This window comes from Juglans regia, chromosome 8, assembly GCF_001411555.2.
Source record: "Juglans regia cultivar Chandler chromosome 8, Walnut 2.0, whole genome shotgun sequence".
Taxonomy (NCBI): Eukaryota; Viridiplantae; Streptophyta; class Magnoliopsida; order Fagales; family Juglandaceae; genus Juglans; species Juglans regia.
In genome coordinates this window covers 5295659-5426238 of record NC_049908.1, presented here as the reverse complement: position 1 = coordinate 5426238, position 130580 = coordinate 5295659, and the positions used below count along the sequence as shown (strand labels likewise).

Genomic DNA, 130580 nt, shown 5'->3' with positions numbered 1-130580 from the left:
TAATTCCGTATCAATTTCATATAAATTCATTGCTCATTTCAAAAATTGTCAAACTCTAGATGTGAGAAAGACCATGTCTTTTGCTTTTCCAATGTCAATACTACGTCTTGAACATGATTCTGACGATAGTTTATAGATACTTATTATATTTAAACAATTATATTTACACAATGTTTATATTATGAGTTCTACTATAGCTATCGAATAAGTAATCCGAATCACTTCATCGAATAGTTCATTTCATTTTTTTATTTTTGTTTTCTTTTTTTTATGTATTTTTTAATCATCATAAACATTTAAAAAAAATAAAAAATTCACAACATCATTAAAAAATATTTTCTTAATCACTCGTTTGTTTTCAAAAAACATCTCATCTCATCTTATCATTACAACTTTCTCAACTTTCAATACAAAATAAAATAAATAATTCAACTTTTCCGAATCTCAAAACAAAAAATAATATTAAAAAATATATTCTAACAATACTTTATTCAACTTTAATTTCAACTCATCTCATATCGTCTCATCTTTAAAAATAAACGAGCCCTATAAAAAAAAAAAAAAAAATCATTCCAAACACTTTTTGGATCTAAATTCGGGACCAAAGCATTTATGTTATATTATAGTTTGAACATGATTATGTGACGTGGATGACATGTAATGTAAAATCATTTAAATGTAACTATTTATCATTATTTATAAAATGTAAGGATTTTTTACTAAACAAAATCTTAACTAAAAAATTTAACTGAAAAACCAATTTACAATTTACAATGATAATATTTGAATATAATGGGTTAGATTGCCCCAATAAGCACTTTAAATTTAGACGAACGAAATTTACTTTTAATAAAAAATTTTGCTTTAAAAAAAAAAAAGAAAAAAAATAACAAAACTTGTGAACAAAATCCATCATAAATTTAAGATATCATTAGCGACTTGGGATTGTTTGGATATAAGAAGTTTCTCAACTCATCTTATCTTATATTATTTAGTCATTATAATTTTTTTAAATTTTTATACAAAATACAATAAACAATTATATTTTTTCAAGTTAAAAAAAAACAATATAATAAAAGTTAAAATATTGTTAAAATATATATTTTTAATATATTTTTTGTTTTGAAATTTGAAAATTTAAATTATTTTTTGTTTGAAAATCTAAAAAATTTGTAATGATTATTTTGAAAATGTCATGATGTTGAATGTTAAAGGTTTAATCAAATTAGTATTCACTAATCCTATAGCTTTTGGATTAATGATTGAGTATTTAACAATTAATATCATAACAAAGACCATGTCACGGGTTAAAGGGACGATCTATAGGTTGTATTAAAATGTCTTGATACTATATATGGGCATAGTGTTAAGTTATTGAATACTGATAGATGAATGAATTAGCCAAAAGGAAAATGGTTGCCACCGGGTCAACATTGATAGAATGGACTGCCATGGACGTTAGTTTTGGAAGCGCAGTGAAATATTATGATGCTAAGAATTAAATGTTTAACCAAATTAGTATCCAATAGTTCTAAGATTTTTGGATCAATGGTTGAAAGTGTAATGATTAGTTTGAAAATATTTGTACTTGAAAATGATGTTTGTAGGGCAATCAAAAGACCAAATCGTACCAAACCAATAGTTTTATTGGACGGTCTCATGATGTTGCTTTTGTGGATCGGGCTGGACAGAGATTGACCGAATGTGTATATATATTTAAATATTATATATAATATTATTTTATATAGTAATTGTATAGGTTAATTATGTAATTTTTATTCACCATTGACCATATATCCAATGAAATTATTTAATATTTATTGACTATACATAAAATATAAAAAATATCACTTAATTTCATTAATTATATATATACAATAAAAAAAAATGTTCATAGACCGAATTAGACCAAATGAACCAACCGGATAGATAGCTAACGGTCAATTCTAGCAAAAATGATGGATTGAAATTTTTGGTCCATAACTCTTCCAAATTGGACCAATCACAACCCTAGATGGTTAAAAAGAAAATAAGATGAGATATGTTTTCAAATATACCCTAGACTCATATCCTTTTAAGATCCTGTTTGATTTCAAAAATTTTTTTAACTCATTCTTTTTAATCATTATAATTTTTTTAAAAATTTTTATATAAAATAAAATAAAAACTTTAATTTTTAAATATTTTAATAATAATTTTAAACTTTTATCTCTAACTCCTCCTCATCCGTGAAAAACAAAAAAAAAAAAGCAAGCCCGTAAACAGCTGTATCTAGTGGGTGAGCGATGGCCAATAGGGTGAGGGGGAGGGGGTCAGATTGCGCAAAACCTGTCTGCTTTAATGTTTTAACAGGCCTTAGATCGATTTGACGAGCCGGACATCTGCCCCCATCCAATCACTTCATACAGTACGTACAGTCTTCTGTGCCACTCTGCCACCCAAAAGGATCCAATTTTAAATCTACTGTTTATTAAATTTCGCTTTCAACTTTAAATACTGTTTGCCTGCCGAGAAAAAAAATCTTTAAGATAATGATACAATTCGGTTCCCGCGGCCACTACGACTTTAAACGGGTCACAGCCCATAACTAACGTCCACTTGGTAAACAAAGGTGGGCTCTGTGGGTCATCTCGTCTGACCTCTGCCCACGTTATCACGTTCTTTGGAGGTTGAACTAGTTAAAATGAATTGAAATTTTTATAAATTATAATAAATTGAAACAGTAGAATTCATTTTGTAGAATTTTAATACAAGTTTAAATGTATTTAAATATTAAGATAAATTTAAAAATTTTAAAAATATTATAAATAAATATCGCGTGTAAATAAGTATTGAGTAAAAAAAAATTATGGATCATACGTGTAAAAAGATTTTGAGAATTGAATATTTAGATATTAAATTCAACTTAAAATAAGCTTCATTTGGTTTCTAAACCTATCTCAACTCATCTCAACTTATTATTACATTTTTTTTAAATTTTAATAAAAAATATAAAAAATAATTTCTATTTTTTAAATCTTAAAATAATAATAATATTAAAAAATAATATTTTATCCTCTCAATTCAATTCAACTCAACTCAATTTAATTTAAAATCTAAACGCAGCCTTAAATTAGATTTAAAAAAGTTAATAAAATGGGCTGTGAATGTCATATGTTACGTTTAAAAACAAAAGAGCAGCTTAAGATTAGAAAAAAGAAAAAGAAAAGAAAAGGAAAAAGAAAACAGAGAATGAAAGAATCAATGTAGTAGTCAGATCAAATGGATACAATATGATAGGAAATATCCGACAGACATTGAAATTAATTTTTTTATTAATTCTAAGAAAAAATTTCTGGGACGTGTAGAAAAATAAAAGGCTATCCCTCCAAACAAGATATTTTTCTGAAAATAGTTCGTTAATGTTTTGCTATTTCCGGGACCACTAGCAGCTGGTTCAAAATTCTGGGAATTAACCCATTTTGGGAATTACGTTTGAGTAGCGAAGTATCTCAATATTTTTTAGGTATTTTCTTATGGATGAAAATATTTTACATGTCAAATATATAAATTATCTTCGTATTAAAGTCTCTCTATTATAATATTTATCACTATTATATATAAATAAAATTATTATTAAAAAAAATCAATCATTGATGAAACTTATATTTTTTTAATTATCTATCCAAAAGTTAACAACTCAACATATTTCATACATCCAAACAACTCAAAATATTCTCAATGGGACCCACGAATCCACTTCAATCTCTACTCATAACTATTCACAAACATTCTCAACACTTCTCAGAGATTCTCACTACCCAAACGTAGCCGCATGCTGCCGCCCGGCAATGACGGCTTTGCATGCTGTAATTTATATTTTTTTTTCATTTTTTTAAATATTTTTAAAAAAATAAAAAAATACATCAATGCATTACAAGTCATTTCCTTAATCATTAAGTAAAAAAAAAAATTAAATATATAAGGAGTCAAAATAAGAGGATAAACTTAAATGACATAGTAGCATTTTCCTTTAATTTTTGGTCTTTCCAAATCAGTGCAATTATTTCCACAAGTCTTTGTTAGTGATCTCCATGATTCCAATAATCCATGATATGCATCTCCAGTTTTTGCAAATAAGAGATCAATCACAAGACATTTCTTCGTCACTACACTTAATGGCACATTAATTACATATTGCTCCATAATTAGGATTGTTAATGTTTGCACACTGGATACCAGACTCAGCTACTTGCAACACAAATAAGGTGAAACTCGAGATTGTGGATCAACTCTTATGCTTAAGTCGGTATTCTTCTTCTTTACAGAGTACTTTAGTAAAACAATAAATCATGAGAGCTAATTCTGTCCTCATATTTGACGTTGCTACTGCTAGCCAAGGTGGTACCCTATATCTCACGTTAGAGGTACTTGTCTTTTGTACAAGACGGAGTGTTGCATTCTCGGGTTACATCCTTGCAGCAGGTTGGTGGGCGTGACCACTCCCCACGCATTCTTGTTAGGGTAAGGGGGTCGTGTTGGGCGGTAAAGTACCTCATTGTGATCCCTACATGCATCTGCATGGTTCTATCATTACGTGCATGTGTAGGGCGATGTAAAGGATGTTGGTGCCTTGTCACTCTATATTCGTTACCCTATCTCTCGAGCCCTAGGCTTCTTCTCACCCAGGCTTCGAACCCCTTCCTCTTTATACAACCCAAGGATCGAGCGTACTTTTGAACATTGAGGGCCCTCAATATAAACTCGGCTCGGCTTGGGAGGGACACTAGTATCTCTCTCAATCACGCCCAACCCAATGAGGGATGTAACATCCCTTCTAACGATGATCCCAATTAGCAACAAATAAGTTGTCATGGATTAATGTTGTAGATGTGAACTGCATGCCTTGTGTAATCCTTGCTCTCTATTGCAATATATAGTACTTGATGTTCTTGTTTGGATAAAATTGACCGGATCCAACCCATTGTTGAAAATAAGGAAAGAGATCAATTCATGTATTTAGCCATCAGGGATAAATCCAATGAGAGATAATACAAGTTGACTCAGACTCATAAAATGAAAGACACTCAGACTCTTAAAAGAAAATAGACTCACAAGGCAAGTTTGATTTAATCACTCCAAAGAAATAGACCTCTATATAAGGAGGAGATTCCCATAAATATGACAGGCTCTCCATAGAAGCTCCCTACATACAGACTTCACCGCATCGCACATAATGATTCCAAAGGCTCTCCACAGAAGCTCCCTACATACAGACTCCATCACACACAATGATTCCAAAGGCTCTTCTATCAAGGGAGGCATTATCTTCAACTTTCCAAAATTCTAAATTACTTCATTGTATTGTAAGATATGTGAGACCATGAGAAATTGTAAAATTACATATTATAATAGATTTCGCAGCCAAACAACCCGTGGACGTAAGCATTATGCCGAACCATGTAAATTCATTTGTCTATTTTTATTTACTTATTTATTATTTATTTCATTGATGAATGCAAAAAATACCGTATCAAAACTGGAATCATCAACGTGGGCCGGGAATCATTATTTTCTCCTTCTCGATGTGTTGTGCAAATTCATGGTATTGACAAATTACAATTCTCATTATACCTGTTCATTCCAGAATAGTTTGTACACGGTGAAAAATCCTAGATTATTGTAATTTATGCACTTTCAATGGATTCTTGGTTGCTATACCTGATCTATAAGGGATTAATCTCACCCATTTACTATTCCTCTATGTCTAATATAATATAAGCATGCTGAGGGGAAAATAATATAGAATACATATTTGTGTGAATGGGCATCATTATTAGTGATCAGCAGCTTATTATCTAGCCAAGATGTTCAATTTATATCCCAAGATGGGAACTTAATTAGTATACTCACTACAAAAAAAAAAAAAAAGAATATTTATGACGAATTACGATAATAATAATTATTTATGAAGAGAATATACTTATGTCTTCATTACGCATTACAACAATATTCTTCATTACGCATTACAACAATATTCTTACTCATGTATTAATGTGTAATGAAGATAATAATAATAATTGATAATAAATAAACAATTTTTGTTATAATGATATTGCTCCAGGCTGGTGCGTGAACGATTTGCTCCTGTCAAAGGAATATAGCTCACGTACGTACGTTTTTTTACTGGAGATTCTATTGACACCACCCAATAATGAGTTTTTCTGATGCTTTCGAAGGGGGAAAAAATGCATGCAAAACTTGTCGTGGAATTTTCTGGAGCCAGACTAAGAATATTATTACACTATCATATGTGAATTCACATGTGGTCGGGCCACGTGGAGTTTCCTTGGCATTATATGCGATTCACACCAAGCAACTGAATATTGGTGACCAGCTTTGTCAAATTTAAAGCAATAATGACACATTACATATTGTTATTTGCATAAAGTTTGTATTAATTGACACTCTTTAATCATAACTTTGGTTATATCTTTAAAATCATAACTTTCCATTGAATGATTTTACTGATATTGATTAGATAGTCTTTTCTCTAGTGATCTTATTTGAGAGCCTAATCAATTCTTATTACTGTTAAAAAAACATTAAGTTAATTAAATTTTCCTTTAGAATTGTATCAATACTCCATCATACATACTACTTCCAAATACAATGTCCATGGCATATATTAACATAGAGAATATTGCCATCAATTCAAGCTCACTGCAGAAGAAACTTTAGGAAACCGTAGGCTTTTCTGTTAGTCCTTTTCTCTCAAGTTGTAACAGATTTTTATTCTTCTAGACTCTTGTACCAGACATGTATAAATAACCAATGAAATGCAATACAAGTACGTTGGATTATTGAGGTAAAATGTGACTCTGATATGGTATCAGAGCAAATGACTCACAGTCACTGATCCATGGCGTCATCCTCAAATTCTTCCACTATGGCCTCTTTCTCTCATATTGTTACTACAAAATTAAACACAGAAAATTATCTTCTATGGAAAGTGCAAATTACTGCATACTTGAAAGGTCAGGATCTCTACCAATATGTTGATGGTAGTTCGGTTTGTCCTCCAGAAAATATATTTGATGTATCCTCTTCTTCTCCACAACTCAATTCAAAATTTTCTTCCTGGAAACGCACTGATCAACAAGTGCTTAGTATTCTGTTTACCTCCATTTCCGATTCTGTTATTGGTCATGTACTTTCATCAAACACCTCTCGTGCATTATGGCTCTCCCTTGCTTCCATGTTTGCATCACACTCTCAGGCAAAACAATTTCATGCACGTTTTCAACTGGCTAACCTCACTCGAGGTGACCAAAATATTACAGACTTCTTTGGTAAGGTGCGTTCCCTTGCTGACATTCTTGCCTCCACGGGAACACCACTACCGGATCAAGAATTTGTTACTTATCTCCTCACGGGGCTTGGTCCAACATATGAATCATTCGTCACCTCCATAACCACACGGGCTGAACCTATTTCCTCTAATGAACTTTACCAGTTGTTGCTTGTTCATGAAAGCAGATTATCACATACAGCAAGAATTCCAAGTTCCATGGAGCCCTCGGTAAATTTTACCAACACTGGCAACCGTGGCCGTAACTCTTTCAGAGGAGGTCGCAATGGTAGAAATGGTCGAGGTGGTCGCAATGCTACTTCAAATCGAGGTGGTCGTTTCTCTTACAATCAAGCACCTGATCCATCACAAACGTCTTACAATCAGCGACCCACATGTCAAGTTTGCAACAAAACAGGTCATGTTGCCTTACAGTGTAGACATCGGTTCGATCACAGCTACCAATATGCTGCTCCACCTTCCTTCTCAGCAAATTACACAACTCCCCAAGCTCAAGTTTTCTCAGACAATACATGGTATCCCGATTCTGCAGCAACGCACCACATCACTCATGACTTTGACAACCTCAATCTCTCCTCAGAACCGTACAGTGGTAATGATCAAATTCGGGTTGGAGATGGCTCGGGCATCTCCATTCAAAACACTGGTGACTCCTCCATATCTTCTTCTTCTTCCTCTTTCTTATTGCGAAATCTTCTTCATGCTCCTAACATAGCCAAAAATTTGATTTCTGTCTCCAAATTTTGTCAAGACAATCGTTGTTATTTTGAGTTTCATGCAAACTTCTTTTCTGTGAAGGACATAACGACGGGGAAGTCCCTCCTCACAGGTCCAATCCGTGATGGCCTTTATGTGTTTCCCTCCTCTTCCACGACTTCGTCATCTTCTACTCTCTCTCCATCTGCTCAAATCGGTGAACGTACTACTGCGGCTCAATGGCATTTTCGGTTGGGTCATCCTCATCATTCCGTCGTCTCCGCCATCCTGCGCACCAACTGTTTGAAGATTTCTTCCAGCAGCTCCAAATACAATTGTCCCGACTGTCCTCTTGCTAAAAGCCATCAATTCCCTTTTGTGTCGCACTTGGCCTCTTCCACTAGGCCCTTAGAGGGTGTCTTTGCTGATGTATGGGGCCCGGCCCCAGTTGCTTCTAGATTAGGATACAAGTATTATGTATCGTTTGTTGATCAATTCACCAGGTTCACCTGGTTTTATCCTTTAAAACTTAAGTCCGATGTTCTTCATGTTTTCTCAATTTTTTTTATCTTATGTTGAACGATTTTTCAATACTAAGCTTATTACTCTCCAAACTGATGGGGGTGGAGAATTCAAAGCTCTCACACCCGAATGTCAAAAATTGGGTATTCATCATCGATTTTCCTGTCCACATACTCATCAACAAAATGGGCTTGTGGAAAGGAAACATCGGCATATTGTTGAAACTGGGCTTGCCCTCATGGCCCATGCATCTCTTCCTCCTCTTTTCTGGGCCGAAGCGTTTGAGACAGCTACTTATCTCATTAACCTTCTACCATCTCCTACACTTCAAAATCAATCTCCATTTTTTCGAGTCTATCATCGTCATCCTGATTATCATTTTTTAAAAGTGTTTGGTTGCAAATGTTTTCCCAACTTACGTCCCTATAACAAACACAAAATTAATTTTCGGTCTGCTCCATGTCTTTTTATTGGATACAGTTCTACACATAAAGGCTACCACTGTTTGGACCTCACTACTCAGCGCCTATATATATCCCGGGATGTTTTATTTCATGAAGATGATTTTCCATACTCTAACTCTCAGTCCATCACAACTCAAGCAAATCCATCTATTTCCGATAAATTCATCAGCCCCTCCACACAAGCCCTTTTACCACTTCTCTCCCCATCAATCCTCGGCCCAGGTCCAGGCCCAACTTCCAGCGTGCAATCTCTTCCAGGCCTGCACCATACATCTCTGTCTAGCCCATTACCTATCTCCTCCAACCTTCCCGAAATCCCTAATTCTCCTGCCCCTTTCTCTTCGTCTCCCATTACGAACCCTAACATCAATCCGTCTACTTCCTTGCCTCACAATCCGAATCCTCAACCTCATCCCACTCTCATTCCACCCAGATCCCCCATTATAACTAGATCTCATACTCAATCCTCTCGTCCCCGTGTTCGTATGGATGGCACCGTGCCATATCCTTCCCGAACTTGTCTCACTACCACTGTACATACTCCCGAGAATCCAACCAGCTATGCCGTAGCCTCCAAATACTCTGAATGGCAAGATGCCATGCAACAGGAGTTTCGGGCTCTTGTTCAAAACCATACTTGGTGCTTGGTTCCTCCTCACCCCTCTGCTAATATACTTGGCTGCAGGTGGGTATATCGCACAAAATTACGGGCTGATGGTTCAATTGAGAGGAGAAAGGCGAGACTTGTAGCCAAAGGCTACCACCAACAGCCTGGTATTGATTTCCACGAGACGTTCAGTCCTGTGGTCAAGGCGCCTACCATTCGTCTGGTTTTATCCATTGCAGTTGCCCGTGGCTGGCCTCTTCGACAGATTGACATTCAGAATGCCTTCCTTCATGGAACACTCCATGATCAGGTATTCATGCAACAACCCCAAGGCTTTATTGATCCTCTGCATCCCCATTATGTTTGTAAATTGCAGAAGGCAATTTACGGCCTCAAGCAGGCCCCTAGGGCATGGTTTGCCCAATTGAGCACTTGGTTGTTGTCCTACGGCTTTAAGGCTTCTCAAGCAGATGCCTCTCTTTTTATTCTCAGTCATGGTGACCTGCACATGTATCTCCTAGTCTATGTTGATGATTTTATAATTACTGCTTCCCGTGCCTCTGCTATTGATAATTTCATTCATGCCTTAAGTGAAGCATTTCCTGTTAAAGATTTGGGTAGTCTGTCTTACTTCCTTGGTCTTGAAATCATTAAGCTGAGTGATGGTCTGCTGTTAACTCAACGAAAATACATTAAGGATCTTTTAACTCGAGCTAACATGTTGCAAGCCAAGCCTATTACATCTCCCATGGCCGCATCTTTGAAATTATCAAAATTTGATTCTCCTGGATTTGATGACTCTACACTGTTTCGAAGTGTGGTTGGGGGATTGCAGTATTTGTCACTTACTAGACCTGATATCTTCTTTGCAGTAAATAAGGTGTGTCAATTCATGCATGCACCTAAATTACCCCATTGGACTGCAGTAAAAAGAATACTGCGTTACTTGAAAGGCACCATAAATCATGGTCTCTTTTTTTCCTCCCAATCCTCATTCACACTTCAAGCATATTCGGATGCGGACTGGGCTGGCTGTCCAGATGATAGAAGATCAACCGGGGGCCTTTGTGTCTATTTGGGCAAGCATCTCATCTCTTGGAGCTCCAAGAAACAACATACTGTTGCAAGATCAAGCACGGAAGCAGAATACAAAGCTGTTGCTTCCTCGGCAGCAGAGTTAATTTGGCTTCAAACAATTTTTTCTGAACTTGGACTTCCATTGAATCAAGCTCCCACAATCTGGTGTGATAATATTGGAGCCACTTACTTGGCTGCCAATCCGGTCTATCACTCTAGAACAAAGCATATGGACATTGACTTCCACTTTGTTAGAGATAGAGTTGCTGCAAAGACATTAAAAATCTCCTTCCTCAGTTCAAAACATCAGATTGCGGACATCCTTACAAAGCCTCTTGTAGCTGACAGATTTTTTCAACTAAGATCGAGTCTCAATGTTGTTGACACTCCCTTGGACTCGAAGGGGCGTATTAACATAGAGAATATTGCCATCAATTCAAGCTCACTGCAGAAGAAACTTTAGGAAACCGTAGGCTTTTCTGTTAGTCCTTTTCTCTCAAGTTGTAACAGATTTTTATTCTTCTAGACTCTTGTACCAGACATGTATAAATAACCAATGAAATGCAATACAAGTACGTTGGATTATTGAGGTAAAATGTGACTCTGATAGCATATATATCACATTAATATTGACACTAACCTAATAATATTAGTTGCCCATTCATGATTTGAAGCTTATTGTCATAGACTGACCATTAATCCAAAAATTATAAGAATATTGCTAAATGGTGATTAGTTTAATCAACGATTTAGGTCCCGTTTGAATATTGAACTGAGTTGAAATGAGTTGAGTTCTTTATGAATAGTAGTGAGATGTGATGGTGAAATAAGTTTTGTAGAACCCACCTAAAATGAGTTTAGATGTGTTAAGATATTAAAATGAGTTTAGATGTATTTATGAGAAGTTGAAAAAGGTTGTGGGTCCCGCGTGGAAAGAGATGTTAAGTTGAAAAAGGTTGTGGGTCCCGCGTGGAAAGAGATGTTAAGTTGAGATGAGTTTAGTGATTTAAGAATTGAGTGTTTGGATCCTACACTCAATTGATCCCATTTTAGTTCAAATTTCAAATGTGGCTAATCAAAGTATACAAAATTGCATTGCCACATATACCAGACGCTCTTTCAAGCGAGTAATTGGAATATTCAATTTTTTCGGTGCTTTCTTTAACTAATATAAAACGATACAAGAACAGATCAAACTCTATTAGCTTTATCATATAGCAAGAAAATATATATAGTCAACAACTGCTTCCAGACAAAAAGCACCTTAGTGGGTCTGTGATATACTTGTAATATTCCAGGAATGATGAGCAGAGGGACCGCCGTGTGGAAAATCTATTTTATTTTCTATTCTCAAACAGTACTCATGCATGTTCAATATTAATTTTATACAACATTTTTCAGCGAACGTAGGCATATTAATTAAGAGTAATACTATATACAGTCGTGGAATGCGCAAATATCGTGCAGTACTCACTTTGAAAAAGAGTAGAGTCCACTCATAAAAAATTAATTTCTTTTCATGTGGGTCTCATATTTATTTATTTTTTTCAAAGCGACTGCACGACGCTTGCACAATCACGACTGCAAGTATCATTTCTCATTAATTAATTTCAGTTAATGCTGTAAGTTTCCTCATGATCTTCACATGTTTTTGAAAGAAATTGTTTTATTACTGATGGTGCAATTTTCATATATATAATGGCATCATGATCATGTAGTACGTAAGTAGTTAATTCGAATCCCACATGAAAGATTTTTTTCTTCTTCTTTCCAATTAGGTGTTTAATTAATTTTCCCAGTTTGTGAGCCAACTATTCTACTTTCATTGTTTCAAAATGATTCAGTTGCATGCTTCTCTTTTTAACTTCGGGATCTTCACAACCAGAATATAAAATTATTTTCACAGAGGTTTTCTTCTCTTTTATTTTATTTTCTTTTTCCCAACTCTGAAGCGTTGAAGGAAAAAAAGGTAGCCAGCTAGTAAAGTAAACGTTGTCCCTATGCTCCTAGATATATATGTTAATTGTTTATAGGTGGGCATTATATATATTTGCATATCGTATAGGCTGTTATATATATATATATATATATATATATATGTGTACCACTTCCATCACGATCAATGGAAATATACCTTAGTTTCTATTCTCTATTATTTCCTGATTGCGTGTTTCCTGGTCACTTTTGCTACTGCTTGCTTTCTCTTTTTATCTGTACTTAATTGGCAGGGAGTGGTGATATTATATATTATTGCAAGGGTTTTCTGGGAATTGTCATGCTTAGATCTCTTGGAATCCTTTGAGTGGGAATATATACCTATATATACATATATATATATATAAATAATGCTGCATGCAGATGTGCATGGAAGTAATATCTTCATGGCGACAGAATTTCAAATGGGAATGATGGTGTTTTGAACCTTGAAAGGACAATTAAGTTTCGGAGGAAAAAAGTTGTTCTGGAGATGATCGAGTTGCATGGGAGAACTTATTTCCCTGGATCTGTTTTTCATTTCTTTTTGGTTAGATAGCAATGATGAGTGAATCCACCAGCACTAGCAGTGAGACCACTAAGGTTTTTTTTCCTTACTTTTTTTGTTCGGATCGAATTATTATCAATGGCTTTAGGAAAGAGCTTCGAGCTGCCTCTCACATGAGTTCGCTTTTCATCCTTGTTCCTTTTATTTTCACCAGCCTGCCTTTTTTAGTAGAAGCTAAATGCATGGGGTTGGTACGTTGTGCTTCTTTCCTTTTACTTTGTCTCCTTCTTTCGATCCCTCCGGTCTGATTTCCACAGCCTTTTGGCCTGCCTCATCGAGAGGCCGGCCAAGCATCATATCAAAGTATAATCTTAATTTGTTTCACAATTTTGAATGATATTTGTATAACTTTTTACAATTCATTTTATTTTTAATTTTTTAATATGATAATGCTATTTCTTGAATATTTTTATTTTTATTTTTTCAATCGATTTGAATTTTCAATTTTATATCACCGTTTACAATTTGAACAAAGTTATAAAACGAGCTGTAAATTAAAAAACCCGAGTATTTACTATTACTCCACCCACCCATTAATTAATCAAAGTGAGAAAGGGATGGTTTGCATTATTGCTTTTATATTCATCTCTCAATTAATTGTACTACCAATCATGGTCATGAATTTATTGTCTGACACTATATAAAGATAATACTAATGATGATGATGATGATAGAAATTATAACATTAATGCTCCCCAACAATGCACTTCCCGACCCCCCCAATCTACCCTTCTCAACCAACAATGTCTACTAATTTGATTTGTCCATGAGCCATCCGCCAGAGGGTCTTGAGCTAGCTTCCTTGGAGAAGCGTGCTGAAGAATAGAACAGTGAAAAACAAGTTATATGGGAACTCTGATCAGCTTATTAAAAAAAAAAAAAAAAACTCGCAAAAAATAATGCACTCCATGTCCCAATAAATCTTTCTATCCTACATGCAGTGTCTCTCGGTTCCCAAGTTCATTGGCTTCCTGCTCGTGGTATTCGACTTGTTTTCTTTTTTGAAAAAAATATATTTATAAATTTCATGTGGGGATGACATATTTAATTTCAAACAAAATTTAATTTATTCAAACTTGTTGGTGTGGGACGACGTAAGATTTAAGAGAGCCCTCCAAAGTGAGGCCCAGCCCACAGGAGGAGGGCATCATGGACAGAGAAATTAAATGAAGGGAAAGAAGTTAATGAGAATCACGTGAGAACACAAAAATCCAAACAAAATCTAGAGAGAGATCCCGGAAATAAAGCCTGGATGATGGCTACCCAACGTAGAAAGACAAATATAGATCAGATGTGAGTCTGTCCCGCTCTTTAGTTTTCAAACCCTAGATAACTGCCATCAGTTTGGCTATCTCATTCATCAAACTTTGTCTAATAACACAGTTTTTATCTTTTGTATGAAACTTAGTCCCAAATTGAATTATCTATCTCGACTGATCTATATAATAAAGAAAAAGTATATTTATCATCTTCACAAATTACACTTTTTTTTTCTATTAACAAACGTGTGATATATGAATGATGAGTAAAATAATTCAATTAGTTTAAGAAGAATAAAATAAAAAAAAATATAGTGTGTGGGGATGATGAATAGAAAAATTCATATAATAAAAATTAAGATGACTTTATCATTACTATAAGAAAAACGAGTATTTGTGACAAATTATTTATAATGAGAATGACTATTTGCGAAGAAAACATACTCATTTTAATAGAAAATAATCATTTTCGTAAAAAATAACTGATCAGAAATAAACAGTTTTCTTGTAATGCATGTCTAATAAGCTAATGCAATCTTATTTTATTTCACATTAAATATTTAACCGGTTGGACTGCCACTTGGCTAAGCAAATGTCGGTGCTCTTAGAAGAGAACAAGCCAAATTAATAGAAGAATTAGTTTCATTCCAAGACATGCAACCACCATTGGTTCTTTTCGTTCCCAAAAGAATGAAAGACATTAAAGCATGCATGTAGTTGTAAGAATTCAAAGCCACACTTTTTCCAGTACCTTTGAAAGGGTTAGGTGGGCACCTCGCTCAAACAATAATTCATGCTCTTTGTCGACATGCATTCTCTTTGAGGCCTACAGGCTTTACTATGTTCATCGATCTGTTTACCTTTCCAGCTTTTTGCAGCTTGTTAATGGAAGAAGACTACGATATATGGATAGGATGTTTCCTTTTAAAGTGGTTGTGGATTTTTTTGGAGCAAACATATTCGATCGGACTTTGCAAAGAATAAATATAGATATAAGTCACTATTGAAAGTATTTATTTTACACACATGATGTGGCGCCATCATCTAGATCACACATCTCTTCAAGTAAGTGTTGAGAACAATCAACTAGAAGCAGCCACGCAATGAGTATAAAATGTGCACTGCTATAGTAATTTCTCTTTAACATTACTCATTTGCAACTATTAATGTGACGAAAAAGATCGAAGCGATCCCCACTCCCTGATCTTTAAAGTGTCTTTTTTCACATTAAAGGACTATAGGGCATCTCTTTTACAAGAAGGGTAACAATACCGATCGACTTTATACCCCAAGGATAAATATGTGAATTCTTGACCTAATCGTAACACCTCTGTATCACTGAGTACTCATTAATGCGATTAAACAATCACAAGCAGACTAGTCTAAATAAAGCGAAATAAGCCAGAATTTTTATTTTTATTTTTGAAAAATCTCGTTCCAATTTGAGAGATTTATTGCTGTTTATGTATATTTGCACAATATTTTTATAATTTGTATGAGAAGAAATTTATAAAAATTATTTTTATCTCAAAAAAACTTATTTTTATAACAAAAAATCTATTTACAGTCATACATTCATTCGCATTCCATTAATATGATTGATTACATCTATTTTTTTAATATAAAATAATTCGTTTGACCAATTACATCAATAAAATATATAAAAAAATACATAAAAATAATTGTACGTAGAATAACTTTTTTTATAATATTACCCTCAAAGGTTGAATTTTCTGATTTCTTTGAAAGTTTATATATCTGTGTCTGTCCTTGTACTCTGGTCGGATAAGAACTCCAATCTTTTTTACATGTCTAATGTCAAGGATTTGATCTCGGATTTCGGACCTCCTAAATATCAAGTTTAATGTAGTTACTAGGTGGGAAAATTATGGTCGCCATGATCCAACATGTAAAGATGGTCAACCATGACTTTTGATCAGCTTTGCCCAGAAAAAAATCTACACAAACTTGCAGTAACTTGTGGTTCGTAGCGCATATTCTGGCTAGCTGGACAACCTCAGCTTTTCTATATATAGAAATTTCTACTTCTGATATATAACATGAAATAAATTATATTAAAAAAAAATTTATTGATCTCAAATTTGAGGTAAACAATCTTAAATTTAAAAATGAAGTTTTGAAACAAGAATTTTTATTATTTAAAATTGATAAACAACTTGATCAATATATTCCTTTTAACAATAAACAAACAAATGATTCTGGTTCAAGTCAACATGAATTGACCTCTGATAATCAGATATGTTTGATCCATCAAACTATTCCTCCTAAATGGTTTTCGAGAATTACTATTATTGTTTCTCGAGATTTTCATTTCTCTGTAGTTGTTATGATTGACTTCGGATCAGGCCTGAATTGCATTCAGGAATGATTAATCCCTAGCAAATACTTTGAGAAATCTACTGAGAGATTGTTTCGGCAAATGGATCTCAGATGAAGATCAATTATGAGCTCAACAATGCTCATGTTTGCCAAGATAATATTTATTTTAAAATACCTTATGTTTTAGTTAGAAATATGTTTGACAAAGTGATTTTAGGTATTTTTTTATTTATTCTTTATATCCCTTTTTGACTGAAAAAGATGGTATTACTACCGATCCTTTCGACCAGAAAGTCAAATTTAAATTTGCTTCTCGTTTTGAGATTAATCAGGATAAAAGTTTGAAATCTTTGATTCTTGCAAAAGAAAAACAGTTGAATTTCCTCCAACAAGAGATCAAGTATAAAAAGATTTCAGATAAATTATCTTCTCTTTTATTGCTTTAAAAAATTGATGATTTTAACAAACGTTTGATTTTTTTTGTTTATTCTGATTTACCCAATGCATTTTGGTATAGAAAGAAATACATCGTTTCTCTTTCCTATATCAAAGGATTTGATGAGAATAATATTTCGACTAAAGCCACTGCTATTCAAATGAATAGCAAGACTTTAGAATTTTGCCAGGGAGAAATTGCAGATCTTCTTAAGAAAAGGATAATTAGACATAGCAAGTCTTCATGGTCTTGTCCTGCCTTCTATGTCCAGAAAAATGCTGAGCTAGAAAAAGGAACCCCTCGTCTAGTCATTAATTACAAATCCTTGCATAAAATCTTAGAGTGGATTAGATACCCTATTCTAAACAAAAATATATATATAGCTGAGGTTATCCAACGATAAGACTACAGCATCATTCAACCTATAAATCAAGTCATTTTTGTTTGAAATAGGATATCTAATCCACTCTAAGACATATATATATATATATATATATATATAGAGAGAGAGAGAGAGAGAGAGAGAGAGAGAGAGAGAAAAGCTGAGGTTTTGGGCCAAATCAGGGTTCTCGATGAAAAATGAAAAACTCGATCCCGTGTTGCGTCTCTCTTCCCTCCCGTCTGAATTCTGTTTGTCACCTGTGCTATAAAACAGTTGGGGATATGTTCAATCACTTGGCATTTTTACGTCATCCTGGTTTGTTCTACCTGTGTTTGGCTGCGTTACAACTCCCTTTTTAGGTTTTTTTTTTTTTTTTTTGGCTATATAGCAATTTGCAGTTAACTCTGATGGTTGATATATATTTTTAGAAATGGTATTTGTAGTTGTACAAATGTTACATTTAAAAAAAAAAAAAAAAAAAACCAAATATAAGATTCAAATGAAAAAATTAATTTTTTAACAGTAAACTCTACTCTTTTTTAAACAAATTTTTTAAAAAATAAACAACGCATGTACAACCTATTTTACACGTGAGACAAGCCTGCGCCATTATCCCGAGGGGAGTGGAAAACCAATATCAATAGACTTCAAAAACGTTCCTAATCTCATTTCATGCCATGCTTTCATTTTCAATTTTTTACCCTCCACTGGTAACTTTGAATTTCGCTGAGAGAGAGAGTGGACTCAACAGAAGCCCATTCATGCAAGCCCACGCAAGCTTCAGATGACTGTATAAGCCCAGCCAAAATATTATTGCATGGCAGAACTTTAGACATTTCTTTTTTGCATTAGTAATCTTGTATTCTACTTTATTAATCAATATAGCTCTTTTGATTTAAAGCCGATTAATTCAGTCATTTGCTATACTTTCCTTTATACATGCTAATAATAAGTCATGCTAATAGAGTAGGGTGTATAAACCCCACGTATTCACAGTGAAAATAAGTGAAATCCACTATTAAATAAATAATTTTTTCATGAGTATCAGATTTATCCATTTTTTTCATATGGAGTGCACGAAATTTGCAAGAGTGCAAATATCATTAAGAGGCTTAATACATTTTTACCGGAGAAGGAAATCATGAGCATGCCATACTCACATGCAGCTCGTGTATTGGCTGTATCTTTACCTGATATGAATCCAACTCACCTTTCGCTCTAAATGCATGATGGTTTGACTGGTCCCTCACTGCACACTTTCTATATTTCTGTCTTCATATCGACTGCATGCCATTGGAGATAGACAATGGGAGGTTACAATTCCGAATCCACTGCTACAGTCATTTCTGTCTTTTCCATACTAATATATCTCTAGAGTCAATAATTTTATACAAGGAAGTACCGAACTCAATCACGCTTGTAAGTTGTTGCCATTCCTCCAGTTCTCTGTTGAGGTCAGTCATACATCTTGCCTAGCAAGCCTTGCAACCTTTTTCCCATCCCCTCTTTCATGGTTTCTTTTGTTAATTAGCATTCTACTCCGTGATAAATCCACCCACTAACACATCTCCAATTAATGTCTTTTGCTAATGCTTCCATTCTCTGTAAGGAATGCTCTGTTCATCTCTATTCTTACAGCCCATTCACCCTTTTGAGCTTCTAAAATTCACAACAGTAGCATCCTTTTCCCCAAAATAGAAACCGACTTAACCAACTCTTAAACAAGATAATCAAGAATTTTCACCTACATTAACCATATATGTTGGGTATAACCAATCAAAAGCCTCTCTCATAGCTACTCCCATCCCCCCCATCACCAACAATTCTGGATAACAAGAACCTCCACATGACCCATTTCTACCAACCCTCACAACTTTGCCTTCCATAAGAGGTGCATAATCACAGACTCCTGTAGCTAGGACCATAACTTGAGTTTTATCCAATGTTATTATTGGTATACCCTCAACATCCTGCAACCCATGGAGTGTAATCCCATTTCCTTTTAAACTTGACAATGCCATGCATATACAAAATGCAGGCAATTTTTTCATACAAGATTTTATATGCGGTACCTAAAACATGTTCAAAAGCCAACAAAACCTTTGTGCAAGAAGTGAGGATGCATGACAAGCAATGCTTGGTACCATTTTGTCTCCACTTTTCTTTGATGAGGGTACTAGTGCACAAACAGAACAAAAAAATTGATGAGAAGAAGAGCACGGAATGAAGCTGGATTTTGAAAACCATTATGTCACAGACTCAATCCTGTACTAACAAATCATACATATGACACAGCAAGAAGCATGTCAAATATAACAATGATGGCGATCTACTTTCTACAAAGAACAATTATGAGAACTGCCTAGCCCCACCAGCAAACAAGTTTATAGAACATTCAATTAGAATTACCTACAGCTAGACAGGGTAAGGCTCGGATGACCCTTCCTTGACTCCTTTGGTTTCTTTGGTAAAAGCCGTACCATGCTTCCCTTCAAACATGAAGAATGCATCCAGCTTCACCCCTTCAATCCAAGGTGGTTTCATATCAACTGGCATGTGTTCATTGCCACAAAGAGCCCGATTCAGCTTCTAATTCTCTTTGTCCAACATTCCCACTGTACCCACCAGCAGCCATACCCATAACTCCAGCCCCACCACTGTATGCAGTATAAACAGAAGCCCTGCTCTGAGGCAACGGTAATGCCCCAGCACCAATCACCGTGGTGCCATACCAAGGACTTCTTGGAGCAAGTGGAGAAATACCAGAACCAATGCTACCAGATCCTCCAATAGGGTACCAACCGCCATAAATACTTGCTCCATAAAGAGAGCCTCCTCCACCACCACCAAACCCAGGAAAAGGTGCATAACTTGGGAGAATCCAATATCCAGGTCTAAAAGGAGAATAACTGCAAGAAGGCCCTATTCCACCCTCCATTCTTGTGTTAAAACCACTCTCACTACCATTACTTACCTCTTTTGGCACAGCCCTCTTAACCTCCACAAGCCTACCATTTAGCTCATGGAAGCTATTCTTCATCACATTCACCACGCACTCCGCTGAATCAAATGTGATAAAGCCAAAACCCCTAGGCCGATGGGTTGTGCTGTCATGCATCACCACTACATCTGTTACACTACCAAACCTCTCAAAGTATTTCTTAAACTCTTCCTCGGTTAGACTAGCTGATAAACCTCCTACGAAAATCTTTTTAGTCCTATATTGATTGTCGCCATTGTCAATACTACTACTCTTACTTGATCCTCCATTCTGTTGCTGGTTTTGATGCTGCTGTTGTTCACTCCTGGGTATTGCTTTTTTGACTTCTACCTAAAAGATCATGAACATTTAATTGTAATTGAAAAAAAAAAAAGAAAATTGATACATACAGTAAGGTTCTGTTTGGTATCTGGAAAAATGATAGGGGGTTGTTTAAGTACTATCCTCATGTTCATTATCAAGTATAACAGTTATGGCCATGTTTAGTTAATCGAGTTTTTCAGATTTATCAAAATTTGAATTCAATCCAAATATTATTCAATCTCATAAAAAATTTCTATTCTAACATTTCACCCACTCATTTGCTTAGATTTCAATGGAAAAGTAAAACTTATAAGGCACAAAAATCAAAACAAGAACTATACTAACAAAATTGTATTCAAATAACTTTTTAACTCTATCTGTCAACTTCCATAAACACTGATACAAAATATCTTTCAGGAAAATAATTATTCAAATTTTCCTATATGCATTCACAAAACCGAATAGACAGAAATTCTTAAAGAAATTCTCAAAATTTCTCTTTGCCAAACATACCCACCCCTAAATTTTTCACCTTTTTCCAAGATAGCGGCTGAACTCAAAAGACCGGACTTCTCAAAATAAAAACTTGGATTTGTGGTCGTATGTCAAAACAGTAAGGGTGGTATAATTTTTTAATGTTGATGGTGTCACAGCCCATGAATAGAACATATGGGCCATGGGCCTTGGGCCAGTTTATCTTCATTTACAACTTCATTTACTTTAAAGCTACATGTTATTTGGACTACAACAGAGTTAGTGGGCCTTGGGCCTTAGTTTGATTTTCTTGTATGCTTTTAGTGTGTTAGTTTGGGCCCATGTAGGGGTCATCTCCTTTATTAATAGCCAAGGGCTCTAGGGTTCATTATCCAAAATCATTAATGAAAATTTTTTTCTATTCTCTTTTCTCTCTTTCTCTTGGAGGCTAGGTCAACCTCGAATCTAACCATTTTCTTTACATTTTCTCTCATATTTTCTAGTTTTCCAAACACTATCCATCAGGTGTGTTACAAGTGGTATCCAGAGCCAGTCTTTCCTTAGATCAACTTCATCTATCTATGGAAATAGAAAAAATTATTTCATCATTACTCAATATCAGAGAGCAGTCGAACAATCACAGCAATGTTTGGATGTTATTTTACATACAATTAAAGATGTTAAGAACAACCTTGAAGATTTTCAAAACAACTTCAATGAAGAGTTCTCAAATCTGGAAAACCAACTCTACTGTCTGCAAGAAAACGAAAAATATACCGCAACAATGGAAGAAAAGGAGGTAGTCATCCCCGCTAGGCTTCCTCGTTCTCATGTTTCCATAAATCCCGTTAGAAATCAAAAATCATTTCCTCCTTTCTCTGATTTCCCCCTCCGAAGCTCGTGTCCTTCCCTTCCTCTTAGAAATTGTTGTCCATTTTCTTCATTTCTTTCGGTTGTCTTTGGCAACAAAGACTCACTAACAGTAAGAACAGAAGGCCTAGCCATCAGATGGAAATTTGATCCCGGTGGCGTCGAGTTTCAGATTCCCCACTCCTCACCATCAACCCGTAAACCCACGCCATTTTCATTTTATCTATTAACTCTTTTTTCCCATCTCCTAGGGCTAAGGTTTCACTCTCTCTTTTTCTCTCTGAGATTTGGTTCTTATTTTCGGTCTCTCCGGGATTTAATCACTCTTCTCTCGTTTATTTCATCTCTTCCTCGTGTCTTTCTCTTGGATGATAATGACCGAAGGTTCGTCAGAGTGAGGGCTACGTGTAAGGTGTTTGAAAAAAGGCCAGATAAAAGACTAGAAGCTAAGGCAGTCAACGCTACCATCGTTGGGGCTGTGAGCTACCTGAAGCTGCAAATGATCGACAGCCATGGTGACGGGGTATGGAACCTGGAGTGGGATCTAGCCATTAGTGCCTCTGGAACTCCTCTCGTCGTCAATATAAAAGCATACTCACCTCGATCAACAAGTATTTTTCTGCATGCATACACTTGTATTGATGGTCATGGAAGGGTGAAAGAGTTCAATACCGTTGGAAGGAAGACCGACGTAGCCTTTTTGGTATTTACCAAAGCAAGCCCAGTGAGTCTAGAAAGTGGTCTTGAATTCCTAGTTGATAGGATGGTTGAAATGGGAATGATCAAAATGGCCATGGAAAACCTATATAAGCCAGACTCTGGCAATGGGCGATTACTGGTGATGCTTCTAGTCAATCTCACGAAGTTGGATGCAGGTATTGCTTCACTGCTACAGACTGAAGATGAGAGGCACGGACTGCATGTTATGAAGCTTGTGAGATCATTTTGCAGAACCTCCAGCAAAAGTAGTGATGATCGATTGGAACATGTCGGTTCAATACTTGTAAAAATCTCAAAGCTGGAAGCAGGAAGCAATCTTGTATTGGACCCAAAACGAGGGCTTCTGAAGCAGATTATTAAGAATCATGCATTTCCTTCAAGATGGATTAATGAAGACTTGGATTCATTGGATAGTCTACAGAAGCAAGATGTGGAAAGTGCTGGTAAAGGCTATTCATCTTTTCATAACGTGGAAGATTATAATGAGGTATTTTCTACTTTGTTTTTAATCTCTGATTGAGGGAAATTGCAAATTCGTATGGGGTTGCAAGTTTTAGGACATACAAAAACTACCCATCAATTGCTTGATGTTTTACCACATAAAATTGTTTTCAAACCTTTTGATAGAGGAAAAGAAAGAAATCCTTTGGAAATGAATTGTGTGGGCCGGGACACCATTGAGCTACTGGAAGAGCCCAAAGAATTTAATATTAAACTGTCTGCCCTCAATCTTGCCATGCAATTTCATGGTTGCTATCCTTTTTCATCCTTTTATATTACAAATTGTCTTTGGGGCTTGATAAGAAGGCATATTATGAGTATAATGACTTGTGGCATATCTATGGAATTTTATCGATGAATGCCTGGTTCTGGAGTGCTGTTTTTCATAGTCAAGGTATGGAGTTGACAGAGAAGCTAGATTTTTCATCTGCTGTGGCCTTTCTTGGGTTTAGCCTAATTGTAGCATTATTGCGAGCTTTTAATGTGAGGGATGAAGCTACAAGGGTCAGGGTCGCTGCTTTGCTACTCGTGTTTGTGACAACACATATTGTATCTTCACTTCTACAAACTTGAATATGGTTTGAATATGAAAGTGTGCGTAGCCATGGGTGTTGTCCAAATTCTTGTATGGTCAATCTAGGCTGGTGTCACTTGCCACCCATCCCGCTGGAAATTATGGTTAGTTTTGTTGGGTGTTTGGTCATTGGCTTGGGGTTTTCATACTCTGGCTCACCAATTGGAAAAAACTGTTGGGTCCTCCTTGCAAGGAAGGGTCTTTATAATGACTACTCATGGGGCCTTTGACAAAAGTGGAAAAAGACTTGAGAAAATCGGTGAAGAGACTTGGGTCTGCACATTGGGCGATGCTGAGATTACGGTAAAGCCCAAAAAAAAAATGAGATTACATTGGGCAATGTGGGTTAGCAAGAAGATTTTGGAGTATGTGGCAACACCTATTGATGATGTTATTTTTATGAAACATGAGGTGGTTGTCGGTACAAAGAAAATTCTCGTTTTTTATCCAAGTGGTGGGACAATAGTGGGCAAGGATACCGCACCTTGTGGAAGGTGCTTCTATGGGGAATGGTTTGTTATAGCCCATGAATAGAATATATGGGCCATGGGCCTTGGCCAATTTATCTTCATTTACTTTAAAGCTACATGTTATTTGGACTACAACAGAGTTAGTGGGACTTGGACCTTAGTTTGCTTTTAGTGTGTTAGTTTGGGCTCATGTAGGGGTCATCTCCTTTATGTAAGAGCCAAGGGCTCTAGGATTCATTATCCAGAATCATTAATGAAAATCTTTTTCTATTCTCTTTTCTCTCTTTTTCTTGGAGGCTAGGTCAACTTCGAATCTAACTATTTTTTTTTACATTTTATCTCATATTTTCTAGTCTTTCAAATACTATCCATCAGGTGTGTTACATATGGTGAACTTAATCAATTTTCTCAGTAACCAAACAGAATATAAAACTTAAAATGTTCAAATTCCTCTCTAAATAGAAAGATAAAAACAAAATACAAATGAACTCACCGTTTTTCCCAGAATAACATGCGAGTCTTGAAGGGCTTTATGAGCAGCAGATGAGTCGGAGAACCAGACGAATCCAAACCCTCTAGAATTCTTGGTGATCCGGTCCTTCGCAATGGATGAGCCCAATACTGTGCCGTATTTGTCGAAATGTTTCCTCAAAATGTCTTCACTGGTCACCCGAGAAATTCCTCCGACGAAGAGCTTGGCTTCATCATCCATTGAAACTCCCAAGACACGACAAAAAAATCGAAAACCCTAAAACCCTAGGAAACAGAAGTCTAGCGAGAGAGCTACTTCCTGACAAAACATGGAAAAGTCAACACAGCAAAGAGAGAGAAAAAAAAAAAACAGTTAAGTGGAATCCGAATTCAGAAGTCTAAATACTAACATGGGCTGATCTGATTGAGTTGTAGTGGGACTAGGACTTGTTTGATTCAGTTTGACGGTCTGGTCCCATTTAACTGTCCGATCTAAGAACTAAGAGTGGGTTTCTTCGAAGCCCATCAGAACAGAATTAAAAGATGGAAAAATAATAATAATTACAAGGATAAAAGTCTAGTATTTTATGATTAGATTACAACTATTTTATAATTTTACGTAAAACAAAGGCTAGTCATATAAAATTAATTTTTTTTTAATAAAATAGCCAATTATATTAGTTAATTTAAATTAAATTATAAGATAATTATAAAGAAATAATCTTGAGATAAATTACTGTTTAGGAGCAGTCACTTTTATATATACTATTTGGCACCATCTAGATCACATATCTTCTAAATTTAAAATTAGTAAACTGAGAGAGATGATGAGAGAGAGATACGAGGAGAGAGAGAGCAGCCAAGATGAGGGATGATAGAGATCTAATGATAGAGAGAGATGATGAGAGAGAAAGCTAAGATGAGAGAGAGAGGAAGAGAGAGAGAGGTCTGGTGTATTTTGCACAAAAAAAAATGAAAAGATAAGAAACATCTACATAGTGTGTGCACCATTACATTTGATGTTATATAGAAGGACTCAATTATAAATGTATCATTACCTTATTGAATTGTTGCTTTTTGACATAAATATGTTTTTGTGTTTTTTAGAATAAAAAAATTTATACAATCTCTTACTATTCACACAATTTTCACACATTATATTTTTTTTATATTAAATATCTAATATATGAATAATGAATAGAAGAATTAAATTAATTTAAAAAATATAATATATAAAAATTGAAAAGATTGTGTAACATTCCTCTTTTGGAATATTAGATGCCATCTATTTATCATCTTATGACTGGAGAGAGCTATAGCCTATGCATGGGAGCTCGATCTCTGGACATTTCTCACTAGAGAGCCAAGACAGAGAAATGCCATCGTTCTGTAAAAGTAGTATTTGCATAATTTAAGGAAATTTCTTCTTGTAAGGTACGAAGCCATTATAACCTATTTATGACAGTTTTCATGAGTCTCCTCCGCTGGAGACCATTCATTCATATATAACACATGTACGTTAGAATAATTACCACTATTGTCTTTCATCTTTCCCTTACCATTGCTTTCTTTGGATCATTGACTTATTTAAACAACTATCATGTAATATCCAAATAGAACAAATCAAGAAATTATTTAGTATTTTTTCAAATAATTGATGGTGTGATATTTCTATATGAAAATTGAAAAATGCTAATTGAATTTAAAAAAAAAATTATAAAAAAATTTATTTTTTCACGTCTCAGTTATTGATATATATGCTAAAAATTATGAATTTTAAATTTTAAAAGAAAATCTACAAAATGAATCTAGCTTATATGTAAAATTGAAAATACATGATGCTGTAAAAGTACTACTCTTTGTATTTCATTTTGAATAACGTAACATATTGTGATGAGATAAGATCAATAATACGTATTCGTAGCTAATTATAATTATTCCAATAAACCAAAACTATCATATTGCAACATGACGATATCGTTTAAATCAAGGCACGTAATACATTTTCAAAATTTCCCGGCGAGGGGTGGAGGGATTCAATCTCAAGACAGAAAATAAAAATATTGCATACATACATATTATATATATATATATATATATATATATATATTTATATATGTAGTCCGTGCCGAGGGATTCAATCCCAAGATCTCCTCACATGCTGGGTTGCAGCTCAATGCTTTAAAAAATGTCTCACTAGTAAACTATAAGACTGGTCTCGTGCGTGCGAATATTCGATAATCGCGCACAAACTATATATATTATTTCATTGGTCCGTTAATCATTTAAGTAATCAATCTTTTCCCAGTTTTAGATCTTTGCATGTGACATCCGTTTTGAATAAGTCAAGTTGCTGGAGAAGAGAAGGTTTATACAAATTAATATGTTGAATAATGTAATAATTAACAATACACGTAGAATCATCATGTGCATGGTACGTAGTATATAACGTAGGCATTTCTTTGTCTTTGTTTGTATATTTGGTGTTCTCGTTGTGAAAAACATCGCATATAATACTCAAAGCAGCTCTAATTTTCCGACGTACTTCTTTTTTGATGGGGTTCTGAGCCGTCGTCACTACAGCAAAAAAGCAAATGCTGGTGGATGCCATGAGTGGAGCCCCAAGTTCGAACTCCAACTATATATTTTAGTTTACAAAAATTTTATTTACAGTCATTTTTACATATTTATTGTACACTCTATTAATATTATTAGTTATTTTAATATTTTTTAATATAAAATAATTATTTTAATCAATCACATTAATAAAATATATTAAAAATATATAAAAAAACACGTAAAAATGAGAGTATAGAACAAAACTATCACTACAAGAAAACTGTTTATTTGTGACCAGTTAATTCTAATGAAATGATTATTTATATTTAAAATGAGTCTATTTTAATAACAAATAATCTTTTCATTATAATTAAATGATCATAAAAATTTATTTTTCTTGTAGTATATGATCCATGGCAAAGTAGTCTGCATGCATCTGTTGGAGTTTGATCCGAGGGTTAGCTGCATCCTCTGATCATGACTGCCTACAGGCTAGGAATTCAACTTCGTTGGTCTTGAAAGTATTGTAGTTAATTTGAGCAATGCTATTTATCGTCATTCTATATATATCATTCTGCGATGTAATATTTAATAATAATTGTAATTATTTATTAAGTTTTAATACTCGCGGACCAATCAATATTTATCACATTAAAGAATATTGAGAAAGTAATGTTAAAAATTATGAGAAATATAAATTTTCTTGCCCAATATTTCACTACTTTAATTTTGTGTTTACGCTTTACACCCATAAGAAAAAAAAACCATAAAAAAACACTACTTTTATGTTTACATGTTGTGGCTCCCCATGTCAGACTTTTTACAAATGAAATAAAATGAGTTGAGATAAAAATTAAAAATTAAATAAAATATTGTTAGCCCTTCATAAGGCATTACATCCAGTCATAAAAAGGACTTGACATAATCTCTATTAGCACATATTGAAGCTAAAACATCACCATTACAATCCTTTATCACAATATCTATACACATCCTCTATTGAGTTAGCACTATTGTAGCATTGAAATTAATTTTGAATCTATCACCATCTGATTTATTCCTTTGCATCTTTTCCATAGCCCCTTCTTCATACCACAATCTCTTCTTTTATTTTATTTATATGTTGAAATTCATCTAATCATGTAGTACTCTAGGGTAAGAAAATTTATCTTCAAAATAAAATTTACATTCTTCATTATTACCATCACATACATGATCCTGTTAAATATTCACATGATACATTATTTTAAAAATGAATAAATAAAATTGAAAGATTGATGAAAAAATTAATTTTTTTTTTACTTAAAAGAATGTATTCAATCAATATTTAACGGAATGCAAGCTAAATCCGGAGACAATTACACAAAAAACACCATCTTTCGATAAGTTGATTGTAGTAATCCAAGGAGTATGAGCCATTTATTCTCCTGTTGAGAAATCGGATTAATGGTGATTAATTCTTCCGAACATATATTTTCCCACACATGGCCCTCATCCGATAGAGAACAAATGTCAATGAAAGCGGCGCCAACTTTAATTAACATAAATGAAGGGCGACAAGCCTAGTTAGATCGTAGCCAGCTTAGTGCATGCCTAGGTTTCTCGAGGAGACACCCCAATTGATGATCTGCAGACACGGACAAGGACAAGGACAAGGACAGGACAGGCATCGTTGCTCCTGAGGAATTAAAACCTCTTTTTTTTTTTTTTTTTACCTTCTATTTATCTTGACCAAAAACAAAAAAGTTCACAAGACAAGCCTTCGGGGTTATTATTGTCATAACACATTCTTCGGACTTGAAAACCCTATAAAATAAAAATAAAAAGGCTATCCATCGGTGCCCACCAACCGTAGGTTACTATTGTTCTTTTTACGATATTTTTAAAGGCTATCCATCGGTGCCCTCCTAGGGACGCTTGAATTCGCAGGACATTTCAACTCATCTCAGTTCTTCTCAACTCATTTCAACTCATCTCACTATTATTTATTACTATTCAACAATTTTAACTCACAAATCTCATTATTATTCACAACTTATTTCATTATTATTCACAATCCATCTCAAATCATCTCAAGTCATCTTCGAATCCAAAATTCTCCGAACTATCCCCACGCGACACCCTTGTGACTCACTATCATGCTAGCAAAATCATAAAATGCCAAGATCTCTAAATTTTGGTTAGGTACGAGCAAAGTTCTCTATATTGAATTAGTCAAATCATTAAAACTTAACGTATGAGCTCTCATAAATTAAGCTCTTTAATTATTTTTAGCTAGATATTATTCACTCATTAAAATAATATTTTAACCATTTTCAACTACTATTATATTATAATCTTATATTAGGTGTGCGGGTTTTGAAATTTTTAACTCATCATACATTATATATATAAATATTACTTTTCATATCCTTTCTATTTTGTAATATTTTACATCCATTTCAAAAATATATACGTTATTTTAATGTTTATATTATGTGATTACTTTAAAGTCTATATTATCCATTTGAATTTTGATAAATAGTCCGTTATTTTCTATCTTATTCTATTTCATTTTTTAACAATATGTCATATATTTTGCCTGAGTTTTGTGACACTCTGGTGGTTGAATCCAATTTGAAGAAATATATGAAGTATATTTATAAAATATTAAAAATAAATTTTTTTTGTGAAATATTATTTAAAATATATATTATTATTTTATTATTTTAACTTTAAGATGACTAATACAATGTGGATTCATCTAACTAAAGATAAATACTATATTCAAAACTTGAAGTTCTATCCAAAATTTAGACTTGGCAAGCCATTGCCAATGCTCAAGAGGTTTGAACTTTCAGAATCCGTTTTCAACACAGGAATCCACATAGGAATTTTTTAAAGATAAATTCTATTTATTATTTCCACATCACACATATTAATATGATTTTTTATTTTTTTCGATTTATTTAAATACATATATTTACACGTCAACATGCGATTGAGGTGGCACTGTTTGATTTTAGGTTTTTTTTTTTTTTTTAGAACTCATTTGGGTGAAAGCTATCCCAACCTGTTCATTTTCCGCCACAATCCCCCATATCTAACCCAACCCGTTGTTTCAGTTTCGTCATTCCGTTCCTAGTGTTTTTCCCGTTCAAAACTTCCATCAAAAACTTTCAAAGCCAACTAGAAAAACCAACCCACCAATGTGAAAACAATGATACGACTAGGAAAGTGACACAAGAAGTTCGAGTTGTGCAAGCAAATATAGCAGCTTTAATGCAAATGAATCTAGCTTTCAAAACTTTTGCCCATCGAAGCCACACAAATGTAGAACTTGTGGAGCTAGTAGTGGAATTTTTAGTACTTTTGGATTGAAGGCTGTGATTGGGGATTGGTGGTTTTGTTGTTGAAAATAGGGTGTTGCAGCTTTCATTTCATGGCCTGGTTTCATGCGGTTTTATACATACCTAGGGTACATTGAACCTGAACGGAATGGAAGAGACTTGAGGACTTTAGGGTTTGGCTTGGGGCAAGACACACCACATGTCCAATGCAGTCCTTGATCTTCTCAAAGTCATCCAATGATGTAAGAATAGGAAAGGGCACACGCCACATGGCCTACATGCAATGGTCCATAAGTAACCAATGAGATTCATTGGAAAAATCTATAAAATGGGGGAGAAACCACTGCCTAAGGGCTTTTTCTCTTTGCCATTTTTGAATTTCACTCTTTCTCTCTTCCTCTCCAGACTCCCCGACACGACACTTACAAGATTTCTCTCTTTCAAGATTCAAACACCATTTTCTTACACTTTCCCCTAAAGCAAACAAGCATTGTTTTCTTCCCACAAGCAAAACGTCAAGACTTCAAGCAAGGAAGAATCACACCCTTGCTTGTAATAACTTACGACAAATATGTAGTAAGTAAACCCTCAACCTATCTCGGCTAATATTTGTATACGTTTGCGTGAACTTTGCATCTTGATTGCTATTGTATATACTTGTTACTCCATGATTACATGAATATATATATATATATATATATTGCTTTGGTTTGTATGAGAATATGCCATGATCACATGTATATAGTGTTCAGTTAGTGTAATGATTTACCATGATCAAGTGTGTATAATGTTTCAGTTGGTATGATAGTTTTGCCATGATCTATAGTTTATAAGTTATTCGGGTTAACTCATGTCAACAGACGATTTTTACATGCTTTTGTGAATCCTGAAAGTTTCGGGCATGTCTATTTGTATATATTTGGATTGATCATTGTCATTTCATTTATGATATGTTTTTAAGTGTTTGCCTACATAACATGTTATGCATATGAAAGTTATATTGTTGTCAAGCTATAAACCGAAATGTGTTATGCTTGTTTTCATGCATACACGGCATCACATATGTTCCATGTTTTATGAAAAGAAAAGAATGTCTCAACTCATGCATTTGGATAAATGATGTTTTTCAAAAGAGGAGTCAATACATGTTTTCATCACGATTTCAAATGCTAGAGCGGGAGAATGTCCTGGTGGAACTCCTTGGTCCACTCTAAAGTACATAACAATGAAGTGGTAGCCCCTGAATTGACAAAAAACCTTCGATGTATCTCGAATAGGTATTTTTGAAAAGAGTGCCGAAACGAGGTAGCACCTAATACTAGTAGGTGCTAAGAATAAGACAAATAACTCAATGAAGTACTATTGGATTATAATGAATATGAATATAATGTATTCATCACAGTGTACGGATTGTAGGCAATACGGTAACTAGCAGGAACACACAGTGCATAGAAAAGTCGTGATGTGTCCACTCATGTGTTATATGAAATGAACAAGGTCATTAGCTCATATGATATGATATGATATGTGTAATGATCAACATGAAAAAGATGTTAAAGACATTTTTCTGAAAAGTTTGGTTGCCAAACTCATCTCAACTCATTTCAACTCATCATTACAACTTTTTCAAATCTCAATACAAAATATAATAAACAATTCAATTTTTCAAATCTCAAAATAATAATAATATTAAAAAATAATATTCTAACAATATTTTATCATCTCAACTCAACTCAACTCAACTCACTTCAACATCCAAACACACGGATCTCCATTTCTTGTTTTAAAAAAGGTCGAATTGCATAAATCAAGTCCTATGTCAAGTACTTGTCCATGTATTAATTCCATGGTTTGTCAGTATATGCTCATGTTATCTGTTGTATGTTGTATGTTTACTTGTTAATATTTATTGAAATCTCACTGTAATAGTTTCATTCTCAATTCGGGATGGTAGAAGTTGTGACAAGTACACAAGACTCTATAGACCCATGAATGCGATAAATGAGCTGGTAACGGATGAATTCACAGTAGAGGCCCGCTATGACTTTACGACCGCCATTTTGAAGCTTGGGCCCAGCGCCTTAATGACATTTTGGAAGCACTCAATATAGATGACAATGGAACCGAGTCCAAAAAGGCCTCTATGATTAAGGAACATATGAATTTTGTAACCGGATACTTGAAACAAGTAAAAAATTCCTCAGTAAAGGCAAAATAAGTTGTCTTTAGTTTGGAACTTCTAGAACTCGAGCCCCTGTGGGCTAGAGATATTTTATTGAGTCTCACTGACAAATGAACCTTAGTGTTAGTGAAGTTCCTTGTCTCATTTAAGGTTTATGTTGGAAGGTCCCTTGTTTTGGGAGTCATTTAAAATAACTAAATGCTTTTGAGAATTTTGTGAACAAGAATGACAACTTTTGGGTATGATTAGTTTTATGGTACTATGCTCTAATGCAATTGCTTTAAGCATTGCTTAGTTACACACGAGTTTTAAATTTTTTTCGCTGCGATTTATTGCATATTGCTAGTGCAAATAGGTGTATTGCATCCTAAGTTCTAACTGTCATGAATAGAAGTATGTAACCTTAAGTTACATATCCCAATATTTTAGTCTCTGTCCAATCCCAAGTGGAGACTGAGGGCATCGCAGTGGGCATATTTGAAAGTAATAGTTAATTTTCTATACATTAATGGAAACACTCCCAAAACAAAAAGACCTTAAAATATTTTCTGAAAAAATGAAACTTTCAAGTTATAACCCATCTAAGAGGTGGACAACGATAAAATACAAATAAAAATTCAAGGATTTATGGCAAGAATGCGATCCACCCGAGTGGTTAATTTATCACTATCTTTTTAGCTTACTTTTCTATTTTTCGATGACCTTTTATTTTTTTCATCTAATAAAATGTTGAATTAGATTATTAATTAATTGATACAATTGGATTAATATATTTTTAATATTCTTCAGTGTGGATCAACTTTTCACTAAATTAGTTAACAAAATCTGTTAAATCTACAAATGAATTATATTAAAGCATTCTCACAAACTACATAATTTCATCTAATCCGTTAGATCTATTTTATAATAAAAGAAATTTACAATTTGATAAATCACATCAAGTCACGTCAATTTGTGAGATTATTTTTATATAATCACTTTGTGATTATAATATTTCTCTTATTTAATTAAATAAAAATAGAGTATTAGACAGTATTTAAATTCTAAACCTTTATTCTAATATTATATAAAATTACCACTTATGCCACAAAATTAACGTAACTAAAAGAGATATCTTTAATCATTTATATTATATTTTTAAGACGTACCTCCCAACACATTGTATTAACCTTTAATGTATGAGATGCATTAGGGTTAAGTTTAGGAAATAATTTATGCTTTCTAGAAAAGAGCAGTTCCAATATTATTCTCCACCTTCCCCGTCCAATTGTTTTTAATGAAGAATCAAAGCGGTCAAAGATAGGGTTCCTGCTTTGTGGTGCAGCCGTGTACGTGTGCACTGTGTAGTAGGGTTCTAGGGTAAGTCTGAAGTTACACGTGATCTCCAAATTACACCCTATAATTTAAACCGTCTGTCTGGGTAGCCACTCATGCATTAAATTGACAACAATATACCCACTTTACATAATTTTTTGGTTTTTAATCACTCAGAAAACTTATTTAAATTTAGAGCAAACAGAGACATAATATCCTAACAATTTTGTCAACTCTATTTTAGATGAAAAATATTTTTATAAATTTTCTTTCATTTAAAATAGAATTATAAAGAAAATTATGACTCTATGTTTTTTAATTAATTTAAGAATAATTATATTGCACACTTAAGAAAATTTGATTTAAAAAATAAATTTTAAATTTTATAAATTAAATTAAATTATAAAAATAATTTAAAATATAAAAATTTTCAAAAAACACTACTTTTTATTTGAACACGTTTTCGGTGAGAATGCTTCGTTTATTTTTACAACTCTTTTTAATTTGTCTCATTTTATTTCATTTAATTATTATTTTTTTTTTAATTTTTACATAAAATAAAATAAATAATTTATTTTTTTTAAATCTTAAAATAAGAATAATATTTAAAAAATATAATCTAATAATATTTTATTTAATTTTTAATTTTAATATTAATTCATTTTATTTCATCTACCATGCTGGATTGCATTTTTATGCCAGCCATCGCATTTACTCAATTTTTTTTAGATAAAACATATTTATAATCATAAATTATTTAATTATTTTAAAAATATGAATAAAATATAAAATTTATATAAAAAAATTAATTTTTTAATAATAAATTTTATATATTTTTAAAATGATTATATGATATTTATGTATTTTATGATTATATGTAAAATTATTTTTTTTTACGAGCAGTTGTTATCTTGCATCGAGAGGCTATTTATTACGGAATAGACGCTTCATGCCATGATGTACGTACAGAATGTATACACATCTCTTTGCAATGACTTTCAGCTACCGCTTGGTATGCTTTGGAGAAATATTTAATATATACAAAAATTTGAATTTATAAATTGCTGTTATCTATATGTTGATAGATTATTATTATTATTTTTAAATAAAATTGGGGATAATGCTAGCGTAATTCTAATAAATTATATTTTAAAATTTTTAATCCAGATTAAAAAAAAAAAAGAGAAAAGTAAATAAATAATAAAATAATAATAAATAAGGTATAAGTATACATTATCCTTTATTAAAATATTATTAGCTGGTGTCGAGAAAAAAAAGAGCGGTGTAGAGTCATTGAATTTGTGTTTTGAATAAGTTATCGAACAATGTATTTCAATTTTTTATCTTTTTTTTATGTTTTTTTTTTAATCATCATAAATATTTTAAAAAAAAATGTCATAATATTATCAAAAAATATATTCTTAATCATTAAAAAAAATAATTAAAAAAAATTTATTCGAGACACTATTTAGATTTCAAATTCGGGACTTAAAGTAATTTTGAAAAAAAAATATCTTTACCTGGTGACGTGGTAATGGGGCCAAATGATGAAAGATTGGAGAGGGGAGGGTGGGGGCCAGCCAAGTTCTGTCGGTGAAGAGGAAGCGAGCATCTTTCTTTCTACGTGTCGCTCTCATGGGGCCCAAAGCGAAACAATATCGTGGTGGGGAGAGGAGCGTCCACCCATGAGTTGTCAGTAGTCACGTCCCCCAAATTCAATCGAGTTTTTTTCTTTATTATTACTATTATTAGATTAGATTACACTTGATTTTTATTTTACTTTTATTAAATTAAATAAATTCTTTACTTGTTATTCATACATTATATACTTAATAAAAAAATTAAAAATATATAATATATAATATAAGAATAATGAGTATAATTTTTTAAGCAAATTTATATAAAATCTCAATTATTATGAATTATTTATTGTTAAAACTTTTTAAGAATTGGAATACTCACATAATTGTTAAAATTATTTTATTCAATAATTTTATGTCATATATTTATTGACGTTGACTTGTTTTTTTTTTCTAATTATTTTTCTAATTATTAATGTATATATATATATATGTAAATTTATAAATAATAATGTTTTTTTAAAAGAACTATTTCTTTGATTCTTAATTTAATTATATTCATTATTAATAATAAAATTAAGGTCAAGGCCTACTTTTTCTAGTTATCATTTTTCTTTTTCTTTTTCAGATAGATGAGGAGGGTCCCGCGTGGCACAGTTTTCAAAACCACACCCCCTATTGACACGTCAACGTCACTGTACCTATATTGTCTATCCGACCCCAACTCGACATGTTTTTCTTTATCTTTTCCTTATTTTGTTTGTTTTGTGTGGTCACTCGCTCTCTTTTATTGACCCATCTTTACTTGGGTTGTCTTATCCAGCTACAAGCCTACGTACAACCCCAGGCTCTCTCCCACGCGCTGTCGTCGGATAATGATGTTTTATTTAGCAAACAGTGAGTGAAATTAGACGATATAATTTTAAATAAAAGTTAAAAATTAATTAAAAAATTATTTTTTAATATTATTATTATTTAAAAACTTTAAAAAAATTAAATTATTTATTATACTTTATGTGTTAATTTAAAAAAATTATAATGATAAAATGAGTTGAAATAGACAGAAAATTGTATATTTTTAAAAAATGAATGTAACTAACCTCACTACATATTTATCAAACAATAAATAACTTTTAAAGTATAGAGCTTATTATTTAAATTCTAAATTCTAAATTTTAAAATTATAAATTATATTTTTCACTGTAATCTCAAATATGCACTTACTATTATATCATCAGAAGTGATCCAGTTAGCAAGATAGTTTGTAGTAAAATTGATGTTGCTGTAAATTTTTTGTGCTGATTAAGAGTAAATCCAGCTGAGTCTTGTAACAGCATCTATGATTATGACAGCAATCCTCTAATCCGTTGTCAAATAGCTATGATTAATAGAGATTATATATCATGAATCACGCTCTAAAGATAATTATGCTAATGAATCATGTTACTTTCGTGATAAAGATGTAATATTTTGGGAGAAATCAATAGTAAAAATGATCATTAGATTGTTCGAGTGTAACTACTCATAATTATTAATTATCCTATATGGAAATTGAAGAATGTTGTATAGAGATTATTCGGCTTATTTGGTTTTACATGTGGTCGTTTTCAATCACATTTCAATATCTAAATACCATTTAAATATAAATATAAATACTTTTTAATTTCAAATTTTCAACATTTTCATTTAATCATTACATATTGTTTCAATTTTCTCAAATTTATAAATAAAATATAAAAAATAATCTAATTTTTTCAAATATCACAACAAAAATAATATTATAAAATAATATTATAACAATAATTTAACTTTATAATATTTTTATTTAATTTTTTATCTATTCTTTTTCAAAATCCCGTAAAATATCTTAACTCAAACTATTTTATTAATATTCATATATTATCTCTCTACTATTTATAAATTTATCATCTCATATGTACAACTAAACGAGAGTCAATATTTATTTGCATTGAAGTTGTGATATGAGAGAACACGTGTTTTGGACAAAGAACACATGCTTATTTATAGATGGATCGAGACCTTTGTATAAGTGAAGAGACAAAATAACATTACTCATTTTAAAAAGATTACTTAATGATATAATTAAAATCTTATTTGAATATTGAAATACTGTGAATATAATACAGATATTTAAATATATATTTTCTTCTAAACTTAAGTTTTTAAGACAAGTGATGATTTCACATAGTATCATAACAAAAGTCCTATTTAATTAAATATTTTAAGTATTTGACTCATTTATTGAAGAGAAATCTAACCGGCCCATATGTGATGTGAAGTGTTAATAATATAATACAAATAATTAAATCTATATTTTCTTATCATTTTAAACTTTTAAGATAAGTGATAATTTTTTATATAAGCTCAAGTCACATAATCTACATTCTAAAATAACTAATCAATAATACAATTATAACTCTTATTAAAATATTATAAAAAACAATAATTTTATATTCTCAATAAACATGAGATTTTATATATCATCTATGCTTATCAATTATCAAAATTAAGTATTACAAAAGTGACTGTCGACCTTGTTTGGTTTCTTTCACGATTGACGAACATGGAATGAATTGCATTGAACGGCTCTTTCTTTAATGTGTGGTTTGGACAATGAATTAAGATAAAATAAAATAAATTGAGATAAAAATTAAAAATTAAATAAAATATTATTTTTAATATTATTATTATTTATGATTTGAACATATTTAATTATTTATTATATTTTATATAAAAATTAAAAAAATTATAATATTGAGATGAGGTGTACTTAAAAAAATTATTAAATGCAACGTTTTTGGTCTCACTTGGACAACAAATTTGACGTAATTTGGAGTATGAGCTCGGCTCATGTCCACTGAATATAAAAAAACATTAAATGTGTTCTGTCGCGTCGATAAACGGTTAAGATTAATTGAGATAAATTATTTATCAGAGTTTACGTCACACGACACATCTAATAAAAAAATCAGAATCTTCGTTTGGTTATCAAATTCCTCTCAATTCATCTCAACTCATCATTATAATTTTTTTAAATTCTAATACAAAATATAATCAATAATTTAACTTTTTCAAATCTTAAAATAATAATAATATTAAAAAATAATATTTTAATAATATTTTATCATCTCAACTCAACTCACTTGAACATCCAAACACAACCATATGTCTACAACCTTACAGTGAAATTAGTGATAGCATGTGAAATACCCTACAGCTTTGATCACAACAGTACTTTGCCAGTCTTCGTCAATTTCTGCAGCAATTGTAAGTAAGAGCACACCAATTATTTATCTGTCTTATATTTTAAAATATATCATTAAAATTTATTTATTTTTATTTTATATTCTGATTTTTATAATATATTATACATTAATTTATCTATTTTTTATATTACATTATTTAATAATTTATTAGAAAAAAGTACAAAAAGAGAAAAATTATTATAGAAGAAAAAGTACATAAAAAAAAAATATTTTTACATTTATGAATAATTCATGTTAAATACAGCTGAACACTGTAATAAAATGTAAAATAAATTTGAAAATAAATAATCCATTGAAAGCATTTTTAAATTACTTTTCTCTAAATTTTACATAAAAATAAATTTTACAAAATTGATTGAGAGTGTTCTAAAGTGACCAATGCATATACTGATTAATATAAATTTCAACGACCGTCGACGGAGGCCTGTATATAGCGGTTGGTTCGAATTTAAGATTTAATAGAAACACCACTTAAATAATTTATTATTTAAATGAAAATAATATAATAATATTTACTGCATTTTAGCCAACTCTTCCCATACATTTCCAGGTAACACTGACCATCTTCTTCATTAGTATATCCAAATGGTCTACATGTATATATTGGCCAAATGTAAACATGCATTGACGTTATCTTCTCTCTATATATAGTCAATTTATAAATTTATTTTTATAAGATATCTTAATGACTAGACCATTTTTATTTATTATTTAGTTCTTTACATTGGTATGCTTGGAGTGTGATATAAGAATTTTTTATTCTAGATAAAAATTTAAAATATTATTATTATTTTAAAATTTATAAAAATTAAATTATGATTTAAAAAAATTAAATTATTTTTTATATTTTTTATATAAATTTAAAAAAATTATAACAATAAAATGAGATAAGATATCCTCTCATATCCCAAAGATACCAACCGGTAAAAACAGTAATGTCTAGACAATTTTTGACATATTTTTATGATTGTTTTTATTTAACATCAGTAATGTTTACCGATCAACTAATGAGTCCATAGGACCCAACGCCCATTACAAAAAGTAGAAAACTGGTTTTCTCTCTCCCGCAAAAATGCTCACTATAGAGAGGTCAAAAGAATCTTACCTTCTCTGTCTTGAGGGTGGCGGGAGCCTCATCCCATTTGTCCAGAAAATATTATTGGTAGAAATCACTATTTATAGTAGCTATTTTTACACATATTATATATCAAAATTTACACCACACGTTTATTAAATTTAAAATTAGAGATGGATGACAGAGATGATGAGAGAGAGAGAGTAGAGATAAGAGAGAGTGAGAGCAAGACGAGAGAGAGCAAAGATGAGAGAGAGAAGCCGCTGAGTTTGAAGGAAGAAAAAAAAATGGATAAGAAGCATCCATGTAGTGTATGCATTGTGTGCACCACTATAGTGAATACTCTCTAGCACTTCTCTTTGTCCAGTCTCCTAGTGTGGTGTGTGGTCGCGCCATCATAATTCCTAACGATCTCCCGCCAGTGATTTGACGCTTTTCTAATTTATTATATTTATATGTTATTACTTATCCTAATTAAGGATCGTGAGAAAAAAATTGTAAAAATCTTATTCGATCAATTCAGATCAATAATATACAGCACAAATTCTTGTATTATAATCTGTTTATCAAAATGTATCAAAATGACTTCAAGTGGCTTATTTTTGTCGGAAATGGTGAGGATCGAGTCCTTGGCCACATATCAGTTATTTATTTATTTATTTTTTCCTATCTTGTATCAATTGATTTGGGATGAATGTCGGAGGCTCCTATTCTATTATCTCTCTTATTCTGTAATTATTTTATGTATATTTATAATATGCTTGATTAGAAGAAGAAAACAAAAAATGGGTAGAACCAAAACCAATGTTCAAAGAGGAACAATAAATTAAATGAGACCGGTGTGTAGCCCGGTATTAATTTGGAAGGCAGGAGGAACCAACATATATATATATATATATATATATATATATCAACACCGACAGCTCAGCCACCAAAATCATAACGCAAACTCCTACACGTATGCAAATGTGCAATGGCATTAAAGCCATCGGAACAACCCTTATCTTTATTTTTTAATGCAGGTCAAGTTTTTGTACCAAAGTTTGGTGACATATATATATATATATATGTTTATTTCCTTTTGCAATATTATAGAAAAGGATCCACAAAACTGTTGAACCTTCCTCGTCCTAAAAATATAGCCATTTGCTTTTTAGGATACGGAATTAATGCGAATCTTAGTTAGGCTTTCTCCATTTGATGGAAAATTAAGATGTCGCCTGCCTGCTGGTGCAGGGACCTTCGTCCATCGGTCAATCCAAGGACTGGCAAAATGGGCTGTGACCAACTCTTCCCGATACAAAAGTAAGTGCACGAATATAGGGATGAAAATTAATAAAATTATTGGGTATTTCGGAATATATTTTCATTCCACCATGAAAATTAATAAAAAATCGTTTTTGAAAATGGATGCTGATGCATATCGTTGATCTTTTTTAGGAATGGTTTGAATTTAAAGATGAGTTGAGATAGATTATGAATGATAAAATAAAAATTAAATTATTTATTATATTTTGTGTGAAAATTTAAGAAAATTATTTTGAGATTTGAAAAAATTGAATTATTTATTATATTTTATGTGAAAGTTTGAGAAAATTATAATGATGAGATGAGTTGAGTTGAAATGAATTGAGGTGAGTTTTGAATGCAAACAATTCCCATTAAATATAACATTATCGCAAATTTTTTCACACCAATATACAAAGAGAGGTAATATTTTTTTTTTTATAAAGAAAGTTTACAAACCGAAAGAGTCTTGATATGCTTATATCTATTTAAAAATATAAAGAATTTTATAATTTTATATAGTATATTAAGAAAAATGCTTTAGTAAAATAGAGATATTATAGAAGTAAACTCATAAATAAAAATAAACTTATAAATTGATGTAATTTGATTTAATATGTTATATTATAGAATTATTTTTATTATAAAATAGATCTAACATATCATATGTCAATTTATAAATTTATATTTGTGATATCTTTTTGTAATTACAATATTTATTTTATATTAAATTATCCGAGTATATTTAATAATTTTTCTTTTAACATTTTTTTATCAAACATTTTTCATTTACAAAAGTGAGCTTAAAAATAATGATCGATACAGAAATACTCTTAATCTATCTTATCTTATATTTATAATTTTTTTAACTTATCATATAAAATATAATAAATAATTTAATTTTTTTAATTTTTTAAATAATAATAATATTAAAAAATAATATTTTATTAAATTCATATAAAATTATCCTCTCTCGTCCTCAGTATCTGAGGCAATGACAACTTTCATACACTTGCAAATTTTGAATTTGAGGAACGAGCGAGTTAGATCCAAACCACCGTCCAAAATAAGACAGGAGTTTTTAACTTTTTTTTAGATGATTTGGCCTATTTTGGTGACACATCGAATTTATAGACTATACAAAGAAAGTTAATTCTGTCTTGTTCTTAAGCTCCTTTTGGTGAGGTCCGTGCCAAATTGCTTTCAAGAACAAAACACTTTCAATCCGATTTAATATTCGGAAAAAAAAAATGATAATAGTAGTCGTAAGTGTACAAATATTATATAATTATTTAAAAATAAATAAATACAAAATTTATATTAAAAAATAATAATTTTTTAATAATATATCTCATTTTTTTTTAAATCGATTGTATAATATTTATATATTTTATAATTATATATAATATTATTAATTAAAAAAAAATACTCTAGTCACAAAAAAATTATATAAAAATAATAATATAAACTGACGTGACTTAATATGATTTGTCATATTATAAAATTATTTTTATTATAAAATAGATCTAACAAATTAGATAAAATTATGTCAGATTATGAGATTGTTTTTATATAATTTCTTTATAAAGGTAGAAGTCATCTTTTAAAAATAGGGTTAAGAGTACAAAAGAAATCAATTTGTAATAGATCTATGTGTATTTCTTCCTATTTTTTAAGACACATAATATTTTCTCCGATAAATGAAAAATATGGGAAGGGTGTCCAACGAGAGAGACCCTAGTTTGGCCGTAATAGGACGGCTGCCTTAACGAAGGATATTAATCATTCACCCAAAAGTGGGTGGCTTATTAGAGGGCAATTAATTACAGGGTTTGTACCATATTGGAAGTATTTTGTCATATTCTCTGACAAGATATCTTCTATTGCACTGTTGCAAATTGGGGCGTGTACCTTTGCCAAGAGGGTTTATACCCTTATTCAAAGTATTTTTGCAGCATGTGGGCAAGTGTACCTTTTGCCACAAGTTATACCCGAATGGACGGTAATGTAGAGAATAGATTATGGGTCTCTGGCATAGGAGGATGCATGGAATCATGCAAATAACCCATTTTTGAAGAGAAGAAAAGAGAGGGAGGGGAAGGTTAGTGTGAGAGTAATGGGGACAAAATGAGATGAGGGCGAGAATTTCTGAGTGGCGTTCTATCACGTGGCGGGTGCATCTTTGTTCATGCTGTCCACCACTCGTTTGGCCCTTTTACTTTTATTTTAGATGAGTGAGAAATCTATGAAACCGCTAGCGGACTTTGCAAGGCAACAAACCCTGTTCTTCCTCACTATCCCATGCCATTTAAAGTTAAAAAAACAAATAAATAAATTTTTGCTATTTACTTATCAATGGTTGAAGATCATATAGAGTCTAGACCGATTAAACATTTCAGTATTATTAAAAAGAAAATTCAGATATTTTTGTTAATCTGCACGAGATATAAAGAGAGTGTTTACAGTTTAGTACGAACATTGTTCGGTCAGTTTCTTTGCTCGGCAGCTCTCTCTCTCTCTCTCTCTCTCTCTCTCTCTCCCTCCCTCCCCTCCACCCCCAATTATTATATGCTTCTCAAAACATCAACTCAAAAATAAAACCGGTCTGGGTTTTGAGTTTCTGTTTAAGTTGTGACTCAACCCTTAAAATGCGCCTCCACCCAACCCTTCGAGTCTGTCTTTTTTTTTTTTTTTGCAATGACCCAATGTTCCATTTCCTCAGCTTAGTGGTTTCGTAAACTTTTGGTGGGCTTTTCTAGATGGATTTTGGGGGGGTGGGTTTTCATGGATTAATGGGTTCAGACTGTGGTTTTTCTTCTCTTGCGTCAGATCCTGAGACAAAGCAGAAGTGGCACGGAGCTGGATTGCTCAAGCAGCAGAGATCTGGTAACTCTGAAGATGACTTGAGAAGCTCAAAGCTGGCCAAGACTGATGACTTCTCTGCCTCCAAGGCGATGCTGCTTCAGCAGAAAAACGCTTTATTGAGATCTAGTTGCACTCTCTTCTCTGATGGTCAGCGACAACAGCAAATGCTAAGCTTCTCTTCTCCCAAATCAGAAATTCTTGCGGCGGAAAAGAACTCTCAGAATGCCACATTGCCCTACTTTTACCAGGCATTATCTGCTTACACTAGAAATACAGGTACATATATTAAGCAGTTTTAAGGTTGTATTTAATAATGTGATGTCCGGGACATCCTTTGGGGAACCGAAAGTTAAATCACTTGTGAATATCGTTTGGAGAGTTAATGGGGAAGTAACTACTTGCATGGATCTGTTGATTTATGTTAAGACTGTCGGGTTGCAAGCTTTGGACAGATTGTGTTTAGCTACAAAGCTATGATTGTTATGTGTTATATGGGTTTTGATTACCCTGTACCGGTGAAGGGTGTTTTCGAGGAAATCTCCTAGTGGTCTTTGTTTTTAGTCTTGTCAAGAAAAAAGTGTGCAACTTTATTTTCTCTCTTAAAATTCCTGTCTTCCTGTTTCAGTGAGATGTGTTTTCCTAATATTCCCACGCAGTAGACTTGGGCACAAAAGAAGTAAATATAAGTGAGCCGGGATAGAAAGAGCCATATCAGCAAGAAAAACCACATTTTTTTCGATTGGTTCCGAGTCCTCTATAATCTGATCTTTCCCCTTCTTTTTTGGTTTTTCTCATCTTTGTTAGTATTATGACTTTCTTTTTTCGAATTATCAAGGACAAGAAATTCATTATTGTTGCAGCCACCTTAAAATAATGCAATCAAGAAATAATTTTGTGTTCCCTGTCGCGCCCCTTTCCACCTTTTTTTTTTTTTTTTTTTTTTTTTTTTTTTTTTTTTTTTTTTTTTTTTTTTCTGCTTTCTTTTCTTGTATCATGGAGACAAACTTTTTCTTTACATCTTAGTATGAAACGCCTTGATATTTTGGCTTTCTTGACCTTCATACTTCCTTTCTACCCCTATCTTTTCTGGTTTTCTTTTTCAGGCTATAGCTCCGGGAACTTGGATGGTTCAAGCGTGCATGGTTTTTTAGCTGGAGCCCGAGGGCCATTCACTCCATCTCAATGGATGGAGCTAGAACACCAGGCGTTGATCTACAAATACATAACGGCAAATATGCCTGTACCATCTAACCTGCTCATCCCAATTAGAAAATCCCTTGATTCTGTTGCGTTCTCTACTTTTCCAGGGGGGCTTCTGAGACCCAGTGCATGTAAGTTTTTTTCCTGTTCCTTTTAGCAGCTAAATAAAGCGAGATTTTTTACACTCTCCAGATTTGCATGCGCCTTGGTGTAATTTTCAATTGGCGTTTGATAATGAAAGTTGCTGAACATGGCCCCTCCTCTCTTTCGGATTTAATTAATTTAGCACTGTTCTCACTGTTCAAAATTTCTATTTTTTAGTTGTGAATTAATTATCAGTTGCTACCCAACACAGCAACACTTTTTTTATTTGGGGGGAGGTGTTCATTTAACCTTCCTTGGAAACATCTGCAAATATCTGTGCGTTAAAGTTCCCGTCACTATTCTCTTCCTTGATTTTGGATGCTTTTTGCCTTTTGCATGCATCAAGTGGGATGGGGTTCTTTCCATCTGGGATTCTCGAACAACACTGACCCTGAGCCCGGAAGGTGTCGTAGAACCGATGGGAAGAAATGGCGGTGCTCACGAGATGCGGTAGTCGATCAAAAATATTGTGAGCGGCACATGAACAGGGGCCGCCATCGTTCAAGAAAGCCTGTGGAAGGCCAAACTGGCCATGCCATCACCGGGACTACCTCCTCCACCAGCAGTACGAACTCAAAGCTGATGCCTATTGCTTCATCCACATCAGCGTCGGCGGTGGTGGTGCCCAGTAGTGGCGGCGGCGGCGCGTCCAATAGCCTTGCCACTGCCCATCAACAACTAAAGAACTTGCAGCACGATGCATCTAATCCTTCCGCGGCCACCACCAACAGGTGAATATATCATGATTGGCTCTAAGTATCCGTTCTTTCTTATTGAGCAAGGCTGATTTATATTTGCTCGAACTTTATTAGTTATCACTATTCCGGCATTTAATTTCCACCCGATGTTGTAGTTCTTTTGGGAGTCCAATGTCAATGATGGTTTGGTAATTTCTGTCGTAGGATGTTCGTCAACAAAGACAATATGGGTGAAAGAATGCAAGATCAACCGGGCCTCTCCATGCTATCTCCGGCCTCCATTGACCAGAAACCGAAAGAAAACTCGTTCACGATTCAGAAACAGCAAATGACATACGAGCAACCCTCTAGAAATGTGTTTGGGCTAGTCACTTCTGATTCCCTCCTCAATCCTTCTCATAGAAGCCCCAGTCTAATGAACTGTTCATCGCAGGAGGTCAGTGACAGAGGAGCTGAATCACAACAATCTCTTCGTCATTTCATTGATGACTGGCCCAAAGCCCAAGCCGATCGTTCGGCCATTTCTTGGCCTGAGATGGGCATGCAATCAGACGGGACCCAGCTATCAATTTCAATCCCCTTGGCTTCCTCAGACTTGATCTCGTCCACTTGTTCTCCAGCCAACGAGAAACTCACACTTGCTCCACTCAGACTGTCAACGCCCGAGTTAGACCCGATAAGGATGGGTTTGGGAGTGGGTAGCAGCGGTGTCCTCAATGAACCAAACCAAAGGCAAGCAAACTGGATTCCTATCTCATGGAAAACTTCCATGGGAGGTCCTCTTGGAGAAGTCTTGCATCATGGTAGTAATAGCAGTGCAGCGGACTGCAAGAACTCATCTGCGCTGAACCTTATGACTGCGGGCTGGGACAATAGCCCTCCTGTAGGATCATCTCCAACTGGGGTCCTACAAAAGACAGCTTTTGGGTCTCTTTCTAACGGCAGTGCTGGGAGCAGCCCGAGAGCCGAGAATCACAAGACAGTACTTGAAGGGGCTGGTGGCCAGTGTAATGACCCCCTTGGCTCTCAACTCCTGTGAAATATTCCTCGTCCTTGCCTGCCTTGTAGACTTGACCTTTTCCAACTCAGAAACTGCAAGTAAAGTAGTCTTAACTGTAATGAGAAACGGAATATGTTAATCTTTTTAAATTCATAACCTGTCTTCTTTTTTGGCTCACGATTTGGGTTTGTTTGTGTTACATGAGAATTTGATTTGTTGATTACATCTTATGTTTGGTAAGACTATATTTACCGATCCTGGTGCTTTGATAGAGGTGGGTATGAAAATTTCTACGAGTAGAAGGTATTTAAATGCAACCTAATGACGTGTTTTGCACACCAAACTCCAGGCTAGACCCCCTGCAACACAAGGAAAGTGGGGGGGTTGGGGTTGATAAACATCTTCAATGCCTAAATCCGTCATCTATTTCGTAAGAGAACTCTTGAATATATGAGAACATGGAGAGTAATTTTGACATGGTATTCGACATTTATACTGCTTGCTGAGGGACTCTCTGTACATTGTGATAGAGGTGTCTGTCTTTCATGGGGGGCCTTCATGCTGTTATCATTGTTGTGGTGTGGCCTTCTCGGGTCACATCCTTGTGGCAGGTTGGTGAGTGCGGTTACCTTTCGCGTGCTTTGTTAGAGATAGGGATGATGTCGCACACACTATCAGGGACAGGGCGTTGCACCGCGATCCCTGTATGCATTTTGTGTTGACACATTAGGGCGGCGTTGCCCTATCATTACATGCGTGTGCAAGGTGCTATTAGAGATGTCGGTACCCCATCACCCCATATCTGCTTCCCTCTCACGTGGGCTGTGGGCCTCTTTCTCCTTTCTCTAGTTAGGGGCCCGACTATACTTTGGTCACTGGCCCCCTTTGGTCACGGGCCCAACTCCGTACAGGTTGAAAACATTCATTCCACAACCAATGGGCATATCCTAATTTCTACAGGGTTGCATTGATTTGACCAACAGTTTCTACTCAAGAGGAGGCCACTGATTAGCAAATGAGTTTCGAACTTTTAATTCCACAATTTTACTTGTCATATCAACCAGAAAAAGTGTTGTAAGTTAACTTAGAACATAATCAAGCCCTTAGATAGTTAGAAACGAATGTGTAGTATTGATTTGGTGAACTAATGGCTGATGAATATTCCCACGATTAGTCTTTTCTTACCCATACCATAATCAACTAACCTCCCATCTTCCATCTCCTCCTCTCCTTTTTCTTGTCTAAACCTTTTTCCTTCACCCAAAATTTTGAAAATAACCCCGAAATTTAACATGTATATAGAAATTCCCCCCCTCCCCCCCCCCAAAAAAAAAAAATTATAATTTCCATATTTCCATATGTTTTCTAAAAATTTGTAAAACTTCAATATACATAGAAATGTATCTTTCTAATTTTTTTCCTATAACCCCTAGATTTTGTATAATTTCTATATATTATCTATTTTTAAGGATGTGGCCACGCTAAAATTAAATTAAAACTAAAATTAGGAGAAATAATAAACTATTAACACTGACCCTAAAATTTTTTATCACACAATATTAAGTTTCTTAATATAGATTCTAAAGTGAAAATACCAGAAAAACTATTTAAGATTAATGATTTATATGAAAAGTAGTGCAGATGATTTATCCTCTAAACTTCATTGAGTAAGAAAAAGTTTATTTAAGGTCTCAGTTGTAGTATTCTATGCTTAACATGACATCAAAATAGATAAATTTTACATGAAATTTGATAAACTAACTTAGATATTAGAATGAAAGATGGCATTCTAAAAGATTACTTGATAGTTTATACAAAAAAAACAAAAAACAATTTCTAAATATGTTATATTTACAAAAATAATAATTGATGAATATTATTCTATGAAATATTATCTTGAAAAATCTGAAACAAACATTAAGTTGTGCTTTTAAAATTTTATTTCTATGTTAGTTGGCAAATTATTGAGATTTAATTTTATATGTCTTATAATTTTGTAATATTTTTTTCATTTTACATAAAAATCTCGTACGGTAGAAAAGTTGGCCCTCCAAGAAAAATTACTGGTTCCGCCATTGGCTATATTATTCACAATTGAAATATTTAAGTTCCTAGAGAGTTCAAACTTTCAAGTTACAATTTTCTTAAATAAAATATATTTTTCATAAACGGACACTAAATATTTTCAGTCATATCAACGATGAGTTACGTGTTATGTTGTCCTTTAAGTTAGTTAAACCATGTGTCTGAATTTATAAAAGTTAAATTGAAAAGTATGCATTAGTAATAAACCATTTCAAAAAAATAAAATAAATAAAATAAACCACCCACGACTGAAAAATAGCAGATAGGATATTAAATAAATTTATACCAGTTGAATCGAGTTTAAGCAGATTTGACTCGTTTAATAAACCTCCAAATCCAATGGAAGGTAAAAGGAAAGGGAAATGCGAGCTCTGAAAAGCGGATAGCTGAAAGGAAAGCATGCAGAAAACAAAGACGAAAGGAAGGCCATTGCCAACTCTTGTAGCTATCAGACTCGGAGAGTGCGGTTCCAAAGTTCAAATTTTAAATCCACAATAATTGACGCTCCAAGTAGCTTTTGATAGTTGTCTTCTGACACTTGTCCTTCAAAGTCAACGGCTGGAAATGAGGCCTATCCAGAAATTATGCAGTATGGAAAGTATAATTTTAATAATTTAAGATAGTATGGCAGTTTTATCTGCTATAGATAAGCTCATGAAAAAGTTTTGATGGGACAGTAGAGATGAGAGACAAACTCAATAGATTCCTTGAAAACAGATGTAAAACCTAAAGGAGAAGGAGATCTGGTATATAGAGACTTTGATGAGTTTAATCTGGCCCTTCTTGCAAAGTAAGGGTGGAAAGTCATTCAACAACCATCATCCTTAACAGCTCGAGTTCTTAAAGTAAAATATTTTTTACAGATCATAATTTTTACGTGCAAAGGTTGGTAGTAATGCTTCTTATTTGTGGAAGAGTTTTATGGAGGCAAGATCAGTCCTGCAAGAGAGTCTAATTTGGAGAATTGGCAATGGTGAATTAGTGCATATAGGGACAGACAAGTGGCTTCCTTGACCCTTTTCTTACAAGCTACAATCTTCTCAACATGAGTTTTATGCTGGGAGGAAAGTGTCTAATCTCATTGACAAGTAAGTAGGGGCATGTGACATGGCTATTTTGAGAAAGGTTTTTGTTGAAGAGGAAATGAATTTTATTAGTAGGATCCCGGTCAGTGTGAGTAATGTCCAAGACAAGCTAATCTAGAAGTGCACTACTGACGAAAGATTCACTGTCAAAAGTGCTTACAATTTAGCAGGGGAAATGACAGCATATCAGAAGGGGCAATTATCTCTAAATGTGCAGAAGAGTGCTTTCTGGAAAAACAAATGGAAGCTAATGGTTCCAAAGGCTACACTTAAGTTAATGTGGAGAGCTTGCCATGAATCTTTGCCTACAAACCAGAATTTAGTTAAAAGGAAAATCATTGAGTCTCCTATGTGCCCAATCTATAAACTTGAACCAGAATCTGTGACACATGTTCTTTGGTCATGTATTTCTACTCAATATGTGTGGCGAACAAGCTTAAAGTGTTTGCAGAAAGTCAAGGTAGTGAAGATCCCTTTCAAGGAATTGGTAATGGACATCTCTTCAGTGTTGTGTGCATCTGATCTAGCAGTCTTTGCAGAAACTATATATTAGTTATGGAAAAGAAGAAACAATTATGTTTTTTAGGGTAAGTTTATGGATCCAAACTCAATTGTGCAATTTGCTACACAAACAGTAATTAATTTCCAAGCTACGAACCTGAAACTAGTGGGAGAAGGGGTGACAACAAGTCAAGATCTTCCTAAGTGGATTGCTCCTCCTTCATAGGTTTATAAGGCCAACTGAGATGCTTATGTGGACCGAGTAAATTGCAAAATTGGTAATGGGGTCATCATTCAAGATTGGACTAGTCATGTGGTTGCCACTCTCAGGTCTCAAAGGAAACTTTTCCCAGATCCAACTATGGCAGAGGCAGTAGGGGCACTTAAAACAGTAATTCTTTTCCAATAGCTGCACTTGTCCAGAATCATACTTGAGGGAGATGCCAAGACAGTGATTGATGATATTAACGGTGACTCAGGTAAATGGACTTCAGTGGGGATGATCATTCAAGATATTAGAAATAAGCTTGGCATGATGCAACATTGGTCGGTTAAGCACATCTCAAGGGATTTCAATAATGTGGCTCATTTATTAGTTAAGGATGCACTTAAACTCTCTTAAGAGAGCAATGTATTGGAGGGTATTCCTCCTTGTATCCAAGCTTTTATGCTTTAAGATGAATAAGAATTGCTATTCTTTTTTTTTCTTTTTTTTTAAAAAAAAGTTACTATGTTTTTAACTTTGGAAGATATGAGAAATATGATAGTTTGTTGTTGGAAGTTCATTTATCATCTTTTCAGTTCCAAAACAATTCAATTTTAGCACGAGATTATCAGCTATAATCTACAATCAAGTTATGGGTAATTTAACTAAAAATTCTTCGACCCGCACAACTTATCTCATTCAATATTCATAACAAACTAAAAATTAGTAGGGGCAATATATGATACAATTCGTGAATTTGATGTGAACATGGAATAAACATGGTTGACTTTAATATAAATAAACTTGAGTCAAAATATATTAACACATTAAGACAAGATTAATAAACGTGTCAACTCGCTATTAATATGAACAAATTATATTTACAAATTTTATATATATTTAATTTTATATGCCTTATTGTAGATAGTGTTAGAATATAATATTAATATTAGTATTTGATTACTTGACATATCAAATGCTAAACTTATTTTTATTAGGAAAATATTATTCCCACATAAATTTTCTATCGAAAGTTTTTACTGAATTACATTTTATTTTATTATTTTATTATTTTTACTTAATGATTAAGAAAGTATTTTAAAAAAAGTTATGATTTTTTTTATATTTTTTAAAAATATTTAAAATGTTTAAAAAAATGATTGAAGAAAAGCAACAAAAACAAAAAAACTTTTGCCTTTCGGTGAAGATTCTGTGGCTGTAGCAGGTTCCTTGTTATTAATATGTGATTTTATTTTATATATTATTAGTTTGATATTTATAAAAAGACACGTTGAAATGAATTAAATTGACCTGACCAATGTTTGATTAAAGTAATAAAAGTTAATTATTAAACATGATAAATAGCTCGTGCCGTATTACCAATTATTTATACGAATCGTGTTAAAATTTTATGATCTAATCTATTTAATTAAACGAATCATATTTGAATGACCCATGGTCCCATATAATCCAATATTTACGACTTAGACAAGAACACAATATAGGATCACAAACACAAATGAAAAATAATATTATATCCCATAACTTAACATATAATCCAATATTTACGACTTTGTTTATTGACGTGACACTAAGATTTTAATATTTTTTTTTTTAAATTTTTGTATACCATTTTATTTTGAATATATATTTTAATTTTTTTAAAAATCATACAGCACTTTGCAACGTCAATGAGTGCCACATTATCATGTCAAAGAGTGCCATATAAATGAGTAGCTGTAACATTGTCCAACATGAATTGCAACCCATGCAAAATGGCAAAATGCACAAAGTTCAGATTTCATTGAAATACGTTACTGAAAAGTGGGTCATCAAGTATTAGAATATAAGTAATGATACACTCAATCGTGTTTATAATAAACGTTGTATAATTATTTTAAAAAAAATAAAATCTATTATTAAATAATTAATTTTTTTTTATGAAATTCTCGTATTTATTTATATTTTTTAAAAACATTGTACATCTTGAACATTCAAATATAATTCTCTTATAATCTTGAAACATATCTTTTTGGATAAGATTATTAGTCTACTACTATTTATTTATTATTTTTTTTGTATTCAATTTTTTAGTTTACTTAATGATTAAAGAATTGATGATTAATAAAATTATATAATTTTTAAATTTTTTTTAGTGATTAAAGATGTTAAAAAAATAATAAAAAACTAAAAAAACTTAAAATATATTTGGGTAGTGTGCCTATCTACCCAGAAAATATATTGAAATGGACTAAAAGGAAGATGCTCATGGTAAGAAGCAAAACAAACAGCGTAGACAATCTACTGATCCACAAAGAAAGTATTTAGGAGCTAGGACTGAGATAGGTGATAAAGCATTAGAAAGAATGAAACGTCAAGTTTAAAAAATAAAAAATAAAAAATAAAGAAATCTAAGTAATATAGAGGTGTGCGTAACCCAAACTTCAAAAAATTATTTGGTGCAATCAGGGCTTTAAACACTAACTAGACGGATCAAGAAGTTGGATGAGTAAAAAGCAATAATAGAAAACTGCCCTGCGATCAAAGGCATCTCCAGTAAACTGTTCAACAAGAACACCAAAACAGGGAGAAAAACTACTAAGAATCATGAAGAAACTATAACGAAACTAATTCACAAAATTCTGTAATGAAGATAATGAAAAGAAAATGGGTGGCGCTCATATTCTATGGGTGTAAACGTGTCTGTCATGCCACGGCAATGGCATTCAGAACGAGGAATTTTTATAATCATCGCAACCAACACCATGATTTTGCATATGCGAGAGAAAAAAAAAAATTGAAATTTCATAGATCGCCTGGAGCTTTTCATAGATATTTTGCCGTCGGAACCTGTAACTGGGAGTGGAAGCTCTGCGTGGAACGTATCTAGGTATTTCAGCTGAGATAACTCGTTAATTTATAAGAGAAGGAAACAGAGCCAGATTTCGAAACCCTAGCCACCCCACACACCTCGCCTGAGGCTGGGCTTAATAAGCTCAAAGCTTGACCCGATTTGAATATGAATTTTCGGGCCTGGGCTACTATGAGTTATTTATGTTGGTGGGCTTAGGTTGAAAAACAGAATGTAGCCTTTTTTTTTAGGAGAATGTAGCAATTCACTATATGTGTGTTTATTAAAAAATATATTTAAAATGAAAGGGCGTCAAAAATATAAAAAGAGGAAAATTAAAATTTTGGGTTCCATCTATCATTTTTGTGTTTATATTTGTTTAAAAAAGTATGTAGTATTATATAATAGTGTCACGTCAAGAGATTAAGAGAGTCATCTGAACGATAAATTTTATATGATAAAGTATCATTATTATATATATATATGTAAAAAAAAATAGAGAATATAATGAAGCAAAGTAGTGCATAGGTGGATTCTTGCCACTTTAGAAAATACACAATGACATGTCAGGTAAGCTAATGAGAACGCATCTTGAAAATAAATATGCAGGTCTTGTTTGTTTTCATAAATTATTTTATTTTATCTTATATAATCATTATAATTTTTTTAAACTCTCACATAAAATATAATAAATAATTTAAGAATTTCAAATTTTAAAATAAAGATAATATTAATAAATTATATTTTAATAATATTTTATTTAACTTTAATCTCATCTGATCATCTTTATAAACAAACAAGGCCGCAGTCTTTTTTGCCGATTCGTGTGCACTATTGGAAATGAGAGATTCCTTATGATTTAATGACGAGGTCGTAGAGGAGGCTATAAACAATTGGCTCGCCAATTTGTGTTCAGATTCATGGTGTTTAGGAATTGGTAGACATGCAGACGTAGAGTCCAACAACAATGAGGGCAGCTGAGGCTTATATGGTTATTGGATTAGTGGTTAGATATTTTTGAGAAATGATACTTGTAGTCGTCAGTGTATAAGTGTCGTGTAATCGCTTTGAAAAAAATGAATAAATACGAGACTCACATGAAAAGAAATTAATTTTTTAATAGTGGACTATACTCTTTCTCAAAACGATTGTATAACGTTTACGTACTCTACGACTGTACATAGTATTACTCTATATTTTTTGGTCCAATTGTGGAGAAGTTTTCCTTTTGAATAACAACAAAGAGTAGATATCATGCCCCCTTTCAAATAATTATTCTTGCAGTCCACAAATGTAGACTGCTTTGCATGCCTAAATGAAACGCTCTGTTTCATTTATAGATTATAACATGTTAGAAATACTAGATCAAAGTACACAGCGGAAGCGATATTACCCTACAGGAAATATCTCGAATTTAGTGTGATTGTTCCATAGATTTTTCAGTGTTGTTGTTTATCCAATATTTTCACATCGATGTTGGAGTGTGCTACATGATAATACCAGAGTAACACTTACACGTTCTACAGCCTAAATGTCGTTACTAGAGAGAACTATTTGAGAGATAGAGCTTGTTTATCCAAGTATTTTTTCTAAAGAAGGGGAGAGCCTATGTAAATAGTCTCTCTATTGTAACTCCCTGATTGGCTATTAAGGGCTAGCGATCAAGCCTCATGAGCCACTTCATGACCCCCAAGAGGAAGTGAATGAATGTCCACTTTGGGTGCCCTTTTCTTACGTAAAGTTTCATCAAAAGAAAAATGATTATGTGCCTTTGAAATCCCTTCCTCGATGCGCCCGTCGCCCTTTCGCCATCATAGTCGCCATAGCCATCGCTTGCGCAGCAGCCCATCGGCATTGACGTCGTTGTCTCCTTCCTCAAGAGAGGACCCTCTTCGTCAAGTACCCAGTCGGCCCAGGTTGCAGTTCTAATCAGCTTCAATTAGAGTACCCAGGTTGCAATTCCATCCCCTTCCTCCAGTACCCAATTGCCTTCAAATTCTCTTCTCCTCTATTTTCAATAGCTTTGTTTCATTTGTTGGATTTTGATGTTTGCAATTCTCTTCGTTTTTTCATTTGTTGTTTTAAATTTGGTATTCATTCTACTTGTTTGTAAAAATTTGTGAATGGGTTCGAATTCACTCAGATAATTGGTGAATAAGCTGGTTGGGCAATTTGCAAAGTTGATGGATAGCTATGTTGTTGGAAGTGCTGGAAGTAAAGAAAATGTGAGTTATATCTATTTGGCAGCTTGCCTAACTCTTGGTTTAACCACAATCCGTCCTTTATTAAATGGCTGATTTCTTCAATTCTTTTCATAAAACAACTCAATTTTACATATTATGGCCGTGTTTAAGTATACTAAATCTCATATTTCCGTGTCTCATGATTTGGTTTCTTTGAAAATTCAGAGCCAACAACATGACTCTTAGAACAACAACATTTTCTTTTGCCTGAATCTTACTTCTTCATAGTCAATCTGATTTCTTTTTTTTTTTTTTAAGATTCTATAATTCTTCGCAGTGATTGATAAATTTTAATTTTCTCTTTACATGGAATGGCCTTATGGTTAATGGACCTCAATGCTTACCTAATTTTCTTCACGAGAACTTTGGATGGGAAACATGTGGCATATCAAAGTCCTTGAAATTGGTTTGGGAAGAATATAGTATTATTGGTAGAGTTGTTGTCTCTGCATTGTCTTCCTTTCTCATTCTCTAGACTCCTCTGTTTTAGAAGAAACTGGTCAGGCAAAGTTCAATCTTTTTATTCTCTTTGGATGCTTTCAAATCAGTCGTGCAGGTTGATTTACTAGTGTGTTGCCATTTTATCAAAATTATATTTTACAGTTTTATTAGTTTACTCCCATAACATTACTTTAAAAAGGCTAGTACGACACTACATATCAGGTACCACCAAATAAGTATGTTTCATTCGGAGATCAGATGAATACGACTACACATTGTAAATTTCGCGTGACGAATTTATTGCTTGACTTAATCCCACACGATATCACAATGGAAAATAACTTAGAAATTATATAAAAATAAATCTATAAATTGACGTGACTTAATGTGATACGTCAGATTATAAAATTAATTTTCTTGTAAAATAGATCTAGTTAATTTTATGAAATCATACCAGTTAAAGAATATGCTTTTATGTAATTTATTTGTGTATAACTCTCTGTTACAATACTTGCCATCACTACATAATAATCAGGGAGTGAAGGCCGGGGGGACCTCTAACTGAATCTCCCCCAGCCCTTAATAAACAAGCAGTTCTATAGCCGAGAATTAAGAACACGTACAAAACGGAAACTGTTTATAAAGGTGATATATACAAGTCCTGCATATATATATATATATGCATAGTTACATACATACATACATATATATATATATATATATTTAACGTGTACTTCAGTGACACTCTTATCTATTAATTTATAATATATAGTTAGAAGAAGGCTCATGCTCTTGTGATCCGCATTCAACAATCTGATTTATTTACACGTTTTTGGGTTCTATTAAAGGCGTCTATTTGTATGAATATTAGTACAACAAACATCCTAGTCATACGAGTCCTCGGGTCAATATAATATTATCTTACCAATTCTAGCTACCACGCATTTCTTGATAATAAAAATCCAGAAGTCTCTTTCTGTGACCGATCGAACGAGTAAAGCTGATACTTTCTACAAATCAGGGTATGCCCAAATCTCACCTAGGCTTATTGGAGAATATTCCTCCTTCGGGAAAAAAGAAAAGAAAAAAGAAAGGCTTGACTTTTGCCTATTTAATTTCCAACATGATTGGTGCATCATATGCATGATGCTCAACCTTTTCACCTCATTTCTGTTAAGAGTACGATACAATAATAAAATTTATATTTTTTCATCGGTTTAAATATTTTGGACAAATGATAATTTAACATAATATAAGAGTATATGTCTTAAATTTGAATCCCGACTTTACATTCTATTAATTTAATTAAATATTCTACGTATTTGACTCACTTATTGAGAAATAGTATGACCCACATGTGAGGAATTAAGAATGTTAAGAATATAATACAATAATAAAATCTATATTTTTCTATTAGATTAACCTTCTGGGACAAGCCATTTGAAATGATCTCATAAATGTGAAATCACCATTTATTTTAAAAATTTAAACTGATGAAAATAGTTATATTTTATTATTATATTATATTCTTAACAATTTCAAGACAGTTTCAAATTAGATTATGCGAGAAATTGGTGTAATTAGATAACAAAATTCAAGATAAAAAACAATATTTTTCCTATAGATAATTAAGTATGACTGGAGAAGCAATACACAACGCATTCAATATGAACAAACTAATTTTCTAGAGCGTGTCAAGAAAATTAATTCCAACCTTCGTTGTATCTTACAATGATCAATCCCTAGTGGACCTGTAAATGTAATTTGGTCCAACTAAATGGTTGTCAGTTTTAGAATAAGAAATACGTCTTTGACCCTCTAGACATACCCAATCACAAAGACCAGCTGGACGACAATACAGAGAGTTGGTACGTATGACATCCATTAATTCAATTCCAGTACCTATATATACATGGACTCAGTCAGCCATCATCTACAAATTTCTCAGTCTGCCCTTGAACTTCGACCACGACAAATTAGTTAATCAAGTACCCAAAACTTATTTCCTACTTTTCTTTGTCAACTAGCTTAATCTTCCTGGCCAACTTTTCGCTTTGATGTAGACACCCATGAAATTTGGTCTCCTTTCTCCCACTTCATTGTCTTTTCCTTTAATTTTGTTTAAGGCTACGTTTTGATGATAAGCTGAATTGAGTCTTTTTATAAATAATAGTGAATTAAAATGATAAAATGAGTTTTGTAAAATCTATTTAAGATGACTTTATATATATTTAAATGTTAAAATGAATTTAGATATATTTATAAAAAATTTGAAAAAAGTTGTGGGTCTTGCATGTAAAGAAGTGTTGAGCTAAAAAAAGTTGTCAGATGTAAAAAAAATTTAAATTAAGATAAATTTAATAATTTAAGAGTTGAATATTTAAATATTAAAATAAGTCTAAATTTAAACCGATCTGAGTTCGGTCAAATAACCAAATGTAGCCTTTAAGGAGATGTTTGGATTCAGAGATGAGTTGAGATAGTTTGTAAATAGTAAAATAAAAATTAAATTATTTATTATATTTTGTATAGAAATTTAGAAAAGTTATTTTGAAATTTGAAAATGTTGAATTGTTTATTATATTTTGTGTGAAAATTTAAAAAAATTGTAATAATAAGATGAAATAAATTGAAATGAATTGAGATGAATTGACGTGAGTTTTGAATCTTGTAAGTTTTCCCCCACCTGCCAACCTCCACGTTTTATGTGCGTGGCTTTAAGGGTTTCATGCCGAACAAGAATTTCTAGTGCGTACGTAAGCGGTAAGCCTTCTCTATATATACGAGCCTAGCGATCATAAATTCTTGTACTTGCACCCAAAAAAAAGTTAGATGCCGAATTACTCAAAGGTTGATCAGTCGCGAGAGACCATCCCCTTCTCAGGGGAAAAAAAGCCTGGGGTTTCCATGAGCACACACAAAGAGTGCCTCACGGAAGGAGACTTTGCGTTTAACCTACCGCCTCCTCCTTATCGATCGGAAACTGCAGCTAGGGTTTTGGCCCATGATATCCAAATCCCCCTCCCTCCTTGTACTTTTCAACCTCCTTCAAGAAGTTCTTCCAGAAAGGGTCTTCGAAAGCACGATCATGACCCTTTTCTGGCAGCCTACAGGGAGTGCACCAAGAGCAGTAATGGCGGAAATAGTAAGCTGCTTAAAAATGGGGTTAAATCAGGGTTCAGGAAGAATATGCTAATTGCTTTATCTTGTAAGTGGTCATGTAGTGCTCGGGATGGTAATTCAGTCAGGATCTCTCAGCTTCCATATGAGAGAGATAAAGAGTAGTGAGACAAGGTGGCACTGTTATTAACTTGTTTAGCACTTTTGACATGTTTATAAGATATCAAAGACCAAGTTGTTTCATTAATTGTGTTTTTGGCTCTTCTACTTATCTGTGACCTGTTTTGATTTGTTTGTATATATCAAAGACCATGTTGGCGAAAATTAATTTCAAGATTATGAATTCTCTTATTTTCTCCGCGTTTCAATTCCTCATCATTTAAACAGTACTGACTTTATAATTGATCGGAAGGATAATTTTCTTTTCATTCTCAAACACACCTTTTAATTCATTTTCCCCCCCTCTACGAATCGGTCAAGAAAGAAAACTAATTAACTTGAATAGCCCTTCATCATTCAAAATTCATGGCACAATACTTGATTGGCAACGATTAGCCTTCAAAGTCTGCGATTTTTTGTTTTGTACGTTTTTGTTTTTCTTGACAGATGTTAATACTATTAGCCTGGAATGTCGACAAGCATGAACGTCAGAAAAGAACATTGAGAGCACGGGGTAGGAGGAGGAAGGGGCTCGGCCTCTAGTTCCTCCCCCGGGCGGCTTGAAAGAGTGAAAATTTAAGAATTTAATTTACTCGATTTGAATTGCGTCATGTTATGAAAAACAAAAATATATACGTGAATTACGAAAAATTAAAAAAAGGTAGACGATAAAATATTAAGTTCCTTTTGGTTACGTAGTTCAGATAAGATATTTTGTTAATAGTTAAATAAAATATTGTTATAATATTATTTTTTAATATTATTTTTATTTTAAGATTTAAAAAAATTAAGTTATTTATTATATTTTATATATGAGTTTAAAAAAATTATAATGATTATATGTGATGAAATAAAATAGTTTATGTAACCAAATCAACATTAATATATGTCAAATCCAACCTTATGATGATGAGATGATCTGTCTATTCTGATTTCTGATCTACTACTTGTTTAAAGATGATTGGAGTCATTATTCAATCTGACCGGACCCTTAATAATGGTTGAGACATTATTCATAATTAATTGTTGGAATTGAATAATCTAATTCAAATAAATAAAAACACGTTTAACGTGAATTCACATAATTTTAATTCTCAATTTATATTTTTATTTCACCATCATGTTAAACCAGAGAGGAATAGAGATTCTCTAGAGTTATCGACCGGGTTAAAATGAGAGATTTATAAAGTAGATCCCATAAAATTTTAATGTAAAATTTATTGATTAAAAAAAGAATGTAAAATTTAGTTAAACAATTATAAATATAGTAAATTAAATTAAACTTAAAATTCAATCTAAGGGCTCGTTTGTTTTCAGAGATGAGATGAGATGAGATGAGTTGAGATTAAAGTTAAAAAGTTGAATAAAATATTGTTAGAATATATTTTTTAATATTATTGTTGTTTTGGGATTTGAAAAAGTTGAATTGTTTATTTTATTTTATGTGGGAATTTGAGAAAGTTGTAATGATGAGGTGAGATGAGATGAGATGTTTTTGAAAAACAAACAAGACCTAAAACTCTACAAAATTCCAAAGATTCAAACCCAAATTAGAGAATCAGGAGTGTCCAATTTACAAAACAAGAGCCCAACAGGTTGCCCATCCTAAAAAAAAAAAAAAAAAAAAGCCCAACAAGCTTAATCCTGATAATTTATGCCCGGAAAAGAACGGGTCTGCGTGGTGACCAGACCCGAAACGGTGGCGGTTAACAATGAGCCCAGTCACGGTGGCATCCCATGTGAATCTTCGCACTTCGCCAGGGATAGTTTTGGAAAATGATTAATAGGAAGAATACGATAGGCTCCAAGATTTTACACCGTATTTCTTACCTCTCTAGTTTCGCCAATCCCCCAGCTCCCTCTCTTCTGCTACCCCCTTAAACCCTAGCACCACCCGAAAGGTCGAGTCTGAGAGATCTAAGCCTTTTCATTCGACAGGCGCCCGTTAAAAACCTTCTGCATACTGTATCTCCTCCTCTGCCCTTGCTGGGAATCGTAAGCTCACTTTTGTTTTCTCTTTCCTTTTCTTATCTCGCATATATCTGTACAGGGAATTTGTTCCATTTGTTTGGTTGATGAGAAAATAGAGGTAAAATATTCGCAAGATCAATTGAAACTAGATGCGTTGGCCGTTGTGTATGTATACTAACAAAACCAAATAACATTTGAGAAATTGTGACTGGTTTCCTTGTTCCGACACAATGTAATAATTATAGACCTTCCATGTTGGGATTAATCATCTTTTCCAATTGGTATGAATTCGTATTATTCCTATTATTTGAAATAAGCACATCCAGACAGATAAATCTTTAACTTTTATTTGTTTTAAAAAAATTTATATATGTTGTTCTGTAGTAGTTTATGTGACACCAGTCATAAAGTTATCCTGGAGGCCTTGAACCGATTAAACTGAATAATCTGGAGCGTAATGGCTTGATTGCTAGGGAAGACAAGAAAATATGGCTTTCAATTCAATGGAGTAGAGAGTTCTATTCTTAGACCGTCAGTTATAAGCATTCATCATTTGTTTGATAAGTAAGTTTCATATCAACAAGTGATAGGTGCAGACTTGTTTTAATTGCTTCTACACAGTTGTTAAGTCAATCATTTGGCTAGATAACTTGACTACTAAAGACCAGATGGATGCGCATTGATACTATTGGCATTTGATTGGATGTTATTGCTCATGACTTATTAATTTTGCAGCTGCTTGAAGAGGCGTGCATATGAGCTGAGATGGCTGGTAATTCTCAGTCCTCTGGTTCACAGGTAGCAAACTTCTAACTTTTGGCATTAGAACTCAAAGTATGACCATAATTCATCCAAATTGTGTGCATGTTATAATCATAGTTTGATGGCATGGTTATCCATGATTCATGAATATGCTCATCATTTAAGATATATGAGTTTATTTAAATCTCAAACAAGTTAACCGTGGCAAAGTTTTCATTGGAAAAGTCCAATTGTGGTCCTTTTCACTGAGTATCAAAGTTTTAAATACTGTACCGGAGGCCGTACCGGTCAAGGAACTGGAACGGAATATTTCCGTACCGGTACCGTTTCGCGTACCGTTTCGGAATAATATTTCGTAAATTATATATATACAAACATTAACTGTATTCCAAAATAACAACAAAATAAGCCATAAACTCTATACTTCTCAATACAAGTTTTAAGTTTTAAGTTACAACTAACATAAGTTCTTAAGTTTTGAGTTACAACAAACATCATATAAAAAAAAAAGTTACAACAAACATACTTTTTCCAAAATAGCCCCTAGATGTTTACTGAAATTGCAAAAATACCATCCAAACAGGCTGCAGAATGTGTACCGGGCAAAATATTTGTTTTGGCCATTATTTGGGACGGTACAAAACAGAGCTATTACCTGTACCAGACTAGTGGCCGGTACGGCGTATACCGGTCGTACCGGCCAGTACGGTACGATATCAAAAACACTGCTGAGTATCTAGGTTTCACAGTCAACTTTATTAGTCTTCCCCAGATTATGAAAATTCTAGTTCCTGCTTGATCAAGATTTACCTTTTTCTCTTCAAATGAAATTAGTTCGAATGTGAACATGATGCTTTCTATTTTTTCATTGTATTGTGGTCAGCTGAATTTTTTATTTTTTATCTGCTCAATTATTTAATTATTTTCAAATGAATATTTGCTCTAAGAAAATCTGTTTTACTTTGTACTTGTAATTTATTTAGTATTTTATGGATAAAATAAGATTTTATTTGATCATGTAAATAGGCAAAGTGCAAATACACAGGAATTTATTTCAAGGCAACTGATTTTTTTATTATTTATTATTTTCCTTCCTGGATCTCTCTCTGGGTTAGCCCCTTCAGCATCCTGCAGTTGGATCCTTAGGTCCTCAAAGTTTTGGTTCATCATTATCTATGCAGGTAATTTATTTTCTGGTCTATCTTTAATGACTTCTATTGTCCTGTTTTTTTATAAGAGTTTGAACTTAATGTCTTATGGAAAATTGTTTCCACTATAGTTTCGGTCAGTTGTTCCAACGCATCAAGGACAGCAATTCGGTCCGTCTGCATCCCAGCAGTTTCGGCCTTTAGGACAGGGTTTTCCTTCAAATCCTGGGATGCCTGCTGGTCAAAACCAGCCATATCAGTTCTCTCAGCCGATTCAGCAGTTACATTCAAGGCCAAATCAGCCTGGTCATGCTACGCCGCCATCACAGGCTGTGCAAATGCCATATGTTCAGACAAACAGGCCACTTGCATCCGTCCCGCTGCAGTCTCAGCAAAGTGCCCCCCCTTTAACCAATCATATGCCTGGCTTAGCTGGATCGGGTATGCCTATCTCTTCGTCATATATGGTAAGCTCTAACCACCAATATTTTTCTGCTCTAGGCATATTGCTTATTTTTTCCCCTACCTTTTGTACTCATATACATTCCTCTGCATTCTTCAGTTTGCACCATCTTCTTTTGGCCAGCCACAAAATAGTATCAACACATTGCCCCAATTCCAGCCAATGTCTCAAATGCATGCACCGGCTGTACCCGTTGCAGGGCAACCTTGGATGTCCTCTGTAAATCAGAGTGTAGCACCTGTCACAGCAGTTCAGCAGGCTGGGCAACATCCCTCAGTTAGTTCTTCTACAGATTCTGTAAGTTTCTTTTTTGCTTTTACTTTTTGGTTCATTCTTATAATTTAATATACAAAATTGCCAGGGTCACAGATTTTCTTCATGTTTTCCTTATATTATTCCTTTTAAATACTTTTATGACGTCTTGCTTTTTTATATTCTAGAAAAAAATTTCTTAAGATATCTTAAATATTAATGTCATATCAATTTGGAGGTGGCATTTCTTTTTATTAAATCCTTGTTTTCAAATGTCTTGTTGGCATCCGCACGGTAAATCTAACTTTCATTTTCATCTAAGGCTCTCTATTTTAATCAGATCCTGTGTCAGTCCTCATGCATTTATTTATTGCTTCTCTTTTGTGAAACCTGAAAAGTTAATAGTAATGTTTTGGAATTTCAGGCAGTAAATACTCCTAGCTCCAGTCAGCAGTTATCTTCTGATTGGCAAGAGCATACATCTGGTGATGGGAGAAGGTAGTATCTTGTTATAGCTGCAGGTCTTATCGAATTATTTAAACTTTTGACCCAATTTTTGTCTTAAAAGTTCAACAATTGGACTTTTTTTAATCCTTGAAATGGTTGATGACATTCTGTCTTTTTATTGGTCGTTTCTCTTACTGATTAATACATTTTGTCAGATATTATTACAACAAGAGAACAAAACAATCTGTTTGGGAGAAGCCGGCAGAATTGATGACCCCTGTTGAGGTGATTCTCATTACTGATTGGTTGTTATTGCTGTATTCACTCTGTCTTCTCCTGTTACCTGTTATACATTTGATTGAAATGTTCAGGAATACTCATAAACGATGCTCTCTTTATAGATGTTGACAATTGTAGCCAGATTAATCATATTTGTTTATGCGAGTTATCCTTTTATTTGCATCTGCTTCCACTGGTTTGTAGATGTCATGGCAAATTTGGAGAAATTTAACGAGTGCTCTATATGCTCACTATGAAGGCGGCGTTTTACTTTCTCAAGGCAGGCAATGATTTTGTTATTTACGTATTGTTTATCATGTAGGATGATTTTAATCCATAGTGTTGTTGGATGTGTTTGACCAATGTCAAAAGTAATTGTTTCCTTCCTATCACTTTTTCCTTGATTCTCCTTGTGTCATAGGATTAGGGATGTACTTTATATCTATTATTTTCGATATTTACTTCATGTCCTCGCTATTATGGCAATAATTTTTAGCTATTTCTGCTCCATAGCTAGGTGTTTTCTCTTGTATACATCCAGTGTACTTAGCCATGCCTATTGATGTTAATAAATTTTTACTTATAAAAAAAAAGATGGCAATAGTTTTTAGAGTTATTTTCTTATATTTCTTAAATTGCTTTATGAATTTCTTGTATCTATCTCTAGTTCCTAATTAGGTGCATTCTCTTGTATACTACCCGTGTACTTGGGCTATGCCTATTTCTGTATTAATAAAATCTTCCTTATCAAAAACTATTTGTTAAATTGCTTTTTTCTCCCTCATCACACAATTCTTTTTTAGATAACTCTGGTTACGTGTCTGTTGCCCCACAAATTGCAGTATGTTCCACCCATGATTATGTGATATGGAAACACTCATTTATCCATATTATGTTCAAATATCTGATTTGTTTCGCTATATTGATCATTTCTAATTTTGTAACATCATTTTTGCATATTTTCATTTGTTTTTGGCTTCTTTGGTGTCTAGTTTTAAAAGGTTGGTTGTGCAAGTACAGTAGGTGCTATTGATTTTGGACGTATGTGATGTGGGGTCAATGGTACTTGCTGTAACAATGTTTTAATTGTCTGTGGATTTATATGTAATCAAAACATATATTGAAGAGCACAAAGGCTTAGCTCAAGCACATGTGATGTATACAAGAATTTTTTTATATTAAAAACAGAAAGAGATACAAGAAAATATGAAAACTTAGCCATGAAATCTATAGCAGCGGCCCAAGGAAACGAGGTATTGAAGAAAAATGTTTTAAGCTCATTTATCGCCTTCTCTCGGTCTTCAAACTATAATTTCTTTCCCTCCAAACTCACCACATTTGGTACACAAGAGCCATCTACAATTCAAGGGCAACCATATAACCCTCTCTAGTTTGCAAAGAGGTCTACTATCCTTCTAAACATAACCTAGGCCGACCTTAATCTACCAAAGGCAACAGTCTACAAGGCTCTGGCAACCATACTGTGGAGTAAAATGTGGTCTATATATATCCTGCACTATCTACTCATACAACAATCAGCCACAATGTCAATGACGTTTCCTTAGATTCTCGTGGTGAGGATCTTCCCTAAGGAGGCTGTCCAAGCACAAGAGGCTTCTCTTATGGGTGCTCTAGTCAGCTAAATACTCTTCCAAGGAAAAGAGGTCCTACCCTGAGTTATGAGGACCTGAGAGAATGACTGGACAATAAACTTCCCTTTCTTGGAGTTTTTACTATTTGGGCTTTGTAGGTTTCATTATGATGGAGTTGCATGTTGTTTGTGTCCTACGCATGCAAATTGATGTGGCTCATTTTTTTTCCCCATAGAGAGGTAGAGGATGCTATCAAAGTGTAGAACCTAATGGTTATTGAGCAGTGTTGTGAATTTCGTACCGTACTAGCTGGTACGGCCGAAATTTGTCGTACCAGCCGTCTGGCCGGTAAAGGTACTATATATGTTTTGTACCGGCCAAAATACCGGCCGGTACGGCTGGTACTGGACGTACCGGCCTCAATTTCGGCCAATGTTTTTTTTTTCATTTTTTCAAACTACAAGCTTATTTTTTAATCCCCAATTCAGACTAGACTATTTATAATTTATATATATATATATTTATATATAATTTATTTATATATAGACTATTATTTTGGAATATAATTTTTATATATAATTTATTTATATATCGACTATCCCGAAATGTTATCCTGAAATGCTATTCCGAAACGGTACCGGTACCGAAATATTTCGTTCCAGTGCCTTGACCGGTACAGCGTCCGGTACGGTATTCAAAACATTGTTATTGAGGGTAAAACTTACTTATGTTGTTGCAGCATGCCCCCATTTTTGGAAATACAACTTTCACAATATACACCTTTCATGCTCTGTAATTTTTTTGCATGGTTTAGAAGATCGTTGCGTGACTAATACATATAGATACTACATGAAATATGGGCATGCTACGATGCATATTTTCCTTTTAATATTTAACTTACTTGCATTTTGGAGGCTATCTCGTATACTTAACTAACAGAAAAATGATACCGTCCATTGATTCCTATTGCAATATAGGACATGATTTCTGCATATCAACTTGCCCTTGTATTGTCAATTTCCAGATGAAGATGCTGCTATTTTGCCCAAAATATGTTTTGGATTGTGCAGAAATGGTGCTATTTATGGAAATTCTCTAGTTTCTCCTATTTGGTTCATTTTTGTGAGCATAAAACCATATAAGTTGCAGGTGATTCTACTTATAGTAGTAAAAGGTCTTACAGTAACCAATAGTTCCTTCCATCCTTTGTAGCATATCTTTCTCTAGATCATAGTATATTTACTATTTTCATTTTGTTTCTCCTTTTCTAAGACCTGAAGTCATCATAAATGGTCTTGGTTCTATTTATAGCACATTAGTTATCGGAGCTTATTCCCTCAACAACTTATTTTCCCCATCTTCATAGATATCACACATTTGTGTTTGATAGTTCACAATCTTGTTCAAATATTTAATAGGTTCTTTTTTACCACATTCTTGCTAGATGAAAACATTTTTGGTGTTGATGCCTTTATGATTCTCTCTTCTAGCATAGTGCTGTCATCTAGGGACTGCTTTAGCAATCTTTTTGGTTGTGTAGTGTTATAGGCCTCCTTATTATCATTAAAAAGAGTTTTTTGATAGGTTATTATAATTAAAATAGGTGCAGACTTCTTGTTATGAGGGTGCAAAATATGTTGTGAAACTTATTTTTTATTTATTTTTTATTCTGCATGTTTGCAAACTCTGCCTACTTGCCATGTGTTGGCTGGAGTATAGTGTGACATCAAAATTGACATTTATTATGTATATGTGAAATTTAAGATGAAGCTTATGACACTAATAGGAACTAGAGGGAGTTTTGAGCTGATGGCTTCATCAAATCTGATGATGATCCGCTCAACAGTGATGGGTGCTATATTAGGGCTTTCGAAGGAATATATTTTGGATATGGATGCACTCATTTGACATACATTCATTGTACATATAGCTTGAATGATGAGTCTGGTAGTTTGTGAACTTAAGAGGACAGTGCATTGGAAGGTATTCTGGTAGTTTGTGAGTCTATAAATGGAGTGGTGAGGGGCAGGTGCACTGCTGAGGGGTTAGAACCCACTCTTCTGAACTCTTTTCATCCTAGGGTCTTAAGTTGGGTAATCCAAAAAGCCATGGAAATCAAACATATTGTTGGGATTACATGCATGGGTTTTGATGATGAATTTTTGGCATTACTCACAGCTGTTGAAGCTGCAAATACACCAACTAGAGCTAGTCCCTCACAGGCCTTGGGCAAAAAAAGAGATAGAGAACTTAAGAGGCTTATGTGGGATATGAATGATGAGGGAGGAGAGCGAAGTTCTTCTCGGGGGCGTGGGAAGGGAAGGGCATCGATGGTTTTGTTATGAAGCCAAAAATTCTATCTTGGAATGTAAGGGGGTTGAATGAGCAGGCCAAGCAACTAGTAATCAGAAATTTACTCCGACAATGGCAGGGTGATATCATTTGCTTGCAAGAGACCAAACTAGAATTAATTACAAGGCAAATAATTTGTAGTTTGTGGAGAGGGCATCATGTTGGATGGTCGTATCTACCTTCCAAAGGTGCCTCTGGTGGTGTTCTTATCATGTTCGATAAAAGAGTGGTGGAAAGAGTAAAGGAATGTGTGGGTGAATTCACTGTAGCATGCTCCTTTGTAAATGTAGAAGATGGGTTTCGTTGGGATTTTGCAGGTGTATACGGTCCTAATGTTGACTCAAAAAGAAGCTTATTGTGGGAAGAGTTGGCTGGAATCATTAGTTGGTGGGATGTACCAAGTTGTATACGTGGAGACTTCAACGTATCTTGCTTCCCAAGTGAACGATCAGGTACATCCCACATAACTCCAGCTATGAGGGAATTCTCTGATTTTATTTTAGAATAGGAGCTTATGGATATTCCACTAACGGGAGGCTTATATACTTGGTCCAATACTCAAGATCTCCCTTCTTGGTCGAGAATCGATAGATTTTTGTTAGAATGAGAATCACACTTTCCAGATATAATTCAAAGACACTTACCGAGAGTTTGTTCTGACCATTTCCCTATCTTTTTGGATTGTGGAGGCATCCAAGGAGGTAGAAGGTATTTCAAATTTGAAAATATGTGGCTTAAATCTGACGGTTTTGTAGACAGGGTCAGGCAATGGTGGTCTTCGTATGAGTTCCAAGGATCTCCAAGCTACATTCTGGCAAGGAAACTAAAAGCTCTGAAATATGATTTGAAGTTATGGGATGAACAAGTGTTTGGCGATATTGTATCACAACGACGTTCCCTTATGGAGGAGTTACAGGGTCTAGAGGGAGAGGAGGAGGCAAGAATTCTTAATGAAGCTGAAAAAGTTCGCAAGAGACAGGTAGTTACAGATCTTGAACGAGTGTTACTAATGGAAGAGACCTCTTGGAGACAGAAATCCAGGGCTTTATGGCTTAAGGAGGGGGATAGATGTACAAAGTTCTTTCATAGGGTGGCTAATTCGCGTCCGAAGGTCAATGCTATAGATACTTTGATGGTTGATGGTGTAGTATTCTCGGATCAACCAAGTATTGAGGAGCACTTGGTATAGTATTATGAACATCTTCTATCCAAACAACAATCTTGGAGACCGTTAGCAGATGGGTTGACGTTCTCAGTCTTGGACCAACAGTGTGCAGGGTGGATGGAGAGGCCTTTTGAAGAAGAAGAAGTATGCAAAGTTGTCCGTGGTATGACTAGTGATAATGCCCCGGTCCTGATGGTTTTACTATGGGTTTCTTTCAAACCTGTTGGGAGGTGATTAAGGGAGATCTTATGCGAGTTTTTCGAGAGTTCCATTATTATGCAAGTTTTGAAAGAAGCCTCAATGCCACCTTCTTAGCACTCATAGCAAAAAAGGTGGGGTCAGTGGATGTTCGTGATTATCGTCCTATTAGCCTTGTGACAGGGGTCTACAAGATTCTCTCCAAAATACTAGCAAATCGACTGAGTACGGTGATGGGAAAGTTAATTTCAAAGCCACAAAACGCATTTGTTAAGGGTAGACAAATTCTAGAGTCGGTTCTAATTGCAAATGAAGTTTTGGATGGACGCCTCAAATCTCGGGAACCTGGGTTAATTTGCAAATTAGATATGGAAAAAACCTATGATCATGTTAATTGGAAATTTCTGCTTTATTTACTTGCAAGATGCGGTTTTGGAGAGAGGTGGCTGAAATGGATAGAGTTTTGTATCTCAACAGTACGATTCTCTATTTTGGTGAATGGTTCTCCAGCGAGCTTCTTTGACTCCTCTCGTGGGTTGAAACAAGGAGATCCGCTATCTCCATTACTATTCCTATTTGTCATGGAAGCCCTCAGTAAGATGATTGTAGGGCTTGAGGAAGGTGGTTTTCTCCACGGTTTCTTGGTGGGGAATGGTAATTTCGACTCTCTTGATATTTCTCATTTGTTGTTTGCTGATGATACTCTTATATTTTGTGGAGCAAATATTGGAAATATCCAATCTCTGAGGGCCCTATTTCTTTGCTTCGAAGTGGTTTCGGGTTTGAAAGTTAATCTGTCAAAGTCTGAGATGGTGCCGGTGGGGAATGTTCCTGATGTGGCAGCTCTAGCCTCCCTTTTGGGATGTAAGGTATCCTCTTTACCCCTTCAGTATCTTGGATTACCACTGGGTGCCTCCTTCAAATCAAAGTAGATTTGGAATCCTGTGGTTGAAAAGGTGGAGCGTAGGCTGGCATCTTGGAAGAGGTTGTATTTATCCAAAGGTGGCAGGCTTACATTGATCAAAAGTACTCTTTCTAACCTTCCCACCTACTTTTTGTCTCTTTTCCCATTCCCAGTAAAGATTGTCAACCGTATTGAGAAGTTACAACGTGATTTCTTGTGGAGTGGTTTGGGGGACGAGTTCAAGTTTCATCTGGTCAATTGGAACACGGTATGCACTCTAGTCTCTGGGGGTGGATTGGGTATTCATAACTTGATTAAATTCAATCAAACTTTATTGGGTAAATGGTTGTGGCGGTACCAACAAGAAAGGGGGGCTTTATGGAAGTCAGTCATTGATGCACAGGTTGGGAAAGCATAGAGTGGTTGGTGCTCGAAAGAGGTACGTGGTCCATATGGGGTAGGGTTGTGGAAAAACATTAGGAAGGGGTGGGAGACTTTCAGGAGATATACACATACTGGGGTGGGCGATGGCTCTCGCGTAAGATTTTGGTATGATAGATGGTGTGGTGAACGTTGTCTTAAAGACACTTTTCCCACCATTTTTGAGTTAGCACGAGTAAAGGATGCAGCGATAGCGGACATTTTGGCTTTTTCTAATGGCTCCCCTCAATGGAATGTGGACTTCATTAGGGCAGCCCATGATTGGGAGATGGAGGTTATTTCGGACTTCTATGCGGTTTTGTATTCAGTACGTATGACAGAGGGTATGATGGATAGGATGTTTTGGAGCCCTTCCAAAAAAGGTAGATTCACGGTCCATTCATTTCACATAGTTTTATCGAATCAGGGAAGGCTCTCATTCCCATGGAAGAGCATATGGCAGACCAAAGCTCCTTCAAAAGTAGCTTTTTTTGTTTGGACAGTAGCTTTGGACAAAATTCTCACCACGAATAATCTAAGGAAACGACGATTAATGGTATTAGACTGGTGTTATATGTGCAAGAAAGATGGAGAATCTGTTGATCATTTGTTTCTACATTGTGAGGTGGCTAGGACCCTGTGGACTGATTTTTTTACAGGACTTGGTTTATCATGGGTTATGCCCCGTAGATTGGTGGATTTTCTATCATGCTGGAGAGGCCTTCGTGGAAACACACAAGTTGCAGCAATATGGAAAATGGTCCCTATATGTATGTGTTGGTGTATTTGGCGGGAGCAAAATGATAGAAGTTTCGAAAACCAAGAGAGAACAATGGAGGAGCTTAAACGTGTTTTCTTTAAAACTTTGTTTTCTTGGGTGGGGGCTATTGTTTGTAATGGACTCAATGTTCATGACTTTCTTCTTACGGTTGTACAGTTATAGATAGGTATTTCATGTATACTTCCTGTCTACTTGGGCTTTGCCTATTATTATGAATAAAACTTCTTGATTACTTATAAAAAAAACACATATAGCTTGAAGTTGTTGCGAGGAACATGGAATATTTTTTTTTTCTCACAAGTTTATCTGTTCGAGTTATTATTGTAAAGAGGCTCTATGGAATTCTCTGCTTGTTTAATGGAATATGGGGTTCTCTTTATGTTAGTTAGGCAAACTAGTTGAGGAACCATGGTTCCATAACTATTTTATCATGGGCAAGTGAGTCAGTTGGAATTATCTTGTGCACTTGGGGTTTTTAACGATTACTTTTTTGCCTATTTATTTTATTTTATTTTGTGAAAAAACTTCAGCTTTCTTTCTTGAATCAATTTCACCTTGCTCACGTAATTAACATTGTCATTGGAACAGAAGGCTGATGCATCGACTGTTTGGAAGGAATATACTTCTCCAGAGGGAAGAAAGTGCGTTTTACCTTCCTTTTTCATTTGCTACATTATTTTATAGTATAATTATCGTTGGGGTCCTTTTTAATTCATCATTTACTGTTTAATGTTTGATGTATAATTGTTTTGAGCTATAATTGGCGTGGCTTTTGCAGGTATTATTATAATAAGGTTACAAAGGAATCTAAATGGACAATCCCCGAGGAACTGAAGGTTTATCATAAGTTTTTTATTATATTAATATTTTTTGGGGTTGATTTTAGCATGGTTTTAATTATGAGATGCTTGCTTCTAGTTGGCTCGTGAACAGGCGGAAAAATCAGCTAGCCAGGGATCACAATCAGAAACAAGTGTGAGTTCTCATGCTCCAGATGCTGCCGCTGTATCGGTTGAAACATCTGTGGCAACTGTCTCAGTTGTCTCCTCAACTACTTTGACATTAGCTGGGGTGGCTTTGAGCCCAGTTCCTGTGACACCTGTTGTTACAGATTCGAATCCTTCTCCTGTGGCGATTTCTGGACCATCAGTCGTTTCTGGTGCACAGCCTGTTCTATCAACAAGTGCAGCTGGTTTTCAACATCAGGCGCTAGCTCCTCCTCCACCTTCCGCTGTTTCAGCAAGTACTGGAGTTCCTGCTGCTTCAACAAATGCCAATTCATCATCGATGTATGGACTTATTTTAGTGCTTTAAATTTTGTCTGTATTATTTTTTAAAAAATTATTTCTCTATTGATTTGGAAAGATGGGGTTGGCTTGAACACTTATTCCTTTCAATTATTGCAGGAGCCACTTTGAAACCACAGCATCTCAAGAATTTCCAGGATCTATAGATGGAGCTTCTGCACAGGATATTGAGGTATGTTTTTATTTTCATGTTTTCTGCTATGCCTACAAGGTATGTTTTTATTTTTCAGCATATGTTTCTGGAAGGCTTTGATTGGGTTAGTAATTTTGATCATGTCCAAGGTTTTCCTTCATGCTGGTTGCATAGTTTGGAGAAAAGCACATCTTTTGCTTTTTCTAGAAAGTATTTATCTAAAATGAGTTCAAGACAAAATTTATCTAGCCCGGGTAATTGTTCAAAACCAGGTGGCTCTTGGTCAGCCCATTTACAAAACACATTTTTCCTCTTGTCAGGAGTATGCTCAAGAACAAATACTCTTTTATCTTTTTTGATGACATGTTTCTGTGGTCTTCCTGGCAGGAAGCGAAAAAAGGAATGACAGTTGCTGGCAAAGTTAATGTCACTGCTTTAGAGGAGAAAACTCTCGATGATGAACCTTTGTTATATGCCAGTAAGCTGGTATTGACCTATACTTTTGCTTCTTGAATTGATAATTGAGACTGAATCCATGGTGTGATTATCATCGTCATGATTCTCAACACCCATATCTTTCTTCTTTGTTGACTTATTTGCACGTGCTTTTGTATATAGGAGGCTAAAAATGCATTCAAAGCTCTGCTGGAATCTGTTAACGTGCAGTCTGATTGGACTTGGGAACAGGTAGATTGGCTTTAACTTTCCTTTTGACCATTTCAACTCATAGGGGTTGGTTCAATTGGTAAGAGCCTTGGTCTTGGTGGTATGCTCCCTCCAGGTCCATGGTTTTAACCTTTGGGTGCAAACAATCCCAGGTGCCTTGGGAATAGTTGGAACTTTTTTCCGGACACCCAGTGCTAATAAAAAAAAAAAAAAAAAACTTCCCTTTTGACTATTTCTCATCTCTTTCTAAGTGCTTCTCAACGGTGTTGACTTTTAACATCAGGCAATGAAAGAGATAATTAATGACAAAAGATATGGGGCTCTGAAAACACTTGGTGAGCGGAAGCAAGCATTTAATGAGGTAAGTAGAATGTGCAACTTATGCAAATGGCTTTACTGGATTTTTTTATTATACAGAATTGTTTCTGATTTCACCTGGACTTTAGTGATTCAATCTTTACTTGCCTTTTAATTTGCAATATTACACTATTTTTCATCTTAGTGTGACACAAATTGGTCTGTTATTTTCAGTACTTGGGTCAAAGGAAGAAACTGGAAGCTGAGGAGAGGCGCATGAGGCAGATAAAAGCTCGGGAAGAATTCACAAAGATGTTAGAAGTATGTTGTGTGAAGTTCACAATGTTTTTTTCACCATTCGTTTGTATATAGCTGCTTGATATGATACTTCTTTCCCCTCCCTGACTAACATGTATGTTTTGGGGGTGTATTGTCTTTCCAGGAGTCCAAGGAACTCACATCATCCACCAGATGGAGGTTCTTGCCTCATCCTGTACTACTAGCTTTTTTGACTTTATGTATTGCCTATATGTACTGTAGTTTGTTTTTTGTTATTTTTTAACTCTTAGTTTGCAAGAAAAATCTTTAAGATCTTATTTTTTCCCTCATTAGCAAAGCTGTTAGTATGTTTGAAAATGATGAACGATTCAAGGCTGTTGAACGAACTAGAGACCGGGAGGATCTTTTTGAAAGCTACATGGTGGAACTTGAGAGGAAGGTAATAAAAGGCTACTTCATTTCGTAATTGTCCTTATTCTGTTGGATTTCTGAATCTATTTCTTTTCAATATGCTTAATAGGTAATGAATACATGCAAACTCCTAATTCAATATGCTTACTTAAAATAAGGCAAAATGATGGGCTTAATTTTAGCTGTTTTCGTAAATCCCATTGTTGTTTGAAGCTTTTGTTCTATCTTTGGGTAGAAAACTTTTAGACTTGGGTTTTTTTGAGTTTTTTAAAAGTGGTGGGACTCATGGAATATATATTTAGATCGAGAAAATGTTTGAGATTTATTTTTATTTGGGTTTGAGAAAGTGGCGTGAAAGCCTGTATATATGTAGTAAACAGGATAAATGCAATATGCCCTTTTGCTTTGAAATCCTGATATCATTTGACGGTTTTAGTGACATCATGACAAGTTTTGGGCCAGAAATCCTTTTAGGTCACGATCTCCTCCAGTTAGACAACATCTTCCGCAGAGGGAGGCTGGTCGAGGATGAGTTTTGAGGCCCTGAGCTACACCAATAACTTGATTCATCTTAGGCCTTGGCCCAAAAAAATGGTCCATGGCTTTCTATGAATTACATGATCATTGTAATCTCGACATTACAGGCTATAGCTTCTTGTTACCATAAACGTATGACATCGTGGCCTACTAACCTACACGTAGGAAGCAAAACTATATTACTAGCAATAGCATCCTCAGCAGAGAGGTTATGTGCGCGGCAGTGTTTTGGGGTGGGCAAAACAGGAATTGTAAGGCATGAAAATTGAATGAGGCAAACATTGCATGTGCATCAATAAGATATGTTAAGTTTTTTCCAAATCATTGGTAATGGATATACCATGAACTTGTTTCTTGATGCACACTCTTAGGCTGCGTTTGGAGGTTGAACTGAGTTGAGATTAAAGTTGAATAAAATATTGTTAGAATATTTGTTTTTAATATTATTATTATTTTAGGATTTGAAAAAGTTGAATTGGTTATTATATTTTGTGTTGGAATTTGTGAAAGTTGTAATGATTAGATAAGATGAGTTGAGATACGTTTGAGATCCAAACTGGCCCTTAAGGTTGTGGTATTGTTAACTGGTTAGGTCTTATCGTGCTTAGGGACGATAAAGAACTAAAATTTTACCAACTGCTTTTTTTTTTTTCAAATATTTAAATCTTAAATTTATTAGGAGAAATATTTTTTATTCCAAAAAATATGAAACAAGACATTAAAAGGTTGTGGGTAGAATATTCATATTTGCTGGGTGTATGGGTTAAGAAAGATACTGAAGATAAACTTGCTATCTGTGCTGTCATGAAGAAATGGTTGACTACCTTGGCTTGCTCAGTTGCTAGCTTAGTCTTGCATTTTCTCTTTCATTCCCTTGTCATGTGGATAGCTGAAGAGTGTTGTATGTCCCAAAGCACACTGTATTTCTGTTTATGTCTCTATTCTTGAATGCAGGAAAAGGAAAAGGCTGCAGAGGAGCATAGGTGGAATGTAGCAGAATACAGGAAATTTCTGGAATCTTGCAATCTCATCAAGGTATGCCATAAAAATATGGCATATGCAAAAAATTTGCGTAGATTCTTCATTCTTCAGGCATTATTTGTTTCTTATTATAGGCACATACCCAATGGAGAAAAGTTCAAGATCGCTTAGAAGATGATGAAAGATGTTCCCGTCTTGAAAAACTGGACCGTTTACTCATTTTCCAGGTATTTTGCCTCATCTATGCTAGATGATGTCTTCTTGATTTATATGCTGACATAGGTTATGGTAGGACTATATACGTGACCTGGAGAAGGAGGAGGAAGAGCAAAAGAAAATACAGAAGGTAGGATCCCATATTTCTGGCCGTGAGATCATAATTTATTGATTTTTTCTGGTATATTTATCAGAAAATCTTGTTCTGATATATGTTGTCATTTTCATATGCATCCACATATAAGGAGCAATTGAGGCGCACTGAGCGGAAGAATCGTGATGAGCTTCGCAAGCTGATGGAAGGACATGCTGCTGCTGGCATTCTCACGGCTAAAACTCACTGGCGTGATTATTGCTTAAAGGTGATCTGCCTGGTTCCGTTCTTTGTGAAATAACTGTAAATAAGAGTTGGTTAAATAAGAGAATTTGATTTAATAGGAATTGCTTCTGGATAAGTATTTTGTTTTGTATCTATCCTCTGTAGATTAAGGATTTGCCTCAATATCAAGCGGTTGCATCAAATGTTTCTGGTTCCACACCGAAGGATTTATTTGAGGACATCGCTGAAGAATTAGAGAAACAAGTAAGTTCTCATATTTAGTTTTTGAATGCTTATTGTTTATTTGTGGACGTCGCTGTAGAAAATTGTAAAATTGAAATATTCAGGGAGAGTGTAACCTCATTTTGTTCCCGTCAAGAATCTCAAATAAACTCTTTTAGGTTATCATCACCATGTCTCAAAACTAAAGGAGGCTGGCTGCTCACCAAAAACAGGACTTTCTTGTGTTAAGAAGTGACTTAACTTGCTAAACTTCCTCTGTATGTGGGTAATTCTATTTTATGTCGTTTAGTTGTTTCTTAAAACGTATTTATTCTCAGAACGTGTCAAAAGGAGTGCAACTCAAGTACACATGCAATTAGGATACCCAGATTAAACAGAAAAGGAAGTTATCATACCTGGTTTGTGCTTTATCATCAAAGCAACAGGTTCAAAACCACAATAAATTCCTTTTTACATTCTTTTTTTTAGTAACACTTTGTGGCCACAAAAAAACTTATGACGTTGATTTTAAGGTATTAAACGTCTGACCAAATTGTTCGTGCCTTTGTTTCTATCTTGTTGTTCTGATCTGCCTGAACAAGATGATTTCTTTGGTGTTATAACTTGGATTGAGCTTTGTGTGTATTGTCATTATTAGTACTGTTCTGGTCTTGATCACATCTTCAGGAATTAGTTATTCATGCTTCATGTTGCGTTGTTGATAATTTTTAGTTTATTATTTACTTGATAATGTTTTTAGCTGCTAGCTGCTCCTCAAAGCTTCAGTGTTTATTGAAATAATTGCTTGATTTAAAAAGAGAATTCATATAATATACGGGATATCTGAAACATATTCTTACAAAAATGAAAAGGAAATCTACTTGATCCCTTGTATTTGTTGCTTATTAGCTTCCTTAACATTTGGTGTTGTATTTTCTGTTTTGCCTGAGGTAACTGTGAGCTGCAATGCTTATTGTTGAATATGTCTAACATCATTTATTTGCATATGGACAGTATCATGATGACAAAACACGTATCAAGGATGCAATGAAGTTGGGAAAGGTAGGACGTCAAAAACTTTTTATTGTATCTTCTCAGGGTATATTTTGATTTCAATTGTATATTTTTTATTTTTGCAGTTTACCTTGTTATCAACATGGACATTTGACGACTTTAAGGCAGCTATTCTTGAAGATGTTGGCTCCCCACTTATATCTGATATCAACTTAAAGGTTTGTTAACAAAAGAAAAAAAATATTTCCTATTAATATCTGTTCCTTCTGATGTTTACGATGTCTGAGAAGATCATAATATGCAGTCATATGGTCAGTATAAATGTATGGTTCAATAGAACTAATTTGTCTTTTAATGGGAGAATATTAAATGGAACAAATTCGCATCTAGAGGAGGCTTTCAAGTTCCCTGAAAATGTTTTCTTTCTTGACTTCGAATTATTTCTCCAGATGGACATTGTTCCCGTGGCAAAGTTTTTATTTTTCATTTCTTCGTATCTAACCAAAAGCTAGCTATGCCTGCTTTTAATTGGAAGAGTCCAATTTCTGTCAAAAAGTTAGTCTCTTGACTTTTTTTCTTCTGATAAGCAAATCCTCTAGTCAAAGCTTAAAGGATGTGGATATCTTTTCCCTCCATGAGTAATGCTAGGTACAAGCCCTAAATAGACAAGCCCCACACATGCTCTTTGTAGAAAAGAATAAACTTTTTTAACTTTTGTTTCATGATATACTAATATATGTGCTGACCCCAGGCAAAGATAAGCAATTATATCTTTTTGATAAGTCGCAAGTGATCTTTTATTTAAAAACAAAAATAATATTAAAAGGAGCACATGCAATTTTTTGCTATGCATGTTTGTCTATTGCCTACTTCAAATATTGAACAACCCATTTCCAAGCCCCACCCCAAAAGTAATGGTCTGCTTGGATGAATGGTATTTTTTTTTTCTATAATGGTTCTAATGGTTCTTGTTGTAGCTGATGAATTTTTTTCACCGTGTACTATAAATGGGACTTCCATTTGAGAATTCTGTAATTAGTTGGTTGGTAATTGTTTTATTGTTTAGATTCTTGCTATATGATACGGATATGTGATATGCCAATTCTATAAAATCTAAGATATGATATCATGGGCTACATAAATTAGATAATTTATAAAATTGTTTAAAATGTATAAATGCTACTTCTTTGTTTATACTGAAACCAGTTTTGACGATAAATTAACAAAAGAACGTGTCCTTGATTAGTGATCCATGTTCTAAATTCATAAAATTTGGATTCCAAAATATTTAAATTTACCATATTATGGATAAACAGCAGTGGAAAGTGGGTAACCATATATCTGCCCTGTGCATGTTGAAACCCCATTGTTTTTACCTGAAAGAATTTTCTCCCCAAATGTATCCATGTTGTATGAATCATTATAGACTAGGGGTGTAATTGGTCTGGTCTGGCACAGGGTCACGGACCGAAATTTTCAGTCTACATTTTTTCCAGACCGGACCGTCGGTCCATATGAGCTAGGAACATTTTTTTCCTCTTTTCTTTTTTTGATACATAAATTAATCCAAAAAATTAATTAAATTAGTAAAATCAAAATTAAGTGAGCTATTTAATGTGGATTATGTAACTAACTCATTTAAAAAATAATTAATTATATTTATGATGTTAATAGTTACTTACTCAGTACTTTAGTAGAATATTTATCTACTTATAATAATATATTATCATATGATTTATCGTATGATATATTAGTTAGTTGATAATATACATTATTTTACATTTTATATGGTCAATGGTGATAGATTAGAGAAAATTACATAATTAACTTATGCAAATACTATATAAAATAATATATTATATATATAAAATATTTTAAAAAATTATATGTAAGTGATTCGGTCATGTCCGGTCCAAAAAAACCACACCCTGGGACTGGACCGAATTTTGGAGACACCATGGACCGAGACCGAGTAGGGGTGAATTATGTCCGGTCCGGTCTAGACCGAACCATTCAGTCCGATCAGTTTTTCTGGTCCGGACCGAAAAATTTTCACCCCTACAAATGATGTCATATCAGGTTTAAAAAATGGATTTATCTTTGATGCATATCTTATACACGTCTTTATCAAGTATTATCAAATATGAGTATGGTGGTTATTTGAAGTATCTGTGCTTTCTAGAATTTTACCACATGAGATAATAAGTTTTTGAAGCCAATATCAACAGATTTACTGTGTCATACTGTTTAAAAAAAAAAATCCACAGCTGCTTCCCTGTCAAGCTTTTATTTTTATTTTTTGTGTACTGATAGTTATTACAATGATTTGTCCTCTCCCATAATCTCCCTTCATTTTAAGGAACTGATGAATATGTCGCTTGGTTACTGCTTAAGAACTAACTTGTACTATATTTCTTCATGGCAATGGATGCAATGCTGTCATTTAGAATCTGTTGTTTATTTGTGTAGACTTGATCTTAAGTGCTTCACATGAGGCCTTTATTACTGCTGTTTCACTAATTGATGCTCTGTTATAAGCAACATTGAGTCCATTCCCAGTAAGAGTGGCCGGGGTGTAGAGGCTTTTGTATTGTACAGTTAAATTTGCCCAAGAAACCTTGCTAGTGGTATCTTTTCAAGCTGAATCCTCTTTGGCATCTTTTTGATAGTTAACATGCATGGTATGTAGTCTGTGCATGAAATTGCATGAAATTTGAAGTTTGTGTTTGAGGAGTTATTGGAGAGAGCCAAGGAGAAGGTGGAGAAGGAAGCTAGAAAGCGTCAACGTCTTGCAGATGACTTCACTAAGCTATTGTACACTTTCAAGGTACGGTGAGACTCATTGAATGGGAATTGATAGTTCCACTTTGCATTGCTAGGCTAAGTATATTGCCTTGGCTATCCCATCTAAGTTCTGATTGCTGTGCAACTTTATAGGAAATCACTGCATCTTGTAATTGGGAGGATTGCAAACCACTCTTTGAAGAGAGCGAAGAATATAGGTATCACAACCCCCCCTTTCTCTGGAACATGTTTTTCAGTTAGTGGATAATGTTATTGTTATGCTAGTATATTTAGTCTTCAGTTTTTTTTTTTTTTTTTCTTCTTTAAACTTCCTTTGACCGCCCCTTCTTCAGATCAATTGGGGAGGAGAGCCTTAGGAGGGAGATTTTTGAGGAATACATTGGACAACTACAGGAAAAGGTTAAAGAGAAGGAGCGCAAACGTGAAGAGGAGAAGGTATGCAAGTCTTGTGTACATGCCTAGGTCGTCGGTGTAATTCTATCTGTTTACTGGATGTGGCTGTTCAGATTACTATGTCCATGCACACAAGCCATCTACATCCATTTGGAATGAATTTTTTTGGAACAAAATTGAAATCTCTTGTAGATCTTTAGTTTTTTTCATTCTTTACGATATGTCATGTATTTGAAAAAGGGAACTGAAACACCAAGTTACATTGAGCAGAGATGCTACAAAGCATTACCTGTTGCAACTGAATATATGACCTTGCTTTTTAACATTTTGAAATTGTTAATTAGTGACCGTCTCTTTCTAGTGCCTAATCTGAGAAACTGATTGTTGGGGTTTGTTACAAAAAAATATATATATATATATATCATGATGTGCATGCAAGTCTTTTGGTGGGTTTTTTTTTATTTTTTTTCATGAATGATTTCTTTCTTCCATCTCTTTTTATAAAAATTCTGCATCAATGTTTGTGTAAGATTCATTATGCTTTTATAGATAAGTAAAATGACATTAAAATTGTAAAGGTTGAGCACCATTTTACTTCTTTACTCTTAAGAAGCTGATTGTGAATCTGATTGTATGTGCTGCATCCTTGGGCATTTTGTTAGAACTTCACCTTGCAAATTGATACTCCTTGAAAAACATGTAGTTATTCAGTGATTTTGAAGCACTTATACGGAGGTTCTAATTCTTTGCAGGCCAAAAAGGAGAAGGAGAGAGAGGAGAAAGAGAAGCGGAAGGAGAAAGAAAGAAAGGAGAAAGATAGGGAACGTGAAAGAGAAAAGGGAAAGGAACGATCTAAGAAGGATGAAACAGATGGTGAAAATGCAGATGTGATTGACAGTCATAGCTATAAAGAGGATAAGAAAAGAGAAAAAGACAGGGATCGGAAACACCGGAAGAGGCATCAAACTGCCACGGATGACGTAAGTTCTGACAAGGATGAGAAAGAAGAGTCTAAGAAATCGCGTAGGCATGGCAGTGACCGCAAAAAATCAAGAAAGGTAAGTGGATTTTAATTTTTAATAATTTTTAGAAAGCATTTATAAATAAGGGTTTTTACTATTCCTTGTGTTCCTTGGCAGCACGCATACTCACCTGAATCAGACAGTGAAAACAGACATAAAAGACATAAGAGAGAGCACCGGGATGGTTCTCGTAGAAACAGTGGATACGAGGAACTTGAAGATGGCGAGCTTGGTGAGGATGGTGAAATCCAATAAGGCAGTGCCTGATATCTTTGTTTCATTCGAAGAGTGCTAAAATTGACTTTCTCATGGTTTATTATGTAATCTGCAAGCACTTTCTGATAGTTATGAATGAAAATAGGGCTAAGCATGCTTCAGCGACAAGCTGTAAAATGCAAATGAAGACGACGTCGATATCTCGGTTGGATGGTGGATGAAGTCTGTCAAGCAACTTATCCTGGAATTTTTTTAGTTAAAAACGATCCTGTGGACTTTATGAGAGGAATTTGACTGCATGTGCCGCTTTTGTACAAAAATGTTTATGGGGTTATTTATATTCATTCTCAATTAGAAGGAAAAAAAAAAAAAATTGCAGTGCGGCCTTGCAATTCAAATAACGATCATGAAAAACTCAAGGATCATGAAACACCAAGGGTGGTAATTTGTATTCGTTAGTAGGGCTGTACAAAAACTGATGGACCAGCCGAAACCAGAAAAGAACCAGTCCGTGGCTGTATAAAAGTAAGGAAACTGACGCTGGCCGGTTCGATTTCAATTTGTACCAAACCCAAACCACTAAACCTGTTGATTATATATATTATTTTATATGTATAAAAAAACGATGCTGTTTCATAATTACGAGTTTTATGAAAAAAAAAAAATTAGATAAACAGTGTCGTTTGGATAAAAAGCTAGATGACACTGTTTCATTCTGGGATTACTAACCCCTCCTTTGTCTTCTCTCTAGTTTTCTCCTAGTTCGCTTCTTTCCGCTAACGGCACAGTCCGACATTCCCCTCCTTCACAAGGACACTGACGAACCACATTGATTCATGCCGAGATCAAGATTATCGGTTTTCTCTCCCCTAATCGGTTGATTTTAAGCCTCTCCAAAATTTGTTGGTGCGGCGACAGTTTTGCACCGAAATTGCATTGGCCACTTCGATTTTCAATCCTATTCGTGAGTCTTGTTTGTATTGTCTTAAATCATGAGCATTAGATTATACGGATTAACTTAAAATAAGATCAATTTAATTAAACAAATCAAGACTCTAACATGATCTATGTAAATGGTAGATGATACGATTTAATCCGTTTAGTAAATAATTTTTATTGAATTAATCTGGATAACCTATTTATCCTATTTCAATCAGTTATATATATATATATATATATATATATATTTTTTTTTTTCTGTAGAAGAGTGGGGAGGGGTGGCCAGTGTAACTTCCTACTCTAGGTGTGACCACTGACAGTAAGGGCTCCCACTCGTTACGATATGTATGGATTGAGCCATAGTTACTAACCATTAGGATGAGGCAGTTCGTCACCACAATCCCAACAAAGTGTCAACATACAAAAAATACAAAGACTTTAGTTTACGAGTTTTACTAACGCAAGTTGTTTTGAACATGTAACCTCGAGCAAAAGAGCGAAAAACGATCTACTAGCGTTTGCCAACAACCAGTTTTATATAAATAAATTGAGTTGATCCGTACATTTATTTTTAACCCATTAAAATATTATATAAAGGTAACTATATCAATCATTCGTAATCACAATATCATTTATGATAAAATATTTTATTATCAATATCCAAACTAATAATATATAAAAAAAAATTTAATATTTTCATAAAAGAAAATAACATCAACAAAAAAACTTAATAGTTTTAGGAATTTAGTCATAGAAATTAATATTACTTATTCTCAACAACAAAAAAGACATAAAACTAAACATTTATAAAATTTAAAAATAGAATGTATTCATATTATATGAGTTAGTTTCATTATTGACTCGTTTATTAATGGTGTCATATTGAGTCAACATGTTTTGATTTAAACATATTTATATTAAATCTAAACTCGCTTATTTCATATCATGTTTATGTCGAATTTACTAATTGTGTCGTATATTATCACCCCCTCCAAAACACCTATAGGGGTCTAATACATCAATCCCATGTTAAAATATTTTAAACTAATATATTGAGGACTTGGGTTATGCTTATTCATATTAATACAAACATTTTTACTTCTAAAAAAAAAAAAAAACTCATATATTGAGTGCTGGAAGCTAAAACCCATGTGATAACGCCCAGTGATGTACTTGTCCTCGATGTTTTCTACTCTTACATATGTAGCTCTATTTGAATGCATAATAAGCATCCTAAGGTTCATAAAAAAACCTTTTAACGGGGCTCAATTTATACGCCTTTTACAAGCATTAAAGATTACCTTTAACATCCAAGCGGTTTGGGTACAGAAACTATATATTGAGCTCTGAGGCGAAAGCTGTACTAAACTGTTTTAATTTATTTTTCAGACTTTTTCTTTTCTGTACTTGGGTGTTCAAAACCTTCAAAACATTCTCCTTCTGGTCAGCAACCAGTGCAAGTTTTCCGTAGAAACCATCTGTCGCAAAAGATCTCTTTCTTCTTTCAAATGTTAAAACTCTCTTTCCAAACTTTTATATCTTTCCTTAGAAACCACCAGGAGCTGGTTATTGAGATCTAACTCTTTCTCCAACCCACGGTTTCTTCTCCCTGGGTGTGGCCCTTAGACATAGAAATTAGATTTAAACCCGAGAAAGCAACCTATGATGCTCTCCATAAGTTTTCAGCCAGTAGTAATTCTCTCTCTCTGGCATGAGCTAGATGATATTGCTGTTCTTCAATATATCAAACCATGCCCACCATTGAATCATCAGGGTCCTGTTTAATGTTTGTAACCACTTGACAAGCATGTCCTAAAATCAGTTTGGGGTGCATAATATTGGACCCCAATGAATTATACCATTCTCCTTTTGTAGCTTTGCATAAGTAATTAATTTCCTCAGTATCTTCCCTCAAGTATACATCACTGGGTTTCAAAGCTACACACATCATTTGGGTACTTTGAAGACTTGATATTTCATTTCTAACATCTAGCACACCCGGCTTACTGCAGTAAGAACTAAATAGGTGGTGTCTAGAATCCCTATCTCTAACCAAACTTCATATTTCTTTAATTTGCAAATGTTTTGAGTAGCAATTTATTCCATGCTAAATCACCAAAAGGAGGAAGACAAGCCCTTTAATCATTAACCAAATATAAATGACAATTGTGCCACTGTCTTTAAATCCAATAACATCTCTGATAAAAAATTTATGTTACTATCATAAAAGGAATATGTAGAATTGTGTGCTTCACGAAAAAATGTGCTGACAGGCTGTCAGCATGACAATATGCCATTTTCAGCCAGGGTAGTCCGGAACTAACGTCATGGTATAAAACAAATTTGTATTACAAGGAATACCATGACATGATCTAGAATAATCATTCAAATTAGGTTTTAGATGCATTAAAATCCAATGCAAGTAAAAAAAAATATTTTCAGACATACCGAAGGAAGAGTTTTCTTTTTTAAATCATTTAAATCATGCACTAATATCACTCTATACGCTACAAGAAAAACCAGGAAAACAAAAGAGTGGGATGCACACATGACACTAAAAAGACGCACCAAAGAAGCACCCAGAAAGGAAAAAAAGATTTGATCTTTCAATGTTTTCAGATACAAAAATTATCGAAGGGAAACTAAGATGAGACAATGCCCCACTGTATTTCCAGAAATTGAACAAAAAATCTAAGCACTTTTCAAACTTGAGTTACTTATTTGCTCATATTCTCGTACTATTCCTGAAAGCCACTTATCGTATGACTCAGTCAAAATAAATAGAACACATAATTAAAGAATCAAAATGCTGAAAAAATTTAAATAAAAAAGTCCTAACAACATGATGGAGAATAAAATCATAATTAATGCATGAAATCTTGATAATTGTGACCAGGCAGCTACCTTATTTTCACAGCTACACTGTTTAGCCTCCAGCTGTTCATTCTCAGCTGTTGGTGTTTGCGATAATACCAGGGATGTTATTGTGCTATTCAACTTCTCGTAAAGCACTTTACGTTGCTCTTGAATTAAAGAATTGTTCCCAGTGAAAGGAATATGGTCGTCCATTCCCATTGAGAAATGAGTTTCCAAGGTCCTAAAAAGGCACATACCAATTTCACTTGTGCTCGATAGCAATTTTGCACTTGTGGATTTCTCATCAAACACAAAACTCTGTTAAGATCACAAAGAATAAGCTAAACGTCATTTGAGAGGCAAACCTCATATAAAGTTGAAAGATGCAAATATGAGAGATTTTACCTGCATTATTGACAAAACATCCCCATAGATATCCTTGCAATTCGCCACAGATTCACTTAGCCTTTTCGGCATTTCTAGTATAAGTTTTGCTTCTTTTTGGAGCCCGGATATGTCATCCATTAGTCGATGGTTCAACAGTATTTGCTCTGCGTGCTCTCTCTGTAAACAGGTGCATGTAATCAACCATAAAAAATTGCAATGCATGCTTTTCTTGTTGAAGTTCGGACATATCGGCTTACTTTTGACTTCAATGAAGCAAGCAAAAGATGGTACATTGCCACAGAAATTTAAAGAATTTAGGCATTTTCATTGCCGAAAAATGCATTTGAAAATTTTGTAGCAATTAAGAAGAATGCGTCAAAGTAATGGTAAATACTAACCTCCAATTCATTCCTCTCTTCAGTGGCAATCAGCAACTGTCTTTTGAGATGTTGGACCTCTTGTCTATAATTCCCAGATGAACAAGCCTAAGAGAATGTAACGAGTCAAACCAAAAGATCCATAAAAATATTAGCTTCAAACAGAAATACAAAATCCTACAAACATGAAAGGCATCACTACCGTTGCCATATATTACATAATAATTTGTCTAAGTTTGTAATTATTCAGTATTTCATTATCTCCTTCAACCAAAGAATTGTTTGTTCAAAATCCTCACAACCATGTTAGATAAATATTATTTATTTACGACGGCTGACAAATAATGAAGCCAATGAGCTTCTAAATATTAAATTTCTGTTTATGCTAAATGAAACAGAATATAGACTATTTACAACTAACATGAATAAATCAATTTTAGGGAAAAATAAAGCAATATAAACTCACAGGAGTAGCATCACTTGAAGGAAACGATTGAACTTTTCTTGCAGGAGTCATTTGAAGCGAATCAAGGTCAACTATGTGACCTTTATTGATTCTCAGCCATGTGTCTTCATCAACCACTTTGCTAAATGTATCTGGAAGAGGGCTGTAATCAGGGAGCGTTAAGTAGCTTGAGCGCTTGACAACAAAGGCTTTAGGAGATGCCTTGAAACAAGGGGTTCTGAAAGTATCTCCATGACACATACTATTGCTGTCATTGCATTCTTGCTTAAGGCTTTGTGTCACAGAATCCTGACCCTGCCGGTAGATGGAAATAATGAGATCATCAACAACCAAATAGAAATGTGAAAGTATATAAATTAAGAATGGAAACATTATAAGAGTGTATATAAACACTCTTTTCATGAGCATTTGGGGAGAGGGAATAAGGTTGCACAAATGTTATATCTCAACATGCTAGGCTTTTCATCTGGTTTAGATGTTTTATATCAAACAATCTGGGTGTCTTCTGTGGCTTGCAATTGAGTATCTAAGTCCTTCAAGGAAGACATTGACTTGGTAGATAAAACAAAATGGTAGAATAGCCAAAATCGGTTAAAAGGTTGAGAAAAGCTAAGTAGAACCTTGGCTTGGAGAATTTGAAAACACTTGGAAATGGAAAGAGAATGTGATTAAAAAGCAGCTACATATTATTGCCTTTTTTTTTTTTTCATGAATAAGAAAATTAGCTGCATATTATTTGGTAAAATCAATATCATGGCCATTTTTTGCAATAGTACCTGACCAGATTTCGTGTCAAAGCCTGACGAAGTAACAATATCACAAAGATCAACAATTTTCATCTGCTGCTCCCAAATGCTTTTATCATGTTCTCTGTGTGATTTCCTCTCGTCTTCCAGTTCCATCTGCAGCTTCTCCCTCTCTAATTCATGCTGAATAATGGAAAATAAGCAAGAAATATATGCCTCTAAGGGTATATAGTTTATGCTTCGCTAAGTAATGGTTATCATTTCACAGATGAAAAGACAACCAACCTTCAGCAAATCATTCCGCAAAGTCAAGATCACTTGCTCTAGCACCTCAGCATGGGATCCCTAAAAAAGACCAACTTTTTTAGTTTATTTCTAACCTCTTCTCTGTAACACTAACAAGAACAAAAAAGGATCATCACCTGAAGCTTCTTACGAAGCTCCTCGATCTCTAGTTTTTGCCTCTTCAACAAGGCTGCATCTGTCAAGATCTAGGACAATACATACTTGTCACTAGACTTCTTAGAACCATCAAATTGAAGGGGAAGGACTAAAAATTTAAACTCTGTGATGGGTAATGAAAATGCCAATAGCTGCCCAATGATACTTTTGGACCATATCCTTTTGTTTGATTCATTGTGAATTCAAGGGTTAGCTAAATAACGAAAACTGAAATAATTAGTGCCACAAAAAATAATCATAACGACCTGACAGAGAAAAGACTAAAAACAGGAATGATGTTACATTAATCTATCTCTTGAAAATAAGGTAAAGGGATTGTAGCTTTTTCCGGGACCATTACGCATACACCAAAGTTTTCTTTCCAATAAGCTTAAAAAAAGGCTCACATTGGCCAGATCACAGATTCATAAACGTAAAATGTACTAAAAAAAATAGAGAACATACTTCATTCACTTGAACACAATTAGTGATGCGCTTGGCTCGACTAGCAAATTGGAGAGTTCCCTTTGTTTCCTCAATGTGTACCTAAATGTGTTGTTACATACTATGTTATGAACCAAAATTGATGAACTAAGATGTACCATGCCAAAAGAGTAATACTGAAGAGCAAAATAGATGAACGTAAGAAAATAAGAATCAGATAGTTGACCACCTCCTCAGGTGCTATAGTGCATATTATTGAAGTCTTAGCATTGCCACCGAGAGCAGGTTGAAGTATGCGGGTTAGCTTACTATTGCGATAGGGAATATGACCCCTGAAACAGAAAATTTCTTCAAAACGACATTGTTGTTGTATAAAACTAAGATGACTTACTGAAAGAAAAGCAAATACCTCTGTTTTGCACAATCACTTAGTTTGTTGATCACGTTACCCAGAACCATTAAGCTCTTGTTAATGTGCTTTCCTTCCTTTAGTCGTACTCCACTGGCTCCAGTTTTAGCAATCCGTTCAGACCCGGCTAAATCTACCAAGTTCTTTGTTTCATGCAGCGAAGAATTAATAAATAAAAGGAAAAAACAAAAGATCTCAAATTTGAACATCATCTGAAACATGAAAACAGTATATGGAATAATTTTTAAGGAATTATAATGCAGCATAGTGGACAGATTACAAACCAAGACTGAGACACGTATAGCATCACTACTTGAGTAATCGCCGGACAAATTGGTGTCCTTTGCTTTGCTTTCAATCACCTGCATATACAGAATAAAGTTGAATAAATATTCCAAATTTTTAAGTGGAGCTCTAGAACACGTCAAAAACATACCATAAAACATACCATCCTGAATATCGTGTGAGATCTACTGCTACGAACATTCATATTAGTCTCCCCAAAGTGCCTATTAACTGGAAGACATGATTTTCAAAATATATATAAGAAAGATATTTAACTAAAAGAACGTGTAAGAAACCTAAGCCCAAGAATTTAAGCTTTCATGTCAAACCTTCTCCCGAGCGTATGAGCTTTAACACTTGTTCAGTGTTGTTAACAATTTCCTCCCGCAGTCCTGCAACAAATATGCCACGCTAAAAGCCAAGAAAAATTGGTGATCACATACATCAAAACAAACTATAATAAACTGTCTAACTAACAAACTATATTAAACTGTAAACTGTCAATAGCCTACATAGCTTACCTCCAGATTCTCATGTATTTGCAATTTCTGGTTCTCTACAGCAAAAAGATCATTAATTTCTTCATTATAAATTTCCATGTAGGAAACTCGAATAAGAAACTCACGATCAGAGATCTGAAATTATTAAGTACCAACAGAAGGTAAAAGTCGAAAGGTTATTATCAGAAATCACAAGCACATCAACTTCAATAACATCCATGGACCTGCTTACCAATTGAATTTTTGCAAATACATCTTTAACTGCCCGGTGAATAATCCCCGGATCAGTTTCGGAGCCACTCATGGTGAAAGTCTTCCCGCTGCTGGTTTGTCCATATGCAAATGCGGTACCTATTGAAATGCTATTGGTCACCTTCAACACGAATATCTATATGAAATGGCTTAAAGTAATCAAGATATTCCAATTTTAATGCATTTCACGTTAAATAGATACAGAAAACACTGCTGGTGATTAGCATTACACAGAACACCCGCGATACAGCAGTACAACATGAGAAAAGTCAAGGAGGTTTAGAAACATGTGTAACTGACAAATCCCATGGCACGCATCAATTACTTTGATAAGGTACGCCAAACATCAAATTCTCCCTGTATAAAATATTCCAATTGACCGACTACAGCCTTTGCTGCTGTTAATTTTTCATTATCATGAATCTTAGAAGGAGCAGTATACTATTTTCACTCATAGCAAATTCCAACAAAACCTTGAAACAAAAGGGATACCATTAAAGCCTTCAACTGCGGCGTGCACGATTTCCTTTGTAAGAAGCTCATAAGCCCTAGCATTGGTGCAACTTCCGTCGCATACATGATCTGCTAAAGAAAAGAAAATCGCTATGATACAAACTCTCAAGAAAATATCAAAGAAACGAAAAGAAAACTAAGCGAGCACGTATACTCCACAGATACATACACGTATAAAGGTTTAATATGGAGATATAAAGAAGGGGAGATGTACCGAAAGCGTAAGAGAGGCCAGAGATAGGGGTGCCGTGGACCTTGTGAAGAGAAATGCGATTTTCTTCAACCTTCCAGTATGCTCCATTGGAGAGTTCTGATGGTACGGTAGGTCTAACTCGGACTCCGACGCAGATATTCTCCATGGATTACGACTCTCTCTTCCTCCGCTCTCTCGCTCTCTCTCGGAGATTTGGGGTTGGTGGTTTTTGTGATGGAGTGACTCGGGGGCGGGGCAGTCTTCTTGAAAGCATTTCAGATTTTTGAAAATTTGGTAACTTGGTTTACGGAATCACCCTCGAAACTAATTTAATTGACAATCATGGATGTGTATTGTGTAGGCCCGTTGTAGAACATGGTGGGCTGGAAATTACGAGCCCCGAATCCATGGGTTCCGACCGTAAGGTATTTGATGGACCTAAGAATGGGCCTTGAATTGGGCTCTATATTTTTCCGATATTCGAACGTACGTGGGGATCGAAGACTATTTGAACCACAGAATAAGATATAAATGATAAAAGAGTAATGTTATATATAATTATTGATTATATAAACGTTGTACATTATTTTTAAAAAAGAATAAAATTTATTATTAAAAAATTAATTTTTTTATAAAAATCTCATATTTATTTATTTTAAAAAAAAAAAAAAAGTGCGGCGCTTCCACTCTTGCAAAATTTGAGACCAATTGAGTAGTCGATAAATGGGTCAATTTATAAGCGGTTTGGTTGGCAATCTAGGCTGCCTCGAGGAAAGGACTATTGAAAGTCTCAACAACGTACCATGAAACGTGGAGGCCATAGTAGGACATACAAAATTTAAATAAATGATGTGGGAGGATTCAAGCCCAATGAGGAATATTCTTATGATTTGGGCGAGAAGCGGTAGATTTGGACAATGAACAACTCATCCCTTAGTTGGGTAAGACGACTTATCTCTTGGTTGGACTAGGAGACTTATCTATTAGTTAGACAAAAAGATTTATCTCTTGGTTGGATAAGGAGAAATAGGGGTGATACCTGCCCCCTATGGGGTGGGCCACCCCTCCCCTGCCCCCGCATATGTGGGGTGAGATTTTTTTCCTCGGACCCCTAAATTAATTTAGGGGTTTCAATCCGAATTAATTAGAGTCTTAGACACAATCAAATCCAATCCAATCGGAAATAATTACAGAAATGAGAAAACAAACACAATTCACATGCACGGAGTCACGGACTCATTCAAATTTCAAACCAAAACACATGCACAATCTAAGCTCCACAGCACACAATTCACAAAAATCACATCCTCCATCTCCGATAAACCCCATCCTTCTTCCAATCTCTATTAAAAATATAAATCACAAAAAAATAAAATGGGATAGGGTTTCTTACGTTTGGATCTTCGGTGACGGAGATGAAGAGAGAGGGACCGGATGCTAGTCGTGCGACGGCGACGTTGAAGGAGACGCTGGTAGCTGGGTGCGGCGCCGGAAACTCAGAGAGAGGGAGAGACGAGCAGCGGTCTGGGTCACTGGGAGGTAGAGACAGAGAGAACTGAGAGTTTGAGAGTGAGCGAGGGAGGGAATCGGGGAGGGGGGGGATTTCGTTATTAACCCAGGCATGAAACGACGTCGTTTCATTTCTGGGTTAAAAAAAAACAAAAAACCTACGCATGAAATGACGTCGTTTCATGCGTAGGTTTTTATTTATTTATTTATTTTTTATATATATTATAATATACATGGGCGGGGCGGGCGGGTATTTACCCCCACCCGCCCCCCAGAGCAGCCGTGGGTGGCCCCGCATCTAGCGGGGTGGTCCGCCGGGTGCGGGGCGGAAGGGGTCGGGATAGTGGGGGCGGGGCCCCGCTGCCCACCCCTAAGGAGAAATGAGCGATATTCATATTTTAATTATAATTTTGACTACAAGTGTCATAATCGCACATATGACCCAAATCCAGAAATCTTTATTCAGCCCAAATCAACCATCTTTACCTTCGAAGCGTCAATTTTATTCAACTCTTTCATTTTTAGTTAATTTTCTTTTATGATAATGTTTATCTTTAGTAACAATTTTATTCTGAATTCTTAGTGTAGATTTTAGTCGTAGTTATCTTATTCTATATTATATTGTTTGGCCTTAATTACGATTTTGCTATTTTTCGTTAGCTATTTAAGCCCGACTTGTAGGCTTCAAAGATGATTGATTTATTTTATAGTAAAACTCTAATCATAGAGTTTATTTTTATTTATGATTTTTTTCAATCTCAATCTCTAGCTTCTATTGTTTAGCTGGTCATTAGAATAATCTCATGTTCTGATGCGGCGTCAATAAACTATAATAGTTGACGATTTTTGGGATAAATGTTGAGTTAATTACATGCAGGTATTCGACAATATATTCTCACTTTGAATCATAACTTTACGTTTCACCCCTCTACTTATTAAATAATTATAGTTATTCCTTTTTATATATTCTATTATAAATTGTTTTGACCAAATCGGCTACATATTTTAATGTTATTATATGGCCAGTCTGCTCAATTATTTGGATACTGCAGATGGGCTCAAGTTATATACTCCCTCGTGTGGAAGTTTCATAGAAACCCAAACATTTTTGTTTTTCTTTTTTGTCTTTTTTTCTTAGGCTGCGTTTAATTTCTAAACTCATCTCAGTCTAATTTTAAACTGAATCTAACATCCAAACACTCAACTTTCAAATTATTAAACTCATTTCAACTCAAAATCTTCTTACACATGGGATCCACAATCTTTTTCAACTTAAAATATCTTTATGCTTGGGACCTACAACATTTTTTAATTTTCTATAAAAAATATTAAACTCATCTTAATATCTAAATACACTTTAAACTCAGTTTAGATGAGTCCCACATAATTTTCTCAATTATTCAACTCACTACTATTCATAAAAAACTCAACTCAACTAAACTGAACTCAGCTCAACATCCAAATGCAGCCTTAATCAAATGGAACATGATCACGTGGACGTCAGTAGCGACGGTGATGGGTAAGTAAGCATAGGAGAAGTATATGTAGATTAAGGTAGGTTTAAATAGTGAATTGAGATAAAAGTTTAAGTTAAATAAAATATTATTAGAATATAAAATAAGGTGGTGTGGTTGTATATATAGTTGATTCATTATTGTTTGATATAAATGTTTGATATAAATACTAAATTGCAATTTATATAGCTTGAGCTTTGTGTGGCCATCCAGAAATTTAATACTGAATATAATTTGGATATGCATTATATTTTTTATTCATTTTGTTTTGTGTATTTTTTTTTTAATTACCTGAAAGCAATTCCGATGAGTATAGGTCCCCGGTAATAATTTTTTCGTGATAGAATACTATTTGCGGCGATTACATATTGCTGCAAATAGTCTTTTGTAGCGATAATTACTCGCTGGAAAAGAGAATATTATTTGCGGCGATTTTAACTGCTGCAAAAAATATTATTCACGGCGATTTTTGAACACGCTAAAAATAATATCAAGATATTTGCGGCGATATTTTGCATATTCGCGACGATAGAAAACGCTGCAAATACTTTTTTACAGTGAAACGAGATTGAAATGCTAACGTTATTTACGGCGAAATTAATAATATTAGCAGCGAAAAAAATGCTGTAAATAAAAATTTTTGGTGACGAATTTTGTATTTCGCTGGCGAATCTTTTAAAAGGCTTTACAATTGCGACGAACGTCCGGTGCAGCATAAATCGTTGTAAAAAAATATTTACAACGATTTATAGTGTTATTTGCGACGAATTTAAGCGCCGGGAAAAACTATGTTTCTTGTAGTGCTAATAGTCAATTGTAGTCTTGGGAAAGACGAGCTAGCAGCAGGCTGCAAGGAAAATAACGGCCAATGAAACTCTTGCTCCTGTCTATTAAAAGAAAAATGGAGGTTGCCTGGAAACATAGATTTAAGGAAATAAATCCGATATGCTGTCATGGTCAACACCGTCACTGAATGGAAAATAAATGGAAGAATATTAATAGAAATTAAATTAAAATCAGTACCATGATTTTATCTTCAAATGTGAAACTTTTTAAATTCTTGCCAAAAAGAAATATTCTTTCGGTTCAAGACAATGACATATATCGTTTAATCGGTATAAATTTAGTTATTCTTCCGTATCGAACAGGTTTGCTGACTAATATACGTACATAGATTACGATATATTTTACGTAGGGAGAAACAAGGTATATAATAAGTCATGTAATAATTAAGATGATATAAAAAATACAAAATGCAATTGTCAAACAATAGTACTAATTATCATGTTATTGGTCAATTAATGTTTTGTATGTGCCGGCCTGACGTGTCGCGTTAAGGGTGCTTATCAACCACATGAAGAAAGACAAAAATAGAAAACAAAAGATCATTAGATCTATTAAGGACTATGAAGGATCGATGTATATAACGTGGAAAAACAATTGCTCTAAACTGTTTAACTCCCATGGAGCACTCGCTCTCAGTGATCAGATGTCAATGTCTTATCTGTCTAAATTTTTGGACAACGTCCTACGTGCATGCGTACAGTCAAGGAAAAGAACAGGAAAGAAGAAGGAAGTTGTCATTGGGGAATATCCTGTGAACTGGAAATTAGGGACGAAATATATATATATAAACTCAATCAATGAAGCCATGAGTAGGATATATATGCTCATCACATGCATCACGCAATGCAACACAAAATCATTAATATGGGATCATCAAGCAGCTTTGACAAGGTATGCTCTCTGATATTAGTTGTTTGGTTTGTTCTGATCATCGTGGTTTCATCAATGCATGTTGCTTCTTCAACCTCTTCCTCTAATGAAGAAGCTGATGCTCTTCTCGCATGGAAAGCCACCCTGCAATACGAGACCCAGTCTCATCTATCTTCCTGGATTTTCCCTCCCGACAATGCCACGGATTCTTCTTCTGCTCGCAATTCAAGCAGAAGCCCGTGTTCTTGGGTTGGCGTTGTTTGCAACTCCAGTACTGGAAGTATCGTCGGAATAAATCTTAGTGATTCAAGCTTAAGTGGTTCACTCAAAGAGTTCTCATTCTCATCTTTCCGTAATCTGGAATATATTGATCTTAGAATGAACTCTCTCCTCGGTAACATTCCACCACAGATCAGTTCTCTTTCCAAACTCATCTATCTCGATCTGTCGGCCAATCAGTTCTCGGGAAAAATCCCACCAGAAATCGGTTTGCTCGCAAACCTTGAGGTTCTGCGTTTGTGTAAAAATAAGCTGAACGACTCGATTCCTCAAGAAATAGGTCAGTTAAGGTCTCTTGGTGAGCTTGCCTTACATAGCAACTCTTTAAAAGGTCCTGTTCCTAATTCTTTTGGTAATTTAAGCAAATTGGCTTACTTGTATCTCTATAACAATTCACTGTCTGGTTCCATTCCTTCTGAAATTGGAAACCTTTCGAACTTGCTTGAGCTTTGCATGTATACAAATAGTTTAACTGGTCCCATACCTCCAACTGTTGGAAACTTACTAAGGCTAACAGTGCTGGACTTGTCTGCCAACCAACTTTCGGGTCCCATCCCTGCAAATATAGGGAATATGGAATCTTTGAAGAATCTGAGTCTTGCAGCAAACAATCTTGTTGGTTCTATCCCAACATCATTATATGAATTAGGAAATCTTACATTCCTGTATCTCTTCCATAATAACCTTTCTGGCCCCATTTCGGAAGCCGTTGGAAACTTGAAGTCTCTTGTCTGTCTCCAGGTGCACGAAAATCAGCTCAATGGTTCCTTTCCAGCTACAATTGGTAGCTTAAGCAAGTTAGAGGTTTTATTCATTCGAGACAACCAGCTCTCTGGCTCCATTCCTCGAGAGGTCGAGAATCTCATGAGGTTGACTGTATTTCGAGTAGCAAGAAACCAATTCACTGGTTACTTGCCACAAAATATTTGTCAAGGTGGATTGCTTAATAGTTTTACTGCAAACGGTAATCACTTGATAGGTCCGATTCCTGAGAGCTTGAGAAACTGCTCAAGTTTGATTAGAATTCGTCTGGATGGCAATCAACTGACTGGAAATATATCAGAAGTTTTTGGAGAATATCCAGACTTGGATTACATAAACATCAGCAACAATAGCTTTTATGGTGAACTTCCACCAAAATGGGGAAGGAACTCACGGCTAACAAGTCTATTGATGTGGGGGAATAATATTACTGGTAGCATACCACCTGAGCTCGGAAACTTAAGTGAACTGCAACACCTCGATCTTTCTTCAAATCACTTGGTTGGAGAGATCCCAAAGGAATTTGGAAGGTTGACTTCTTTGGGGTGCCTTGACTTGAGTCATAATCAACTTTCAGGCGGCATGCCTTCGGAGCTCGGGTCCATGATAAAGCTTGAAAGGCTTGACCTGTCCATGAACAAATTGAGCAACTCAGTTTCAGGATGCGTAGGGAACTTCTCACTACTGTTCCACATGAATTTGAGTAACAACGACTTCAGCGGTGGAATTCCGACTCAGATGTGCGAGTTAGGTCACCTTTCCGAGCTGGATCTGAGTCATAACCATCTCACAGGAAAGATACCGATGCAGTTCGAGAACTTGCAAAACTTGCTAACAATGAATATCTCCCACAACAATCTCTCTGGCATCCTTCCTAGGGCTTTTGATGTACTGAACGGATTGTTAAACGTCAACATATCATACAATCAATTCTGTGGCCCCATTCCCAACAAGACAGCTTTTCTAGATGCTCCGATTGAAGCATTAGAGGGGAACAAAGGATTGTGTGGCAAGGTCAAAGGCCTGCAACCTTGCAGCCAATCACTCAGTACATGCAAACATGACCCACCAAGTGGCCGCAGGATCTTATTGATCAAAATAATATCCCCTTTATTGGGAGTAGTGATACTTCTATTTGTCGTGATGAGAACGTGGAGATTTATAAGGAAAAGGAGAAACTTGCAAAAAGCACAAGACGAGAATTTGATATCAACCTTTGACGGGAAAAAAATGTACGAAGAAATCATTGCAGCCACGGGGGATTTTGATGCCATGCATTGCATTGGGAGAGGTAGATGTGGAAGTGTCTACAAAACTCATCTCCCATCGGGTGTTATTATAGCTGTAAAGAGATTCAACTCATCATGTGAGGAAAACTATGTCATAGATCGAAAAGGTTTCTTTAACGAAGTTATGGCATTAACACGAGTACGACACCGAAACATTGTGAAACTGCATGGTTTTTGTTCAAACGCACGACATTCGTTTCTGATTTACGACTACATTGAGAAGGGAAGCTTGGCCGGGATCCTAAGCAAATTAGAAGAAGCTAAAGAATTGAATTGGAGTAGAAGGGTGAATATCGTGAAAGGAGTGGCGCATGCCTTGTCATACATGCATCATGAGTGCTCACCTCCGATTGTTCATAGAGACATAGCCAGCAAGAATGTTTTGCTGGATTCTGATTATGAAGCTCGTCTCTCCGACTTCGACACTGCCAAGCTTTTGAATCTAGACTCATCCAATTGGACGGGCTTTGCCGGCACATATGGATATGCTGCACCAGGTAAAACTATATATATAGCTTACATATATAGCAGTCTATTTTAACATAAGAGCGCATGCAAATTAAGCATATACATATAAATACAAAGAATGTACGACGTCGGCCTCGATCCACCTGGCGGCCTAACCCCAAAACGTCTTCCAAATTTTGGCAGAACTTGCTTACACATGGAAGGTGACCGAGAAGTGTGACGTTTATAGTTTTGGAGTGTTAGCACTTGAAGTAATCAAAGGAAATCATGTGGGTGATTTCATTTTCTTTGCAAGGTCTCCGCTTGCTAATATAAAGCTGAAGAATGTCTTGGACCAAAGACTTCCACCTCCCACTGTTCCAGTTGCGGATGAACTAACAAAGATTGCAAATGTTGCAATTTCTTGCTTACGTGAAAATCCAAAATCTAGGCCAACCATGTACATGGTTTCTCAGGTGTTATCAGCCTCAACGTCTCTGCAGATTTGTGGCCGAGTTACACGTGGAGATCAGGATCAAATTAATTAGAAAGGATACCGTACGTGTCTTATACTACGGATGTCGTCCAAGGAAAATCCAACTCCCGACCCGACCGGCCCAACCGGCCAGTGCCGCTCATCCCCTGCTAGGCTGCTACTAATCAGTTTATAATGTAAATGAACATTGAATACCTTTTTTTTTTTTTTTTTGAAATCGTAGTTTATCATCATGAATATGATCATGGCATAAAGTTGTATTGGTCGGACCGAATTACCCCTTTTTAGGCTTAGCTTTCGTAGATGAGCTTAGAGGGTGGCAATCGCGCGCCAGTCGGTACGTAGATTAATCAATTGCACAAAACATATTATTGTACAAAACGATCATACAGCGCACGCTATGATCACTCTTATCAAAATTAAAGTTTTTATTCTTAAAATGATGGCGCTAGTTTTTAGTTGTTAATTTACGCACAATTATTATTTTTTTATTATTTTGTGTGGATATATATATATATGATTCTTCTATATATTATTTGTATGTGTGGACATATATTATTTATCTTTAATTTCGATCATTCAAATTATTTGTATAAATACTAGTTTTTAACGAACGACATTATATATAATAAAATAAGAATACTACATGCATGTCTGATATTTCGAAATTAAATACTTAATAACTCCTATCAAACAAAACATGTTATATATATACACACCACACATTCATGCATGGCGGACAAAATATGATCGCTCATTAGCCAGCTTTAAGGCTTTAAGCTCCCTACATGTAATATTAGTTGCCTGAACTTTACCATGCAGCGGCAAAACCCTTTAAAAAAGAAGGGGGGGATCGAAGACAGAGCGACAAAGCTCGATCGATGTGTATTTAGCTTTTTTCTTTGCCTTTGGGAGGGAGAGAGAGACACACTAGAAGAGAAAGCTCTAAGCTGATCTGAATATTATATAATGGAGTTTAAGCTTTAATTTATTTGGTTATAAACTTTGATTTCTATTCAGGATTTCATGCTTTTATATGGTGTTTGCATGGTAAATAAAATCCTGTATAGATTCGAAAGTTTGGCACGAAGAGTCATGGACTCAAGTATTAACTCTTGATTATTCTCCCCTATCGCGTGACTCTGACGTAAAGCTAGGCCCAACTGGTTCTTCAATTCTTGATTCTCCATTTTCAATTGGTTCGCTTTGTCTTTAAGGTCGGCAAGATGCCTCTTCTTTCGCCAGCGTGACCGTCGGGCTGATTCCCGATTAGATTTCATGCGCCGAAGCATCTTCTCATCATTAGAATAGATAGCTCGGAACGAGTCTTCAGAAGTAGTACTGGAGTTTTGACCGACCGAATGTCCTGAGTGAAAGAAGGATAAGAGTTGTTGGAGTTCATCTGTCGTGAACCCAATTTCTTTGGAAATTGGATATCGGAATTCGACCGGTTTTTGGGACAAAACCATTGCTAAAGGAGTGAATATAATAGGTGGAAAGGAAGGAAGGGGAAAAGGGAAGGAAAGAGGTGGAGTGGTTGGGTATTTAAGCAGAGTGGAAGAGCAAACGTGGGTCCATGTAAACAAAGCACTTTGTAGGAGTGAGGCTACTTTTGTCTGCTTAAGCGTTTGTTTTCAATTTCAACTTCAGTTTAATTTTAAGTTGAATATAATATTTAAATATTTATTTCTTAAATTATTAAATTCATCCCAATTCAAAATCTTTTTATACATGGAACTCACAACTTTTTTTAACTTAAAACATCTTTATACATGTGACTCATAACATTTTTTAATTTTTTTATAAAAAGTATTAAACTCATTATAATATTTAAACACACTTTAAATTCAATTTAAATAGACCCCACATAACTCTCTCCACTATTCAACTCATTACTATTCATAAAAAACTCAACTTAGCTCAGCTCAACATCCAAACATAGCAGTTCTTCTCTTCGTCTTTCATTACACCACACACATGTTAAGAAAATTAAAAAATTAAAAAATAAAAGATAAAAAAATAAAAATATGTGTATAGTATAGAGATGACGAATATAATTTTTCAATAGAATAATCTAACTACTTTGATGGGTTAATGGGAGAGATTAGGTTAACTTAATCACGAAGAATCATACAAATTAACAGCAAATTATACATTAAGAAAGGTTGTCAAGCATATTGCAGCCAAGTTCTTGTGAGGCCTTATAAGCTTGAAAACTACACGAGGAGGTCGGTTACCTAGAGGAAAGGACGAAAAGCTATTCATCCGAAAATTTGGAAAAATGTGGGGGTGGGGGATGTGTGTAATTAACAACATAGATGTTGCATATGATAAGTCATGTAGGAACTATGCAGAGTCGAACTTGGCTAAATAATCCGAAAAATATAATCATCTTCCTTTATTTGATCACTTAGCCAAATGTAAGTGCATCTTCAAAATCTAAAAGAATATAGATGAAATGATTTGTATTGGATTAGTCAAATAATGAGAACTCCAAATTTGAGCTATAGTATTTTCAAATCTATCTTTATATTTAGAGATGAACTATTCATCTTCAAAAATGATATTTTATTTCAAAATATCATATCAACTATTTTATTCCAAAAGTGATATTAATATTTTTTTTTTTTGTTTATATCACATTTCTGGTCCTATAATCTACTCCTCATTCCAGGTGCCCACATGAATTCAACGCTGCAAATGATTTTGGCTCTCTCTTGATTTTGGCCACATTAATTACATGCTGAAATTAGGTCGAGGAAAAAATTAGTTAGAAACAATAATTTAAGTAAAAATTAAATGATTAAAATATATGGTTAGTGTAATTGTAAAATATAAAAAAATAGATATATTATTATTTTGACTAATCCGATATAGTTTGAATGATTTTGATTTTATGCAAAATATATACTTTTAGCTAAATTTTGAAGATGGTTTTGATGAAACCAATTAATGACAATGCTCTACACATCTAAAGATACATACTTTATCATTCTAGAAAAAGAAGAAAAGAAACAGCAAAATGAGAAAAAGAAATATGGATTACCGATTACCTTGTTTTTAAGTATTGATTGTTCTAAAGTATCTGGAAAAAATGGCAAATGTTCTGAAATAGCAATTAAAATAATGTTTTTTTTCATTCCGAGTTTATCATCTTTAATCACGTCGATTTATATAGTATATTTTAAGTAGTTTTTTTTTTTAATATCAATAACTTAAATATAAATTTAATTGATATGCACCATATATATCAATCGCGGTATAATTAGAGATAAAAAAAAAAAATCAATTATAAAAATAGTATTATATATTAGACTTTATAAAGGCATGTGAATTCAGTATTCTAAAAGTAGTAAAAGCAAATTACATTATTATCCTTAACAGGTCACTTGCAATTGCACAGTGAAAGAGTAAAACAAATAAAAAAAATCCAATAACTCAATTATATTTAAATAGGATTCATAGTTTAATGACCAAAATTGCATTTTAAGTTTTAACCTAAGAAAAAAGAAGGAAAATAAAAAGAAAAGAAAAGTTAAAGTTGTTGCACAAAAAAGAAAGTTTCAAAGGTTCCTTTTTTTTCCTTTCCCCTTCAAAGAGATATTAATCTAATGAATAGTTACTTTAGTACCAAATTCCGCATCTTATATAAAGTTCCTTTGCTCTGCATGCGAACTAAAAATTGCCCAAAATAATAATGAAAAGAAGAATAATACTGGCTTTCATTGAGTTACAGCTAGGGTCCTGTTTGTTCTCTAAAGGAGGTTGGATCTACGGAGAGATTGAAGGCTTTTTCGTGGCTTTGAACATGGCATACACTACTACCATTGTTGTCTTATAGTTTTATTTGTTTAATAATAAGGAATATTCTTTGTAATTTACTGGGTAGTTTTCTTAGTTGGCAGTTGGTCTTAATTGTCGTTGCACGTAAGCATGCATGCTCGAGGACACAATAAGTGGGGTCTAACATGGACGAGTACTTCTATTGTTTTTTTTGTTTGTTTTTGTTTTTGAAAGTCTAATGCGTGGTTAAAATGAAAGTTAGAATCTTGTCTTTCGATCCCTTCTTTCTGTGTGCTACTTTCAACTGATCAATGTGAGGTTTTTAGTATAGAAAAATGATACACTTACAATCATTTTTTACAACTTTTATACAATCATGTTTTAAATGGTAAATATTTTTATAAAATTACGTCACACAAATACACTTATTTTAACATATTGTTGTATAAAAATTGTAAAAAAGTGTTATATATTCATGCATCATTACTCTTTTGAATGGGCTGCAAACAAAACTAGTGTAGGAAAACGTTGTCATTTATTCTGAATTTTGTACTAACTATGCCCTCGATAAGTTTTGATAATGATAAGTTTCGAAAGAAATATAGCATTGCCCTTGATAGTGATGTCTTGTTTATGGTTATCAAACTGCCATTAAAATGCTTTGCAACTCCCATGTTTTGTTTCCTTTGTCAGCCTTCCGCTCCTGAGCCACACTTTTCATATCTTGGTCTTAAAAAAATATATAATTATTAAGCTGCTGTTTCATGTTTGCTTTGTGTGTGCATCTTTGTAACGAGGAAAAGCATTGCTGCTAGTAACTATCTAAATGTTTGACGCTTTATCACAATCATTAACTCAGGTGGCATTTGAGTGCGAGGGTTTGAAGTTTGAACCTCAACTTCTCGACCAACCATGTTATGTGGGGGAACATACCGACTAGCCAATCTAGGTAGTTCGAGGGCTTCCTTTGTGTTTTGTTGTTGCTGGACTTGTGGCGTCCGTTGCAATAGATTAGGATGGCCAACACTTTCAATATAGAATCACACCGAAATGATAAAATACACAAAATCAACAAGAAACCGGTTGAAGGCAAGTGATTCAAGTATTAAAAAAAATGCGAATAATAGCCTCGTTTAATGAAAGACAGTGGAAGGTAAATATATATAGCCGGTTTAGATCATCTTAAAAAATATCACCAAGTTCTCAAAAGTCGAATTTTCAAAAATCGTTGAATTTTTATACAAAACACCAATGAACAAAATGCCACCTCAACATCTTATTTGTTTCAAGTCTACAATATCACAAAGCCTGATTTTGGGGACTATGTTCTGACGTTGAATTTGTGGACTTTAAATGGAATGATCGACAAAAATACTTGAACAAAAGTCCTGTGACAGTCAATCCGTCACCAGATATGCACAACACAAGGAGGGGCTAACTCCATGAAAAATACACACATACTTGCCAGCCACGTATAACTTCCATTGCTGTTCAGAATTTTCAGCAACGGGTAAACACAAGGTCCTTACAAGTTCACATGAGGGGTCCCCTGCGTTTGAAATCACAGCATTAGATTAGGTCTCATTTGTATTCACAGTCCATTTCAATTCATCTCAACTCATCTCATTACTATTCACTACTATTCAGTAACTTTAACTCATAAATCTCACTACTATTCATAACTCATCTCATTACTATTCATAATTCATCTTAACTCATCTCAACTTATCTCCGAATCCAAACGACACCTAGTGATTCTTCCAGGCATGCAAAGAATGATAGATCGCCACCTTTGAGGAAGTCAATCCAAAAGATCAAGGTCACACACTGGACTTTTGGGATCTCATATTTCTAGTGGCAATGCACAGTTAAAAAACGTGACCAACTAATGCCATCAGTTGTGACGCTAGGCGATCGGGTAAACAAACCGAAGCATGGGTAAAAACTAAAAAGTGCCCCTAACAGGTAAACAAAGAGGATTTGACAGCAACAACACAGAATAGAAAGCAATTGGAAAACCAAGATTTCACCTTAAACAACAGGTCACGAGCAATGTACTCCCAGGGCAATGAAATGGACATTAAGCAGCATTTCAGAGGTAGCATTTCTTCGGCAGAACTCAAGTGTGTGGCTGTAGCAGCTGCGTAGGCATGTTTTGCTGCCACTGATGCAACAGTTGCTGCTTTACGAAAAATTGAGCCAATCCCAAATCTTCTACTCGATATAACAGGTGAAAAGGGGCCTGAGTCCTGCTGGCTTTGATCTGATATTGTACTTCCAGATTCAGTATATCAAACAATCTTAGAATATACCCTTCACTTCATAATATCAATCGTTTGAAAAAAACAACACCTACTTCACAAAACCAATCAGGAAACCAGGAATAGCATGTGTTCTATGTACGGATTGAAATGGGATAGATTTGGAATGGGAAGCCTTCCAAGCCTGAACCCCATTAGAATATCTATCTCATCCAGAACCCAAGCCAAACTTGAGTTGGTGTGTCGATAATGAACTTGAAACAGATCACAATCAATAATAGAAAACAGAAACCCAATCAGCCAGCCCAATAGTCATGCCCAGAACCAAAAAATGAAAATTAAGATCTGCAAATAACATTCCACGTTGAAAATTAAAAAAGAAATCAAGAAATTCAAATTGACAACTCGTGTGGTACCCATGGTTCATTAAAAAAGGCCGCAGCCACCACTGAGAAGAAAAGACCCTTCTGCACAAAAGCAATGAATGCTGGGCTGAGAGGAAGGTCGAAAATTGCCCAAATTCCCTGTAAAACGCGCCACAGTTTCCTATAGGCTTGCCACATTTTAAATTAGGCTTCCTCAATGAAACCTATTAGAATCAAGTTGGGTAGGATATCCAGGGACACCTAAAAGGTTTCAACTTTCAATCCTTAGTTCTCTGTAAGAAGCAAAGCATTTATGACAAATTTCAAAACCATATCTGTCAAACACATGAATAAGAAGGCAAGAAATGATGATCTAATTCTATGCTGCTACTATTTTTCTTTTGCACCATCCAATTTTTTACTCACTTTGAAAGTGATTGGAATGTGATCAATGTAACTAAAATAATCAGAGTCCCACTGAAAACCTTAATAAAATCATGTACTGCTGATGAATGCAACGTTTCTTTCTAAGGAAGAAAAAGAGGTTTGTCAGTGACTTGGTGACCATTACAGGTTGAGAAATGATAAACTTCCAACTAATTTACTACTCTTAAAACTACTATTGAATAAAATAATATTTTTTTGAATTTTGATTTTGATTTTGATTTGATGTATCTAAAATTTGAAAAAATTATATTTTATGAGGAGGTAGTAGATGAATTGTAGCTCGGTTGTGACTGTATCATTGCTCTTTCAGGTTTGCCTGTGTCTTTAGTATAAATCATATGTACTTGGTTGTGCCTTTTGCACTTTCTAATTAGGATTTCTTACAAAAAAAATTAAATAAAAACAGAGAGAGAGAGAGAGAGAGAGAGAGAGAGAGAGAGAGAATGTAACAGGGTTTTTAACATTATTAGATTTATGAAGAGAAAAAGGTTCATACCTACAACACCCGAAACAGCAACTTCAACTTCCCCACGTCCACCAGGACCTTTCATGTATAGTCTATCTGTTTTTCCAGGGGAATGTCCAAATGACAGAAAGTTCCCAAATCGAGACTTTCCAGCTGTAAAGGAGAGAATAAAATGTCAAAAACAAAGGCTATTCTGAAAAGTGAAGCCTAATCGGAGATCTAGCTGCATAAGTCAGAAGATATATTTTTTCACAAGTCAGATGGAATTTTTACAACGCTATATTTCGCGAATGATTACTCTTGCGCACCAAAGTCTGCAAAATTTTTGATAAGTCTCACAATAGAGCCATAGCTGGTAAAAGTGGAAGAATGGATGTATCCACAAAATAATATAGTGACGTGTAAAACAAGCATCTGAATGCATCAACATTACTACTACCAGAGACAACTAGTGACATCCCAAGTTTTTGGGAAAAAAAAGAAAGACAAAAGGAAAAAAAAGAAAAAGAAAGAGACATTCCAAGGCAAAATAGTCCATCCTTTCTTCCAACAGTTCCTGGTTGTCCAGATGGATCTTCAATCCTAATAGATTTTATTTAATCTTGGACTAGACTTTAAGCAATGAAAGATGAAAGTTCAAATGTAACACCAGAACCAAAGTCGTATCCAGCATACTTACACCAGTTTCCCCTATCAATAATTTCGCACGTACAACATTTGAAAACAACACAAATATATGCATGAGCTCAGCTAAAACTAAAGAACATTATAAATAAATAAGTGACTAATCTAAAAGGCAAAGTCAGCATACATAAAATCTGAATGAAACTACAGAAAGAAGAATTTTCAATTCAAGTGATTAATCTTTTGAGGGGGGAGAGAGAGAGAGAGTACTTTGCAGGAAGACATACCATCATATGCGTTGCAAACCATTTTATAGCTCACAAATCCCGAGAAGAGAGTAAGCTGCAATCACTGTGACCATGTCAAATGAGTCTTCCAAGCACCAAATTGAGTGCTTGTGTGTACAAGGCATGCCATCTTTATAGATACATATATACTTAAAGAAAGCTTGTGTGTGTATAAGGCATGACATCTTTTTTGTCCAATAGCAGTAAGTTGCTGGTTCAGTCCTAAGGAAGGTGAAAGCTTGAACTTCTTAAGCGGAGGTCAACTTTGATTTTGTGAGAAGGGGGGCGAGGGGGAGGGGGGTTGCAAACACTAGTCAATCGCAGTTATGTAGGAGACCAATCCTTCAGCCTCAACATTTGGTGTACATCAGCATTACAGACTATCTTTGGCAGGTCAATAACAGATGTCCATTAGAGAAAAGTAATGCACGGGCAGCAATCAAATATATCCTGAGCAGGAAAAGCATTAGCTCAGCAAGTCGGATCACTGGTGGGGCAAGAAATTGATAATAATATTAATATGTATACCTTAGTACTTTTGGTCAAAGTGGTATCAACTCTCGAAGATGAATTATTGCTGGAACTGCAATCTTGTAGCTCCTTTTCACTAGAAGATTTTGCCGCATGATTTGCATCATTACTAGGAAATGCTGCCCCATCATTAGCATTGAGGAGTACACAAAAGCAGTGGTCTGTCTCTGTCAAGACCTGCATAGATAGTCGGAATAAAATCACATGTTTATGTCCCAAAAATCTAGCAGACTCAAATTTTTTGCATAGCCGCTCCCAAACATGCATAAAGGAGTGTTGCAGTAGGTTAACAGAAAGTGTCAAGACTTTTGGGACATAAACATGGATCCAAATGATATACACCTCAAAATATATGCATATTTTTTTATTAAATGGGAAACAGATTCATGTCAAAGACGTGTCTAATAAGATATATCATTGATTTCAGTAATTGTCATTTATTTGCTTTTTCATTCCCTTCCCTCAATTTTGAATTTGTGGATATAAACAACTTGGGTAGATGGACTCGTAAGAATATTAATGAATATATTGCTATAATTTGAAAAACCAAAACAGGCCTGCTTTTGAACCCAAATGTATCTACCACACGATCACACAACGAAGTAAGAATCTCCACCTCCCAATCATGTGTATGCCTCACAGTTAAACTCAGCATACCATTGATAAGTGACCTCAGATTAAAGTAAATGATCCATCGCTAAAGCTTCCTAGAGATGAACAATATTATCCGAATAAACTACCCTAAAAGCCTTATCTCCACACCACACACCATACCATTAATGCAATAGCAACTTAATATAAAATTTATTAAATTAGTATGACACTGTATGCACTTAAACAAGCTCATTACCATTGCATCAAAAGTAGAATCAAAGTCATCCACTGCAAAACAGATATCTGGATAGGCAGGTGTTGTCTCCACTTCCTAGACACATTTGCAACAGTGTCAGAAATTTAAGTGAAGGCGGTGCAACTCAAGAAAATAACATTTTTACATACACATACTTGCCTTTTTGGAATCCAAATGAAAGTTGACACGACTTGGAGATGCATAAACAGTTTTTACGACCTGCAAAGATGCCACAAGCCATACTTCACTAGCATACATGAATTATGAACAAAGTTTGGTGGTCTACAAGACACTGAAGTTGAGCTAACATGATCTAAGAATTAAAGTTTTTTCTTTTTTATAAGTAATCAAGAAGTTTTATTCATAATAATAGGCAAAGCCCAAGTCCACAGGAAGTATACATGAGAAATACCTATCTATAATGTACAATTGAAAGAAGAAAGTTATGGACATTAAGTCCATACAAACAATAGCCCCCACCCAAGAAAACAATGTTTTAAAGAAAAAAACTTTCAGCTCCTCCATTGTTCTCTCTTGGTTTTCAAACCTTCTATCATTTCGCTCCCGCCAAATACACCAACACATACATATAGGGACCATTTTCCATATTGCTGCAACTTGTGTATTTCCTCGAAGGCCTCTCTAGCATGCTAGAAAGTCCAACAATCTGCAGGGCGTAACCCATGATAAACCAAGTCCTGTAAAAAAATCATCCCACAGGGTCCTAGCCACCTCGCAATGTAGAAACAAATGATCAACATATTCGCCATCTTTCTTGCACATATAACACCAGTCTAATACCATTAATCGACGTCCCCTGAAATTATTCGTGGTGAGAATTTTGTCCAAAGCTATTGTCCAAACAAAAAAATCTGCTTTTGAAGGAGCTTTGGTCTGCTAGATGCTCTTCCATGGGAATGAGAGCCTACCCAGGTCCGATAATACTTTGTGAAATGATCGGACCGTAAATTTACCTTTTTGGAAGGGCTCCAAAACATCCCATCCATCATACCCTCGGTCATACGTACTGAATACAAAGCTGCATAAAAGTCTAAAATAACCTCCAACTCCCAATCTTGGGCTGCCCTAGTGAAGTCCACATTCCATTGAGGGGAGCCATTAGAAAAAGCCAAAGGTCCGCTCTCGCTGCATCCTTTACTCGTGCTAACTCAAAAATAGTGGGGAAGGTGTCTTTGAGACAACGTTCACCACACCATTTATCATGCCAAAATCTGACGCGAGAGCCATCGCCCACAACAGTATGGGTTTGTCTCCTAAAAATCTCTCAACCCTTCCTAATGTTTTTCCACAACCCTACACCATGTGAACCACATACCTCATTCGAGCACCAACCGCCCCATGCTTACCCAACCTGTGCATCAATGACAGACTTCCACAAAATCCCCCGTTCTTGTTGATACTGCCACAACCATTTACCCAATAACGCTTGATTGAATTTCATCAAATTATAAATACCCAAACCACCCCCAGAAGCTGGAATGCATACCGTGTTCCAATTGACCAGATGGAACTTGAACTCATCCTCCTAACCACTCCACAAGAAATCACGTTGTAACTTCTCGATACGGTTGGCAATCTTTGCTGGGAGTGGGAATAACGACAAAAAATAGGTGGGTAGGTTAGAGAAAGTACTTTTAATCAATGTAAGCCTACCACATTTAAATAAATACAACTTCTTCCAAGATGCCAACCTACGCTCCACATTTTCAACCACAGGATCCCAAATCTACTTTAATTTGAAGGAAGCACCCAATGGTAATCCAAGGTACTGATTAAGTAGAGAAGATACCTTACATCCCAAGAGAGAGGCTAGAGTTGCCACATCAAGAACATTACCCACTGGCACCATCTCAAACTTTGCCAAATTAACACCCGAAACGACTTCGAAACAAAGAAGTAGAGCCCTCAAAGATTGGATATGCCCAAGATTTGCTCCACAGAATATAAGAGTATCATCAGCAAACAGCAAATGAGAAATATTAAGAGAACCATTCCCCATCAGGAAACTGTGGAGAGAGCCACCTTCCACAAGACCTACAATCATCTTACTGAGGGCTTCCATGAAAAATAGGAAGAGTAATGGCGATAGCGGATCTCCCTGTCTCAACCCACGAGAGGAGTTAAAGAAGCCCGCTGGAGAACCGTTCACCAAGATAGAGAATCGAGCTGTTGAGATACAAAACTCTATCCATTTCCTCCATCTCTCTACAAAACCACATCTTTCAAGTAAATAGAGCAGAAATTTCCAGTTGACATGATCATAGGCTCTTTCCATGTCTAGTTTGCAGATTAACCCAGGTTCCTGAGATTTGAGACGTCCGTCCAACACCTCATTTGCAATTAGAACCGAGTATAGGATTTGTCTACCTTTAACAAATGCGTTTTGTGGCTTTGAGATTAACTTCTCAATCACCGTACTCAATCAGTTTGCTAGCACTTTGGAGAGAATCTTATAGATCCCAGTCACAAGGCTAATAGGACGATAATCACAAACATCCACTAACCCCACCTTTTTTGGTATGAGTGCTAAGAAGGTGGCATTGAGGCTTCTTTCAAAACTAGCATAAAAATGGAACTCTTGAAACACCCGCATAAGATCACCCTTGATCACTTCCCAACAGCTTTGGAAGAAACTCATGGTAAAACCATCAGGGCTAGGGGCCTTATCACTAGCTATGCCACGAACAACTTTGCATACTTCTTCATCTTCAAAGGGCCTCTCCAACCACCCTGCACCCTGTTGATCTAAAGTTGAGAAAGTCAACCCATCTACTAACGGTCTCCAAGATTGTTGTTCGGTTAGAAGATGTTCATAATATTGTCCCATGTGCTCTTCAATACTTGGCTGATCCAAATCAACTAACACCATCAACCATTAAAGTATCTATAGCGTTGATCCTCCAGCGCGAATTAGCCACCCTGTGAAAGAATTTTGTGCATCTATCTCCCTCCTTAAGCCATAAAGCCCTAGATTTCTGTCTCCAAGAGGCCTCTTCCATTAGTAAAAATCGTCCAAGATCTATAACTAACTGTCTCTTGCGAACTTTTTCAGATTCGTTCAAAATTCTTGCCTCCTCTTCCCCCTCTAGGCCCTGTAACTCCTCCATAAGGGAACGTCGTTGTAATATAATATTGTTGTTCATTCCATAACTTCAAGTCATATTTCAACGCTTTTAGTTTCCTTGCCAGAATGTAGCTTGGAGATCTTTGAAATTCATACAAAGACTGCCATTGCCTGACCCTGTTTACAAAACCGTCAAATTTAAGCCATATATTTTCAAATTTGAAATACCTGCTGCCTCATTGGATGCCTCCACAATCCAAAAGGCTAGGGAAGTGGTCGGAACAAACTCTAGGTAATCGTCTTTGAATAACTTCAGGAAAGTGTAATTTCCAATCTGAAGTTAACAAAAATCTATCGATTCTCAACCAAGAAGGGATATCTCGAGTGTTGGACCAAGTATATAAGCCTCCCGTTAGTGGAATATCCATGAGCTCTTGTTCTAAAATGAAACCAGAGAATTCCCTTATAGTGGGAGTGATGTGGGTTGTACCTGACCGTTCACTCGGGAAACGAGATACATTGAAGTCTCCCCTATACAACTTGGTAATTCCCACCAACTAAGGATTCCGGCCAATTCTTCCCACAATAAGCTGCTTTCTGAGTCATTATTTGGACCATATACACCTGCAAATGCCTAACGGAACCCATCTTCTACATTTACGAATGAGCACGCCACAGTGAATTCACCCACACATTCCTCAACTCTTTTATCGAACATAATAAGAACACCACCTGATGCACCTTTGGAAGGTAGATACGACCATCCAACATGATGCCCTCTCCACAAACTACGAATTATTTGCCTTGTAATTAGTTCAAGTTTGGTCTCTTGCAAGCAAATGATATCACCCTACCATTGTCGAAGTAAGTTTCTGACTTGGAGTTGTTTGGCCTGCTCGTTCAGCCCCCTTACGTTCCAAGATATAATTTTTGGTTTCATAACAAAACCATCGTAGCCCTTCCCTTTCCACGCCTCCGACAAGAACTATGCTCCCCTCCATCATCGTTCATATCCCACATAAGCCTCTTGATTTCTCTCACTCTCTTTCTGTCCAAAGCCTGCGAGGGACCAGCTTTAGTATGTGTATTTGCAGCTTCAACAGCTGTGAGTAAAGCCAAAAATTCATCTTCAAAACCCACACATAATCCCAACAAGATGTTTGATCTCCATAGCTGTTTGAATTACCCAATCTGAAACCCTAGGATGAAAAGATTTCAATGGAGTGGGTTCTATCCCCTCAACAGGGCATCTGCCCCTTGCTGCATTCACCCTTCCTTCAATCATCATCTCCCCTCTATTTGGAGGGTCACAAACTACCAAAATACCTTCCATTGCACTGTCCTATGAATTACCTAGCCTTCCCCCACTGTGATGGTCCTCCAAATTGAGTTTCACGGCAGCTGAAGAAAGTTTCAGCACCAAACACACTATCTGGGCAGTTGAGGACACCAGGGGTGGCCCAGAACTTACCATCGGCAAGTTCTGTGACTGTTCACAGTGTTTCGACCCACCCAACAGCTCTCCCATCCTCTCCTCTGTAGCCTCTTGCGAGATAGCACTTTCCATAGACGCCGGCGACGATGTTATCGTCGTCGTAATGACAGGAGGCAACCTAAATGGGTCAGTCGCACCCTTCTGTGCCACCCCACGAGCCGGTGCTCCTCCCGATGACATACCAGTTCTCTCCTCTGTAGCTTCATGTGAGAAAGATGTTTCCACAGACGCTGGCGACGTCATTATTACCGTCGTGAAGGATGTAGTCAACCCAAAGGGGTCCATCACACCCTTCTGTGCCACCCCACAAGTCGAAGAAGCTTCCGGTAACTTCCCCATCAGATGCGCACCCTTCTCTGTACGCAAGTTTGCTTCCGGAACTAGGTTTCCACCGCAGATGTCACCGGAAGCGGTCCCTGAGGACAATGGCTCCGAGCCGTCGATGGTTGTCAACAACAGTTGCCGTTGTTGGGCCAGCAACCCACACGGCCCAATGGCTTTTGGGCCCTTCACAGGTGAAGGCCTAGCCCTCTTGAGGAGCCACCTCATCTTGGGTTGGGCCTAGCGTGAACGGCCCAGGCCCATCTTGGCTTTCAGCCTCAATCTAGCCCCCTGATGACCCAATCCCACTCCTAGGCCCAAGTCCACATTTCCTACAATAGCTTCAATAGCCTTCTTCAGACTACTAAGTTCACCCTTCACGTCTTTCAGTTCCCGTTTTAAATCAAGGTGGTCATCTATTCCTCCCTTTCAACTGCGCAGGGACTTGACAAGACAACTCCAAGTACTTCTAGTAAGGGGGTATTGTCAGCCCGAGAGCACTCCCCTGCACCCCCTTTCTCTGTCATTTTCTCCAATATGAGAAATCTGACATGTATTGCTATGCACCACCACCCTACTGCCTACTCTACCACCACTAACAGCCTCCGCATAGGACCTGGCTTGCCCACCCACCTCTTTCCCCTTCCCTCCATTTTGAACCACTGTCTGACCCTTAGAGGAACAAGATAGCATAAGCTTCATATCCATGGACAAATTTTTCCACCCCTGTCCTTCCATCCCTGTCGGGAACACCAGCATTCCTCGACGTCCATGACCATCGTATTCAGTTACTTCAAGGTAAAGCCCGAAAGAATTAACATGCCGATGAGCAACTAATGCCTTGGACCCAGCTCGAAAAGTTTTGTAGAACTCCTTTCTTCCCTGTGCAAAATAGCACTCCTCCATCGTATTTGCCAGCCAGCGAGAACAGGAAGTGGTGAAAGACATCACCTTAGAAAACTTCCTACCTCTTTCAGTAATACGAAAACAGTTTCCCCCCTCGAGAGATAAGATGAACATCTTATTTTCAAGTGTTTTACAGCACCCATCTTAACTTAAAAACAATAACAACCTCACAGAAAAAATTAGATGATTCCAGAGGAAGAATTACCAGAAAGCTCACTCATGTTAGAAAAACTGTACGGAGAGAAAAACTATACGGATTAAATGCCAGGCCAGAGTTTTTTTTATTAAGAATTAAAGTTCATCTGACAAAACACTTTGCTACAGCATCCTTCTGGTTCTTCAAGAGAAAAAATCGAAATTTCTTGATCAGGGAAGCAACAATCCATGGCCACGGCCCACAGCCAACCTGGGGCTCATCAAAGGATGAATATGCTAACCGCATACATTACATAACCACAACCTAAATCTTCTGCAAAGAACTAGATTTCCCAGCTCAGGACAAAAGGTTAAAAACAAAAGCATAAATAAATAAATAATGTCCATGATTCTCTCATAAAAAAGAAAACAAACACACAATGAGCAGGGCACTCAAATATACAGAGATGTCTTAATATCTATTTTCTCCTTGACTGCAAATTGAAGAAGATTGTACTTCTCACAAAGAGACTTCATTACAGAGGTTAAAATTATTTTAAAAATGGAAAGGAAAATAAATAGCCTAACAGAAAAAACTACCTCCTCTTGACAATAGGTGTACAAAGGTCTACCGCACTACTTAAGGCCGCAAATACCTTATATATAGGCAGCAATGGTTTGTCTTGCCCAGCTTGACGATTCTGAAGGTCCTGATGACTGAAAAAAGAACAAAATTAAAAAACCATCTTTCAGATTTTACAACTACAATATATTTCATGCAGAAATAAAGGAAACTGCAGTTGCAAGCTCCTACAAAATATATCTGTTAGCAACTGCTATTTCTTCCTTTCTAATATCTCCTAATTTATGGCCCTATGGGTATATTCCTTACCAATATTTTAGGACATTCATATTGGCAGAAGTTGAACTCACTCCTAAAGAATGGGCGGATAATACTGGTATGACTAAATTCAACCTACAGAGCTAGAAATCAATCTATTGCCACTAAAGCTGTAACTCAATTCTGAAAGAATATTATGATCACTGCAACTCAAATTGTTACTCCCCTAAAGGTCTTTATGAGCAATACAATCCACTCAAAAATAGGAAGAATCGTAGAAATTGATTTATTAATGGCAGTATCATACATCAATTAGATGGCAGCAACAAGGAACTGCTGCATAAATCAATTGCATCATGCAGTGTAGATACAGAAATAACACCGTTTCAAATTAAACCAAACCACTTCCTGTGGGAGATGGAAAAAAAAAATTGATAGGTAAAAAAAGGCATTATAATGAGTATGATGCAGGAAACTACAAAACTCCCAACCAGGGTAACACATGTGAAATGAGAGTATTACTGTCATAATTGAACAATGAAATTCATAGACGCCTATGATGTTACTTGCAAGAGAATAACAACACAAGCAAGCATATAGAAGTTGAAAGCACAAGATGTCCAATGCAACTTCAAGACCAATATATCATGCAAAAGATGCGAAGAAGAAACATTACCTACAAATTGCTACTGTCACAGTGAATGAAGTGTGAGCAATCAAGTTCAAGTAAAATGAGCGCCTCCAATCCACATCAACAGAACTTTCTCCGACTACCATATCCAACTGGTCGATAGAAATAAAGAGAGTTGTTTTATCAAACTCGCGAAATTTGATAGGTTACCGAACACACAAATCCAATCAATGACTAAATTTAAGCAGTAAGAAGTAACATAAAACAATTGCCTAACGGGTGAACCGTCTCACATGTTAACCCTAGTTGACAGCCCCAAAAATGAAAAGCAGTAGGCCAAAAATAGCATTATTTAATGCATTTAGAAAGGATATAAATGCCAATGACGCAACCTAGAATAGAGAAGAGTTGCCAGAAAGATCAATGTACTTAACCCCCACAAAGTGGAGAACAAGGTTTTTTTTCAGTTCCATATTTTTGTTGTGTCAAACTTTATTTTACATTCCACTAGGTTTTCGTTTATCGTCTACGATGATGATACCTGATCTTCTCTCTCCAACACACAAGTTTCACCTGACTTTTGAAGCTCATAAATTGATTTCTTCACGCCATAGTTAAAAGGTATATACCTTTTGTTCTTAATTCTTTTTACTTCTGAAAATGGCACATAATTTCAGAGTAAAGGACATCTCATCAACTGTACGCTAACAATGATGAAATAGGTATGTGGTCCCAACCATTTGTGTGCAAGCTACATACCACCATATTAATTACTTATATTTTCTAGATATTGCTTAGTCCGACACATTCTAAAAAAAAAAACTAAACTGAAAATTTCCACTGCAATTATCATTTTCAGTGTCGCAACAGTCTCATAAAACGAATATTAAGATTTCTGGCACCTATAATTAACTCCTAGTAAACAATTTTTTTTTATTTTTTATAAGTAACTATAATGAGTGTTATTAGCAAGATAATAACACAAAGGAACTCAACAAGATCATCAATATGCATTGGAAGTCATCCATAAAGGAACTCAGTTTAGCACGCAAATACAGAGGCATAACGCTCAAAATGGTTTTTCATGCCGCTTTTACCTTAGCCGCCCACCTACGTACAAAGTAAGGAGCAACAGCTTCCATGACACCATATCCTTGCGAACTCTGCAACCACAAAAATTGAAAGAATGCAGGTTAACAAATGGAAGGGATTTTAACCAAATGAATTTCGTTTCCAGGGGCGGGGGAGCAGAAAGGCATACCAATTTTCTGACGAAAAATAGAAGATCGTCGTCCTGGCGTCCCCTGGACTCCTTGCCTAGAACAAAGTATAAGTCGAAGACATCATGCCAAAAGCGCGGATTAAATTCGACGTCTTCGGAAGCATCATCTTTAGGCAGCTCGTCCGCTACGGTTCTCCCTAACGAGTTCGAGTGCTTCTTCACCATGCTCAACAATTCGTACCTATCAAACAAAAAATTTCGAACAGGCTTTTTTTTAAATAATTTTTTTAAGACTCGGACACGAATTGAATGAATTGAACTCGGAACGATTTGTGATTGGGAAATAAGGCAATGAAGGAAAGGTCGAGCTGTATAGTTCCCTGTACCTGGAAGGCATCTCTCCTCCATCTCCGAACATATTTCAAATGTTTAGATGCCCGAGTGTCACTCGTGGTGTAAATTGAGTGGAATTAAACTAAATTCTTAGTCAAATCAGACCATGATTTAGGGTTTATGCCGGAAAACGTTTGGACTAGCTCTAGCTGGGGCGAGAACAATGTTCGATACTACTACTCGCCGATACAACGTGGCAGTAAATTTTGTTTTTGGGAAACAACTGTATGCGACAGAGCCAGAGGCTGACACAGAGTCAGAGAACCCCATTCGCTCCAGGTTGGCAAAGTATGGAGGAATGATTCTGTGTGCAGGGGCGCACGAATCGACGTTTTAGGAATGCAACCGGCTTAAGCTAACACGGACACTAGGTTGTACAACAAACTAAAAAACCGATTGGAACTAATTCAGATAGGCCGTCGGAGCTTAGAACTGGCCAAAATTGAGAGGGAGTCGATTGGCCGGCGATGATAATTTAACAAAATCGACATCGACTATCCCGATTTAGATCAATAAAAAATCGTTAAATCAGCCGATAGGTTATATATATGTTATATATATATATATAAAACATCACCATTTTTTAAAAATAAAACGGCGTCATTTTAAACTTGCTGTTTACAAAAAAATAAAATGAAACGACGTCGTTTCACTTATTTAATATTCTCGCATCTCCCTCCTCCTCTCATTCTTCTTCAGTTATTCTCTCCAAAAATGATTGTTCTCAGCTCTCAAACCCTCTCTCACCTCTATCATGCACAATCGCGACCACCCACCTCTACGAATCTTTCATCTCTCACGTCGTGCAGCCTCTCCCTCGAATAATCCATGACATCCATCTCGCCCTCTCCTTGTCGAACCTTCGTGACTCCGTCACTCATCTCACCGCCCATGGAAAATTTTGGGAGTTCAAGCTTCAGATAATGTTTTTGTTACATCATGATAGATAGTATTGAGTTCAAACTTTTGTTTTTGTGGATTGTGTTTGGAGAATGGTGATGGAAAAATCGAGATGGATTTCTAGTTTTTGTCGTGCCATGATGCCGTCTGGTGATGGGAAAACCAATCCCCTAACAGCTGAACCGACACGATACCGACCGTCAAACTCTGACCGATTCTCTGTCTCCTTGTCGACTGGTTTTGATTGAGAATAACGTATATTCTAGGTATCAGTGCGGTTTCGATTTTGGACCAAAACTGTACCAATATCTTCGATTTTCAACCCTAACAAACACTATGGATGGATTGTAAATTTTAGGTATTAAGTTACTATACGTTAGATACAGTCGTGAGTGAGTAAGTGAGATCTATTATTAACAAATTATTATTTTTATATAAATTTTATATTTATTCACTTTTTTAAAAAAGATTGTGTAATATTTACACACTATACGACTGCAAATATAATTTCTCTTAAATTATTATATTCTATTCTTAAATGTAAAATAATTAAATGACAAATTTTAATTTTTAAAATTTAAAATTTATCTTTAAAATTAACTTATGATAGGTTAAGCATTTTAACATGTGCGCTCTACACATGCTTGATAATAACATTTGTCTTATGGAAATATGACCGAAAGGTGGTACTCTCATTTTATTTTAATATTTTATATAATTATAATTTCTTATATAAGTATTACTTTTGATTTATATAATAGAACAAAAATATCACGAGTCTCGTATTTTAAAATATCTTAATAATTATAAGAGAAAATTATTAATTTAACTTGTCAATAATATCATTTAAGAAAATTAAAAAATGTAAAAAATAAATAAATTTTATTAATAGTTATCGAATTGGAGTGTTCTTAGCATGACCCTACATTAGTACTTAACGTGTTACAAAATAAAAATTTTGGATCAGAGTTTGCTTCTGGATTAGGGAGCGCATCAATCCACCTATGAGAAAGATAAAAATATCTTGTTTGTGGGCCCGAGTTTGTCAGCAAAATCGTAGCGTGGTGGGACCGGGAAGTATCAAAGAATGACTGATGACTTCCAAAAAAATGAGGTATGGGCCACTGCAGGGCCCAAGACAAGAGGAACCTGCTACAGCTCCCGAGGATTCTCACTCCTCACCGAAAGGCAAAACGTTTTTTTTTTTTTGCTTTTTTTCAATCATTTTTTTAAACACTTTAAATATTTTTAAAAAATATAAAAAATCATAAATTCATTTTAAAATAATTTCTTAATAATTATTAAGTAAAAAATAAATAAAATGCAATTCGGTAAAAATTTTCGGTAAAAAGTTCATATGGGAAATGTATTTTCCCAAGATTAATCCGTTCTGTCTTGATAGGTCCACTAATTATGTTCTATAGTAACCATATGGTCAGCAAATCCAAATCCGAAAAACCCACTTGTCAGTTCACTTTTTCCTGCAAAGATCTTTCAACTGTGGTTTCAATATTTCCCATATATAATCTTTGTATAGACGTTGGGACGGACGGATACCATGATGGAATACACCTGAGCATCTATATTGGTCTATACATATATATATATATATAAAAAGTCATATTTATATAATATAATCTTAAAATTCTCTATCTTGATTTATATATATCTAAATATTTAGCTAGCTACAAATAATATTTATCTAAATTTAGATAATTATTATTTACTCTACAAAATATATTTTAATCATTATTTCTCTTTCTTCCTACTCTCTCTCACAATCCTTTCATTTTCTCCCCCTTTAAACAACACAATAAATTTTTACATACACATTCATTTTATTATATTTTTAATATAATATATAAGAAAATTATATTTTTTATTATTGTATTTGTATTATTAATATCAAATGTACATAGTGGATGCTAATTGTAAAATATATATAAAAAAATTGATTTTAGTAAAAAATTAATAATAATAAAATAATAAAATTTTAATATTATTATGTCTTAAATATGCATAAGCTAATGTGAAAATTTTACTTGAATGACAAAATAGTTATATAAAAAAAATGATTTTACATATGCATATGAATAGACCAATACTAATACTCATGTCCAATGTACTTGCTGGAATATGATGAGAGACTATTTCTCCCAAAATAAAAGTATCAAAACCTTCTACACCCCACGCTTGATTTACAGATTGTACCATTCTGATTAGTTCATAAGGATCGGATACTAATATTCCATATCTATACAATCCCGTTACATGACATGCGCCAAGCCCATATATAACATAAAATTTTTATTTGTTATTTTTCATTTGCTTTATTTAGGAGTTATGTGAATAAACACTTAATACAACTTTATCTGTAGAATCTCATATCCGTTTATTATCCCACCAGCTTCTCTTTGTTCATAACTTGGATTATAATTTTAGCAATGTTTGTTTACGAATGTTACTTGTAACACATCAATATAACGCACACCTAACATCATTGATATGGCAGACATGTTTCCAAGGTTATAGTTTGATTTTTGAATTTAAGCTTTTTTCATAACTAATGTATACCTATCACATAAATAGTATTTCATAGGTGTTACGCGGGTGGCATTATAATTAACATTCTTTTACATTATATGTGTACTAGGAAGAGTTTGCTTGTTTTGCTTTTTTTCTCAAACTTTACTTTCACAAATACTTAGTAATTATGTTGAAACAACAATTTCTTTGCATATATTACAAGAAAAAACCCTTTTTAATCTGCATTTTAAGATCTCAAATATAAAACCATGTCAAAGTAATGATGGATTTAGGTGTAACATTTTGTTCGTGGAACATCAATGATTTTGGAAACTCGTAATTTCTATGATCCATCATCTTAACTAATAATGCTCCCATAAGCCCTAACAACACAAAGGCATCTCCGGCCGAGCGGTTAAGCAAAGACAAGGGATAGCGTCTAGATTTATCGGAGGTACAAGGAAACTTGGATAGAACAACTAGAACCATAGTTAATTGCAACAATTGACATTATTATTATGAAAAATTTTTCTCATCACCTACTATTCACTACTCCACAACTCACACTTAAAAAAAAAAAAAAAAAAAAAAAGATTTTAGGTGTGGAATTGAATAATAGATGATGAGTATAATTTCTCTATTATTATATGCATGCTTGTGCAGGACACACCCACTTTTCTTTCTCATGCAATCTTTATTGCCGAATTATACTTTATTCACCCTCTTTTAGAGACAATTAAGTATTCTTCTTTTCTTTTTTGGCCGTTCGATCATATTTTTAAAATGTTACAATGTCCTTTGAAATATACCGTTAGAGTTGCTCTATTGACATTGTACCAAAAAATATAAATATAAATATAAAAAGTAGAAGAAATTTAAGATTGAAATCTTAATTTTTATATTTTATTTTATTTTAAATATATAATTTTTAATAAAATACGTGCCATCAAGTGGAGCAACTCCAACAGTATACTTGGCAAAACTCTAAACATATATAGCTTTGGATTCCCCGCTGTTGATCACAGTAATTCGGAAAATAAAGTTGAAGAAACTTTTTGATGATGACGACCAAAACGGCAACATCATTAATCGAAATCATGGAGCAAAGCTTTATTGAATATTTAAAGCGCCTTTAGCGCTGGTTTACTTTTGCTGCAGTCGTCTTGATATAAAATACAAATAAAAAGAACAGTACTTTAATATCTGCTAATAATGTTCAAAAGCTTGACGGAAAAGATAATGCAGCAACCAGCTTGGCTAGCAAACAAGAAAATAAAATCAATGGTCATAGATTTTTTGCCGTCAAATAATTGTGACCAACCATTTAACTTATGTCGTTGGAAATATATCCCTTTGAGAATTAGTTTGTCACAATGCACAAAGACCAACTGGTAATTATTAATTAAATATGGCTAATTTTTCAAGGCACAGCAGCACGTACAGGTTGTACTTGCAGGCCGATCGAGTTTCTTTCATTTTTATTATCTAATTCTATAATTAATATATAAATAATACTATACACCATATTCATATATTATTATATATAAGATATGATACATTTAATACTATTAGATAATAATAAATCATTCAATAAAAAATCATCTAATACTAATAAATATAACACATTTCATATAGTAGGATGAAAATGAATTAATGATAGTGTGGTGTATAGAATTTTTCTTAATCTATATATCTAGCTAGGTTCGTATGTGAAAACGAAACAATTTTTCATTTCATTTAAAATATGCTATTCATAGTAAAAGAAAATTCTATACATCACATCATTATCTCATTTTCATCTAATTATATATAATGTAACACATTTATTATTATTGAATGATCATTTATTAGATTATTCTTTATCATTTAATGGTGATAAATCTGACACATTTTATATAATAGGATAAAAATAAAATGATAGTGTGGTGTATATCATTATTCCATTGTAAAACATGAGATATTTTAATCATTTTACATTATGATATCGAACATAATTCTTTTCCAAGGTATCTCGTGGGGCCTTTGTATGGTGCTGCCATCGAGTGTAGCATGCGTTGGTATCATGCCACGGGTTCATGATAGGAGTCCAATACCACTCATCTTAAAATTATCTGTCTTATATTAAATGATACTTATCTATATCACTTTAAATTGAAATCATCATTATCCCACCGTGACATAGAAGATTGTGTGATTAATTAGTCTTTAGCCAAAACTCTAATAATAAAATTGATAGAAATTTAATTTATACAATAATAAGATGACACACACGTATATATATAGAGAGCTGAGCACCAAAGGTTAGCAAGAACATCATGGCCCATAATGAATTGGGGTTGTCAGATCTCAGATCAATATATACATACATCATGCATGATTTTTCTGCGATATAATCAAAATAAAATTTTAAACATGATGTAAAGACTTTTAAATGGAATTATTATTTTAGCATCAAATAAATAATAATAATAATAAATCACATATTAAGATTAATGTATGAGGATTTATGAAACACAAATGAAAATAAAAAGGTAAGATAATTGCAGTTATCTATCTTAATATTCATAACAGTTTCAAATCCACAAAAATATCATGTCCTTTTCTTCATTTATAGTTTCCAAAATTCCAAATTCAAATACTGGAAACAAACTGATCAACAACTGCAGGAATCTTACAAATCACTTACCAAAAAGGAACCTTGATTTCGATGATGATCAATTATATATATATATATATATATATATATATTATATTATTTTCTTTTACTCCTCGAGAAGCACCTCTCCACCCTTCTTGCCTTTCCCGGTCCTCCTCCGACTACCGGTACTCATGACGCTGCCACCATCGCGCCTGAGATTGCCATCATTGCAAATCAACGGCACGTCGTTGGCTTCATCGGTATCATCTACAGTGGCGATATGGATGCAAGAACATCTCTCCAAAGAAGCAAAGAAAGCAGTCGTGACACCATTGAAGAACCACATAGCCACCCCATCAAGCTTGCCGCACCCTGGTGAGGCATGGGTCGACGAGGTCCGGGGCGTGGGCTCGATGACGGATTTGGATTGAAAAGTGAAGCAGGTAGCACAGGCGCTCGAGGAGGTAGCGGCAGCCATTTATAATAAGTTGGCCGGAGAGCCAAAAGTACTCGCAATTCTCAGCTCAGGGAAAGAAAGAGAAAGGTAAATTGAGAGGCTTGAACTTGAAGAGCAACTTTAAGCACCTCTCTCTATTAATTAAGAGGCTGTTGATGATTTTTTATAGGAAGAATAGATGTTATGGAATTACGAACCTGTATTATTAAGAGTTACTGTGCTAACGACAGTGACGTCGTGTAAAGTATTCACATATTGGTGTCGTTTGGTGGGTCGATTGGGCCGTAGGAATTGATCATTTGATCTGTTCTACAAGTCGTCTTCACGTACCGTACATACCATCGGACTTCCAGTGACTTCCGAATTTTCTGTGAACGAATAACATATCACGGAGAGCTCAGAAAAGACTAAAAATATCGATCATTCTTATATATTGATTTTCTTGTGGTTATTCAATTACAATAAGATCATATTGTAAATATCATGGGTGTAGAATTTGTTATGAGCATGAGTACTATACGTCTATCGTTAAATAATAAAAAAAACCGTCTATCGTTGATTTTAAAGAAACAATAATATTTTAGCCAAGGATGATATTTTAGGTTGAAAGCTAAATAGGCATCTCATTTTTGTGGAGTTAATCAAAGATGGAATAATATCGTGGAATAATATCGTGTGAGTATATATATATATATATATATATATGGAAATGCCACTCTCATCGAGATAGTATTTGTGATACCCCATATGATATGGATAAATGTAGGTGGTGTATGAGATCCTACATTGTTTGGAAAGAAGAAATTATTGCTCTTTATAAGGTTCTAATGGGGCTCCAATTGTATCATTGACTAGTCCTTTTAAAGTATAGGTCATGTGGTTTGAGCCTTCCATTGAGGCGTTACAAATGGTATCAGAGCCTATCTCAACCAGAAATGTAGGACTTGAGCCATGCCACCTACAATGGACAGGCCCGACGAGGATGTCGGGAATTTAAGGGGGTAGATTGTGATACCCTATATGATATGGATAAAGGTAGGTGGTGTATGAGATCCCACATTGCTTGGGAAGGAGAAGTTATTGCTCTTTATAAGATTCTAATGGAGCTCCAATTGTATTATTGATTAGTCTTTTTGGAGTATAGGTCATGTGGTTTGGGCCTTTCATTGGAGCGTTACGGTATTTTTTAATGAATTTGTGATTTTTTTTAAATGTTTAAAGGGATATAAGAATTTTTTAAAAAAATTACACTATTCGTGAGGTATAAGTTCTCAATAGATTTTTTACCAGTAAATATAGCATTACCTATATATTATATATATATATGGGGTTAAATATTCAAATAGTCTATACAATTTATTTCATAAATAGATGATCTCCAAACCTCAAAATTAAATTTTTTAGCCCTAAGATCACTCCTCCTTCGATCATCATTTTATTAGTAAACCATTTGAAACATCACATAGCATCAATAGATGTTTAGTGTTAGCGTATTAAAATGTTACTTATAAAGAAAAACACCCAACAACAACCCCCATCCAAGGAATGGTGGAGGGGACCTCCATCTCCACCTTCCCCCCCCCTACCTTACTGAAGTAATAAGTAGGAGACACTCACAAAAAGGTGGGAAATCCCTTTCCCATTTGTGAATTTAACGAGGAGAACGGGGAACCCCTCTGTCGTGCCATCGCATGAAAGTTTTCGGGGTGGTCATGACCACTTGTAGGTAGAGGTAGGGGTGTAAATTGGTCCAATCCGGTCTAGTAATGGACCCATCATTTTTTTTTCAGATTGGATTGGAATGAACATCCATAGGGACTGAACCGGCTAACGGTCCAATCTGACCTAATTATTTTATTATTTTTTTCATATTTTTTTTCAAATAAATTAATAAAAAATTATTTAAATTACTAAATTAAAATTAAGTAAATTATTAATGTGGATTATGTAACTAACTCATTAAAAAAATATTTTACTATAATTATATTTATGATGTTGATAGTTACTACTTACTAACTTAGACTTTACTCGTTAGTATGCATAATTATTAATTGTTGGGGTGGAGACTGGTTTTGAAGCTGAAAAATCGAGAAATAGTGAGTTTGCTCAACTGTCGCTTGACCTAGTTCTCGAATGAAGCTCTAACTGTGAGTTTGCTCGAGATGCACTCAACATTGGGCTCGAGCAAAACTCAGCCTGTGAGTTCATTCGAGTCTTGCGAGACAGTGGGCTTAAGCGAGACATAAATCTCAATATTTGCTCGAGCCACGCTCGACACCCCGCTCGAGTCAATATTAGTGAATATCAAATAGTTTCATTATACATAAATTATTCATGCTTGCTTGCAACTTAAGTATTTAAAAAAAAATTACCTAATTATTTTAATTAAGTATAAATATTAGAGTATGTATGATATGAATGTATGATGTATTAACTATTTACATATAATAACATAAATTATCACATGATATATAATTTATTATTAATTGATAGCATATATTATTTTATATGGTCAATGATAATAAATTAGATAAAAATTACATCATTAATTTATATAATTACTATATAAAAATAATATATTAAATTATTAAAAATATTTTAAAATTTATATATAAGGGTTCTGTCCAATTCGGTCTGATCCAAAATTTATAGACCCTGGGACTGGACTGAATGTCATCGGTCCACATATTTTAGGACCGAGACCGAGATCAACCGGTCCATAATTCGGTCAGGTCCAATCGATTTTGCCAGTTCGGACCGAATTACTTACAGCCCTAGGTGGAGGTTCCTTTCAAATTTCAATTCAACTAAAATTGGGAAGGGGACTCCACATCAAGTCATAGAGGGAAGTGTTACTCCATGAGTACTCCTTGCAAGATTGTGCCACCACTCAGGGAGGATGTGATCATTCTCATTCAACTCGCACTAGTGTCATGAACTAACAAGTTTAATATAAAGTTTTGGGACCAATATGCCTATTAAACAAAGAGCATGGGCTATTTTAGTATTTGATCTCAAAACGTATAATTGTACAAGTTAATCCACGTGTTATATGTGTGTATGGATGAGAAGACAAAGGATTTGATGGAAGGGAATGAGGTGAGGCTTCCTGTTAAAATTTAGAGTTGTGCTATTGGTACCGATTCATACTTTGACCGATAATCGATAACTGCAGTTTCTTTTTTTGAAAAAAAGAAAAAAATATATAGATTCAGTAATAATCACTTTTTTAATCATTAAGAAAAAAAAAACAATCGATCAAACTATTTGTCAAACTATCGGTTCATTTAGAATTTCTCCAAATTTAAATAGATGACCAAAAAATGTGGAAGAGGAAGACACTGATGAAACAATATAGGTGAGAGTGCGTCTCATGATGTTGGTGACCCACTCAGACGACCCCATCTCATATTTTCATTAAATATTTGCTACGTGGAGGGGAAAATGTTTGTTTTATAAGGGTAATGTGTTTTTAGCAAACAGGATGGTATTATTTGAATAATCACATAATTACCATCATCCTGCGTTACGCCTTCAAGCATGGGCAAGTCAAGTGGACTGGACAGCCTGAAAAAGATGGGCTGAATAATGCAATTAAACCTAGTTCAACTTGGAGTATCAGTTACAACCCTCTTTCTTTGTTGAGAAATTATAATCTTGAGATTTTCGCTTTCCACCCCGTAAATGTCTCTCTTGGAGCTCCATTGGCCCAGTGAATGATTAGGAAGAAGTATTATAACGGCTAATATTGTTGTATTCCAATATTTCAAAAGTTCGGATCTTTCTCGCTCCTCACTTGATTTACTTCGAATATTTTGGATGATATTTTACATTTTAAGAATAATTTTCTCTTTAGTATTAATCATGTTTACAGAGAAGGTAATATACTAATAAACAGTATAGCAAATTATGATATTATGGGACATACGATAAGTTTTTCATCTCCCTTTCAACTTCCTAAACATATAATTACTATGTTCTCTCTAAATCGTGCATATTTAATATTTTTGTAAACTTTATTAAAGTCTTTAAAATGTTTTACAAATTTGGTTTGGGGCTTTTATTTTTTTTCTTTGTAAACCCCAAATTTCATTAGTTGTACAAGATATTCCACCGTCATAAGTGACGGTAATCAATAAAATTAGTTTTCGTCCTCTTTTTTAAAAATATTCCTTCCGCCATATTACATGAATATTTTTATTTATTTTTCCTCCAAAGTTTATCGTTTCGCGGTTCGATTATCAATCATCTAACAATCAAATAAAGATTTAATTATTATAGTTGTTTTGTTTTTTGTTTTTACTTTTAAGAATTATAGTTGAAAGTAAACAGACATATAAAACGAGTCATTTAACACTGCTAGATAAATTTATACAAATAATAACAAATATTACACTATCTATTTCACTTTGATCAATCTTTTATTTCTTTCAATTCATAGAGTTTAGATAAAACTAAATAAAAAAGATGAAATAAAAATAAGCACCTAAAATAACGAAGAATCTAAACGTGTTTCTCCTCCATAAAGGAAAATTTAGGTAAATAATGAAATTTATTTAGAATAATGTTACTTGTCCCTATAAATGGGTCCTGACAATTTTATTTTGTTTTTACTTAGTAATTAAGAAAGCATTTTAATGATGTTATAAATTTGTTTTTAAACGTGGAAAGACATAAGAAAAAAATATTAAAAAAAAAATCCAAATAACCTTATCGAGACTCGTCCTCAAGCTACACCCTCGGTAAGTTTAGCACCACTCATTCATTTAAAAAA

General features: G+C 34.6%; 7 protein-coding genes, 1 long non-coding RNA gene, 1 other non-coding gene and 1 pseudogene across 14 annotated transcripts; 5 read left to right on the top strand and 5 right to left on the bottom strand.

The window, feature by feature from the left end:
* Window positions 1-19897: 19897 nt before the first annotated feature.
* LOC109001121 (RNA-binding protein 1-like) lies at window positions 19898-25409 on the bottom strand. Its single transcript, XM_018978266.2, has 2 exons — window positions 25083-25409; window positions 19898-21007 (listed from the first exon to the last, which is right to left on the bottom strand). The coding sequence occupies exons 1-2, from the start codon at window positions 25299-25301 to the stop codon at window positions 20237-20239; spliced, it is 990 nt and encodes a 329-aa protein (XP_018833811.1). The 5' UTR covers window positions 25302-25409; the 3' UTR covers window positions 19898-20236.
* LOC109001099 lies at window positions 23493-25073 on the top strand (annotated as a pseudogene).
* An 18739-nt stretch (window positions 25410-44148) lies between the features above and the next one.
* LOC109001120 (growth-regulating factor 6-like) lies at window positions 44149-47820 on the top strand. 2 transcript variants are annotated; one of them, XM_018978264.2, is made up of 5 exons: window positions 44149-44814; window positions 45642-45869; window positions 46229-46613; window positions 46785-46935; window positions 47014-47820. In XM_018978264.2, exons 1-5 carry the CDS (start codon window positions 44433-44435, stop codon window positions 47617-47619), a joined length of 1752 nt encoding a protein of 583 aa, XP_018833809.1. In that variant the 5' UTR covers window positions 44149-44432; the 3' UTR covers window positions 47620-47820. The 2 variants fall into 2 exon arrangements, with proteins under 2 accessions (XP_018833809.1, XP_018833808.1); XM_018978263.2 differs by having other exon boundaries at window positions 46785-47820.
* A 6309-nt stretch (window positions 47821-54129) lies between these two features.
* LOC118349330 lies at window positions 54130-54217 on the bottom strand. Its single transcript, XR_004802303.1, has one exon. It is a non-coding gene; the product is annotated as a small nucleolar RNA snoR8a (small nucleolar RNA).
* Window positions 54218-56001: 1784 nt separating this feature from the next.
* LOC118349312 lies at window positions 56002-56508 on the top strand. Its single transcript, XR_004802288.1, has 2 exons — window positions 56002-56259; window positions 56451-56508. It is a non-coding gene; the product is annotated as an uncharacterized LOC118349312 (long non-coding RNA).
* Window positions 56509-62093: 5585 nt separating this feature from the next.
* Window positions 62094-84276, top strand: LOC109001117 (pre-mRNA-processing protein 40A-like). 4 transcript variants are annotated; one of them, XM_018978259.2, is made up of 30 exons: window positions 62100-62265; window positions 62626-62805; window positions 62977-63039; window positions 64119-64184; window positions 64283-64618; window positions 64714-64911; window positions 65291-65364; window positions 65529-65598; window positions 73593-73645; window positions 73783-73840; window positions 73923-74293; window positions 74411-74483; window positions 74832-74930; window positions 75063-75131; window positions 75394-75471; window positions 75642-75728; window positions 75850-75884; window positions 76020-76125; window positions 77589-77669; window positions 77750-77842; window positions 77908-77961; window positions 78077-78193; window positions 78316-78414; window positions 79387-79434; window positions 79512-79604; window positions 82106-82213; window positions 82324-82388; window positions 82524-82626; window positions 83337-83642; window positions 83724-84276. In XM_018978259.2, exons 3-30 carry the CDS (start codon window positions 63007-63009, stop codon window positions 83859-83861), a joined length of 3111 nt encoding a protein of 1036 aa, XP_018833804.1. In that variant the 5' UTR covers window positions 62100-62265; window positions 62626-62805; window positions 62977-63006; the 3' UTR covers window positions 83862-84276. The 4 variants fall into 4 exon arrangements, with proteins under 4 accessions (XP_018833803.1, XP_018833804.1, XP_018833805.1 ...); XM_018978258.2 differs by lacking the exon at window positions 62626-62805 and having other exon boundaries at window positions 62094-62265; XM_018978260.2 differs by lacking the exon at window positions 62626-62805 and having other exon boundaries at window positions 73596-73645.
* Window positions 84277-87267: 2991 nt separating this feature from the next.
* LOC109001118 (kinesin-like protein KIN-7N) lies at window positions 87268-92860 on the bottom strand. 2 transcript variants are annotated; one of them, XM_018978262.2, is made up of 17 exons: window positions 92652-92860; window positions 92417-92506; window positions 91905-92023; window positions 91694-91807; window positions 91502-91583; window positions 91336-91403; window positions 91172-91249; window positions 90888-91030; window positions 90708-90810; window positions 90500-90580; window positions 90016-90084; window positions 89879-89938; window positions 89624-89776; window positions 88848-89141; window positions 88403-88489; window positions 88023-88181; window positions 87268-87935 (listed from the first exon to the last, which is right to left on the bottom strand). In XM_018978262.2, the coding sequence occupies exons 1-17, from the start codon at window positions 92794-92796 to the stop codon at window positions 87555-87557; spliced, it is 2226 nt and encodes a 741-aa protein (XP_018833807.1). In that variant the 5' UTR covers window positions 92797-92860; the 3' UTR covers window positions 87268-87554. The 2 variants fall into 2 exon arrangements, with proteins under 2 accessions (XP_018833807.1, XP_035548946.1); XM_035693053.1 differs by having other exon boundaries at window positions 90708-90786.
* A 4503-nt stretch (window positions 92861-97363) lies between these two features.
* On the top strand, window positions 97364-100694 carry LOC109001103 (MDIS1-interacting receptor like kinase 2-like). The gene is made up of 2 exons (XM_018978240.1): window positions 97364-100196; window positions 100351-100694. The coding sequence occupies exons 1-2, from the start codon at window positions 97364-97366 to the stop codon at window positions 100692-100694; spliced, it is 3177 nt and encodes a 1058-aa protein (XP_018833785.1).
* A 964-nt stretch (window positions 100695-101658) lies between these two features.
* Window positions 101659-102111, bottom strand: LOC109001102 (basic leucine zipper 4-like). The gene has a single exon (XM_018978239.1). It carries the CDS (start codon window positions 102109-102111, stop codon window positions 101659-101661), a length of 453 nt encoding a protein of 150 aa, XP_018833784.1.
* Window positions 102112-105607: 3496 nt separating this feature from the next.
* Window positions 105608-119530, bottom strand: LOC109001116 (uncharacterized protein KIAA0930 homolog). The gene is made up of 12 exons (XM_018978257.2): window positions 119279-119530; window positions 118932-119133; window positions 118768-118833; window positions 117716-117822; window positions 116855-116915; window positions 110416-110475; window positions 110257-110331; window positions 109404-109583; window positions 108876-108930; window positions 107995-108117; window positions 106456-106688; window positions 105608-105974 (listed from the first exon to the last, which is right to left on the bottom strand). The coding sequence occupies exons 1-12, from the start codon at window positions 119308-119310 to the stop codon at window positions 105951-105953; spliced, it is 1218 nt and encodes a 405-aa protein (XP_018833802.1). The 5' UTR covers window positions 119311-119530; the 3' UTR covers window positions 105608-105950.
* Between the last annotated feature and the right edge of the window lie 11050 nt (window positions 119531-130580).

What these genes read in the sequence shown, in the direction of transcription:
- LOC109001121 (XM_018978266.2), bottom strand. Translation starts at nt 25,301, where the DNA reads ATGGATGATGAAGCCAAGCTCTTCGTCGGAGGAATTTCTCGGGTGACC. An exon ending in ATGTTATTCTGGGAAAAACG is followed by an intron (nt 21,008 to 25,082) that starts GTGAGTTCATTT and finishes ATGATCTTTTAG; the next exon opens with GTAGAAGTCAAAAAAGCAAT.
- LOC109001120 (XM_018978263.2), top strand. Translation starts at nt 44,433, where the DNA reads ATGGATTTTGGGGGGGTGGGTTTTCATGGATTAATGGGTTCAGACTGT. An exon ending in TGCTTACACTAGAAATACAG is followed by an intron (nt 44,815 to 45,641) that starts GTACATATATTA and finishes TTTCTTTTTCAG; the next exon opens with GCTATAGCTCCGGGAACTTG. An exon ending in TCCGCGGCCACCACCAACAG is followed by an intron (nt 46,614 to 46,784) that starts GTGAATATATCA and finishes TTTCTGTCGTAG; the next exon opens with GATGTTCGTCAACAAAGACA.
- LOC109001117 (XM_018978258.2), top strand. Translation starts at nt 63,007, where the DNA reads ATGGCTGGTAATTCTCAGTCCTCTGGTTCACAG. An exon ending in CTATCTCTTCGTCATATATG is followed by an intron (nt 64,619 to 64,713) that starts GTAAGCTCTAAC and finishes TGCATTCTTCAG; the next exon opens with TTTGCACCATCTTCTTTTGG. An exon ending in TGTTATATGCCAGTAAGCTG is followed by an intron (nt 74,931 to 75,062) that starts GTATTGACCTAT and finishes TTTTGTATATAG; the next exon opens with GAGGCTAAAAATGCATTCAA.
- LOC109001118 (XM_018978262.2), bottom strand. Translation starts at nt 92,796, where the DNA reads ATGGAGAATATCTGCGTCGGAGTCCGAGTTAGACCTACCGTACCATCA. An exon ending in AAATACATGAGAATCTGGAG is followed by an intron (nt 91,584 to 91,693) that starts GTAAGCTATGTA and finishes CTTGGCTTTTAG; the next exon opens with CGTGGCATATTTGTTGCAGG. An exon ending in CTATACGTGTCTCAGTCTTG is followed by an intron (nt 91,031 to 91,171) that starts GTTTGTAATCTG and finishes CATGAAACAAAG; the next exon opens with AACTTGGTAGATTTAGCCGG.
- LOC109001103 (XM_018978240.1), top strand. Translation starts at nt 97,364, where the DNA reads ATGGGATCATCAAGCAGCTTTGACAAGGTATGCTCTCTGATATTAGTT. An exon ending in ATATGGATATGCTGCACCAG is followed by an intron (nt 100,197 to 100,350) that starts GTAAAACTATAT and finishes AAATTTTGGCAG; the next exon opens with AACTTGCTTACACATGGAAG.
- LOC109001102 (XM_018978239.1), bottom strand. Translation starts at nt 102,111, where the DNA reads ATGGTTTTGTCCCAAAAACCGGTCGAATTCCGATATCCAATTTCCAAA.
- LOC109001116 (XM_018978257.2), bottom strand. Translation starts at nt 119,310, where the DNA reads ATGTTCGGAGATGGAGGAGAGATGCCTTCCAG. An exon ending in GTGACAGTAGCAATTTGTAG is followed by an intron (nt 116,916 to 117,715) that starts GTAATGTTTCTT and finishes TTCTTTTTTCAG; the next exon opens with TCATCAGGACCTTCAGAATC. An exon ending in GGTTTGCAACGCATATGATG is followed by an intron (nt 108,118 to 108,875) that starts GTATGTCTTCCT and finishes TCTCCTTTACAG; the next exon opens with CTGGAAAGTCTCGATTTGGG.